The sequence below is a fragment of the Carex rostrata genome, chromosome 5 (genome assembly GCF_964058835.1).
Source record: "Carex rostrata chromosome 5, lpCarRost1.2, whole genome shotgun sequence".
In the NCBI taxonomy this organism is placed as follows: Eukaryota; Viridiplantae; Streptophyta; class Magnoliopsida; order Poales; family Cyperaceae; genus Carex; species Carex rostrata.
The window spans coordinates 12,665,284-12,808,296 of record NC_135922.1 but is presented as its reverse complement, the minus strand read 5'-3'; the positions used below and the strand labels follow the sequence as shown (position 1 = coordinate 12,808,296).

The window sequence follows — 143,013 nt, the reverse complement described above, 5'->3', positions numbered from 1 at the left end:
TGCCTCTTTCATCATTTCTTGCTGTTAGAATAACATCTACTCCATTAGAAGCTAGTTTCTTGCATATCTCCAGTCCTATACCTCTGTTCCCTCCTGTTACCACAGCAATCCTGAAATGAATTATAAAAACAATATTGTAAGGCAGGTGAATACAAATATATTTTTTAGAGAAATATAGATGTAGAAATTAAATAATAAATATCTTGTACTTGTTGTTTAGTTCCATTGTACGCTCGTCGAGGAATGAAGGACAAGGAATTCTTGCTCCCAAAGAAGAAAACTTTCGATATATATGTTATATATTGGTGACTATCTAGTTTGGTATTTATAGATTTAGGTGTCAGTTTGAGAGGTCGGTTTAATTAGTGTGGACGTTTTCTACCGTTGAAAAATTCTAGTCTATACAAAGACTTGACCAATTAACTTACCGTCACTGCTTGCCTATTCAAAGACTTAAGTCCTTGAGTATTGTAGTGTCGTGACGTCCCTGCTTAGCTGTATCAGGTGTTGATGGAGATTATCAAATTCAAAATGTTTGAAATTACGCTTGCAGATGATTCTTTTTATTAGACAAATCTAAATATTATTTTTGTCTCCTCTGACCTGAACATTTTTAAGTTAGCCGAGTCTATTAAAACCTCGGAAGTTAGCCGGAATGCAAATCTAGTCTGCACATGTATAATTTTGGACGAAAATAATATTATAGTGACTTGATTTGAATAATTAATAATAGGGAAAATTGTGAAAATGCCACTTCAAAACATTAAAATTGTGAAAATGCCATTTATACTGTATCAATATTTTTTAAAAAAATTAATCCCTAAAATACCCTTTATCCTTCTACCCTTCTCCTTTTTTCCCCCACATTTCTTCCCCTGGAGACACGATCTCAAAAAGCTAAATCGATCTTACCCCTTCACTAAATCAAATTAGCTGAGTAGCCATTAAACAAAACTGAATATAATATCTGAATGCTTAATGACCTTATTCTACCAACCATAGTTTTCATGTATTATCGAAGTTCAATTAACAGGAAACGATATGCTTTCCAGGAAAATGTAATATAGTTTAAACCATTGACGAAGCCATGTTAGTTTGAAAGTACAAAACAAGGAAGAACCAAGTAGTTGGTTATGTTGGGGGCTGACCATGGTTATCAGACTATTGGCGAGATTTCAGAGAGGGCTCGGCAAGAGAGGGAGGAACTAGAGTGGTATTCGCTAGTGCTTGGCTCAAAAAGTTTTCAGAGAGGGCTTGGCGAGAGAGGGAAAAATCACGCGAGAGAGGGAGACAGGAGGAGGCCATTTCTTTCTTAATTTCACTTAAAGGATATAATTGGAAATACGAAAATACGTATTCTAAAATAGAATTTTTCAGATTATTTTTTATAAAAATAGTGTAACAATTGTATAAGAATGACAAATTTATGATTTAGGCAAATTTAGAGTGGCGTTTCTACAATTTTGAAGTTTGGGATAGCATTTTCACATTTTCAAGATTTTGGAGTGACATTTTCTTTTTTTTGAAGTTTAGTGGGAAAGTCCCACTAAAAGATATATTTATAAAAAAAATCATTTACATATGACCGAACTACTTGCAGTAGTCGCTAGTCCACTCTAAAATTAAATGTTATTTACACAGTAATCTCTCTAGCCTAACTCCCTACCCAATCCCTTTTTTCCCAGTTCTAGAGAATGATGCCCTAACTAAATAGAAACCAGTTGTGTACATCAATAGCCGCTACATTAATCAGAACGTGCTCCGGTTTGTGTTGAGCTGTGAAGGTTTGGCGGTTCCTTTCTTTCCACAGCGCCCATGTTCCCGCCGCCCATGTCACGTCCCATCTCAACCTCTGCTCCTTTTCCATTGTCCGTCTCTGGTTCCACCAGATATCAATAGGATTCGTACCCGCTGCCCGCCTGATGTTTTGTTGGGCCGTCAGGCCTCTCCAGATGCTTGTTGCGTACGGGCATTCCCAGAAAATGTGGTCCCTGGTCTCCAGATCAGAGCTATTGCACAGCTTGCACCCACTCTGCACCTGACACCCTCTGATCGTGAGCACCTCCTAAGTGAGAATTTTATTGTCCATCATTAGCCATATAAAAATTCTCAACTTTGGTGGGATTTTTAGTTTCCACAGCACATTGTAATATATGGATCGTTCTCCTGTGTCGTGCATCATTCTGTATGCTGAGGCACACGAGAATATACCTGAGGTCGTCCATCTCCAGTTTGCTCCTATATCCGGTTGTCCCCAACTGATCGAGGAGTTATAGAAGGGCAGCAGTTCTGAGATTTGTTTAATGAAAGGGGAGAGTGAATCCTGGGGTAGTTGTGATACATCCGAGATGTTGTACAGTAGGCGTAGTGTAGATGCCCAAATACCCTCTCTTTCATGGCTTATCTTCCATATCCATTTCAGTAGTAATGCCTGGTTCTGTTGGTCCAGGTCTATGATCCCCATACCACCATTATCCTTCAATGTGCATACCCGTTCCCAATTCACTAGGCAGTGAATGCCTTTACACGGGTTATTTCCTCTCCACAGGAAACTTCTCCTCATTCTATCTATGTGATTTGTGACCCCCTTCGGTAATCTAGTTGCCTGCATGAAGTGTATCGGTATTGCTGATAGCACAGCCTTGATAAGTGTCAATCTCCCGCCATATGACAAGAAGTTAGATTTCCACCCCTCGATTATGTGCTGGATCGCTTGCAAGATTGGTTGAAAGTCAATCTTGTTTAGGTTTTTTGTTGACAGTGGTAATCCCAGATATTTTATTGGCAATTTTTCTTCCGGCGAGTTGATAATATTTTGTACCGCCTGTATCAGGTGCTAGGGGATGGCTATCGGCACAAAGGCACTCTTTGCCCTGTTTATTTTCAAACCCGTCATTTCCTCATATACTTTAAGTATTCTGGATATTATTTTCAGCGTGCCTGTATGTGCCTCGGTGATGATTACCGTATCATCCGCAAACTGGATTGTTTTTAGGGATAGGCGAGCGTGCTGTAGCATTATATGTTCGGCTCTGCTCAAGAATCTGTTCAGGGAGTCCGCCACCAGGATGAATAGCATCGGGGATAGTGGATCGCCTTGTCTCAGTCCCCTTTTGTGCTGAAAGGGTGTAGTTAAGGAACCGTTCACTCGGACCACCGATGATGCGGACTGTAGAATTTCCAAGACGGCTGTGATCCATTTCGGAGGGAAGCCTCTCTCAATGAGCAAGTTCATCAAGAAACACCAGTCTACTGTGTCAAAGGCTTTCTCGAAATCCACCTTGTATAGTATTGCCGGTAGCTTATGTTTTTTGCAGTAGTTCAGGAATTCTCTTGCCACCAAAAAGGATTCCATCATTGAGCGACCCTTTACAAAAGCGGTTTGGTTTGGTGCTATCAGCATCGGAAGGTGGTTCTGTAGTCTATTTGCCAGAATTTTGGTGATTATCTTGACCACCGTGTTTATGACGCTGATTGGTCTATAGTCCGAGATTGCCGTGGGGGCCTCTTTTTTGGGGATGAGAGTAATGGAAGCCTTGTTGAGCGCCTTGATACTGCGTGTATTGGTGTGGAAATCCTCGATTAACTCCATTAGGTCCCCCCTGATGATTTGCCAGAAGCAGTTGTAGAACTCAATTGGCAGCCCATCCGAGCCGCTGGCCTTGTCTGGCGGCATATCTTTAATAGCTTTCAGCACCTCCGTTTCCGAAATCTGCAGATCCAGAGTATGTATCTCTCTTGTTGGAGGTTAGTTCTTATGTTAATAGTAATACAAATATTTCTAGCATTGCTCAAAGGAAATTCGTGGAATGTATAGCCCTGCCTAGGGGTGTCAATGGTACCTTTTTAGCCGTTTACCCGACCCGTATCGTATTCGATAAGGCGGGTATGGATAAGATTTTTTTTTCGTTAGCTTATTGGGTATGGGTATGGGTAAGAATTTTTTTTCGTTAAATAAATGGGTAAGGGTATGGGTAATGACTATTTCGTACCCGTTACCCTATAGGGTAATTATAAAATTCAAATATATATTTAATTCAATTTCCAACCCACTTAAATGTATATTTAATTCAATTTCTAACCCCCTTAAATGTATATTCGTGTTTTTGGAATTGATTGCACAATTATTTTATTTTTTTTATTAGAAATGCAATTATATATGTATTAAGATTGGTGTTTTCTAATGAACCTGCTTCTGGAAAAGGGCTTTCCGCCAGGTTGGACCTCATCAGTACTCAGTATCCTACAATCTTCATCCTCAGCAATCCGGGTAAATGGAACACAAACCCGATTCTTCAACCACAAAAGGGGACTACGGCAGGGCGACCCGCTTTCTCCCATGCTTTTCATTTTGGTGGTAGACTGTCTAAATATATTCCTGGCAAATATGGCAAACCTTTTACCCCCTCCGGCAAGTCTCGACCCGCAGGTCATCCAATATGCAGATGATACCCTAATCATCTGTGAGGCTCATCCGACTACTTTGAAAGTGGTTAGGCATGTCTTAGACATATACTCGGAACTAACGGGTCTGAGGATAAATAGAAGCAAAAGCAATTTTGTTCCCATTGCAATCCCACAGAATCTCGTACATGTCATCAGAACAATATTTGACTCAACGGGGGTAAATTTACCAATCAGGTATTTAGGTCTGCCACTCACAGTTAAGAAACCGAGAAAGGTAGATTTTCAACCAATGTTGGAGGCGGTACAGCGAAGAATTGAAGGATGGACTTCAAAATTCTTATCTTATGGAGGTAGAATCACTCTAGTAAAGGCAGTTCTGTCAGCAATGCCGCTACATTATATGCAGGCCTTTAAAATACCGGTGGAGGTAATGAAGCACATCGATAGAATGAGAAGAGGCTTTCTCTGGAAGGGCACGGAGACCTGCAAGGGTATTAATTGCTTGGTCAATTGGGACAGGGTTTGTGCCCTAAAAGAAAATGGAGGACTGGGCATAATTAACCTGGCATGTCAGAATGAGGCCTTATTAGCAAAATGGATATGGCAACTCGAAGGAGGACAGCAGGGGCTGTGGACCAATACAATGCGATCACTGGATGGCATAACAGCAGCGGCACATCTAAGACAAAGAAGCGCCGAAGGATCATTTCTGCTCAAAGATCTAATACCAATTTTACCTTTCTGTTCAGTATCGACTGAGACGACAGGGGAAGCAGGAGGAGCTAAGACCTGGAAATGGATGACATCAGGTTCCTTCTCATGTGCATCGGCATACCATATGATGCACAACTCTGGTATAATCTCACCGATATACAGGAGACTGTGGATAATTAAGGTACTGATGAAAGTGAGAATTTTTATATGGCTAATGTTGGATAACAAGATATTAACGCAACAGGTTCTAACAACAAGGGGATGCGCGGTACAGAGGGGCTGTCATTTGTGCTCAGAAGATACGAGGGAAACAAAGAACCATATCATGTGGGGATGCACGTATGCAACCAGATTCTGGGTAGGCATGCAGGCACAACAGAATATACAACCAGCAGGGGCCTCTAATACCCTAGAACTATGGATAAAAACAGGACTGCCAATGACACGCACGCAGAGAGGTAGGTGGGACGTAATATGGGCGTCAGGGGCATGGGCACTTTGGAGAGAGCGGAATCGAAGATGCTTCTCTAACAAAGAAAAGACGGTGGATCATCTCATCAATGACACATCACTAGAGATAGACAAGTGGTTAGGCAATAGCTAGCGATATCAAAGAGGAGTTAGGAATTAGGAATGGCATAGAGTTACTTCGTTAGATGTGAATAGTGTGGGAGAACTCTTCGCCACAAAAACGATCTTTGTAATTATTTTTTCTTATTCAATATATCTGTTGTCGGCTTTGCCGTCAACCATCAAAAAAAAAAAAAATGAATGAGTTTTTGATGTTTAATTTGTAAAATATAATAAAACTAATTATTATACTAGTATTATCCGTTATTCACCCGCTACCGTTTCGTTACCTGATAATATTAACAGGTAAGGGTAGGGTAGGGTAAAATCAATTTTTAATGGGTATGAGTAGGGTATGGATAAGGTCAATTTTAATGAGTATGAGTATGAAAATGTCTCCACCCGACCCGTACCGTACCCATTGACACCCCTAGCCCTGCTCCCTTGAGAGAACGCAGGCGCTTAATCTATGTGACAGGATCTCTAGTATCATCGACTATTTGTATATATACCACGCCCCAAGAACACATTTCTCACGGGGCCCTTTTTAGATAAATGAAAGTACAGCTCAATAATATTTATAGATGGATGACAAATATATGGACCAAGCCCAAATAATATTACGGTCTAGAACTCTTATCTTGTTTGCGAGTATTAGAATTCACATTCTCCTTCACTCTCTTCAGGACGTTACAGTCATGAGAAATTGATAGTCCCAGCAAGCACTCGCTACGAGAGAAGTGTATTACGAGTTTTTATTTGATGGCTGTTGTAGTTGGGCAGTAATTTATGTGACTATTGTGCAAATAATGTAACTAATGTTAAGTCGGAGAGCTCCTAATTAAGTAGCTGAAATTAATGTATGACAAAACAAGAAATTTCGATTTCATATAAGCAGAGAATGAAAATTTGCGTTGCGTTGCATTGCTCTCTTATATTTAAACTAAATGACAACCCTTACAAGACTAGCTATATTCTAGCTATTAAGCATTTCAGCAAAATAATAATAAAAAAAAAAAAACCACAGCATAATTTTTTAGCCACCTCTGGGCTCAGCGAAACCAAAAACAGAAAAGCGTGAAACAACCAAATGATCTAGGTTTGACACATTATTGTGAGAGGCTACTTGTTGTAAGACTTCTCAGACCCTAGTACCAGTGGTACCACCACTGGTATCTTCCTCTCTCTCTATGTTTGGAAAGACTGAAAAGGCAGGTAGGATTTGCAGGGGTTTGAGGTCAAGTTATGTGGGATTCCAAATAGATTGTTGTATCACAAGGTACAGTGGTCTAAAAACCCTCATGTGTACCAGGCTACCAGCCAAGCAGTTGATACTGGTCTCTTACCAGCTCTTCCTTGTATTATTGCATAGAGAAGAAAATCAACTTTCAAAATGGTAATACCAGGTCAAATAAGCTAAAGTTTAATTACAACAGTATATTGGCACATTTCCTTGCACTAGCATGATTCCTGTCCAGATTATTAACTAGACAGATAAGGTAATTAGCTAAAGTTTGACAGTGTAAGAACAACCATGCAGTGGCAGACAAGTGGACCTTGAAATTAGTAATCTTTCAAAATTGAAATATTCAAAAAATCTAAATGAATTAGTTTGCAATGGAAATGGTCAACAGAAATTTGTAAATGCATGAAACTACCAAATAAGCCATTGACAATGTATAAGCAGATCTTCTATGGAAAAAATATGCAAGAGTAATTGAAAGTATTTTTCAATTTGACCTAGTATCACTTGCTGATAAAAAACCAGTAACTAGTATGTATTAACTTAACAAGTCTGATCAAGTATAATGCCATCAATACAAGTTCAATGAAACCCCAGCAGGAAATAGAAAAGAGCATGAACAAGCAAAATTAGATTTTAAGCATTGTCAAGGAAATGCAACCTTTTAACAAGGTGACAATGGAAAGCAATAAAAAAAATTTAGCAAACCAGTATGTATAAGAGCAACTAAAAAGCTCACTTTAAGTACAAATAGTTCAACCTGATCGACTGCTTGAATCATCAGTCTCAGCTATAATCTGGTCCATGAGATCTCTCGCATCATCAACTCGCCTCATATCTAAAAGCACTTCTAATACTGGAGAGTAGGCAGCTAAATCAGGTTTCACCCCTTCTTGCTTCATTCTTCTCAGCATGCACATAGCATCATTAACTTTTCTGTTATTGGCATATGCTTTAATCAAGGAAGTATAAGTTAAATAATCTGGTGCTACATTATTTAACAGCATACTATCCAGGATATTCTTCACATCAGTGGCAGTGCCGTCGGTAGCATAGCTGAGAAGTAAGGTCTGATATGAAATAATATCCGGTTTTATGCCTCTCCTAACCATTAAATCAAACAAATTATGAGCTTCCTTGCTTTGGCTTGTTTACACAAATAATTCATCATTGATGTATAGGTAATCTCATAGGGCAAAAATCCCCGATCAAGAGTTTGTTTGAAAACTCTAATCGTGTCCTTCCAATAATCTAGCTTAGAATGCCCATCTATAACACTGTTATAAGTTACATGATTAGGTGCCACGCCATTAACAAGCATTGCATTTAGCAGCTTTTCAACCTTATCCATTAAACCTTTCTTGCATAGACCATCAATTACTGCATTAAAAGTAACTATATCTGGTAAATAACTCTCAGAAAACATATGATTAAGTAATTCCTCTGCGTTTTCAGTTTCTCCATTCTTGCAAAGTGCATCCATGACAATATTGCATGTCCCAGTGTTTGGTAATATCCTCTTTGAACCAATTAGGAGTGCATCCCATTAGAGGCATTTTAGCAAACACCTTAACTGCAAATCTCAACAACCAACATATTTTGCAGTCAAGGTGTTTGCTAAAATGTGTCATGGGATTGAAGACTGAGTGGCGGCTGGAGCGAGGTAACACACGCCAAAGGAAGGTACTACCAGTACCGTACTAGTGTTAGGGTTTTTGAGCGGAGATCCCAGAGCAAGAGCCAGAGAGGCAGAGATGGTGCTACTTGATTTACTTGTGCGAGCAACTGATTTTGGGTCCCACGGCCTGTTTAAGCCCAAACAAAACCCAACTTAGCTTAGTAGGCCGCTGCGCTTTCAACTCGAATGTTCTCTAAAGCCCTCACTTTTTATATTATATGAATATGGCCCTCCAATATGAATTTTTTTATAAGTCATTATTACAAATAATAATAAAACGGGTTAATTGCGTTTTGTTTTACAAAATTCATCAATACCAAACTTAATTTTTGGATTTCGGTATTCCCCTTGCTACCCATCTCCATCCAACTCCGTGAGGCCTCGTCAAGTCGTCATAAAACATCCTCATAGATCCATGTACCCTTTTTATTTTATTTTTCAACGTTCAACAAAATCTCATCTCCATGATCAAGTACTCGATGAACTACCAAATAAGCACAATTACAAGTCACGTTATAAAATAAAACAAAATAAAATATCTTTTGATTGTTCAAATGCATAACAACTGTTGTTTAGCTTGTATAACCTTTGAAATTTACATCTTTTCAGAGGGGAAGGACGTCAGTTTCTTAAAGAACCAGCTAATACAGTGCCTCAGGCCAGCAGCCGTAGACCTTTCACCTTCATGAAACAACTTATTGTAGTCAATTACACTCAGAACATCTGAACTAGTTTCTGTTTATATGCAAGAAATTATTTCTCAATTCTAAATGAATATATAACAAAAGTTTCAAACATAAATATGAAACTTCTCTTATTTTCAATTTCTCTCATCAAAATTTCAATGTGTCTTATTCCTCATCTAAATTTGAAATTCTTTAAATAGTTTTTCTTCTTCTTAGTTTAATTGAAACAGTCTTATCTAATTAATTATTGTGAAAATTTCCAATGTATCCATTTAAACTTTCAAAATAGCCAAATTTTCCCATAAATACAACATAATATCCAATATACTCATAAAAACTCAACTTTCTTTCTTATATCTCCATTCATTTATTTTATATTCTATTTAATTATTTTAAAATTTATATTGACTAATATACCCTCTCCTTCTCTTTCACGGACCCAGGTGCATTTTACTTGAGGTTTTTCATTACAATTTTGTTTTCTCTCTTCCACCTATCATTTTCTTCCATTGACTTTTAGACTCTCACACTCTTCTCCCTTTAATTTTATCTCCACACTACTACTCGCCTGTCTTTCTTTTTCTCCTTTCCAAGAACAAGGTGCTGTGGTCTGAGTTTAAGCTCCTTTTTCATTCAATTTTTTATATTTCATTATGGGAAAACATACATGAATCATGTGCAAGCCTGTATCTAATGAATCATGCTCTATTACATTGTAAATATTTTACCATTTTTTACCAGTGTGATACTTACCCTGGCTTGATATGTATAAGATTAAGACCTATTAAACCTAATTAAATCATAATTGAGCCTTAATTGTTCCCAAGTCACTGATTCTATTCTGATGCTGCATCAATTTATGCACATAAGGTAATTACACCTCAATAAGTTAGAATTATGTCAGCGTACTCTAATTATACTACCTTAATTTTGAATGTCCTTTGACGTCAATGATGAATAGTGCCACCTATATTATGTGCTGTCCGATGCGAAATGGAGCAATCAGATTATTTTGAGCTTATTTAAGCTGGCATCATCCCACAAAACTCAGCTTTAGCCTCTGAAATTCCTTCTCTGTTTTGCCAGCTGTCATTTCCCCCTTCCTACGCTCGCCACCTATCCTTTCCTTCGCTACGTGTCGATCTGATGCGTTTACTATAGCTACTCTCCTCTTGTCCGCCGCTTCTCTCCTTCCTATATGCCTATTCTGCGCCGCCCCGTCTCCTTCCTCTTTTTCTCTCCTCTTTCCGTGCACCTTCTCCTCCGCCGCTGCCCCCCCCCATGCGCACCCTTTCGTCCCCTTAAACTTAAACCCTCCTCTCACCTCCTTCGCACCCCAGTTGTACAATAATTGTGAATCAAGCCATAGAGAATTAAAAAATTGGCAGTCAAGCTTGTACATGCTTGGTACTAGACCATATATATCTAAAAAATAACTGTACTGCTTTGTTGTGCATTTTAAATTGTAACTGAGTTCGTTTCTTTATTCTTTCAATAAGGAATATGATGCTACTTGCCTGATTTCAAAGTTCAACAGAATCTCAAATTCAATCCTCAATGATCAGGTACTTGTGAAATACCAAATAAGCACAATTACAAGCCATATTTAAAAATAAAATAAAATAAAAGATCTGGTGATTGTTCAAATACATAACAAATGTTGTATAGTTTATATAACCTTTGAAAATTACAATATTTTGTCAGGGACAAAATGACAATTTCTTAAATAACCATCTGCTACAATGCATCAGGCCAGCAACTGTACGTATACCCTTTCTCCCTCATGAAACTGCTTATTGTACTCAATTACACTTATAAATTATTTCAATCTAGATGAAACAATATAGAACAGAAGTTTCAAACATAACAGTAACATCCTAATTAATTAATGTTATTATCTAAAAGGTGGAGATCTGAGTCCGATCATAGAACTGTCCAGTGATCCCTCCTTCAGCCAAAGCAACCATCACCGGGCCTTCAGCACCTTCACTCACAGTTAGAGACCCGGTGTTGAAATTCAAGTCGGTCCTGACATGGCCTGGACACACACAATTAATGTTTACACTGGGACAACTCTTTGCAACAACTCTTGTGTAGGCATTCATTAAAATCTTAGACCCACTGTATGTATGGTATTGAGATGTCCATTTATTTTTCTCCAATGTATTTTCGTCTTTGACCGATTTCAGAAAAGATTCAGCAAGATCTTCAATACTCTTCACAGTTAGGTTATCAATATCCATAAGTTCATTCCTGAGCTTTTCATTGTTCAGATTCTGTAAATTATAGAGAGTATGTGTTTTAGTAATTGTGATGGTGGTAATGATGATCATGATTATGGGAACAACAAAAAAGTAAAAACCAACACCAAAATTTTAGCAAAAGCTGGTGCATTAGAAATATACGTGCATTAATTAACATGTTATTTTGAGTAATTTGAAAAAAAAAATTACCTGTAGTTTTCCCAACGAAGATGAAACATTCACTATTCTTCCAAAATTGGATAATTTTACAAGAGGTAAAAATACTTCCATCATGATCTTGACTCCATAATAGTTAGTTTGAAAGCAATCAACAGCTTTCTCATAGTTTTCTATTTGGTTATTGCGGAAAATTATCTCCCTCTCTTGCTGCGGAAGCTGTACAAATTAAAATGATTAAAAAATTAATATCCATTTACCAGCTAAAGCGACCTAATAAAAAAAAATGAATTCTCATTACGATATATGTTATTAATATACCTTTTCATCAATTGTTTTTGTGAGCACAAATCCTCCAATCGCTGCATTGTTCACCTGTTAACATAATTTGTTAGTAAATGAACATTATTTAATTTGTGCACACTATTCAAGGTACATCAGTGTACAAGCATATTCAATTTACCAGAATATCTAATTTTCCAAATTGATTTTTGACAAAAACAGCTAAAGATTCAATGCTGGAACGATCAGTGACATCCAGCTGATGAAATATTATATTTGTCAGACCATAATCTCTAGTAAGCTCCTTAACTGCTTCCTTGCCTCTTTTATCATCTCTTGCCGTTAGAATAACATATACTCCATTAGAAGCCAGTTTCTTGCATATCTCCAGTCCTATACCTTTGTTCCCTCCTGTTACCACAGCAACCCTGAAATGAATTATAAAATTAATATTATAAGGCAGCTAATACAAATAATTTTTCAGAGAAATAGATGTAGAAATTAAATAATAATTATTTGTACTTGTTGTTTGGTTCCATTTTACGCTTGTGGAGGAATGAAGGACAAAGGAATTCTTGCTTCCAAAGTATAAAACTTTCAGTATATATGCTTTTGGTGCCTATCTAGTTTGGTATTTATATATAGATTTAGGTGCTAGTTTGAGTGATAGGTTTAATTAGGATATTTTCGGACAGTAAAATTCTAGTAGTGGAATCTATCCAAAAAAAAAATCCTAGTAGTGGAGAAAGGGATGTTAGTGTGGAAGTGTTCTACGTACGGTCAGATCGAAATAAATTAAATCTGTCCTTTTCTATGGTGAAAAATTCCAAAATAGCAGATTGCGTCACTGCTTGCCTCTATAAAGACTTGAGCAATTACCTTGCGTCACTGCTTAGCGGTACCGTACCAGGTGTTTGATGGAGATTAATACCAAAGTGTTGCGACGTCACTGCTTAGCGGTGAAAAATTCTAGGTTAATTTGTAGATAAATATTTTATTTAGACAAATCTAAATGTTCCTTTTTGGCCTATCTGATTCAAATTTTTTTTAGTTAGCATTTCACAAAAAAAATCAAAATTCAAAGTCAGACATTTTAAATTTTCTGGAAGTTAGCACGAACATAAATTTAATCTGTGCATCCTAGCGGTGTTTAAAAAAATAAAAATAAATAAAAATATATATAGAGAGAGAGATGGGCTACAGTGAGTTGCAAAGTAAAGTGACTATTTTACTTCACGCTCATATTTTGCGATTTTAAAGTTCAAAACGTCGTTCCAAATCGCTCAACATGATCTCCATATTGAAATGTGCTTGGAGACCAAATTTTACATTTTTTAGAATTTTTTTACTATTTACTAAGCCACTTTAAAAATCACCAATCCGGTAATCCAGAAATTTTTACTGTTTTTACTGTTTATCCGGATTTTCAGATTTTCAAAATGGCTTAATAAATAGTAAAAAAATTCCAAAAAAGGTATAATTTAGTTTCCAAGCACATTTAAATATAGAGATCACATCTAACGGTTCGGATCGACGTTTTGAACTTTGAAAATGAAGATATTGCATGAAGTAGAAACGCATTTTACTTCGCAACTCACCATAGCCCATCTCTCTCTCTCTCTCTCTATATATATATATATATATATATATATAGAGAGAGAGAGAGAGACTAATGTGCATTCGAATGTATATGGGCCGAAATATATACGGTCCAAATTCGAGTTTTCAAAATCAAAACGGTCGATCCAAACTGTTCATCCTGTTCTCCATAATAATATGTGCTTGGAGACCAAATTTTATATTTTTTTTCTGAATTTGTTTACTATTTATTAAGTATTTTACAAAATTGTTGATCCAACGGTGGCTTAACAAAACAGTAAAATCGACAGCTTAACAAAACAGTAAAATCGACAGCCACCATTGGATCAACAATTTTGTAAAATACTTAATAAATAGTAAAAAAATTCAGAAAAAAAATGTAAAATTTGGTCTCCAAGCACATATTAATATGGAGAACAAGATGAACGGTTCAGATCGACCGTTTCGATTTTGAAAACTCGAATTTGGACCTTATGTATTTCGGCCCATATAGATTCGAATGCACATTAGTCACTATATTTATATATAGAGTAAGGCTACGGTGCTATGGGTTGCATAGAGGACTACGGTGCTATGGCTCAATATTTGAGTTTTCAAAATGCTAACGGTCAATCTGAACCGTTCATCTTGTTCTCCATATTAATTTGTTTTTGGAGACCAAGTTTTACATTTTTTTTGAAAATATTTTACTATTTTTTTAAATAGGTAGAAAATCAAATATCTGAATGGTGCAAAAAATTTTAAATCAAGTGATTTTCTACCTATCTAAAGAAATAGTAAAAAATATCCAACAAATGTAAAATTTGGTCTCCAAACACATATTAATATGGAGAACAAGATGAACGGTTCAGATCGATCGTTAGGATTTTAAAAACTCGAATATTGAGCCGTAGCACCGTAGTCCTCTATGCAACCCATAGCACTGTATTCTTACCGTGTGTATTTTGTCCCATATGCTACTGAAAGCACATTAGCCTATATCTCTATTATGTTATTAAGCACGTTGGATGTCCGATCCGCCAACGGCTATGAAACTTCGGATTTGATCTCAGCTCTCCAATTACATATTTTGTCTTCTTTTGATTAAATGCATCTGTTTTATGTATAGAAGTCTAAATTTAGTTAAAATCATACCCATCACATATGCTGCCACACGATATGTTACAATAAAAATTGAATAAATTCTGAAATTTAGCGATATATTTATTCGTTTCCTTATTTTTTTTGTTTCCATATTTCTCATCTTCAATTGAGAAGACTTCACTTTCCATTTTCTTATTTATTTTTTCCTTACTTTTTCGTTTCTATACGGATCACAATGGAAATCATTTTTTTTTATTTCCTTATTTATCTTTCTTTGTTTCTATACATATTGGTGTTGACAATTTAAAATATATTTCCGATATAGAATATATCAATGTGTCACACCCCAAATCCACCGGGTCTGACAGCCTGCCGCGTGTATAAATCAGGCGTCACATATACACGCAAGGCAGTGGATCTTTTATATGCATTACCAATATCCTCACTCGCTGCGTCCGCATATAATAACCTGAAAATAATCGGGAGGGTGGGGGGTGAGAATAAATCCTCAGTGCGAAAATTTGCCACAGTTTAGATTATTGGACTTGCAATCAAACTCTATATTCAACAATGAAACCCAAACAATAACAATGCAACAGTTATATAAGAAAACATAAATAACAGAATGCCACTACTCGACAACAATTTATCAATCTGAAACACAGTTTACGGAATTTCCAAGATGAATTTCAAACACAACATATATATTTTGGCTTAACTCAATTCAATAGGGCTTGTAGCAATTACAGATGTTCTCTCGAGCTGAACCATTATCAAACCCACATCTGTAGGGTTACAGACACCTACAGATGGCCAACCGCTGGACCCTTTATCTGACACCCATCTGCAATCGCTTGGCTTAACAGTTTATTAAGGTCTGGTTTGAATCATATAAAGAAAATCCTCTCTGGAATCATTCCAATAGTCGTAATATTCAATTGACCTTTCAAATGCATTAACACATAGGAGAATGCCACCGAGCCACAGACGTTACACATGTCACCCACGATTTCCAATCACATCTCATAACATAATCACCCTCCCTCGTCCCAACCGGTACTGGGCATATCGAGGGCCGTTCACCTAAGGCCATTTAGGATCCTGGGAATCCAAGTCAGCATACAGCCCGACTTGGCAAATTCATTGGATTCAAGTGCTTAACTTCGTAAATCCATTCACAAACATATTCAATCAAATCGTGGTGACTTTCAATCAAATCAGATCATAATAGATCGACACAACCTACAACCATACCAGCATGCAAATCACTCAAGTCACATCAATTCGAGTTTAATTTGATTGGGCTATGCAAATGCTCTACACAATTCAATGATGCAATCAATGATATTCAACATGACAAACGAATAAACAGTTTAATTCCTGAAAATAAAGTATCAAACAAGTCCAAGAATCCCGCACCTTATTATGACGAGCGTACCGCTTAATTTAAAGATCAGGCGTCTCAAATTGCCTCGCGAAATCTAGCTCGACTGAGCCTACACCTATATTATACGATTACTTCGTTTAGTTCGGTTACATTCTCAAAACTTAAATTCCAAAAGCCGTCTTTCAATTCGTCAATCCTTTTATACCTTTCGGCTCATTTATAATCATTTTAATTCAAGTCCAATTCCAAATTTACATATACACATCATGTCATATTCATTTCAATTCGATTCAAGTATATCCCAACCGCAAAGTCACGGCTATCATTCATATAAATTCACATCTTTTTCATATTGGTCCTCAATTAATCTAATTTCACACATTGGTGTCTACTTTGCAATTCAACCCTTTTATTCCTCTTTATTACTTAACATTTATCCAATCTCACATAGGCCTTATATTTTATAATTCATACCCCTTATTTTTATAAAAATTCCCAAGGCTTGCATTTTGCACAAAACAACCCTCAATTTAATTTATTTACATTTTTGGTCTCTGTCAAGTCAAGGACTGGTACACACACAAAATCAGCACCATTTACCGGAAAAATCAACAACCCGAGCAAAGGTGTAATTAACTATAATTCCCTTTACAAAATCCTAACTACAATTCCCTTTAATTCATACAATCACTATAGTCATATATTTTACCATTCCGACCATTAATAAAATCATTTTGCAATATAACCCCTTATACTTAATTTATTCGAACAATTCGATCGAGTCGGGAAAATCAACAACCCGTACTCGAAACTAACAAATTTCACATCCTACGACATTAATCAATTTATCAATACACACAATTCACGAATTTTAGAAATTAACCGCAAAAAGGAAATGTCGAAAGAAAGTGGCATGTTCCGAGGGTTTCACCTCGCCTCGCGGCCATCTCACTCGAGCACAAGCAAGCACCCTAGCACCCCAAGATAGCACCAATCGAGCACCGAGACAGCACCGAGCCGAACCCTAATTTCTAGGGTTTCATGGGAGGGAAGGAGAAGCGGGAAAGAGTGAGAGGGGCGGGGCTCTGGTGGGTCTGGCGGGTCAGACCGAGAAGGAAAGAGAGGAGAGAGTGGGGCGGCGGGCTGCTGGCCGTGGCAGCGGCGGAAGGGGAGGGGGCGGGGCCCCCTGTTTTCGGTGTAGAAGAGAGGAGAGGGAGGGGGGGGCCGGAGCTGGGGCTCTCACGGCTAGAGAGGAAGAGAGGAGAGCAAGGTGGCGGATTTTGGTGGGTCCGCCAGCGACGGGAGAGGAGAGGGGCGGAGCCCCCTAGGGCTTTGGCGTAGAACAGAGAAGGGGCGGGTGGGGGGGGGCTGTCACGGTTTGGGAAGGAGAGGAAGAGAGAAGAGAGAGGGGGGGGGTTGTATTAATTAGGTTGCTTCAAGATTCGTGCTGGGTGGAATCCAAGAGTTGATGTAATTCCAAAATTTAAATTACAACCTTTAAGATCCGTGCTGAAATAAATCTAAGGGTTCACAAAATTCTGAATTCAAGTATAGTCTCATTTAATTGATTTATGGTCCGTTTCTTTTATAAATTCGAGTCGAATTTTCGTAAAACTTTACAATTAAATTCGTATGTATATTTCGGACCTTTATTTGTCAATTTAAAATCTAAATAATTCATTATCAAACAATATATATATATATATATATATATATATATATATCAAATCAAATCCTAAAATTCATAATTGAATGAAATTCGTAAGTTTTATATTAATCTTATTGGTACAATAATTTTGTATATTTATTCTCCTAATTAGAACTCAATACAACTATTTATTTTATGTTTTAACCCTCTAAATTTTAATGTACATAATTTTATGATTCATTTATATTTCGAAATTTTAGTTTCGTTTTAGTCGGTCAGAAAATTTCTGAACGATCGTTAAGTTAATTAAACTTTTTATTTAAGTCAAATGATCGTTTTATCCATTTAATCATGTTTTAAAATTTCGGAATGTAACACAATGTGTGTGTATGTGTGTGTGTTCTAAATTGGAAACAAAGAAGAATATAAATTGGAACGTGTGTGTAAATATATATTTTTCTTATAATATGTGTGTGTGTGTGTATATATCCTATACATACACACGATAACACTTTTTATTTATGTTTTTTATATCATATTATATGTTGATATTGAATTGTTGTACGATATTTGATATTAGATTCGAATCGAGCTATTATTTGATATCATTGGTACTTAAAAATAAAAAATCATCACATCATCAAATTGTTATCAGAGATCACGATTAAAGTTAATTAAAAATACATAATCATATATATTTTCTATTAACATGTGTTTTAATTTTTAGATAATTATTATTTTCATTGATATATTTGTTTCTTATAATATGTTCCCGTTGCAACGCACGGGTATGATACTAGTATATATATGGGACGAAATACACACGGTCCAAATTTAAAATTTTAAAAATCAAAAAGTCGATCTAAACCGTTCATCTTGTTCTTCATATTAATATGTGCTTGGAGACCAAATTTTACATTTTTTTGAATTTTTTTACTATTTATTAAGCCACTTGGAAAATTGCTAATCCAACGGTGGCTTAACAAAACAGTATAACCGTTGGATTAGCGATTTTCAAAGTGGCTTAATAAATAGTAAAAAAATTCAGAAAAATGTAAAATTTGGTCTCCAACCACATATTAATATGGAGAACAAGATGAACGGTTCAGATCGACTTTTTGAATTTTGAAATTTCAAATTTGGACCGTGTGTATTTCGACCCATATGTTACCGAAAGCACATTAGCCTATCTCTCTCTCTCTCTCTCTATATATATATATATATATATAGAGGTGGGCTACGGTGAGTTGCGAAGTAAAGCGACTATTTTACTTCACGCTCATATTTTTTTATTTTAAAATTTAAAACATCGATCCGAACCGTTCATCTTGTTCTCCATATTGAAATGTGCTTGGAGACCAAATTTTACATTTTTTGGAATTTTTTTACTATTTATTAAGCAATTTTGAAAGTCACTGATCTGATGGTCCAGAAAATTTTACTATTTTTTACTGTTCACAGCAAAACAACAATTTTAAAAAATGCTTAATAAATAGTAAAAAAATTCCAAAAAATGTAAAATTTGGTCTCCAAGCACATTTCAATATGGATTAAATACCTAACGGTTCGGATCAGTCATTTGGACTTTCAAAATAAAAATACGATGTGAAGTAGAAACGCGTTTTACTTCGCAACTCACCGTAGCCCATCTCTCTCTCTCTATATATATATATATATATATATGAGGAGGGATCAAGTTACAACATTTTTTGAGTTATAACAAAGTTACAACAAGCATTTTCTACATTTTGAAAGTCCAAATTGTCGATCCAAACCGTTAGATGTGATCTCTACAATAAGATGTGCTTGAGACCAAATTTTACATTTTTTGGAATTTTTTTACTATTTATTAAGATCGGTACAAAAACTAGTCAAATTCAGACCATTGAATTTTGTACCCATCTTAATAAATAGTAAAAAAATTCCAAAAAATATAAAATTTGGTCTCCAAGCACATTTTATTGTAGAGATCACATCTAACGATTTGGATCGACGATTTGGACTTTCAAAATGTAGAAAATGCTTGTTGTAATTTGTTGTAACTTGATCTCTCCTCTCTCTCTCTCTCTCTCTCTATATATATATATATATAGAGAGAGAGAGAGAGTGACTAATGTGCATTCGAATGTATATGGGCCAAAATACATACGGTCCAAATTCGAGTTTTCAAAATCCAAACGGTCGATCGGAACCATTCATCTTGTTCTCATATTAATATTTGCTTGGAGACCAAATTTTACATTTTTTTTGATTTTTTTTACTATTTGTTAAGTATTTTACAAAATTGTTGATCCAACAGTGGCTGCTGATTTTACTGTTTTGTTAAGCCACCGTTGGATCAACAATTTTGTAAAATACTTAACAAATAGTAAAAAACATTCAGAAAAATATAAAATTTGGTCTCCAAGCACATATTAATATGAGAACAAGATGAATGGTTCGGATAGACCGTTTGGATTTTGAAAACTCGAATTTGGACCGTATGTATTTTGGCCCATATACATTCGAATGCACATTAGTCACTCTCTCTCTATATATATACAGGGGCGGATCTACTGTAGCACAGGGGGGGTAGCCACCTTCCCCTGGATTTCGAGTTTTAGTGGTGATTTCTTGGTACCGATTGACTTTGCCCCTCCCTGAAATTTTTATTGCCCCCCTTTGGATGTTTTGATTTGTAATTCGAGTTAAATTTAGTGTTAAAATCAAAATAAATTTCTTGAATTATGATTAGTAATATCTAGAGGTGCTATCGGGTCGGGTCGGGTCCGGGTACTATTATATTTGGACCCGGACCCTAAAAGTGTTCGGGTCCAAATTTCGATCCATATACTTATTTGTTTCAAATCGGGTCGGGTCCGGATCCGGATACCTATCTACCCATAGATATTTCGGGTCCAGTCTTTTGGTTCCGGGTAGATAGATACCCGTAACTTGTTTGTGGATTATCGGGTCCGGTTTGGATACGGGGCGGTTCCGGATCCAGAGCGGGTATAGGTCATAACTCCAAAGTATTTGAGAAATTATTTACATTTAAATATAATTATAATTTCTTAAACATCTCATATAATAAATCATTACAATATAAATTAAAAACTACTGCAAAATAAAAATTATACTATTAATCATGTTTATAAATAATAAAATATATCATGCTACATAGCAAAATAAAAATAATAACTCTAAATTATTAGTTAGTTGTTGGTTGTTTGGAGTACTCATGGTGTAACAAAAAATATTGAATTCAGTTTTTTGTTAATAACTTTTGAATTCAAGAGGATGGATGAGATATAATTTTTAGAAAGTAAAATATTAGAGATGATGATTTCCTTTTCTATAATTCAAAAAAATCTATGAATTGAATGTAATAGAAGAAAAAAGGTATAAAATAAGCTGATTATGGAAGAATAAATTTGACAATCATGTGTCATGTGTCACATGTGTATAATATAGAACAAAAATTAAAGGGCGTAATTAAAGGGCTAGTTAAGGATATAATTAAAGGGTAGTGTAAAACAGTAGCATAAATTTGGTTAAGTTTTATCAAATTATAGCTCAGCTGAAATATATTATGTAACACAAAAACTTGATGCAGAGTTATTAATATATCGGGTATTTATACGGGTATCGGGTCGGGTCCGGTTATGGGTCGGATAATCAAATGATACCCATATCCTACCCATTACAGTATCGGTTCCGGTTCGGATCCGGGTCGGATATTAAATTATTAATTTTGTACCCATATCCATAATTTAATCGGTTATATTTTTTAAACCATACCCTATCCAAATTAATCGGATCCGGGTCGGATCCGGTTCGGTTTCGGATCGGATCCGGGTAATCGGGTAAAAGTAGCACCTCTAGTAATATCAATTATAAGTTATAGAATCATAAATTAAGTCATGGTATTGGAAAATATAAGTCAAAACATTTTTTTTATCAAATACTCAATTAGTTAATGGATTTAAATCCGATAAGCTATTTAAACCCGATTCAATATTTTTTTGTCCCCCTGACGAAAATCCTGGGTCCGCCCCTGTATATATATACATATACTAGTATCATGTCCGTGCGTTGCAACGGGGATATTATAAGATTGAATAGAATATGAATAGACTTTATTATTGACATTTCATCTAGAATTAAGAAAATATATATAAATAAAAATAAAAAACACAAATGACAAAAAAAAACAGAGAGATAAATAATAAATAACAAATAACAATAAAAAAAAACCACAAATGAAATAAAATGGATCAAATATAAATTGAAAATAAATCTTGAAGTATCACTGCTAGTATGATCATCTTCGATGTAGTCCAATATTTCTGAAAATGAACAAAAAAAATGAAAAATAGATTTTAATTGCTCCAATTAAAAAAATATAATAAAATTAGAAATGCTAAATTAATAGGGTCCCGTACCTTATTCATTTACATGAGATTCAAAATTAACAATCAATACATCATTGGTTGTCATGGGTAGAAGTACCTAGTGAGTTATGTAGTGATTTATTCATTTAGATGAGATTCAAAATTAACAATCAAGACATCATTGGTTGTCATGAGATTCAAAATTAACAATCCAGTGAGTTATGTAGTTATTAAGTAGTAATTACTCGAATTCACAAAAGATGCACATTAAAATAGAAGAGAAACATCATAAAAAAAGATAAAAATAAAATACACATCAATATACAAAAAGGAAAAATGAACTTCACTGGATAATAAGAACGAATAAATCTGTTATCGATATATCATATTTTGTAAAATTATGCACAACATATAGTGTGCCTGATGCCCACGGATAGAGTTAGTCAGTAACCTTACCGGTTCATTTTTCATTTTCTTGTAAAATACACATTAATATACAAAAAAAAGAAGAAGTTTAAAGTCATTATAAATGAAAAAAAGGCGGAGCTTACGATTTGAACATGATTCGAAACCCTAATTCGAAAGGCAAATGGAAGTTGGCAAAAAAACAAACTTTTGTATGAATACAGATGGCGAAATGAGAAAACAAGTTAATTTGACAACAGTCTTTTTATTCTTGATTTTCTCGATTCAAGGTGGTGGGGTGAATTGTATAGAAACAACTTCATTCAAATATATTCTAAACTTTTATTTACTGCTGTTAGGATTAATATAGAAACAAACAAAAAGAAATATGGAAACAAAGAAAAAATTGATTTCCATTCTGTCATCATAACCTGTACATAAAGAAACAAATGAGAAATAAGGAAACATTGAAGTCCTACTAATTTGTGCTACGATTTTCAATTGATCAGAATACATTGAAATCCTCCTAATTTGTGCTTCTACAAAAGAGAAAATAATGACACTAATTTTCTATTTTGGTAATATCTATAGAAACAAAGAAAGAAAAATAAGAAAGTGAAGAAAAATAATGATTTCCAATGTGATCCGGTGCGTAGATTTTAACATGTCATATATTAATTTGTTTAGGGCAAAGGTGAGCGGTATTTTTTTTTGGACCATGTATGTCTTCTCTCCGAAAAGGAAACTAAATTGTGATTAAAGGAAGATACTGGTTATTGCAAATAAAGGAAATAAATAATAAAAGTAATAAGTAGATATGTCATTTATTTTCGTTGACATATTAGTAAACATCATCTTTTCTTTTACTTTCATCTTTTAAATTATTTTGCTTTCCAACATTTTTCCAGATTATTTCAAGTTCTCAAGTTTCAATTTAACAAAGGAATTCAAAATATTCTGTTACTTTTATTTTTCAAACAATTTTAATTTTTTATTTTATTTTATTGTGTACGGAAGTTTTATTTTTACTCAATTTTTCTAGACAAATTCAATTAAATTTTGTTGACTATGATTAATTTAAATGATTGTTTTTATTTTTTTGAAGATTATAGTTATATTGTTAAAATAATAATAAACTGTCTATCAAACATCCTATTAGAATTTGTGTTGTTAAATTAAAGTTTTTAGGAGTAATAAATTTTATTTTAGGTTGTATGGTTTTCACTTTATTTTTATTTTTCTATATTTTTTGTTATATTTACTAATTACAATAAAAACATGTTTCCAGTTTAATTGATGAGATTTGAAAAGCCATTCTACTGATTTGTGCCAATATAAATCTGATCATGATAAGCGCCTTTGTGATTATAAGATCGTATATCTTCCTCTGTTGCATTATGTGTTTATTCGTAAGGACAACATAGCATTTGACAGTGGCACTAATTGTATGAGATTCTCAATCTTTATATTTGGAAGATATTTTCAAATTATTGTTAATTTCTTTGGAATGCAGATTTTAATAAATGTCGGCCAGCCAAACAAAGATAACTTCCTTCTATCACTAAATTTCAGAGTCCATTTAATTTTAATTGTAACGCATCATGTGACTATACGTGTAGCGGGTATGTTTTTAGCTAAATTTAGACTTCTACATATTTTTCAGATGTATTTAATCAAAGAAGACAAATTATCTAATTGGAGGGCCGAGATAAAATTTAAAATTTCATCTTTCAATCGTAGCCGTTGGCGGATCGGACACCCAACGTGCTTAATAATAGAATGGAGATATGTAGTTTGTTTAAGAAAATTATTATTTTTCTAATGGATCATTTTTCGAGGACAAATGATTCATTTCTCTGCTTCTAACCTATGTTGCATAGATACGGGTATGAGTGTCATATCGGATACGATATGGATACGGCGATACGGTAATTTTTAAAAATCTAGGATATGATACGTTTATTAAATATATTATTTTTTATTATTTAATTATGGTATTTATAAAATAATAAAGAAAAAACATGATTAAAAAAATACGAATCAGATTAAAAAGGTAAAATGGAGAAGAGTGAAGATGAGAAATAAAGCATTTGATGCTGAAAATAGGAAGATAGCGCTAAAAGCCTAAAATCCAGTAGAAACGGAAGTATTATAATAAATAAATAATAAGGCCCAACTACGGTCCAGCAGAAAAGCATTCCGGAGCACGTCATTCATTTAGTCCAACATTTTTATTTGATATTAATCTGAAGCATATATATATTTGAATCCCGGATCGTTTCATGTTGGAAATGATAACCTAAATAACGTATCCCGACGTATCCGATCCGTATCCCGTGACCTTCGAAGCTGCAACGGTTACTTGTATCCTATATTTAAGGGGATACGATCATACGAGGATACGCCATGTATATTGATAAACATTTTTCTTAATAAAGAGAAAAATGGATAATTTACAAATTTAAAATTATTTTTAATAGAAAGCTACTTGTATCATATATTTAAGGGATATGCTATGTATGTTGATACGTGTATCAGTGCTATATCGGATTCGTGTCTGAGATGGGTATCAGTGACTGACATTTTTCTTAATAAAGAGGAAAATAGATAATTTACAAATTTAAAATTATTTTTAATAGAAAGCTACTTGTGATCCTATATTTAAGGGATACGCCATGTATGTTGATACGTGTATCGGACACGTATCAGTGCTGTATCGAGTGCGTGTCCAGTACGGCTATTAGTGACTGACATTTTTCTTAATAAAAAAAATGGATAATTTACAAATTTAAAATTATTTTTAATAGAAAGCTCAATAAATGAGTAAAACGTATGAGTGTTATATCGGGTGCGTATCGCGTGTCCGATAGGGTACGGAGTATGACTGTAAATGAGTCGAGTTTGAGTGAGTTACCCTTAATTCAAACTCAGCTCATTTAATAAATGAGCAAGTCAACTCGAGTTGGGATGGTAATAATCAGCTGTAGAGCCAACTCGAACTCAGCTCGTTATCAACTCGAGTTGACTCGCAACTCGTTTATAACTCGTTTAACTAGTCAAGTAGTTAGGTATTGTTATACACTAATATGTTTTTATCTATACACAAACAATTGAAATGACCTAGTAATAGTTTATCTAAATACAAATAATCTAACACAGAGATAATATGTCAACTTAAAGCAAACAACAACTTGGAATCCAACAATTTTTCATACAACTTAGTACATAAGTTGAGTTATAAATAAGAGAGTTATGTAATTTGAGTTATAAATGAGCAACTTGGGCTTAGCTCAAACTCAGCTCATTTATTAAACGAGTCAACCAACTCGAGTTGTAAATGAGTGAATTAAAGCAAGCCATTAATGAGTGAGTTGCGAGTTCGAACAATTTTGTACAGCCCAAGTACGGAGCTTGAACTGGAATATCCGAGTAACATAGTTTCCAACGCATAAACAATGACTTCTTATTAAACGTTTGTGTATGTATCAAAGTAGAGAAAATAAATAATTTGTTCTCAGAAACTGATCAATCAGAAGACTGACGTTTTTCTCAATAAAGAGAAAAATGGATAATTTACAAATTTAAAATTATTTTTAATAGAAAGCTCAATAAATGAGTAAATTTAGTAGGATAAATATGATATTATAAATTTTAGAGGAGAAGATACATAATTTGAAGGTTTTTAGGGATTATACAAGAAATTCTTAGAACATCGTGCACGATAATATAATTTAGTAGCAAGAATTAGAACTATTAATTAAAAATATTATTTAATGCATCATAAAAAATCATGCCGATTTTCAATTCATAACATATAAAATAAAAACATAAACCAATAATACCAAATCACCCAAATATCATTTCATAACACAAATGCTTTTTTTTTTTTAAGGTCAGGAAGCAATGTTCCTGACAATTCATTGATATAAGAAAATTATTTACAAACATAACACAAATGTTGAACTATTTAACGCTCTTTATGAGCCACAATGTTGAATAATTCAATGTTTGTGTTATGAAATGATTTCGTGTTATAGGTTTAATTTTTTAATTTCTTATGTTATCAATAATGAAAGTCGGCAAATCAAGTAAATGTCTTTTTAATATGATGGGTTGTGTAAACTTTTTTTACAAGAACCCGAGTAATTAATTATGGATCCAGCGTGCTATGGACCCGGAACCAACAAGGTTTGGTCCAATGTGCTATGGAAATAAACGGTACGTAATGAAGGCTCCACCATGTAAATTGATTTTTTTTTTTTCTTAAAATTTCTAATTTCTGCAAATACTATTAATTTCTCTTATAAAATGAAATCACGTGACACTTATTTATTCAGTTCATTGTATTTCAATTTTGTGACTCGGCCCGTGTAATTTGGATCATCCATGCCCCAACAAAGACAAATGTCGAGCATAAACCAGCAAAAGTATTACTATTGTGTACAGGGGCAGATCAAGAATTTTGATCAAGCATAGACACAAAAATTAACAAGATTATAATTTTTTCTCTTAATGAATCAGAGCTAAGTAGTATATAGGGATCTAAAAAAGTCATGGCACGACACGGTTCCGTCAAGGCGTGCACATGTGCCGGTTTTGTGTTATGACTCACGTGTCCTGTGTCATGATTACCTTTCCAAAATTTGACACAACAAGGCACATCACGCTAAAGATTTAGTCACAACATAACACGTGCAATCACTTATAATTAGGATTGTTAGATCTTAATCTTATGGTGAATTCTAAATAAATTTACCTAAATTTAAAAAATAGTTAAACATGACCAAACCTGACAGGTCACATTTGGACACATCACGTCATGGGGTGATTAATGTGCTATGACCATTCACGTGTCATGATCCTTCCAAATTTAGTCACAGTACGACACGACCTATGAACCAATCCACGGTACATATTTATATACTTAATAGTTGATCTCTTTTTTCTCCTAACAAAACAACGATTCTTCTGAGTAGTGAATCAGACTGTGCCTTTTTTCTTTCTTTCTTTTACGTGAATCAGTCTGGACTGATTTTCTTTTCCATGCAATTTTCTTCTACTGGACTGTGAATTAAATTCAAAAATAGCACTATATCTATTCAGGGTAGGCACAAGTATAAAATACCACTGCGTCTGAATTTTTTTTTGAATCCAGGGATAGGCCAGTGCCTACCCCTAGATCTATTTGGGTCTGCCAGTGATTGTGCCTCACTTTGTCTATCAGTTAAAAATATATAAATGTTATGTATACCACCTACATGTAAAAATACAATTATTAAGGGACCAAATTTTAACACAGATGTATTGGGCATTTGGATGGACAAATGAAAATTTTCCCATAAGAATTATACTAGGGTACATGTTTCATTTTTATGGTACATCCAATTCACATCTTTGAGAAACACATCATGATAGCCTGATGAGTCTGAGATTCAGTTGTCAGACCAATACAAGAATGAAATGGATATAGGAACAAATTAAAGAGAGATTGGGAGAGATAATGTAGTTAATAGTTTCAATAACCAATTGCAAATATTTACAATCCAGTTTCTATTTATATCAACTAGAAGTCTAATGCAGATAATAGTATTGACATGGATGAAAATAGTTAATAGGCGTAAGCATGAAACTGAAAAGTGTGAATACCAGAACCGCTGCTGTAATTGCATATAAATTATAGATTTGATATTTTCTACATGCAGCTGCTGTGAAGATTTGTATATGTTTAATTTGGAATGTTATAAACATTAGGTAGATTATTAGTGCATTTAATTTCACCTTATATCAACTAGAAGTCTAATGCAGATAATAGTATTGACATGGATGAAAATAGTTAATAGGCGTAAGCATGAAACTGAAAAGTGTGAATACCAGAACCGCTGCTGTAATTGCATATAAATTATAGATTTGATATTTTCTACATGCAGCTGCTGTGAAGATTTGTATATGTTTAATTTGGAATGTTATAAACATTAGGTAGATTATTAGTGCATTTAATTTCACCTTACAAAACATTAGGTAGATCATATGTTCAATATTAGACTCAGTTTGTTCATAATGAACATGCACAATTTTTAGAAACAAGTATGATTCAATCGGAACATCATATCTACATTAAAAAGCATCCAAAATATTTTCTTGGCTATAAATGTGCACAAATATTCTAATTTTATATTATTAGGAATTTATCTCATACAACGCAAAGAGAAGAGCCTATACTGTAATTGTGACCAGCTGCAGGGGCAAAATGGTAATTTGGTCTGCACTGATGCAAGTATTCTTTTGTGCATTTTAAAGAAAATGCAACCTTGTAAATAAGGTGACAGCGGGAAGCAAATTAAAAGAACCAGATAAAATAAAAAATTATGCAAAGGAGTATGTACAAATAATTCTGTTACTAGCTAGATCAACCAACCAGCTCATTTATGTAAGATAGTTCATTTAATAGCTCTACATGATTGGTTGCTTAAATCATCAGTCTCACCTAGTATCTGGTCCATGACATCTCTTGCATCCATGAGACAATTGTAAGTCCCAACATTAGGCTCATGCCCTTTGGAAACAATGTGTGCACTATTTTCCCAGCCTTGTCTTTGTCTATCAGTCCTTTCTTGCAAAGCCAATCTATGAGAGTGGTTTAGGTCACAATATTAGGTTGAAGCCCTTTAGAAGCTATGTGATGCAGGAGTTACTCTGCCTTTTCAATTTCTCTTTGTTTGCACAGTGCAACAGAGAGCATGGTATTCTAATTGTACACTAATTGTTAATCAAGCCATAGAGAATTGAAGAACTAGACATCAAGTTTGGATAGTATATACTGGCCGATACATGCTGGTACTAGACCAATTGAAAATTGTACTGCAATTTTATGCATTTTAAATTGTAACTGAGTTCGTTTTCTTTTATTCTTTCAATCAGGAATATGATGCTACTTGCCCGTTTTCAAAGTTCAACAAAATCTCAGCTCCATTAATCCTCATTGATCAGGTACTTGATGATGAATAAAATAAACACAATTACAAGCCACATTTAATAATAAAATAAAGTAAAGATCTTATGATTGTTCAAATACATAACCACTGTTGTTTAGCTTGTATTGTTAGTTTGTAATAATTTAGAAGTCAATAATACGATAATTTATCATAAAGCTTTGTTCATGAATTGGATGATTAATATCATTTTGTTGCCTTGAGTATTATTGAATTTATGGATCATTTCGAGTTCATGACTGAAATTGTGAAACTCCATAATATAGATGATATATGCTCTTAATCTTAAAAGGTCACTAACCAAGGTAATTAGCAGGAACACTGATTACCGCTATAAGGTTAGTATGTGGATTAAAAGATGGTTAAGTTTTACAAACCATTTGACACGAGATGTCATTTTAATCACATAGATAAATGTTCTAGGAACATGGTATTTGACAGACCCCGAATGAAAACATTAAATAGAATTGTGTTCGTGTCATTTATGTTTTTCATTCAGTGTCAAAGTTCTAAAGTATGAGGTATTTATCGTTCACACTAAGAAATATATATGTGTGATTGCTATCTAACGCTGTCCGTAAAAAGCAGTCATAACGATAGCTTTTCGATATATATAGCTTAGCTGAGGAAGTGATAGTCTACCAAAAGTACTACTTGTCCCTCGTATCTCTATACGAGTTATAGCATCACTGGGCCCCTTGATAGAGTAAGATTATCAGCGCGCGGTATGATTACAAGAGTAATCATATTTGATAATATGCTCAAGATCAAGAAAAGATTAAGTTTACAAGGATGACACACACCTACCTTGAAACTAATCTGATAGCTATGAGACAGAGGAACAGACACAGGTAAATTGTTTACTGGATCGTGATATTGTACAGTACAGCATCATCTGTGTAATTGGATGGTCATGATGTGTTGCCAGATGCCGCTCATGATTATAGAGGTTAAAATGGTTTTAACTCTGTTTACCAACATAACACAGATCCTATTGGGTCACACCATATAGGAGTTAATCGGAGAATCTTATTTTGATTGATTATAAATTGGTTATGATCAATGATAAGATGGTTATAATTAATTATACGTGTTATAATTAAATTATAAATGTTATGTAAAAATAACAAGCAAAAACATTGGTTAATTTATAAACGTGTTTGACACGTTGTATAAAAGTTAACCGGTTAATTTATAAATGTGCAGGACACATTGTATAAATTATCGAAACAACAACCGCAAGAAAAATATATATAATTATTCAGAATAATTATACGAATATTATTTGTGTTCGGGCCGAGGGCATTCGGATCTTTTCAGATTCGACCTTATCCGCATGACACGTCATCGATTCTATCCAGATGACATGTCATCGATACCGAAACAAATAACCGAAAGAAAAATATATATATAATTGTTCAGAATAATTATACGAATATTATTTGTGTTCGGGCCGAGGGCATTCGGGTCTTTTCAGATTCGAGCTTATCCGCATGACACGTCATTGATCCTATCCAGATGACATGTCATCAATCCTATCCACAAGGGCAAAATGGTCATTTCACACCTATGCCACCTTGCATGTGTAGAAGCATGGAGAAGGATGTGGAAGGGTGTGGAAGGGGTATTTTGGTCATTTCACATATAAAAGGATGAGGTGTCAATGGCATATCTTGTAAATAGGCCGAACTTGGAGGGCATTTTGGTCTTGTGCAACCGAATCTGTTACATTTCGAAAATTTAGAAATATGATTAAATTGTTAAATCGATCATTTGGCTTAAATAAAAAGTTTAATTAAATTAACGATCGCTCAGAAATTTTCTGACCGACTAAAACGAAACTAAAATTTCGTAATATTAATAATGTATGAAAATATGTATAATAAAATTTAGAGATTTAGAAATAAAATAAAATATAACACTAGGAATAAAATTATAATTATTCGGTAAATTAGAAACTTAGAAAATCCGTTACAATTCTTTTAAATTGTAGGAAAGAAGAAATTTATTTAATTAGATTCGTGTGAATAAATAAGTAATTGAATTCCAAATAAAAATATAATTATACGAAAATATTCGTACAAATAAAATATAGAATTTATAAAGCTCGTTCATTTAGAACTTTTAGATAATCAATTTAATATGCTTAATTATATAAAAGGAAATCAAATTATTCGAATCTTAAATTGAGAGATAAATACACAAATTATATGTACAAATATAGTTACAAAAAAATTATGAACTTTCGATTTGAATTTATGAAAGAAACAGAATTAAAACCAATTGAAAGAAACAATGTTTAAATTCTGAATTGTTTAGACCATTTGATTCATCTAGCACGGATCTTAAATGCTGCAATTTAAAGTTTGGAATTATATTAACCTCCCATCTGATCCAGCACGAATCTTAAAGCAACCCAAATTAATATATCTCTTTCTCTCCTCTCCCTCTAACGTGACAGCCCCCTCCCCCACCCCACCCGTCCCCATTTCCCTCTCTTCTGCGCAAGGAGAAAACAGAGGGCTCCGCCCCCCTCCGCCCCCTCCGCCCTCCCCTCTCCCGTCGCCGGCGAAACCACCAAACCCGCCCCCTTGCTCTCCTCTCTTCCTCTCTGCCGTGACAGCCCCAAACCCGCCCCCTCTCCTCCCTTTTTCCGCCAAAAACAGGGCCCCACCCCTCCCCTTCCGCTGCTGCCACGGCCAGCAGCCGCTGCCCCCACTCTCTCCTCTCTGTCCTTCTCGGTCTGACCCGCCAGACCCACCAGAGCCCACCCCTCTCACTCTTTCCCGCTTCTCCTTCTCTCCCATGAAACCCTAGCTTTTAGGGTTGCGGTGTGAGTCGTCTCGGTTTGATTGGTGCTGTCTCGGTGCTTGATTGGTGCTATTATGATGCTTGATAGTGCTCGAGTGAGGTGGCCGCAAGGCGAGACAAAACCCTCGGACCCGATCAATTTCTTCCGACATTTTTCTCCTTCGGTTAATTTCTAAAATTCGTAAATTGTGTATTGATGAATTGATTAATGTCGTAGGATGTGAATTGGTTAGTTTCGAGTACGGGTTGTTGATTTTCCCGACTCGAACGAATTGTTCGAATAAATTAAGTATAAGGGGTTATATTGTAAAATGATTTTATTAATGGTCGGAGTTGTAAAATGTATAGCCATTGTGATTTGTATGAATTAAAGGGGCTAAAATATTGAAATGAATATGACATGAGGTGTATGTGTAAATAGAATTGGATTTCGGCTTTGAGAATTAAAATAATGGACTTGGAGTAAACTTGTGAAATTGTGTAAATTAAGACCAAATATGTATTTATGTGAAATTGGATAGATGCTAAGTAATAAAGCGGAATAAAAAGGGGTTGAATTTCAAAGTAGACACCATTGTGTGAAACTATATTAATTGAGGACCAATATGAAAAAGATGTGAATTTATATGAAGGATAGCCATGACTTTGCGGTTGGAATATGCTTGAATCGAATTGAAATGAATTGTTAATTAGCGGCTTAAACCCTTGCTAAATTATGGGCCTTTAATTAAATTGAATTGGAATAAAATAATTGATACGTCAAAAGGGCCGACCATATATATATGTAAATTTGGAATTGGACTTGAATTAAAATGATTATAAATGAGCCGAAAGGTATAAAAGAATTGACGAATTGAAAGACGGCTTTTGGAATTTAAGTTTTGAGAATGTAACCGAACTAAACCAAGTAATCGTATAATATAGGTGTAGGCTCAGTCGAGCCAGATTTCGCGAGGCAATTCGAGACGCCTGATCTTTAAATTAAGCGGTACGCTCGTCATAATAAGGTGCGGGATTCTTGGACTTGTTTGATACTTTATTTTCAGGAATTAAACTGTGTATTCGTTTGTCATGTTGAATATCATTGATTGCATCACTGAATTGTGTAAAGCATTTGCATAGCCCAATCAAATTAAACTCGAATTGATCTGAATTGAGTGATTTGCATGCTGGTATGGTTGTAGGTTGTGTCGATCTATTATGATCTGATTTGATTGAAAGTCACCACGATTGATTTGATTTGATTTGAATGTATGTGAATGGATTTACGAAGTTAAGCACTTGGATCCAATGAATTTGCCAAGTCGGGCTGTATGCTGACTTGGATTCCCAGGATCCTAAATGGCCTTAGGTGAACGGCCCTCGATATTCCCAGTACCGGTTGGGACGAGGGAGGGTGATTATGTTATGAGATGTGTGATTGGAAATCATGGTTGACTTGTGTAACGTCTATGGCTCGGTAGCATTTTCCTACGTGTTAATGCATTTGAACGGTCGATTGAATATGACGAATATTGGAAACGATTCTAAAGTGGATTTTCTTTACATGATTTGAACCAGACCTTAATAAACTGTTAAGCCAAGCGGTTGCAGATGGGTGTCAGATAAAGGGTCTAGCGGTTGGCCATCTGTAGGTGTCTGTAACCCTACAGATGTGGGTTTGATAATGGTTCAGCTCGAAAGAACATCTGTAATTGCTACAAGCCCTAATGAACTGAGTTATGAATCGAGTTAAGCCAAAATATATATGTTGTGTTTGAAATTCATCTTGGAAATTCCGTAAACTGTGTTGCAGGTTGAATTAACTGTTGTCGTGCATTGGCATTCTGTTATTTATGATTATATGTATCTGTTTGCATTGTTATTGTTTGGGTTTCATCTTTGAATATAGAGTTTGATTGCAAGTCCAATAATTCAACTGTGGCAAAATTCGCACTGAGGATTTATTCTCACCCCCACCCTCCCGATTATTTTCAGGTTTCTTTTACGGATGCAGCGAGTGAGGATATTGGTAATGCATATAAAAAGATCCACTGTCTTGCGTGTATATGTGACGTTTGATTTATACACGCGGCAGGCTGTCAGACCCGGTGGATTTGGGGTGTGACAGAATCTAAACACTATAAATAGGGGTGGAGGGGTAGAGAGAGAAACATATATTCACATATATACATATGCACATTCACATGTATCTTTTCGTGCAGAAACGAATCGGTATTTTCTCTCTTTCCCGGTTTCTCTCCCAAATAGTGTTTCGGTTGAGAAAAGAAAGTTATACGTAGTTGACGTATAATCTTGCGGGTTGTTGTGGAGAATATTTACGGGATCGATGAATAGTGTTTTACCGAATTTCGCGGTATGTCAGTTTTGCATATTGATGAAACTGAGCAACCGAAAATTCGTGTTTACGGGTTTTCGTCTTTTCCCCGTGAATAGTGTTTTTGCAGAATTCCGCGGTTTACGGTATTTCTGGCAGAAGAAATAAACCGCTCTCCGGTTAGTCCTGGTGGATAACCGATAGAGGCATTAGACGTCTGATGCTCCGTTTCGAGTCGATTCCTTCCCTGGTGAGGCTCTACTCGCTCGGTCTGCATTCCAACTGTGATTTGGAAACAAGGTATAAATATGTTATATTAATCTATTTAATTTGTAAGTAGATTAAAGTTTTAGAAATCAATCATGGAGTAGATCTGTAAAAGGATTAAATTGGGTTTTGATGCCAAAGGAATACTGAAGGTGGACCGCCTTGGAAAGTTTCCTGACATACCCCGTTTAATCCTGAGCTTAAGTTGGCTGTAGAAATTTTTGTTCTGCGGTCATTCCGCACCTTAAGCCTAAACGGGTTTTGGTTACCGCGAAACCCCAAAAGTGGTATCCGAAAACCCAACAGTGGTATCAGAGCACAAGGCTCTCCCGCTGATTGATTTTCTAAAAGTTATAACTTATGCAAATTAGGTGCATATACCGCATATCAGTTTAATTCTTACATTTGCAGCCTAAGTCCAAAACCGATTAGAAATGAGATTTTCTTGGTTCGGTTTTACCGACTAAGAAAGTTAAATTAGATTTAAGCTTTCTTTATGCTTTCTTATGAAATGTAAATGTTTACATTTCTTGGATCGGTTTTCCGACCGAGAAAGATAAAATAGGATTTTATGCTTTCTTTATGTTTTCGTTTTTCAAAGCTTTTGATTGCGTTAAAGTTCATCGAAGAATGTGATGAAGCAATAAAGTACCTTAGTAAGAGCTGTCATTTCCACACCGTAAAAGAGATGGTTCTGTCTAGGAAAGATTGAGTCTAAGCGGTCCTTGTGACCCCGATCTTTCCTGGGAGCCCCTTTTACACGTCCTAATGGCTGGCCGAAAAGGAACTTTGTCACGTTACCAAATTGCTTTAACGTATTTTGAAATGGCAAAATTTAGTGTAAATCTTTCGCCTTTTCGAAAACCTTCGGATAAATAAAGTTCATCGAAGAATGTGATGAAGCAATAAAGTACCTGAGTAAGAGCTGTCATTTCCACACAAGAAAGAGATGGTTCTGTCTAGGAAAGATTGAGTCTAAACGGTCCTCGTGACCCCAATCTTTCCTGGGAGCCCCTTTCACGTGTCCTAATGGCTGGCCCAAAAGGAACTTTGTCGCGTTACCAAATTGCTTTATGGACCGAAAAGAATATATTATTTTAAAACATATAAATTGTTTATGTGCTTTAAATGGTATAAATAAGAACTGAGCATAGCTGCAAAATAAAGAATTGGTAACTGATAGATTATATACCCGACTTGGTCATGTATATAAGTAAATTAGATTTACAGCTTATAGTAAATTAGATTTACTGCTTTAATATGAAAAATGGGTAAAACTAGATTTACCGTCTTTCCAGGGAACCGTGAAAGAAAATTTTCTTTGAAGAAAAATATGAATGTGAGATCACATTTGACATTGTTTCTTTCTGACTTCCTTTCCACGACTGCTTGCTGAAGCATATGAAAGAGGTCTTTTAGGAAAATGTAAATGAGATCGTATTCACTATTCTTTCTGTCTGACTTCCTTTCCACGACTGCTTACTGAAGCATATGAAAGAGGTCTTTGAGGAAGATAGGAAGTGGATCACAATCGGTATTTTTTCTGACAAGCAACTTTCACGTGTCCGTAACGCTGACCAAGGTCAACATTACGAACTGAAAGAAATATACGTGACTCGGTCACATATATAGGTAAATTAGATTTACTGCTATCATATAAAAACGTATAGATTAGATCTATCATTTTTATAAGAAACCATAAAAACTACCTCTACAAGATAGACGGTAGCTAAAAGTCAATTACAAGAACTGACTGCTTAACCAAGTCAAAGCATATGGAAAAGGTACTGCTAAGAATAGAAAGTAATGGGGATCATATTCGGTATTCTTTCTAGACTTCCTTTCCACGACTGCTTAATGAAGCATATGAAAGAGGTCTCTTTAAATACGAATATAATCACATTAGTCGTTATTTCTGGCGAAATGGTACCGCTAAGGATAGAAAGTAATGGGGATGACATTCGGTATTTTTTCTAGACTTTCTTTCCACGACTGCTTAATGAAGCATATGAAAGAGGTCTCTTTAGATACGAATAAAATCACATTAGTCGTTCTTTCTGGCAAACCTCCTTTTAAATATTGCTGGCACTGTTAAGCATAAACACCAACCCATTAAATATTAAGTAGTATGCCCTTCCCACTCTATCCTCCTCACATCATTGTTCATTGGTTGTATGATTGAAACCTACTCAGTAGGCATCGCCTTTTACCTTTGGTGGTCGAGGGTTATGTGAGACATAACAAAACAAAATAGAGTGAGGTTACTTACCGATGATTTCTAAAAGAGTTTTAGGCTCGGGGCAAAGTCTTCGTTAAATACACGTGATGTTTTAACGAAACTAAGAATCACAAAGAGTTGTGATTAGCATGTTTGCTTACCTAAGATAACTGATAGCCATGATATGCATACACTGCCTTGGTTATTGGTGAAAACATGGATCTTGGTCCTACTGCAAACGGGAATAGAACAAATTTGCAGTGGGAGTTTTATTCATTGAATAAAACATTACATGAACAAAGCTAAAATCTTTACTTTAAACGTTGTAGAAATATGGCTAAAGAAACGTCTTTCTCTTTACGCTCCTTACTCGAAAAAGTAGACATGCGTGAGAAAAAGGAATATATCCTAAATACACCGGTCCCTGCTGAAATAGTAGAGAGCAGCTCTGTCAGTACTCACACGCTTCGTATGACAAGCGATGATGAGAAACTGGAGAAGCTTAACTGTCCGTGGAGCCACGAGTTGGCCACGGAAGTTATCCTGAACTCATTTCCTCCCAGCTATTCGGAGTTCATTGTGAACTCCCATAAGCAAGAGATGGATAAGAGCTTGCAGGAGCTCCAAGGGATGCTGAGGATCACTGATAAAGACATTGAGAATAGCTCTCATGTCCTCATGATCCAAGAAGGTGGGAGGAAGATCAAGAAAGCAAAAGGGAAAAACGGCGATTAAGTACAAAGGCAAAGGGAAGTTGGTTCCAGGAACGAACTCTCCCAAGATAAATGTTTCTGCTAACTCTGACTGCTATTTTAGCAATAGCAAATGTCACTGGAAGAGAAACTGCCCGGAGTATCTTGGAGATATGAATTTTGAGAATGTCTCAAAAGTCTCAGTCTCAAGTATTTATGTTATTGAAATTAATGTTGCGACCTCTGTTAATGATTGGGTACTGGCTACTGGATCATGTGCTCATATTTGCACGAATATGCACGCACTAAGAGGAAGTTACGCAATAAGGAAGTACAACTCCGAGTTGGTAACGGAGCACAAGTTGCGGCCGCTACAGTCGGTAGGATAGAATTGTACTTGCTTAGCGGGTTTATTCTGGAACTAGAAAATGTCTATTTTGTTCCTACCATTTCTAGAAATATCATATCAATCTCGTGTTTAGAGATGAATGGTTTCTCGTTTGTTATAAAAGGACAATAGATGTTCTATTTATAAAAATGAGACATATTATGGATCATCTTACTTGTTAAATGGTCTTTATATGCTAGAAATGGAAAACCCAGTGTTTAACATCAATAACAAAAGACTCAAAACGTTTCATGAAAGTATTGACTTACATGAGACATAAGTCTGAATTCTTTGACGAGTTCAAGGAATTTAAGACTAAAGTAGAAAATCAACAGAACAAAAGTATTAAGGCATTACGGTAGGACTGTAGAGGCGAATACTTGAGTTATGGTTTTCAAAATGTACTTAAAGGAATGTGAGATAGTCTCACAACTCACACCTCTAGGGACACCGCAATGTTACGGTGTTGCCAAGAAAATGAAACAAACCATGCTGGACATGATTCGTTCCATGATGAGTAACGCCACCCTTCCAAAATCATTTTGGGGACACGCACTAGATACTGTTGCACTAACGATAAATATGGTTCCATCCAAGTCAGTTGAAAAGACTCCATACGAGTTATGGTTTGGGAAATCCCAAATATGTCTTATCTTAAAAATGGGGTTGCGAAAAGGATATTACTTCTATTACCAGTCCGAGAACAAATTAGTTGTTGCTCGTCATGGTATACTTTTGGAGAACGAGTTTCTCGCAAAAGGAAGTAGTGGGAGTAATGTAATACTTGAAGAAATTCAAGATACATCACACAATAATACATCTGAACTAGATCAGATATACCCACCACTTGATACTTCGGCTGATGAGCATCTGGAAGAACCAAATCCACAAGTAGCTGTGGAAGAGGTTCTAATCCCGAGCTCAACTGCTTCAACGCAAGTTGAAGAAGAACTAAATCCGCACACTGTTGTGGATGAAGTTCGACAGCCAGAAGAACAAGTGCTACGTAGATCAGCAAGGATAGTCCATGCACCCGAGAGGTACATGGGACTGCACGAGATCTCAGTTTTTGAAACTGAAGATCCTCTGACCTATGCGGAAGCAATGGATAGGCCTGACTTTGATAAATGGCTGGAGGCCATGAGATCCGAAATACAGTCCATGTATGACAACACGGTCTGGAACCTAGTTGTACCACTTGATGGGTGAAGCCCATAGCTAACAAGTGGGTTTTCAAAGGAAAACAGACATGGATGACAATATGACTATTTACAAAGCACGGCTAGTAGCAAAAAGGTTTCAAATAAATTCTGAGAATTGATGAAACTTTTTCACCCGTGGCTATGTTTAAGTCAATTCGGATATTCCTAGCAATTGCTGCATTTCATGATGATGAAATATGGCAAATGGATGTCAAAACCGCCTTCTTAAATGGAAATTTAAGAAGAGGATGTGTACATGACACACCCTACGGGTTTTGAAGATCTAGAGAATGCTGGGAAAGTATGCAAGCTTCTTGAATCCATTTATGGATTGAAGCATGCATCACGAAGTTGGAATCTTCGATTTGGCGAAGAAGTCAAAAAGCTTGACTTCGTCAGATGCGAAGAAGAATCTTATGTGTACAGAAAAACTAGTGGGAGTGCCATCGCCTTTCTTAATCTTATATATAGATGATATACTCTTAATAGGAAACGATATTCCTCTATTGCAATTAGCCAAGTCTTCATTAAAGAAAAGTTTTCTCGATGAAAGACTTGGGCGAGGATGTCTATATACTAGGCATAAAGTTCTACTGAGGTAGATCAAAGAGACTTATAGGATTAAGTCAAAGCACGCACATTGACAAAGTGCTGAATCGGTTCAGCATGCAGGATTCTAAGAGAGAACTCCTGCCAATGAATCATGGTACACAGCTTAGCAAGACTCAGTGTCTTTCGACAACTGATGAGCAAAGCACTATGAGTAGAGTACCATACGCTTCGGCTATTGGCTCTATCATAAACACCATGTTGTGCACTCGCCCAGATATCTCGTATGCTTTGAGTATGACGAATAGATATCAGGCTAATCCAGGCATAAAGCACTGGAATGCTGTAAAGAATGTCCTTAAGTTCTTGAGAAGAACTAAGAATATGTTTCTCGTCTACAACGTTATCACCTAATACGAAAGATCATAAACATCATAAGATGTTTATAATTAATTATAAAAGATATAATTAATATAAAGGTGATGTAAAGATAAGTAGAATTGACACAGTCAGCAACACAGCTGATCCACTCACAAAATCTCTTCCTCAAGCCAAGCACTAGATGCTTAATGCTTCTATGAGTTTGGAACACATAGAAGATTGGCTGTGAGATTTTCTCAGGATCTGCGAGATCTTAGAGAATATAGAGTTTTGTATATAAGTAGGGTCTACGATGATTGACTCCTAGCTTAAGTGGGAGATTGTTAGTTTGTAATAATCTAGAAGTCAATAATACGATAATTTATCATAAAGCTTTGTTCATGAATTGGATGATTAATATCATTTTGTTGCCTTGAGTATTATTGAATTTATGGATCATTTCGAGTTCATGACTGAAATTGTGAAACTCCATAATATAGATGATATATACTCTTAATCTTAAAAGGTCACTAACCAAGGTAATTAGCAGGAACACTGATTACCGCTATAAGGTTAGTATGTGGATTAAAAGATGGTTAAGTTTTACAAACCATTTGACACGAGATGTCATTTTAATCACATAGATACATGTTCTAGGAACATGGTATTTGACAGACCCCGAATGAAAACATTAAATAGAATTGTGTTCGTGTCATTTATGTTTTTCATTCAGTGTTAAAGTTCTAAAGTATGAGGTATTTATCGTTCACACTAAGAAATATATATGTGTGATTGCTATCTAACGCTGTCCGTAAAAAGCAGTCATAACGATAGCTTTTCGATATATATAGCTTAGCTGAGGAAGTGATAGTCTACCAAAAGTACTACTTGTCCCTCGTATCTCTATACGAGTTATAGCATCACTGGGCCCCTTGATAGAGTAAGATTATCAGCGCGCGGTATGATTACAAGAGTAATCATATTTGATAATATGCTCAAGATCAAGAAAAGATTAAGTTTACAAGGATGACACACACCTACCTTGAAACTAATCTGATAGCTATGAGACAGAGGAACAGACACAGGTAAATTGTTTACTGGATCGTGATATTGTACAGTACAGCATCATCTGTGTAATTGGATGGTCATGATGTGTTGCCAGATGCCGCTCATGATTATAGAGGTTAAAATGGTTTTAACTCTGTTTACCAACATAACACAGATCCTATTGGGTCACACCATATAGGAGTTAATCGGAGAATCTTATTTTGATTGATTATAAATTGGTTATGATCAATGATAAGATGGTTATAATTAATTATACGTGTTATAATTAAATTATAAATGTTATGTAAAAATAACAAGCAAAAACATTGGTTAATTTATAAACGTGTTTGACACGTTGTATAAAAGTTAACCGGTTAATTTATAAATGTGCAGGACACATTGTATAAATTATCGAAACAACAACCGCAAGAAAAATATATATAATTATTCAGAATAATTATACGAATATTATTTGTGTTCGGGCCGAGGGCATTCGGATCTTTTCAGATTCGACCTTATCCGCATGACACGTCATCGATTCTATCCAGATGACATGTCATCGATACCGAAATAAATAACCGAAAGAAAAATATATATATAATTGTTCAGAATAATTATACGAATATTATTTGTGTTCGGGCCGAGGGCATTCGGGTCTTTTCAGATTCGAGCTTATCCGCATGACACGTCATTGATCCTATCCAGATGACATGTCATCAATCCTATCCACAAGGGCAAAATGGTCATTTCACACCTATGCCACCTTGCATGTGTAGAAGCATGGAGAAGGATGTGGAAGGGTGTGGAAGGGGTATTTTGGTCATTTCACATATAAAAGGATGAGGTGTCAATGGCATATCTTGTAAATAGGCCGAACTTGGAGGGCATTTTGGTCTTTTGCAACCGAATCTAAACACTATAAATAGGGGTGGAGGGGTAGAGAGAGAAACATATATTCACATATATACATATGCACATTCACATGTATCTTTTCGTGCAGAAACGAATCGGTATTTTCTCTCTTTCCCGGTTTCTCTCCCAAATAGTGTTTCGGTTGAGAAAAGAAAGTTATACGTAGTTGACGTATAATCTTGCGGGTTGTTGTGGAGAATATTTACGGGATCGATGAATAGTGTTTTACCAAATTTCACGGTATGTCAGTTTTGCATATTGATGAAACTGAGCAACCGAAAATTCGTGTTTACGGGTTTTCGTCTTTTCCTCGTGAATAGTGTTTTTGCAGAATTCCGCGGTTTACGGTATTTCTGGCAGAAGAAATAAACCGCTCTCCGGTTAGTCCTAGTGGATAACCGATAGAGGCATCAGACGTCTGATGCTCCGTTTCGAGTCGATTCCTTCCCTGGTGAGGCTCTACTCGCTCGGTCTGCATTCCAACTGTGATTTGGAAACAAGGTATAAATATGTTATATTAATCTATTTAATTTGTAAGTAGATTAAAGTTTTAGAAATCAATCATGGAGTAGATCTGTAAAATGATTAAATTGGGTTTTGATGCCAAAGGAATACTGAAGGTGGACCGCCTTGGAAAGTTTCCTGACATACCCCGTTTAATCCTGAGCTTAAGTTGGCTGTAGAAATTTTTGTTCTACGGTCATTCCGCACCTTAAGCCTAAACGGATTTTGGTTACCGCGAAACCCCAAAAGTGGTATCCGAAAACCCTACATGTATAACCTTTGAAATTTATATTTTGTGAGAGAAAAATGACAATTTCTTAAAAATTCAGCTGCTACAGTGCATCAGCCCAACAGCCGTATGTATACCCTTTCTCACTCATCAAATAGCTTATTGCAGTCAATTACACTCAGAAAATCTGAACTAGTTCCTGCTTAATTGTATACAAGAAATGACTATTCGATTCCTGATGAAACAATATAGAACAGAAGTTTCAAACATAACAGTAACATCCTAATTAATTAATGTTATTAGCTAAAAGGTAGAGATCTGAGTCCGATCATAGAACTGGCCGGTGATCTCTCCTTCAGCCAAAGCAACCATCACCGGGCCTTCAGCACCTTCACTCACAGTTAGAGATCCGGTGTTGAAATTCAAGTCAGTCTTGACATAGCCTGGCCACACACAATTAATGTTTACACTGGGATAACTCTTTGCAACAATTCTTGTGTAGGCATTCATTAAAATCTTAGACACATGGTATGCATGGTATTGAGATGTCCATTTATTTTTCTCCAATGTATTTTCGTCTTTGACCGATTTCAGAAAAGATTCAGCAAGATCTTCAATCCTCTTCACAGTTAGGTTATCAATATCCATAAGTTCATTCCTGAGGCTTTCATTGTTCAGATTCTGTAAATTCAGAGAGTATGTGTTTTAGTAATTGTGATGGTGGTAATTAATGATGACCATGATTATTGGAACAGCATAAAATTAAAAGCCAACACCAAAATTATAGCAAAAGCAGGTGCATTAGAAATATACATGCATTAATTAACATGTTCTTTTGAATAATTTAAAAAAGAATTACCTGTAGTTTATGTCCAGCTGAAACATTCACTATTCTTCCAAAATTGGATAGTTGTACAAGAGGTAAAAATACTTCCATCATGTTCTTGACTCCATAATAGTTCGTTTGAAAGCACTCAACAGCTTTCTCATAGCTTTCTATTACGTTATTTTGGAGAAATGTCTCCCTCTCTTGTTGCGGAAGCTGTACAAAAATGATTGAAAAATTAATATCCATATACCAGTTAAAGCGACCTAATAAAAAATGAATTCTCATTACCATATATCTTATTAATGTACCTTTTCATCAATTGTTTTTGTGAACACAAATCCTCCAATCCCTGCATTGTTCACCTGTTAACATAATTTGTTAGTAAATGCACATTATTTAATTTGTGCACACTATTCAAGGTACATCAGTGTACAAGCATATTCAATTTACCAGAATATCTAATTTTCCAAATTGATTTTTGACAAAACCAGCTAAAGATTCAATGCTAGAACGATCAGTGACATCCAGCTGATGAAAGATTATATTTGTCAGACCATAATCTCTAGTAAGCTCCTTTACTGCTTCCTTGCCTCTTTCATCATCTCTTGCTGTTAGAATAACATATACTCCATTAGAAGCCAGTTTTTTGCATATCTCCAGTCCTATACCTTTGTTCCCTCCTGTTACCACAGCAATCCTGAAATGAATTATCAAAATAATATTATAAGGCAAATACATACAAATATTTTTTCAGAGAGATATAGATGTAGAAATTATATAATATTCTTGTACTTCTTTGCTTCCATTTTATGCCCGTTGATGAATGAAGGATAAAGGAATTCTTGTTCCCAATGTATGAAACTTTGGATATATATGTTATTGGTGCCTATATGGTATTTATAGATTTAGGTGCTGGTTTGAGAGATCGGTTTAATCAGGTGATTTTCTTCACATGAACAGTAAGAGTAAGATGACCCAAGTAGTGGAGAAAGTGACATTAGCGTGGAAGTTTTCTACGGTCGGATTGAAATCAAATCTGTCTTTTTCTACGGGGAAATTTCAAAATAGCAGATTGTGACACTGCTTGACTATATAAAGACTTAAGTAATTACCTTATTAGTATTGAAGTGTTGCGTCACTGCTTAGCGGTACAGTACCAGGTGTTTGATGGAGATTAATACCGAAGTGTTGCGACGTCACTGCTTAGCGGTGAAAAATACTGGGTTAATTTGTAGATAAATATTTTATTTAGACAAATCTAAATATTCTTTTTTGGCTCCTCTGATTCAAAATTTTTTTAGTTAGCATTTCAAAAAAAGAATCAAAATTCAAAGTCTGTCATTTTAAAATTTTCTGGAAGTTAGCAGCATCCCTAGCGGCATTTAATGTTCAAACGACAAATCCAAACAGCAATTTTTTGGAATTTTTTGCGTCACTGTTTTTTAATGGTGTAGAATTTTAATAAAAACAATAATTTTCAAACCATCTTAATAAATAGTAAAAAAAATCCAAAAAAATGAAATTTTTTGTCTCAAAGCACATTTTAATATAGATTGAATATCTAATAATCTAACGATTTGGATTTGTCGTTTTAACATTAAATACTAAGATATGACTGCATAAGCACTTAGATCGAAGTACTACCGGTAGCAATTTAGCTATACTCTATATATATAGAGGAGGGATCATATGACACCCTTTTTCGATGACATCGGATAACATCGTGCATTTTCAAAGTTTTCAAAGTCCAAACAGTCGATCCAAACCGTTCAACATAATAGATATGTTAAAATGTGCTTGCACATCAAATTTTATATTTTTTGGAATTTTTTTACTATTTATTAAGTTTTTAACAAAATCACTATATTCAGACCGTTGAATTTTTGTACCCATCTTAATAAATAGTAAAAAAATTCAAAAAAATGTAAATTTGATCTGCAAGCACATTTTAACATATCCATTAAGTTGAACGGTTTGGATCGACTGTTTGGACTTTGAAAATGCACGGTGTCATCCGATGTCACCAAAAAAGGGTGTCATCGATCCGATCCCTCCTCATATATATATATATAGTTTGTTTAAGAAAAATGTTAATTTTCTAATTGATCGGTTTTCGAGAACAAATGATTCATTTCTCCGCTTCTGATGCATAAACAATAATGACTTCTTATTATACGCTTGTGTATGAGTTAGAATTAAAGAAAATAAATAATTTCTTATCAAAAACTGATTAATTAAAAGACTGACATTTTTCTTAATAAAGAGAAAATAGATACTTTACAAATTTAAAATTAATTTTAATAGAAAAGTCAATAAATTGATAAATTTGTGAATTTTTGAAATTTAGTAGGATCAATATGATATTATAAATTTTAGAAGAGAAAATTCATAATTTGAAGGTTTTTGAGGATTATACATGAAATTCTTAGAATATCGTGCATGAAAAATATAATTTAGTAGTAAGAATTAGAACTATTAATTAAAAAATATATTTAATGCATCATAAAAAATCTTGCCGATTTTCAATTCGTAACATATAAAATAGAAACATAAACCAATAATACGAAATCACCCAAATATCATTTCATAACACAAATGTTAAATTATTTAACGCTCTTTATGAGCCACAATGTTGAATAATTCTATGTTTGTGTTATGAAATGATTTCGTGTTATAGGTTTAATTTTTAAATTTCTTATGTTATCAATAATGAAAGTCGGCAATTAAGTAATGCGTTTATATTAATGTGATGGGTTGTGCAATTTTTTTTTTACAAGAACCAGAGTAATTAATTATGGATCCAGCGTGCTATGGACCCGGAACCAACAAGGTTTGGTCCAATGTGCTATGGGAATAAACGGTAATTAAGGCTCTATCATGTAAATTTAATTTTTTTTTATTTTTTTCTTAAAGTTTCTAATTTCTGCAAATACTATTATTTCTGCAACACTGATCTGCGATGATTTTATCTTGATGATATTGGGATTGGTGTGTATATAGAAGTCATGTGTGCTCCTCTCCAAAATTTGGTGTTTCTAAGTTGTGACAAACAGGAATCAAATCCGCTGCTATTTTCTTTCACTGAACAGTAACTCGGTTATTTCTTCTAAATTCAACCGTTCAATTTTTTTCGGAAACGAATCTCAAAATGACATTTTTTCAGACTTTTCTGTACACGCATCTCGAAATAATTCAATGATTGAATTTGAAAAAACAGAGATAGCAGAAACACTGTTCATGCACAAGAATAACAGCAAATGCGTATCCCAGTTTGCCATATAGATAGATGAAAGATAATCAAGGGCCATATATATATGTGCGTTTACTCATGTTTAATTGTGTGCACTTGTTTGTATCTTATTTCTTAGGTAGCTTGTATATTTGCTAATATTTTTTTCTTTTAGAGCTAAATAGTAAAATTGTAAGCTTCTGATTAAATTAAGTTCGAATTAAGGGGCATTTTCTACTTGTTGCTCATCATCCATTTTTTCCCTTAAATCTTGCGTATATTTCTTCCCACTTCCTGGGTTCATACATGATATCATGAGTAGAACTAGGGTGCTCTTAAGCTCACCAAAGTTTTGGTGAGCTTAACACTAAAACTCATCAAATCGATTTCAAACGACGAATCCAAACCGTTAAAATCCGCCTACCTTACGTGTGATGCATCTACATGTGAAATTTTTAAACATTCGAATTAATTTAGTATAAAGTCAAATGGTCAAAATTAGAAGGTTAATAAATTAATTTTAGTGCATTCATTTTTTGAACGTTTTTGACCGCTTGACTTTATACTAAATTAATTTGAATGTTTAAAAATTTCACATGTAGATGCATCACACATAAGGTAGGTGGGTTTCAACGGTTCGGATTCGTCATTTGAAATCGATTTGATGAGTTTTAGAGTTAAGCTCACCAAAACTTTGGTAAGCTTAAGAGCACCCCAGTTCTACTCTGATATCATTGAAAATTGAGTTTCAATTTTCTACTGTCAGAATGACTTAAATCTGATCCATTGATACAAGGAACGAAATAATTTATATATATACCTGGTATCTGTACATTTTGATATATAATATACATAAAAACGATCTTGTGGAAACCTCAATTTAACATTTCCATATAACCTTATTTATACGAAGAAGGTATAATGGTCTTATTTATTTAATTAATATTATTTATTAAATTTTAACTGTTAAATTTTATTGTTTTATTGTTTTTGGATAAATATGTGAGCTTCAACCATTTAGATGGATAAATATGATGATACAAAATTTTGAGGTGAAAATACGTAATATTGAAAATTTTAAGGAGATACATGAAATTCCCCTCTTTTATATTTACCTAATTGTTTTTTTGAAGAAAATATTGTTATATATAACTACTTACTTATTTGTTTAAATAATACTTGTATATTTAGTGTTTGATAATAATATAGCTTGTATATTTAGTGTTTGATAAATATGATTATTCATATGACTTTCGTACTATTATCATACAGTCTTGATAACAACTATTTGTTTAAAAATAAAAAAAAACTAGAAAAAAAATACCCAAATGTTTAAAAAAAAGCGCTATTGAGTTCTCTTGAAATAACGGAATGCGTATCCTCTGCAATAACTCAAAAGAGAATCTTTAAACGGAGTCAATCCGACTCCTGTCTATAATATAGAGACCCTTTAATATTAGTGCAGATCTTTTCCGCACGAATTTTAAAACAAATCGAACGGTCAAGATCTCAAAAGATTCCCTTTTTGAGTTCATGCACAATAGGGGTGTCAATGGCACCTTTTTAGCCGTTTACCCAACCCGTATCGTATTCGATAAGGCGGGTATAGATAAGATTTTTATTTCGTTAGCATATTGGGTATGGGTATGGATAAAAAAAAAATTGTTAACCAAATGGGTAAAGGTATAGGTAATAACTATTTCGTACCCGTTACCCTATAGAGTAATTATAAAATCTAAATATATATTCAATTCAATTTTCAACCCACCTAAATATATATTTGTGGTTTTGAATTTTCTTCCTTTATAAAAACAATTTAGTTGGAATTAATTGTACATTTACTTTTATTTTTTTTATTAGAAATATAATTACATATGTGTGAAATAAATGAGTTTTTAATGTTTAATTTGTAAAATATAATAAAAATAATTATTATAATAGTATTATCGGTTATTCACCCGCTAGCGTTTCGTTACCCGATAATATAAACGGATAAAGGTAGAGTAGGGTAAAGTAAATTTTTAATGAATATGAATAGTGTATGAGTAAAATCAATTTTAATAGGTATGGATATGAAAATGTCTCCACCCGACCCGTACCGTGGGAGAGGGGGGTTTCCGATGGGCATCGAACCAAATCCTGTTCGATGGGCTATTGTTACCGTCGGATCTACTTTAGGATTTGTGTGTACGGATTTTAAAGCAGACGCGAAATTGCGGGCACGAATCCTAAAGCAAGTCCGACGGTTCCAACAGCCCATCGAAGAGGATTTGGTCCGATGCCCATCAGAAACCCCCCTTACCTCCCGTACCGTACCCATTGACACCCCTAATTAGGGCTGAGTAATGAGCGAGTTAGGGTATGCTCGTCCTCGCTCATTTAATAAATGAGCGAGTTGTTAAATGAGCGAGTTCAAGCGAGCGAATAAATGAGCGAGTTCAAGCGAGCGAATAAATGAGCGAGTCGGAAATGAGCGAGTCGGAAATGAGCGAGTTTTAAATGAGCGAGTTATGAGCGGCTCACGAGTTATGAGTACTAAAATTTAATAAATTGTCATAATTCAATTAAATAGAATAATAACAAAAAAATCAACAGTATTACAAAAATAGAATAATAACAACATAAACTAACAATAGCATCAACAAACAATGATAAACTAAAACTAAAGCAGCACTAATAAAAATTCAACATAAATCCAAAAACATAAACTAACAACAGCACACTGTTTTGAGGCGTCTGTTTAAAAAAATAAATAAATGTATAAACTATGAATATTTGAGATTGAATGTGGTGGCGGGATTAGATGTGGCAAATTTTAAATGAGCAAGTTATGAGCGAGTTGGGACATGCTCATGCTCGCTCATTTAATAAATGAGCGAGTTGTTAATGAGCGAGTTTAAGTGAGCGGATAAATGAGCGAGTTCAAGTGAACATTTAGTGAGCGAGTTATGAGCGGCTCACGAGTTGTAAGCAATTTACTCACCCCTACCCCCCTAATGCACAGGATACGGTTTCGAAATAACGAGAGATGGAATGTTAAAGAAACTATGGAAGATCTGTTGAGGTCTCGTGGCACGAATCTCCAAGCACATCGGAACGCCCCCTGGCGTCCATTTAAATAAGTTTATCCGGTCAAAATGTCAAAAGACTCAAAACCCTCGAAATCAAGGTACTCCAGCGACTCCGCCTGTTGTAAAATCCGCGCCGCCCTGTTGTGCTAGAAAAGAAAGAAAAAGTGAAACAATCAATCGTCGTCTTCGCCTCTGACAATCGGGTTCTTATCACCTCCGCTTCTTAGACGCCACGACTCAACAACCATGAGTTCCCATCTTCTTTTAAAGAGATCAATCTACTCCTTTTTCTTTTCTCCTCTTTCAACTCAAAGCAAGTGCCAGGAGTTGCCTTTTATTGCTGAGTATCTCATCTCCTCCTTCGGCTTCTCTGTCGATCGAGCGCTCAAGGCCTCGGCAGACTGTCATCTTACGACGATCAAGTCCCCAGCACGGCCTGATGCAGTGGTAAAGTTCCTAATTGATACTGGTTTATCCCATACTCAGATCAAATCTGTTGTTTCACACCGACCAGCTCTTCTGGGATACAATGCGGATAAGACCTTGAGACCAAAAGTGCGTGAAATTATGGAAAAAGGGTTTTCTGAGGAAGTACTGGTTCATTTGATCCGATACAACCCGGTTGGACTTCAATTGAAAGACACTCTTGCCCGCCTACTGTTTTGGAGAGATTTTGTCGGAAACAACGACAAGGTTTTGTTGAAAATTATTGCAAGAAATTCTTTCCTAATTGAATTGCGCATTGACAAGCATGTTCTTCCGAGAATAAATTTACTGAAAGAATATGGATTGTCGAATGGAAATGTGGTTTCATTGTTAGGGGGAAGAAGTTGCTTTGGCCGTAACATAATTTTTTTAAGGCAGATACTCGATCTAATTGAGGAGCTGGGGCTTCTGAGAGGATCCGGAATGTTTCTATATGCGTTAAAAGCGATCAGTAATACCAGCATAGGTAAAATTAAAAGCAATGCAGAGTTCTTCAAGAACACTTATGGCTGGTCACAGGAAGAGGTGTGTGCCGCCTTCCGGAAGTACCCTTATATACTCATAATTTCAGAGGAGAAAGTGAAGTTGAGTATGAACTTTCTTATGAGTAAAGTTGGGTTTGAAGCAAGGAGCATAGCTTCGCAACCGCGGTTACTTGGGTGTAGCTTGGAAAAGGTATTGATCCCAAGGTATACTATACTGAGTACATTGGAAAGCAATGGACTGAAGAAAAAGTGCAGTTTTTTCGTAGCTTGTTTGGTTCCTGAAAGGCGCTTCCGCGAGATCTATGTTGTGCCGTATGAGAAGGATGTGCCTGGGCTTTGCAACGCTTATGCTGCTGCTTACGGTGGGAAAGTGCCAGTCTGACTATTGTTCTTCTGGGACAGAAATTATATGTATCAGTTTCCAGTTGTAAATTTGATAACAGCTGATACTGAACTAGCTAGTTTTCTATTATTTTGTAATTTTAGTTTTGTTGAATATTCTTTTTCTAGTCATTAGAAGCTTGTAGCTCTTTACTGGTACCTCTTTGGTTCCATATCATTTCAGTTGGATATTGGGTATTCTCAAGTCAATTCCATTCTTCTAAATTATTTGCTGTATCTTTTTTTTTTTCATTTCATTTGCAAATGTAACTTTTTAATGAAGGGACATTTACTGTTTTCTAACCTTTTTTGTTTGTTTACAACTTGGGCTCCTGATCTGATATGGGTAAATAATTTATTTGGCAGCTGTGCATATATTAGCACCAAACAAGAATTATTTTGGCACACTCGAGTGTATCAGTGGTGTCATCCTCTATGAGGAGACCCTCTATCAGAAGACAAAGGATTAGAAACTTTTCATTGATGTGCTCAATAAGAACGGCGTCTTGCCGGAAATTAAGGGTGACATGGGCACCATTGCAATCGCCGGCACAGACAACGAGACCGCCACTCAGGTTTGTTGTAGGCTGTACAAAACCAATTCTAAGTAAAATTTACACTGAAATTAAAAGCTTTCTTTTGATCATGATTTAAGGCCAAGTGGTGTATCAGAATATCAATTTCATGTTTTCTTTAGAGTGAGGCTATGGTATTATGTATAGCGCATATTAGTCCGTACATTGAATTTACATTTTTGTTTTTATAGTCCAAACAATCATATATGAACCATCCAACATGATCTTTATATGAAAATGAACTTGTAGATCAAATTTTACATTTTTTAGAATTTTTTTACTATTTTTTTAGATAGATAGAAAAACAGTACTTTTGAATGGTCTAGAATTTTTAGATATACCTATTTATAAAAACGGTAAAAAGATTCTAAAAAATGAAAATTTAGTCAGCAAGTACATTTTTATGTAGAGATCACTTTGAACTGCTCAGATCGACTATCGAGACTTTGAAAATTAAAATATTGATCCGTAGTGAAGGTGTGTCGGAGAGCGCCTGTGTCAAGGATTACAAGTATTGATTGATTGGCATTTGGAACTTTGAAAAGTTTTAATGTGTTTTTAAAGTAATGAGTTGTAATTTTCTTTTCTTCGTCAAAGATGTCATTATTTCTATGTTTGATTTTTTTGTTTGTTTTTAATAAGAGAAATGTGAAATGACTTTCTGATTTATTTATTTATTTTGGAAGTAGAAATCATAATTAATAGCTGGCAAACCGAGATTCTTTTGAGACTATTAAAATTTAACAAATAGGTGGAGATCTACAATGGTATTTACTGCTGTTCAAAGTATGGTACCAGCAAACATATTTTATGCAACAAAATCAGAACAACTGATGAGAAAATTTGTAGTTGTATAGTTACTAGTTTGACAACTGCTAAAATGCTGATATTTGAAGTGTTTGGTACATAGTCTTTTTGCATTTTGAAAAAATTGTTGTAGTGTACTGTAGTCTTTGAATAAAAAAAACTTTATTATGTTGTGTAACTGGTATATCCTACAAATTAAGCTCTTCCCATTTATTATTTGTTGACACAGATTCTGTATATGTTATCTTATTTTGGTTTTAATTTGATACTTATTATTGTGCAGATGCAACATATTAATCTGTACACAGCAACAACAACGACGACGACAAAGCTTTAGTCCCAAACTGAGAAAAAATTAAGAAAAAAAATTGGTGCTCTGAGATCCCAATGTATTGACAATGCCCTATTGTTTGAGTATAAAATATTAACAAAAGATACTATACACGTATCTAATTGAAAGATAAAAGTTGCAAATATAGTTATATAGAGAAGTAATCATAATGGTGCAAGAAAGAGATTAGGCCTCAAGAATTGAAATTGCAACAAATTTTAAATTAAAATAGAGAATTAATCCCTGCTGATGAAAAGAAGCAATCACGAATATGTTTTTTATACAGAGCAACATTAATCAATTACATAGGAAACAACAGCTTGGAACTGTGTGAGAGAATGCCACAGCATATCTAGCGGGTCTCGCGGGTATTCACGTCCTCTGCCTTGCCTTCCATGCTTTGGTCATCTAGCGGGTATTTGTACAATTAGAAAAAATCATGCAGGATTTTTACATGTGTCCAGAGGCTCACAGAAGGATGTCTTTAGCATTTTTGGGAGATGAAGTGGATGGCCGATATGCTCTGCATAATTAACCAATCACTTGGTAAATTAAGAACGCTTAGTAAAGAATGTTTATATGCATGATTGTCCGTCAGTCAATTTTTGACTAGAAGATTCATCTTTTCTCCTAAAATTCTTATGAATTTGAGAATTAATTACAAGTTAACAGTCACAATCTTAATTTAATATTTTGTACTGGAAATAGTAATGGAAAAAAGTAATAAAGGTAGCTAGTGACCAGCACTAACTTTTGAGAAAATTGGGATAATGATAGGACCTCTTAGCTCCAAGGGGATTCTACAAACTGCGTATTCAAATATACACAATGGTTACTATATAGAAAAGGCATTTAGAATTATCCGACATATTGCTAATTCTGAGCATCACTTATTTAAGAATGGAATATTACTGCAAAAAACAATAGAAATTTATCAGTATCTGACTACAGACCCATGTATTTAGTGTAAATTTCCTGAAAGCAAACAATAATTTAACTCTGACTGATTCAGTGAACAATTGCTAATGCTTACATTTTAATAGTAAGTTTGACTTACAATTTGCCCTGGTTTGACTTGAAGAGAGAAATAGCTGCTTATGGGAATCAAAATTTGTAGACTGACCATGCAAATGCTTCAAGGCCCACCGTGACAATTCAAATTGGACAGCCAGCAATTCCACTCCCATGTCTCTTTTTCTTAACAGGAATGTTTAGTACTGTTCTCCAGTCTCTAGCGCATACACTGCTCCCTTTTTCTTTCTCTATCTACTCCCTCCTTTCTCACTAGAATGAACTGAACAAATCAAAATTTAGTAGGAGCTTATAATTTGTTCAGCACGCTAGATAAAGGAAAAATACTTAAAAGCAGTTCAATGCCTCAATCATCACCTCTATTAATTAAGGTTTGTGAGATTAAGCAATCAATGTGTTATTTCCTTTTACAAAATGGACCCCGAAAGTTTTATGAATTACTGTTAAGCTTGGTTGTTTAGGCAACATTTACCACATATAAATTAAAATTTCAGCATAAAGTACAAGAAATAACTCAAAGTCAATAATATTAAGTGTGGCTATATAATGCTTACTAATCAACATTTCAGATTGGAAATTGTTACCTATAGTTGTGGCTTCTTAATCCCTGTCTAGATCATCTCAGATTAAGCTGGTCAAAACAGCCATCAACATTTTTTACTCCAGAAAATACTCCTCGGGAGATGCATCTTATGCCAGATTGTGAAGCATTTTCTGAGAGCATTAAGTCAACATGAGATATCAGTATAATGATGACTTCCTCCTAAGAGTATATAAATCATTGTACAAACTGTACAATTATGTTTTATTGGCATAAATAAAGATCCAAATCAGCAGCAAAAGATAAACATATGTGAAGAACTTATTGTCTATTGCATTGCTTGTGCTCATTATTATATTTCTTGTTTTAAGGGACCAAATGCATCAATTTTGTTTCATTGATGTCATCAAATACAATAGAAAGAAAAGAAGAACCATACGGATGGTTGCAGTGTTTCACTTCAGCAATACTGGCTATAGTCTACAGTTGAACAATACTTGTCACAGTTGATATGCATGTATACCTTATAAGCCTACTTTGTTTTACCCTTATAATTGCATATGCTACAAGACTGTTGTTTATAAGTGGAAAAAAAAGTAACATTTAAAAAATAAGTTAAACTGCTATAGTGTAGATGTATACCTCATATGGTAATAATGACACCAGCGACCCATATATTGTTCCTCAATATGCAAAATTTAAGCATGAAGAACAATGATTCAAACAAAAGCAAAAATACCAATTTGCCATCAGCACTGCATATGATTTATACCAGCCTCAACCTCCAGGTAATATGCTTCTTTTCTGACTGTGCTCCCTTTGCTATGGTTGGGATTTCCAAAGCCATGTGATGCAGGAGTTATTCTGCCATCTCAATTTCTCTTTGTTTGCACAGTGCAACCGAGAGCATTGTAAGTTACAACATTCGGTTCAAGGCCTTTGGAAATCATGCACTGCACCATCTGCTCGGCCTTGTCTAGCAGCCCTTTCTTCCACAGCCCATCAATGAGAATGTTATAGCTCACAATATCAGGTTGAAGCCCTTTAGAAACCATGTAATCCATGAGTTCCTCTGCCTTCTCAATTTCTCCTTTCTTGCATAGCATATCCATGACAACACTGTAAGTTACAACATTCAGTTCAAGGCCTTTGGAAATCATGCACTGCAGCATCTGGTTTGCCTTAACCAGTAGCCCTTTCTTGCACAGCCCATCTATGAGGGTGGTATAGATCACAACATCAGGTTGAACCCCTTTAGAAACCATGAAATCGAGGAGTTCTTCTACCATTCCAATTTCCCCTTTCTTGCATAGCACATCCATGAAAGCATTGTAAGTCACAACATTCGGTTCAAGGCCTTTGGTAATCATGCACTGTAGTATCTGTGTTGCCTTGTCTAGTAGTCCTTTCTTGCACAAACCGTCTATGAGAGTGGTATAGGTCACAATATTAGGTTGAAGCCCTTTAGAAACCATGTAATCCAAGAGTTCCTCTGCCTTGTCAATTTGTCCCATCTTACACAACCCATTCATAAGAGTGTTATAGGAGAAGAGATCAGGTGTGCAGCCCAGCTTAGGCATTTTATCGAGCACTATGGCTGCAGCTTCATGGATCCTATTATTCCTACAAAGACCCTTCAGTAATGGATTGAAGACATCAGGATCAGCCCCCAGCCCGTCCTTAAGAAACCGTCCGAGTAAAACAAAAGCTAATCCGACCCGATCCACTCGGGTACAGCAGTTGATCAAGATGCTATAAGTGCATACGTCGGGTGAGATCTGTTTATATTGGGTCAATCTGTTAAAGAGGGAAAATATAGTCGGGTAATGGTTGGTTAAGTTGTTCATGCGGACCAGTGCTGTGAGGAGATGGTTGAAGGGATAGATGGATGGTACAGGGTTGCTGGTGGCCAGAAGGCTGTCAAACAGGTAACGTGCTTCAGCAACAGTAAGGGTGCCCGATCTACAGCGTTCTCTTACAAACGATTCTAATTGGCGGGTCCCCATTACCCGGGATTACTCAGTCAGTAGTACGGAAAATGCTTTTGGACTCTTAATTTGGGCTGATATTGATTAACTTGTAATGACGATATGGAAGGAAAAATGAATAGCAAGCTAACCCGAAGCAACCTCAGCACCTATCAACTAATACATAGCAAATATTGTGCAAGAAATTAGCTATTTTGAAAATACTTTGCTACGCTGAAATTAAAATTTGAAAAACGAACGAACACTTAGTTGAACTAAAATAGGGTCGAGAGCATCCCCAGGGAGAGAGGGGGATGAGAATGTGGGACCATACCTGATGGAGAGGAGTGTTCTCAAGGAGCTCGGTTTGGATCAAGTTGGTAGGTAAATTGTGTTTGCTTCTGTGCAACCTTCTATTCTTCTATTCTTCAATCCGAGGTGAGAGAATAGATCGAGGTTTGTCGCTCTTTGATCTAGGGTTTTAAGTGCTATTCTATCTATCTTGTTTCACTGGAAGGAGAATAACATTCGAGCTCAATCGAAGAAAATGAGTCGACTAAAGTGCATCTTAATAGATTCATATACCTAAGGTAACTCCAATTTTGAGTTTGGAATCGGACCGTCCGATCTTCTATGGCACGAATATTAAAATCCCCTGTATTCCATCTTAAGGTCGGATTGATCCAGATTGTAATCGGATGATTCGGATCCAAACTCAAAATTTGAGTTACTTCACAAAATCCGTACTCTGATCGATCGGATGAATCCAATCCAAACTCTTATCTGACTTCTAGTTCTACGTACATATACTCAGTCATTTTTAACTATAATTAATTACTTCTAACATATAATATAACTATTCAAAAAAGTAGAAAATAATTGATTGTGTGTCTTTAATATTATCCTAATTATTTTTTAAAAGAAATATTGTTATTATAAGTACTTAGTTATTTTTTAAATATTTTTATTTTGCTTAACACTTGCATGAGGAGGGATCAAGTTACAACACTTGAAAGTTACAACAAAGTTACAACATCATTTTTTTTCATTTTCAAAGTCCAAATCGTCGATCCAAACCGTTAGATATTCAATCTATATTAAAATGTGCTTACAGACCAAATTTTACATTTTTTGAAATTTTTTTGCTATTTATTAAGATGGGTACAAAATTGCTGTTTTTTAATGGTGCAGAATTTTAATAAAAACAGCGATTTTGTACCCATCTTAATAAATAGCAAAAAAATTTCAAAAAATGTAAAATTTGGTCTGCAAGCACATTTTAATATAGATTGAATATCTAACGGTTTGGATCGACGATTTGGACTTTGAAAATGAAAAAAAATGATGTTGTAACTTTGTTGTAACTTTCAAGTGTTGTAACTTGATCCCTCCTCCACTTGCATATTTACAAATTTCAAAATTTATTAGCTAATAACATGGAAAATATTTAAAAAATAATAATAATAAGCTAGCCAAATATTTAAAAAATATATTTATTAAAAGCAATCTGTTAAATATTTTTTAAAACACACAGCCACTAAACATATTTTTCACAACTATATATTAAAAACAACTAATGTATTATTAAGACTAGTTACCCCTGTGTACCAGGAAAACATATTTTTCTTAAAAAAGTTTTCCTTCGCCGGTTAACCATGATCAAATAGACTGATTTTTTTTTTTTTACTATATAAGAATCTCTAAATTAAAAGAAATTTTTGAATGCATTAAAATGCTAAGATATATGATCAATATATATTAATTGTAAGCATTGGAATTTGAGAGCATGACCCTCATCTTTCTTTCAAAAAAAAATATATTAATTGTAAGGAACATATATATTTATTTATTTTTTAATCGAACAATCACAAAATAAAGGTAAAAATAGATCTTATTCAAAAAAAAATTCCATTTTGAATACTTCATTCTTCCAACATAAGGTTCCTAAAAAATTCATACAAATTTGAATATATAACAAGTAATGCGCAGCTTTGGAAATGGCTTTTTTTTTTTTTTGGTTCAAGAGGATTTACCAAAAAATTTACGCTTATATAGGATTTTAACACGACATGGGAGGGGATTGGTTGAAAAAAAACATCTAAATAAGATTAAGGCTACGTATCAATTGTTAATACATGTAATGGTGGTTGTTTATATCTACGCTATTGGATGTTTTTATTGAATATCACACACAATGACACAAGTACTTATTAGGCAAGAGTAGTATAGGACTGAAAACAGGGAATATATATTTTTCATTTTATTAATTTATTCCAATCAGGTTCAGCAAGAAGCCAAGAATGAAATAGACAAAATTCCATTCGGTTGGACTATAGAATAATAATTCATTCCCTCCCCCCATGCAATTTAACTATCATTTGGTTTGACTAAAGATGGTTCTAATTTTTAAATCAATTTTGTAACAGAAAAATCGAACTAGTTGGCACAAAGATATTAACAGTTCAACAAGCCTGAACCACCAATGAAAAATATAGATGAAAAAAACTAAACAGAATAACAAGTGAAAGCAAATAATTTATGCTTATTTGGGTCTAATTTATTTATTCAACAATATTTTACATACGCATAGATCCTTCTAAGCTGATTTCTGATTCTGGTAAGTTCATCTATGAATCCTATGTTTACGAGAAATATTACCTATAGGAATGAAACACATAGGACAGTAAGATCTCATGAATAACTCGGACTAATAAGATGTCATGAAAAAAAATATATAGAAATTTCAGTCCAGGAACAAACTATTGTCATTTTTCAACTTGTATCCCCATGTCTCATACCAAAACTGAAATAATGATATTAATCAGCAAAACTTAAACCCGTTTGCAACTTCAACAAACAAACCAAACCCACGACAAAAAGCCCATACATACAGATGCATTTCCTCACAAATCATAAAGGAGGGACAGAAAGTCTACAGGGGCAAAATGGTAATTTTGTTACAACTAAGGTTACCACACTCAAATCAAATTCATTAATTTAAATTTTTTGACATGATCATTAATTTCAGCATTTGAAGTCATTTTTGGAGTTCTTCCAACTAACCATTACTCAAAATTTTTTGAAACTGGGCAATCATGCATGTTCAGCACAAATGTAACAGAATGGCACCAATACAAGTTCAACGAAACCCCAGAAGGAAATAGAAAAGAGAACGAACAAACAAATTTGATTTTATGCATTGTAAATGCAACCTTGTACAATAGTTCAGTTAATAGAGCAACCTAACCGTGTGCTTCAATCATCAGTCTCACCTATTATCTGATCCATGAGAACTCTTGCATCATCAACTCGCCCCATATCTAAAAGCACTTCTAATATTGGAGAGTAGGTAGCTAAATCAGGTTTCACCCCTTCTTGCTTCATTCTTCGCAGCATGCACATAGCATCATTAACTTTTCTTTTCTTGGCATATGCCTTAATCAAGGAAGTATAAGTTAAATAATCTGGTGCTACATTATTTAACAGCATACTATCCAGGATATTCTTCACATCAGTGGCAGTGCTGTCGGTAGCATAGCCGAGAAGTAACGTCTGATATGAAATAATATCCGGTTTTATACCTTTCCTAACCATTAAATCAAACAATTTATGTGCTTCCTTGCTTTGGCCTTGTTTACACAAAGAATTCATCATTGAGGTATAGGTAACCTCATCAGGCAAAAAGTCTCGATCAAGCATTTCTCTGAAAACTCTAATTGTGTCCTTCCAACAGCCTAGCTTAGAATAACCATCTATAACACTGGTATATGTTACAAGATTAGGTTTCACACCTTTAACAAGCATTACATTTAACAGCTTTTCAACCTTATCCATCAACCCTTTCTTGCATAGACCATCAATTATTGTAGTAAAAGTAACTATATCCGGTAAATAACTCTCTAAAATCATATGGTTTAGTAATTCCTCTACCGTTTCAGTTTTTCCTTTCTTGCAAAGTGCATCCATGACAATATTGCATGTCACAGTGTCCGGTAATATCCCCTTGGAAACCATCTCACTAAGCACCTTCTTTGCCTTTTCTAATTGGTCCATCTTGCAAAACCCATCTATAAGAGTGCTATAACTAACAACATTAGGTTGCAGACCTCCAGAAATCATGTGATGTAGTAATTCCTCTGCCAATTCAGGTTGTCCTTCCTTGCATAGTGCATCCATGAACGTATTGTAAGTCACAACATTGGGCATGTAGCCTTTGGCAATCATGTGATGCAGCACGTCCTTTGCCTTGTCAATTTCTCCATTCTTGCATAGTGCATCCATGAGAGCAGTGTAAGTCATGACATCGGGGTCATGCCCTTTGGAAACCATATGCTGCAGCATTTTCACTGCCTTGTCTATCAGCCCTTTCTTACAAAGCCCATCTACAAGAGTGCTATAGGTCACAATATTAGGTTGAAGCCCTTTAGAAGCCATGGGATGCAGGAGTTCCTCTGCCTTCTCAATTTCTCCTTGCTTGCACAGTGCATCCATGAGGACAGTGTAAGTCACAACATTTGGTTCAAGGCCTTTGGAAATCATGCACTGCAACATCTGTTTTGCATTGTCTAACTGCCCTTTCTTGCATAGCCCATCTATGAGAGTGGTATAGGTCACGACATTAGGTTCAAGCCCTTTAGAAACCATGTAATCCAGGAGTTCCTCTGCCTTGTCAATTTGTCCAATCTTACAAAGCCCATTCATAAGAGTGCTATAGGAGAACAGATCAGGTGTGAAGCCCAGCTTAGGCATTTTATCGAGCACTATGGCTGCAGCTTCATGGATCCTATTATCCTTACAAAGTCCCTTCAGTAATGGATTGAATACACCAGCATCAGCACCTGGTCCGACCTTAAGAAACCGTCCGAGTAGAATAAAAGCTAATCCGACTCGATCCACTTGGGTACAGCAGTTCATCAAAATGCTATACGTGCGAACATTGGGTGATATTTGTTTAGATCGGTTCAATCGGTTAAAGAGGGAAAATATAGTAGCGTAATGGTTGGTTAAATTGTTCATGCGAACCAGTGCCGAGAATAGATCGTTGACGGGATAGATGGATGGTGCCGGGTTGCTGGTGGCTAGAAGCTGGTCAAACAGGTGACGTACTTCAGCAACAGTAAGGGTGCCCGATCTACAACGCTCTCTTATAAATGATTCTAATTGGCGGGTCCCCATTGTCCCAAGCTAAGGGCTCAGGTGAAAATGTCAGCTAATTTGTGCTGATTTTGATTAACTTGTGATCAAGATATGAAAGGAAAAACGAATACCAAGCTAGTCCGAAGCAACATTCAGCACCTATCAAAGAATACATAGCAAATATTGTGCAAGAAATTAGCTATTTTCAAAAAAACTTTGATAAGCTGGAATTAAAATGTGAACAAATGAACTCTTAGTTGAAAAACGAACTCTGAATTCCACAGGTAGAGAGAGAGATAGAGAGAGAGAGAGAGGTGAGAATGTGGGACCATACCTTAACGGAGGGGAGTGTTCTCAAGGAGCTTGGTTTGGATCAAGTTGATAGGTAAATTGTGTTTGCTTCTGTGCAACCTTCGAGTCTTCAATCCGAGGTGAGGGAAAATAGATTGATGATTGTCGGCTGTCGCTCTTTAATCTAGGGTTTTTGCTATTTTCTTTCACTGGAAGGAGATGGCTTCGGAGCTCAGGCGTTTTTTTTTTAATTACCACTCCAATAAATCGGAATTAAATAAATACCACCGGATTTAGTAAATTTAAGATTATGCCACGTTCGTGTAATGAATTTGCACACCGATCCGTTTCCGAATGACCCGTCGCCTGACCCGTTCACAAAACGATTCTGCGGACCGACTCGTTCCCAACTGACTCGCTGGACTGATCCGTTTTCGACCTGACCCGCTCCCGACCTGACCCACTCCCGATGACCCGTTCGCAAAACGGTTCAGAGCACGTGATGGATCCGAATAAAAGGGGCTCCGCGTACTGTTTTTTACCACGCCGAGCTGATCCGTCCCTGTCTGCGCACCCGACGGAAAAAAAGGTAATTTTTTTTAAGTAGTTTAATTTAATTAAGGAGTTTAATTTAGTTAGGTACCAAAATAGTATTATATTGTAAATTAGGCCAATTTTTTTTTTAGTTTTGTAGATACCTATGTAAATTAGATCAAAATCGTATGTTGTAGTATATTTGTAAATATTTGTGTATATATTTTATTAAATAATAGTATATTGTAAATTAAATCAAAATAGTAGTTTAGTTTAGTTTAGTTGGGTACCAAAATATTTGTGTATTTAGACCAATTTAGAATTGTGAATTGTAATTAGAATTTAGAAATGTACCAATTTAGAAATGTCTAAAAATTGTAATATATTATTATTATTATTATTATTATTATGGACCTAAGGACTTATTTGTAAAATAAACATATTTTTATTTTCAAAGTTCAAGCAGTCGATCCGAACTGTTCATCTTGTTCTCCATATTAATATGTGCTTGGAGACCAAATTTTACATTTTTCTAAATTTTTTTACTATTTATTGAGATGGATACAAAAAATATCAAATTCAGACCATTGAATTTTGTACCCATCTTAATAAGTAGTAAAAAAAATTCAGAAAAATGTAAAATTTGGTCTCCAAGCACATATTAATATGGAGAACAAGATGAACGGTTCAGATCGACTGTTTGAACTTTAAAAATAAAAATATGTTCATTTTACAAATAGGTCCTTATGTCCATAGAAGCCTTTGCCTATTATTATTACAGTGTTGTATTTAGACCAAAATAGAGTGGAAATGCACCAATTTGGAAAAAAATTTCTGAATTAACGTAGATTGTATGATTTTTTACCAATTCATTCAAAAATGGTGATATATTATTGGATTACCATAGATATTTGTACTGTTTGAAATTAAATAAAGAGACCAAAATTAACAAAATTGATAAATTTGATATTAGTATGACGTCAACCAACGTTACCAATGACATAACATATTTTCAAGATGATTTACAGTTTGATTTATCACTGGCCCATAACATATTTTCAAATATGACGAAAGGGTATTGTACTATTGTAATTTAATTCATTTCGCCTTAGGTACCTCAATTTACCAATATTAAATGATCCCATGCATTCCACGGTCCACATCTGGTCGGATGGACCGAATCCAAATCAAAATTTGAGTTACTTGAGTGAATCCGGACTCCATCTGAACATTCTGAATATCTACTTCCACGAATTTTTAAAATTATGATTTTGGAGGTCTTTTTTCGAAATTTTTAAATATCGAGGGAAACTTGGAATTTCTTTTTTCGTCTGAGATATGAATAAAGTTTTCGGGTAATTTACTGTTGGAGGTCTTTTCAAACTAGTTGAGCACCAACAAACCAGACTGGGAATCATGTTCTATTACATTGTAAAAATTAGGCCACAATTTACCAGACTGTCTGGTGCTTACCTATTAAACCATAATCGAGCCTCAATTCTGCACAAGTCGCCTGATTCTATCCTGATGCAGTGTCAATTTATGCATAAGTGTAATTATGTCTCAATAAATAGATTTTATCACAATGTACTCTAATTGTGAATGCAATAGAGAATTGAAAAACTGACCGTCAAGCTTAGACAGTATATATAATGGCCGATACATGCTGATACTAGACCATATTAAAAACAGTACTGCAATTTTGTGCATTTTAAACTATAACTGAGTTCGTTTCTTCATTCTTTCAATTAGGAATATGATGCTACTTGCCTGATTTCAAAGGTCAACAAAATCTCAGATCCAATCCTCAATGATCAGGTACTTGATGAAATACCAAACATGTAAGAGTGCATCTGCACCGATGATTCTTCACTTGCAAACGGTTTATGATCACTCCTATTATTCATTGCTAGCTTTATTAATGACCACATTTCTCATCATGCCAATGCTATTGCTTGAAAAAAATTCTTTGAAAAAAAAATATTACGAAGGAAATGAGCCTTACTTTCTGTTATGTGATTATGAGAGTAGTTGACAGTAATACCAGTATTAAGTTTTTGTTTCCCTGATGAATGAGAAAGGGACTGTGGTCTTGCTAAACTAGGTATTTTGAGGTATTTTAATCTAAATGTAAGAATGTTTAGCCTGTGGATAGGTTAATTGATGATGCCATATCATGACAGTCTTTTTTAATCAAATGATTCAAGTCTAACAAAAGGTTCATTGGTGAGTTGTTCTGCAGGAATTTATTTATCAAATTTGTGAAGAAATGTCTATATTGTGCTTGATAATTTATCAAATCGTTGAAATACTTGCCACTGAAAGCTCTATTATCTGATACTTGGGTGAACACTATAATGTGGAAGTTTTCATCCAATGGTTTAAATCACGCCAATTTAACTATGATTTATTGCATGTATAATATAGAATCATAAATTATTCAAGATATTACATTTAAAATTTAAATTTATTTATTGTAATGAATCATATTTCTAGGAGGAAAATCGTCTTTTGACTTAATAAATAATACATTTTCCTACCAAAAATATTTTTTTGCTATTTCATGGTAAACATAAAATTATCAAATTTTTTTAAGTGACTATACCTTAAAAATAAAATTGCCTTACCCTAAACTTTGATAAGCCCAACAATCTAAAAGCATCCACAGCGGTGGAATAAAAAAAATAAAAAATAACTACCGCTGACAAGTCATTCAAAGAAATTTATTAGATAGCAATTTCCTTTTTTCATCCACATCAGCAGCGAAGAAAGCAGACAAAACAAATACAGCTAATAAAAATAAAACGTTTTCTTTTAAAGTAAATTTATTAATTTAGAAACTGTGATATATTCTAACAATTATATTAGCAATTAACACCTCAAATTAGCAATCTAAAAGAAATTACTATTGTAAATACATTTAGATATCCCAACACAAATTAAACAGAGCCCAACAAACATAAAACATTTTCACTCGGTTTGTGCGTTGTCGTTGATCCAGTGAAGAAAAACCAAAATACGCTGCTCCAGAGATGCAACAAAAAATGAGAACTCCTTGCGTAGAAGTCTCTGACTCAGAGACTCGAACAAAAAAAAACAAAAATCAAACCTCTATAGAGGGTAAATGAAGTACAGAGAATCTCAAATCTCTCTTGAGAACGAAAACGAGAAGAACTTGCGAAACTTTCAAAGGGTTTATGGATTCTTGAAGCAGCGTTCCTGGTGAGAAACTTTCATAGCTTTATGGTTTCTACTTGCATATATTTTTGCGTGCATCTCAATCTATTTTTAATCTTCAAACAAAATAGAAAATTCAAGTCCAAATCGGTGAGAAATTTTGTAACCTATTCTCTCTCTTTATGTGTGGTAATTTAGATTTTTTTAGTCTTATGAAATTGCATATTAGAGTTTGAAATTACATAATTTAGTATCTGATTATCTAATGAGTTTGAACTCGATTATCTATTTAAACCCGATTCGATAATTTCTTCTGCATCCACTCGTTACGATATATATTTTTCCATGATTGAAAACAATTAGCGTGTTTGATTATTTATTTATTTTTCACAACAAACACAAAAAGGGATCCTATTCAATGAATTAATACCTTGACTATAGTTTAGAAACAAAATATTTTCCTAAAAATGAAATAAATAGAGAGAAGGAAACAAAAGTGCAAGAAAGTTTGAACTTCAAAGGAAAGGATACTTTTGAGCTACTTCACATGTACCAAATCCATCTACCGGTCGTACACATATAAAATACATTCAACACCGTAAAGTAGCCTATGTATCTCCATCTTTGTTTATTTAATTTCAGTATATAATTTGTTTGTTCCACGTTTTATTTACCTATTAGTAACTTTACCTACGGAAGTCCTGCCATAATTTCAGGAGAAATTGGGGGGGGGGGGGGGGGGGGGGGGGGGGGGGGGGGTTCTGTAATTTTAATTAGACTTGTATTATACCAAGTTTATGAAATTTTGATTATTAGAGAATGTATGAGAACTTTTATAACTCTGGTTCATATTGTTCATGTTTTTAGGAAAATAAATAATGACATAACAAAAGCACATTTTATGCAAGGCAAAACTGTAACTTGTTGATTTCGGGAAAAAAAAAAAAACTTGTGCTAGTAAATAAAACATGAAATAATTGATTAATTTAATTAATTGTACTTAATAAGCCAAGGAGCGTTTTTGTGGGACCGACGGCCAGAAAATGAGCACCTTTACAGATTGCACAGGAACAATACAATACCAACAAAAAGTAGCCGTTGGGCCGCCTCCTAAGTCCTAACCCCCAAAATTTAAGTAGAAACATTTTCGCTTATGCCCTTACAAATATAAGTAATATTAAGAAATGACATTGAACCAAATTTCCTACCAATAAACAATCATCATTCACTACTATAATCTATTATTACCCGTAAAATTTATAACATGACCCAATATTTCCTTTTGCAAAGGGTGCATTTAGATTTTTACTATTTACAAGGGTACCAGAGACATTTTCCAAAAAAAATAAAAAATAACCTTTTCAAGCACCGACCACCAATGGATCTCCCATCTTCAAGAAATCCTCTCTCTACTTCTTAATTCCCCATTCTCTATTTATTCCTTGCTTCTCTCTTCTAATTTCTCTCTCTCAATACATACACACACACACACACACACACACACACACACACATACACAAAAATGTCATGTATAGAACCCACCTTAACCACTCCATTGCTCTCCAGGTTCCCAAATCAAATAGACTACTCCGACCAAGACTCGCAACCCATTACCCGACCCGAAACATGGCCCGAACCCAACAAACTCCTAATCTCCATTCCTCCCAGTCCCAACACCCAAACCCGTTACAAATGCCTCGCAACCATCGAAGACAATGCGGGCCCCATCTCCAGTCTCACACTCTGTGGGGAATTCCTCTTCTCGGCCTCAAGCACCAAAGACATAACGGTCTGGCAGCATCCTGACTTGTGCCAATTCGCAAAGTTCGGGCATGGTGAGGGATCCGTTAAGGCACTTGTTGCTGTAGGCAACCGCGTGTTTTCGGCACATCAGGACGGGAAGGTTCGTGTGTGGAAGGTATCGACACGGTCAGAGAATGTGTTTAGGTTGGTAGCAAGTTTGCCGACTACACGGGATTATTTGGGCCGGTGTCTGAAACAAAGCAACTACGTACAAACGCGAAGGAACCATAGGAGGTTGTGGATTGAGCATGGAGATAGCATTTCCTGCCTTGCGGTGCACAGAGATGTCGTGTACTCTGGGTCTTGGGATAGAACTCTTAAGGTTTGTTCCATTCATCCAATTTTCTTGTTAGGCAAAGAATTCATTATTACAAATTGGAGGTGGTTAAACAAATTTGCAAATTTATGGGAAGCATTAACTTAAAAATGTAAGAAATGTCAATTTATTGAATTAATCCCTTCTGCCAAATTTACCTTTTGATTAAAAGGTCAATTTGGCATCTCTATGGAAGCCTAATGTATGGGTCAATTTGGCCAATTAGTGTATTAAAATATATTTTTATCCTATGCCAGGTATGGCGGATGTCAGACCTCAGGTGTTTGGAATCGATCCGGGCCCATGATGATGCGATCAATGCAATAGCAGTACATGATGGCATCGTCTATACCGCATCAGCTGATGGAAAGATTAAGGCATGGGGCAAAATAAATGAAATGAAAAATTCACATTGCCTGATGAATACTTTAGTTGCCCGAAACAACATGTCGTGGAATGCAGTTGCGACATGTGTCGGCACAGGGATTGTCTATGCTGCTGGGTCTGATGGTCACGTGGCCGCATGGCAGAGCCAATTGGAGAAGGAAAAGAAGGTTTGGAGGCTGGTTTGTGATGTGAAAGCTCATGACATGGCTGTGCTTAGTTTGTGTGTGGTGAGTGAGTTGGTGTTTAGCGGGTCGGGTGATCGGAGCATTGGTGTGTGGAAAAGAAAGAATGGAGGTGAACTGGTGAAATTAGGGTTTTTAAGGGGGCATGAGGGGCCTGTGAGGTGCCTCCAAGCTTCTTGGTATAGAACTGGGAGAGGCTATGTGGTGTATAGTGGGGGGCTGGATAGGAGCCTCAGAGTTTGGTGGGTGCCCCAAGAGGAAAATATAGGGGAGAAATAGGGGACTGTTATAATATGTCAATTAACACGGTCTTTGAATTCTTTTTATTTGTTTGTGTAGGATAGATTTGTTTTCTTCTTGGATTTTACAGGGATGAAATTTGTGATTTTTTTTTATTTGATTGACTTGGTTATTTGTAATTATGGGTAATTTAAGGGGTTTTCATGTTTTCATAATGAAGAGATCTTTGTATTTTAACCCTTTACTGGTTCTTGTGTTCTTCTTTTGGGACAAAACTGAAATTACATGGGTTGAGGCGTTGATGGGCCCTAATTGTATTATGGGCCAAGCGACTCTTGAAATTAATATTTAAAGGCCCAATCCTGTCGCTCCTCATTGCAATTGTACAAAATTTTCGTTGGTATTTCACTGGCACTGTAGTCTGTCACGGACCGAATGATTTTTAATTTCGTTGTTTTTTAATAGATGTGCATGCATGCACAAATCAACACACATTTCGATTTGATCAAAAGATTGTTATTATAGACAAATGTACATCAATACAAAATGCACTAGTTGATAGATAATAGAAAAAGAGTGAGTCTATGGTACTATGCATATTACAATTTGGCCCGTAATATGGCTTAATATTTGACTTTTCAAAATCCTAACAGTCGATCCGAACCGTTCATCTTGTTCTCCATATTAATATGTGTTTGGAGACCAAATTTTACATTTTTTGAATTTTTTTACTATTTTTTTAGATTTATTGAAAATCACTGTTTTTGAATAGTCCAGAATTTTCAAATCAAGTGATTTTCTAAACATTTAAAAAAATAGTAAAAAAATTTCAAAAAATGTAAAATTTGGTCTCCAAACACATATTAATATGGAGAACAAGATGAACGGTTCGAATCGACCGTTAGAATTTTGAAAACTCGAATATAGAGCCCTAACACGGACCAACCCGTGATATGCATAGTATCATAGACTCACTCATAGAAAAATGTACATTTTAAGATGCATGAAAAATTATTGTAAAATGATTATTAGGAGATGAGTTCACAACAAGTACCAAATATACAAACGCACAATATAAAACAAAACGCCATGAGAAAAAAAGAAAAAGGAAAACTAATAATCAAGTGTTACAGCCTTATTACGGTGTTCATGTTTTTTGCAGCCCAAATTGGAACAAGCAGCTTTCGATGAGAAATAAAAACAAAACAAAAATAGAAGAGAACTTGGCCTAAAGAAAGTACAAAGAGAGTTCCCAATTGTCACACCAGATTGCTTTAAATAATCCTCAGTTTTATCAACCTTCTACTGCTGTCTTTTCTTCCTCCTCAGACAAGTAATCTTGCCTAAAAATAAAAAATTTAAGAATTAGAAATTGAGAGTGTGCTCATGAAGCAACAACTTACTTTAAGAAAAAAGCTATAACAACAGTGCATTAAACTTACTGTATCTTCCTGCTGAGTTGATAAATGCCGGTACATGCCATGGCAACATTAACACTAAAAAGATTCCAGTTTTTCTGCAAAAGTAGAAAGCATAGACCAAAAAAACAAAAAATACTCCTTTTCAGATGGTGGTACCATTTAGTGATACTACACGAATAATTTAGAAGCTGTCACATGAACAAATTATTTTGCAATTATAGTGCGAATATATCAGTATCGTGCTGCCATACCTTCGTACCACACAAGTAATAATCTAAATTGTGACACATTGAGTGCGGAAATACTTTTGCAAACTTATTTTTCATTCACTATTACCACAGGTCCAAGCATTCAAATTGCATCCAATGATTTCTTTGCAAATAATGATGAGCAATTTAAACATATACCATAAGCACCTAAATCTCACAACTATTGACCCCTATTCAACCAAAGATATTGTAGTATAAATCTGGAGCCAAGTATCTAAAAAACCATTTGACGATTTTTTTTTTTTAAATTGCATTGGATAAGCAGCACTATAATTCCCTAATGAAATTATTCCAAGGAGAAAAGGCTCATTAAATTGGGGGCAAAAAGGTCAATAGTTACCACGATGTACCTTTTTCCATCAGTTGCTCTAATGATTGGATCATACATACTTATATCAAAGAAGTTTAGCAAGTCTAAGAAAATTTTAGTGTTCTTTGCCAATAAATGAAATTTCAGATGTTCTTACCAACTTACAAAATAGAAAGAGGCAAAATTGTGAATGAAAGAAACAAGTAGGTCATAGTACATACCGGGGTAACAACCAAACTATAACGAGACCAGATAACTCCAGTGGCAGTAACAGCTGCACACCGAAATTATACATGTCATGACAAAATATGTACAGGTATAAACGAGGTTGCATTTTCCAAGTCAATCCACTACCAAGGTAAAATAGTTTAATTTTTCTTCATTTTGTGAATCTGTAGCACCTACAAAATACCTTTTTACCTACCAAGATAAATATTATCATTTCCTTTTATCTGCATTTCATTTCTATGTACTGGTAGAAACTGGAAATACTGAACAGTAGCATTTTGACACCCCATATTACATTATATATAAAGCTTACAAATTTTAATGGCTTTTTGCAAACTAGAACAAGCACCCAATATTTCTCATATGTATAGGTAAAACCATACTATTAGTTCAACTCATGATTAAACCAGTATTATGTTATTTGCATATTTTTCCCCTCATAAAAGCAGACCAAAAATTTCAGCTATTGTTAAAAAAGTTCATATAAACAAGTTAATTATTTCTGTACAATTTGAGTAAATATGAAAAATGGTAGGGACCAGAGGCTAGATCAGTTTTGCTTGAATCACAGACAAAAACTGCTTGGTGGTAGTTTCAAAAAATGAAGAAAAAAATAGTGGTAAAGTATAAACTATAAACATACCGATTTGCTGAGGGTAAGAGATCTTTTCTGGAGGCTTGGCAAAGTCAGCAATGTTAGCAATGCTAATTCCCCATTTGAAAGTAGGTGCCCAAAAATGAACTAATATATGAAAAAATTACAATACATTAAAATCTCAAAAAAGAAAAATTAATCAAAATAGTATTACCAATTTCATGTACCAGTGGCTGAGTTGGAGAATAGCAAGATAACTATTAATTATTCGCAGTTAAACATTGGTTAAAGCATCGAAAACTTGTAAAACCATGACAGTCATGCTAAGTACCCTGCTCTGTGTGTGTGTGAAAGAGAGAGATAAAGAGAGAGAGAGAGAGAGAGAGAGAGAGAGAGAGAGAACTAGTTTTTGGGCCGGCAGGGTGATTCCATAGGGCTTGAATCTTGGAAGCTGCCATTTAAATCTGTTCTTCCTTTTTCTCTTACTATACATAACCAAAATCAAATATCAAATTGAAAACTATTAAGTACGAACGAAAACAAAAATCATGATAAAATGAGCATTTTCACTCTAACTTTGACCTAATTACATATAGAAGTTTGCAATTAGATAACAAAATCTGACAAATTGACCAAAGAAACAGCATAGCCTCAGCTGAAATTGAACCAATTTGATTTATCAGCTAAGAAGCCATGAAATCTCCTACAATTTTGGTCGGAAATAGCATTAAAATTAGGAGATTAACCCAGGATCCGATTACTGGACAACTGAGCGAAACCGTTTTTGGTCGGAAGACAGTTCTTACCGTCTAGTTACGCTGATTTTGACCGATTATTTGGATTTGGTGATGAGAATTATGAGCAAGATAGAAATTTGGGGGCAGCGTCAAGTCAAGTAAGTTTTGTTAAGGCTATTAAAAGAAGAAGATGATGAGTTCTGACAGGTGGAGCCCGATGGTTAGGTTTATAAATAATAATTAGTCTGCTGAAGTGCTAAGTAAAATATAATTCATTTTGGGCCGAATATTTGAAGTTTTGATTGGGCCAGATATTACCACTACTAATATTTTTTTCGTTGGGTCTGGGCTGGCTATTTTAGTTGCATATTGCATTCTACTAAAATGTGGTAATTTCAAAATTTCAAGGTTTTACCTAAAAATATGACCCTTCAGATAGGTGGTGCAAACGGATCGGATATTATCTGACAGTATCCGAAAATTTGATATGGATATCCGATATCCGAATATCCGTGCGGATAAGGATATGGTTTTAAATTTCAATTATTCGTATCCGAATAGTAGATATATACTATATAGTTTAATATATATTATGAAAAAAATTATGTTATTTACTATTATAAAAAAACGGATATCCATACCGTATCCGGTTAATATCCGATCCGCATCCGGAAAATAAAAACGAATACGGATATGGTTTTACCACTATTCGATCTGTATCCAATCCGTTTGCACCCCTACCTTCAGAGCTCAGATTGTAGGCAGTTGTTACATGAAATAACGCTAGTATGAATTTTTGTTGCATCAGCATGCATTGCTTTTCTTTTGTTCTCAAGGGAAAAAAAAATTCTGGATGAAAAATGAGATAGATAAAAGACCTTTTCAAAAAGGGGAGTGCTATTCTACACGCAGTATTTGTGAAATCTAGCGCTGAGAGAATATTTTTTTACTAAATTTCAATTTTACCCTTCCATTACTCTCTTCTTCAATTAACATAGAAAAGGAAAAGTAAAAGTTTCCTTCTCGTCCCGACCTTGGTCTGTATTTTTTTTAATCATTAAAGCCCTTGAGCATTTATTTCATTTCCAAATAAAATCCATTCCTGCTATTTCCTCCCAACTAAACAGATACCAGGATTTCCTTGATAGCCTTTTTTCTTGATACCCTAGCTTCTTTTCAATTTTTATGTACGGAACTCCTTTTCAATCTAGATGAATAGATGTAATAGAATGCTACCAAGTGACGAATTAAAACTAAATTAAATTTTTAGTAAAAAAAATCATAGATGAGCACTATTCTTTTTTTTTTTTGAAAAACTGGCAGCAACTGCCAATTGAAATATATTTAGAACTAAATTGAAAACATCTTTACATCAACATTGTTTCTGTTCTGTACCAGTCGGTACCAGAGGAAACTTAAACAACCAATAAAATAAAATAAAATAAAAAACCATCAACCGAAGCTTCATGATTGTGTAAGTAGTTCTTTATCTCAATCATCCATAACTCATTATCTTGCCGTTTTCCTTTAATCTTAAAGGGACAACCTATTAAACGGCTTATGGTTGTTCTTTTTCTTTGTTCCATTAAAACATTGCGTTGGTCTCGATAACAACCACCTCTATCACACCCCAAAACTACATATTTATCTTTTCTTGAGCCACGAATTGATAAACCATAGCCTCTTTCTGAAAAAAAATCACGTGTTCCTGTTGGGTTTCGAGGAACGGTTCAAACCCATTTAATTAGCTTAAGCTGCGGAAAGAGTAAAACAAAAATTTTTACATCTAACTTAAGCTACGGATTAAATGAATCAAGAAGATTCGTTTAATCCTATTTACAGATCTACTCCATAATTGATTTCCTAAAGCATTAAATCTATTTACAAATTAAATAGATTAATATAACAATTTATACCTTGATTCCAAATCTTAGTTGGAATGCAGACCGAGCGAGTAGAGCCTCACCAGGGATGGAATCGACTCGCAGTATCACACGTGTGATACCTCTATTGGTTATCCACCAGGACTAACCGGAGAGCGATTTACTTCTTCTGCCAGAAATACCGTAAACCGCGGAATTCTGTAGAAACACTATTCACCGAAATAGGGACAGATTAAATATATTTAAGACTCCAAGTTATTCAGTTTCACTTAAAAAGCAAAACACGAAATACCGCAGAGTTTGCAAAAATATATTTTTCCGAATCTCGTAATAACCGAAATCAGGGAAGAGAGAAAAACCGATTAACAAAGTAATCAGATTAACATGTGAATTAGAAAATTTTCTCTCTACCCTCACCCCTCTATTTATAGTGTTTTGAGGAGGTTCGCAAAAGACCAAAATACCCCTCAAAACAAATCTATTTACCAAAAGCCCTTGACACCTCATCATTTAATATGTGAAAAGACCAAAATACCCCTTCCACACCCTTCCACACTCTTCTCAATGTTTCTACACCCTTAAGGTGTCATGCAAGGTGGCATAGGTGTGAAATGACCATTTTGCCCTTGGCCCATTAAGGCATGAATAGTAAAAGGCTTTGATTTTGGGCTTTGACTTTGGGCCTTTAATTTTAATTAAGGCTTTGATTATTTTGGGCTTTTAAACCCATAATTCAAATCCATAATTAACAATTAAAATTCCAAATCATATATATATAATTGTCATGTACAATTATATTTCTTTTCGGTTATTGTTCGGTAACTTTTATACAACGTAACGTGTACGTTTATAAATTAACCGTTGTTTCTGCTTGTCATTCTAAATGACATTTATAATTTAATTATATCACGTATAATTAATTATAACCATCTTAATATTAATTATAATCAATTTATAATTAATCAGTAAGATTCTCCGAGTAGCTCCTATATGGTGTGACCCAATAGGATCTGTGTTATGTTGGTAAACAGAGTTAAAACTGTTTTAACTTCTGTTAGTCATGGGTGGCATCTGGCAACACATCATGACCATCCAATTACACAGATGATGCTGTACTGTACAATATCACGATCCAGTAAACAATTTACTTGTGTCAGTTCTTCTGTCTCATAGCTATCAGATCAGTTTTAAGGTAGATATGTGTCATCCTTGTTAACTGTATCTTTTCTTGATCTTGAGTAGATTATCAAATATAATTACTCTTGTAATTATACCGCATGCAGATAATCTAACTCTATCAAGGGGCCCAGTGATGCTATAGCTCGTATAGAGATACGAGGGACAAGTAGTATTCTTGGCAGACTATCACTTCCTCAGCTAAGTTATATATATGGAAATGCTACCGTTATGGCTGCTTTTTACGGACAGCGTTAGATAACACTTACTCATATATATTTCTTAGTGGGAACGATAAATACCTCATACTGTAGAACTTTGACACTGAATGAAAACATTAATGACACGAACACAATTCTATTTAATGTTTCATTCGGGGTCTGTCAAATACCATGTTCCTAGAACATGTATCTATGTGATTAAAATGACATCTCGTGTCAGGTGGTTTGTAAAACTTAACCATCTTTTAATCCACATACTAACCTTATAGCGGTAATTAGTGTTCCTGCTAATTACCTTGGTCAGTGACCTTTTAAGAGTATATATCATCTATATTATGGAGTTTCACAATTTCAGTCATGAACTCGAAATGATCCATAAATGCAATAATACTCAAGGCAACAAAATGATATATAAATAAACATTCAATTCATGAACAAAGCTTTATGATTAATTTATCGTATTATTGACTTCTAGATTATTACAAACTAACAGTTCCCTTGATCAACTCTTCAGAAGTCTCGAAACTCAACCTCATTAACTCAAGCTTTTCATTCTCTATGTCATCATTATTGTTCGACTTGATGAGATTCATCTGTTAATAAATTGCAAAGTAATTCAGAATTATGAATTAATTGTGACTTTCAAGTACCAAATAAAGTAAAAACTAGAACTCAGCAGTTGCAATCTACTAATATTGATGTAAAGAACTATTCAAGTGTATAAAGAACTAAGGAAGACGACAAAAAAGATTTGGTGGTAAAGTACCAAAATTTGTCAATTTGGCAATAGCTTTACCAGTATTGTTAAAAAAAACTAACTATCTATATAATCTGGTCATAATATTGTTATTTAAAACTCAACTGAGACCTTGTTCTCAGATATCTTAAAACAAAATTAATGAAACAATGATTCACAAGTATATCAATTGCCTTGTATAAAGCAAAAAATTTCCAGTATATACCATTAATGGGCTAAACTAAAAATAATGTATACCATTTTGTAAGAATATGCATGTATGAAGATTGTATGGTCCGTGATACTTGGTTAATTTGACATATCAACCACATACAAAAGTATGTGCTCTACCTTAATTTTTATTCACATATATCCCTACTAACTATATAATCCAAATAAATCACTCCAAAATCTCATCTACCGTATGTGAGTTCAATTACATCTAGTACATACAAAGACTCGTCGTTAATTATTAAATTTAAGAAGAATTATATCCCTATTTATATTGGTACCTGCTCAGTTTTTGTACCAACTGTACCAGCAATATTATTATGGAAAAAATAAACAGTGCACATTGACATACAATGGATCCCACCTTAATGGCATTTCATCGAACACCCAATAGCATCCCATTATTGTTAGATAGTTCATACTTTAAATATAAGGAATCAACATGTAATCCAATCATTTTATTTTGCGATTTGAGAAATTTGAGATAAAAATTTCATTTATAAGCAAAATTAAAAAAAAAATTACCTGTTTTCTTGTCTCCGGTTTGTAGTCTCAACGGTTGGTAGAATGATCTTGCTGGCTTTGATCACTAGCTGACTTCAAAAGTTCCTTGCTTATTTGATTTATTGAGATCCTCTGCAGTATCATAATGACGATACGATAGATGAACAATATCGTGAAATTTGATTTCATTTTGAGTTCTTCAGCCATAAATTTTGCAATTTGATTAATTTTCATTCTTGTGGATGAAGAATCGTACATTTGATTGAGTCCAAGTACAAGAGAGAATCTGCTTAAATTTTTTATTTTTGGTAGAGAATCTGCCATCTTATTTTTTTCTTTAATTGCTTATTTGACGAGAGACTATGCATTAATTGGATTAATTGAAGAAAGATAATGCTGGGAGGGTAAAACTGGAATTTAGTTAAAAAATATTCTCTCAGCGCTAGATTTCACAAATGCTGCGTGTAGAATAGCACTCCCCTTTCAAAAATTTACAGTTATAAAGTATAATAAAGAGTAGACCGAGACGGAAACAGTGCTTAATTATAATACGTACGGTACCAGAGCTTTTACTGTCTTGTAGGTCTGCACTATGTGGTGGTCGGTTGATTAATGCGGTTGTAAATTCATCTTTTTTCAATAAATGTCGGCTTCAAGATTGGGTGGGGGTTCCTGAAATTACAATATTCAGCCCTATATTCTTTTACAGCTGATCAGAATTTCAAGCCGAGAATTTTTGCAACTATATATGCGACTATATGAATCACACTGTATGAATGGTTTTTTAAATAAAAAAAATACTTTTTTTTTATAATTTGATTACAAAATGAGAGTTCCGTTTCTGTTGAAAACAAAAGTTGATTTTGTGTGTCCATTTCGGTTGAGAAGCAATTGAAATATTTCTGACAGTAATTGTTATTTGTTAATTTCAGCAATCGATACTTCAAGAATTGTTAATTTCAGTAGGCACAAAACCTAAATTCTGCTCCTGCGGCACACAAACAGCCTCACCAGCGTATGTAGTACGTACTACCGATTTTTTTATTTATATCCAAAATATAAATCAAATTTCAAATAATAACCGATTTGGTTCCGTATTTTCAAAAGTATCTAAACCGGAAAAAAAAAATTCGGAATCAACTTCTAAAACTGGAAAAAAAATTCCGAAATTTTTTTTCCGGTTTAGATACTTTTGAAAATACAAAACCGAATTAGTTATTTTTTAAAATTGTATTTATTTTTTTAATATAAATAAAAAAAATCGGTAGGTACTAGGTAGTGGCACAAGCACACGGCAGGGAAACGAGATCACAATGCTGCCGAGATTTCCTTTTCATTTGTGTTGGATTAAATCCAATATATTAATAGGGGAATTTCATGTATATCCCTCAAACTTTGGAATTACGTATTGTCCCCTATAAAATTCATAATATCATATTTATCCTTGTAAATTTCAAAAATTAACAAATTTTATTATATTTTTCTATAAAAACTCATTTTAAATTTATACTGTATAACCCAATATGTCCTTTATTAAACGATAAATGTCCCGTCTTCTAATTGATCAGTTTTCGATAACAAATGGTTCATTTCTCTACATGAATTTACAAATTAGTATATGCCTAAATGCCACTGTATGTGTGTCATAAATAGATAAATGAACAATTTGTCTTCAGAAACTGATCAATTAGAAAACAATATTTTTCCTACACAGACTACATATTTTTATTTTTAAATGGATAATTTACAAATTTAAAATAAATTTTTAATAAAAAAGTTATCAAGTTGAGTAAATTTGTGAGCTTTTAAAATTTAGAAGAGTCAGTAGGATATTATAAATTTCATAGGAAAAAAAAGTAATTTCAAAAAATTTGAAGTGTATATCTAAAATCCCCCTTAATATATCACAAAATTGAGCTTTCAGTTTGGAGCTTTGTACAAGGAAGCAATCAGCATAAATTAATTTTTACTCGTTTTATAATATTAATAGATTCATTGTCTCATGGAGCGCCAACGCAATTGCTCAAATTGAACTCTTCAAAGTCTCCCAGTTTGACCAGTTATTCCCAAAAAATCAACACTTCAAGAGTTCTTGAACTCTCTCCTCTCTTTCTCGCTCTCTCTCTCTCTCTATGAGCAAAGCAGCTTGATTTTGTAGCGCTCCGTCAAAGCCTGATGCCTTCAAACTAACCGTAAGTCATTTTTCTTAGCTTCAGCATCATTCTTTCTTGCTGTTCTTTGTATCAAAAATCCCAACAGTTTATTGTAACTCTCAAGTTCAATACTACAGCGAACAGAGATCTGATCAAAGCACGAGAATCAGATCTGATCACAGATCCTGCTTTTCCAAAACAAACAAGTCGGAGCCATCCACTCAAGTCATCAAGCTACTGTGGATCTTTAATTCTTCACGATAGCAACAGAGGAATTTGGTACCTTTTTTTCTAGATCAGATTGTTAATTGAAGGATTGGTTTCAAAAATTGTCTCAAAATTCTTAGTATGTATGTATGATCGTAGAAAATTAATTGGTTTCTCTTAATTCTTATTAACATCTACTCTGTACGTACATTTTAATCTCTACTATTGGTTTCTTTTCACCTTGGGTGATTTGCTAGCAACACTGTCAATAAGTACGGTAAGGATCGGGTGAAGATATTTGTGTATTTGTATTCATAGTCATTTGAAATTGGCCTTGTAACCGATTAAAGTCCGTGCACATAATTAAGGTGTTCTCGTGAACTATTAAAAGGGTAAAAAGAAGAAGTTATTGATTCATGGATATTTACATCAATTTATTTGTGAATTCTTATTAGATATATGGTTGATGTATTCAAAAGCACCACCTCAGACAATATTATCTTTTGATTCATTGATTTAGCTGGATCAGGCATGGTAAAAGAATGAGATTGGAAGGACTGAATCATAACATCTGAAGAGAAAAAAAAATAAAAAATAAAAAAAATTCAATTTATGGGGCTGCCCCACCTGCTAGTGCCCTTGGAAAGGTCTCCATAGCCTCGGGTTTTTTTTTTTTTTTTTTTTGACCTAGGCTCCGATCAAGTTGGAGCAGAGAGACTAATAATTAAGGAAACTACATTAGAACAGGTTTTTATCAATTTAAGATCTTTGTATATGAGAATAAACAAGGTGCGAATTACTATTATTCTCAAAATGCAGAGTACTCTGGTACCATGTCTAACACGATAAGAGGCCGTGAAGTTGGTGAAGGGAGTACACCAAAGAAGAGATCGAAAACGAGATCTACAGTTTGGGAGCATTTTAGAAAGGTAAATGATGGAACGAGAGCTGAATGTAATTACTGTAAAAATAGTCTCAGTTACACATGGGGCACGACAACCCATCTCAAGCGTCACCTTATCTCTTGCAATAAAGTCCCCAATGGAGGCATAGCCCGAACTCTAACAATCGCTGAAAACAATGAGAGAGCTGCCATGAACCAACCTCCAACAGTAGCCTTTGGAGAGGAGGATAGAAACTTTGATTTGACCCCAGAAAAGATTTGTGAATTGCAAGTGAAGAATGCAATCTTGGTTGCCTTCTCAATTGCTCCAAACTTTAAAATGGTTTGGAGCAATTTAATGTTAATGGACATGGAGGAAGAGATTTGGGCATACCATCAGCGAGAAAAAGATAAGTTGGTTGCTGAGTTGGGGAATTTAACTTCCCTAGTTTGCTTTAGCTTTGAAATAATGAAGGAGACAAGGTGGATCTCAATAACTGCACATTTTATAAATGATGAGTTTAACTTGGTGAAGAGGCTAATTGGTTTCAAGAAATTACCTGATTATACTTCAGAATTATGTGCAGATATCATAGAAAGTTGCATATCCGACTGGAAACTTGGGAATAAAATATTTTCGTTTACTACGAAATGGGATGATGATTTGATGGGTAGTTTTAAAGAAAAGTTCCGCTCTAAAATGATATTAGATGGGGATCATGATAAGCTTTTTATACCATGCTTTAAAAACGCAATAGTAGAATTCTTGTCTCCGATTGAAACTGACATTTCTGATGATGAGGATGACCCTATTGATATAATTAAAAAAATTGTAACATCTCCTATCGCAAGGCTCAAGTTCAACGAAATTGCAGAAGAGAAGGGGCTTCCTCCCTTAAATGAAGAATGGTCAAAGGGCCCACCAATAAGTCGGTATGCAGGGACTCAGGATTGGAAATTTTGCCATTCTGCAGTCAAAATAGCTAAAGAGGCATTGCTCTACGAAGAAGTATTACGTGAGCGTTCACTTGCAGAAATATGCCAATATGAACCTGATAATATAAGTTGGACAGAATTGGCGATGGGGGTTGACTATTTTGAGATATTTAATCCTATTATTGATCTATTATCCAACAGTAAGTATCCAACATCAAATTTGTATTGCTCAAGTTACGAAACAATCAAAGAGTTTTTGAATCATGAAGTGGCCTTCTTTTCTATAAGCCGTACCTTCAAGATTATGCTTACCCTTTCTGTTGCTTGTGTATTGGATCCTAGATACAAGCTGACATTCTTTGAATATTTACTCGGGAATGAATATTCTCAATTTGATAGTGTGTTAGACTTTTGGCCGGAATCAACTGAAGAAGTTCGTGAGTTCTTCGATATTATGTTTAGTAGATATGCAAAAGAAAAACCCAACCAAACTTCTTCTTCATCCATTGGAACTGCCAGTACACAAGAGTGTCCATGGGGTATTTATGGACATATTTATTCTGATCCAGATCTATTGAGGCATGCTAGTTCCTACCCTTTGTACAGAAAACAATTGAAAACTACGAAAAGAGAAATGGATCAGTATTTGAGGGAAGACACGATCGATGAAGACACAAATTTCGACTTGTTGGGTTGGTGGAAAGAAAATAGTTCACGTTATCCTGTACTATCAAGGATGGTGCGTGATTTACTTGCCATACCAGCTTGCGCCTACAGTGTAAAAGACAGTCTCAGAATAGATCTTAGTGCTCTCCAAGGAGTAAGCCCTGAGCTTGCAGAGGCTGTGATTTGCTCAAAGAACTGGATTCTCTCAGATGGTTAAAGGTACTTCTTTTGTAAAATTAAGTTGAAAAATTTACAATTTTACTCGCATTGTTATTGTATTGTTGTGCTTTTTATCCTGTCTTATGTATGTTTTTTTCTCGTGTAAATAACTCTTTCCAGGGGCCGAATAATTGATCGAGAATTGTTGTTGTTGAATTGGCTATCATATCTGCATTGCTGTCACATAAATCACGAGAAATCAATGCATGGGAGAAACAATGTTATGTCTGTTTTATAGCATTTAAATTTTAGGAAGGTTATTGGAGTTTGTTTTATAGCATTTAAATTAACAGAAATTAAAAATGGTGTGTATTATTTTGGGTTTGTAATTTCTGTTAATTTGTATTGTACCTTTTTTTTTTCTTTTTGAGACAAGAGATATATAAGTTCAAATTTTTAATATTTATATATCCTCAAGAAATTGTTCTCTAATTGAATTTTGAACTTGCGATCCATTGGAACTGCCAATACAGGGATGTCTATCGAATATTTTTTCCAATCCAGGTTTATTGAGATCTCAATTCTTTTATGTGCCTTTCTGTCACTCTTTGATCTTGGTTCCAGTTTTTCATCTACAAGAGTAACAAATAAGAAAAGTTATTTTTTTACAAACCTCCTCTTAGAGAATTTTGTAAACAGTAACACTCGGCTATGCTACCAATAGTAAAAAGGTTTGTTTTTGACATGTTTTGGTAGAATAGAATGTATTGAAGTATCTATAAGTTATAAAATTAGGCAAGCCGAGAATAAAAAAAAAAGTATTTACAAATTCTAACAAATATTTAACAAGATTGTAAAATAATATAAACTATAAGATTAATGAATAATTAAATAAGCAATACTCAATCGTTTTAACAAATATTTACTCTGAATTAACTCACTTTTTACTCCATCTTATTCCTACTATTTTACTCCTTAGGAATATTGGTTTCCCTATAAGTAATTGGGTTTCTCCTTCCGGTACCTCATCTATTTTTCCTAATTTTACCCTTGTAATTCGAGTTTGTCGATGCCTCCTATTGGTACTTAGACAATAACTTGCAATTTTAATTTTATGTATACAAACATAACTTGATTAATTTTTATCACTACCAAAGACTCTTTAGATGGACTAACTTATTTCACACTTACTCCGTCTGTAGGACCCATTGTTATAGGCAAGGACTTAATTTTCAATATTTTATTTTTTTTCCGGCGGATTAATTTAAGTCCCGACATAAGTTTTCAAACGAGATATAAAATATGAGAAAGAAAATTGAGTAACTTGATCCTAATAATAGATTTATATGCTTGTAAACATATCATTTTAGTTGTTTTTAGAACAGAATTTTATAAGTACTAACACCAAAAGGAAAGCAACAAAAAAACAGAAAAGTCTCCCATAGACTAAGTCATCATCCCTTTTTGAATTTTTTTTATTTTTTAAAAGGTGCAGATTTTCAACATCACCAGAATTTTTTTAGCATGTGCAAGTAGTAAGCTAAATTTACAAAATGATTAGTTTTTCAAAAACTTCAACACAAAGCTGCAAATTTAATAAACAAAAGGGCAACATATTAGGTGTTGTCCTATTTGGAGACTACATCTTAATGACAAGAAAAACATAATTTAATCTTGAGAAGAAATGTAACAACAGGCCCTATAAAACAGATCGTTGCAAAAAAAATAAAAAATAAATAAAACAAAGAATCATAAAAGAGAGTTACATTAACAAGAAGAACGCACAAGCAATTGTACAGAATCAAAAGGAAGTTTGCGTAGAAAGAATATGTAATTGAACAGATTCGAAAGGCCAATAAGGCCTAGACAGCGTATCCTCTGCGGAGTATTTTAATCTAGTTCATTCGTTTCGGATTAGACGAATCAGATCAGATTTTGTCCGAATTAAAAAAAAAATTCAAAATTTGCCGAACTTTTAATCTGGTCCGTCCGATCTAAAACGAACGGACCAGATTAAAAGCTCCGCAGAGGATACGCTTCCTAAGGGCCATGTAATGACCGAAAAAAAAAAAAAGCCGATAAGATGTGACATGTCACAGGTGTATTTTTATACAGGCCACAAAGAATATTATGTCAACAGAAGCTGTTTTTTTTTTTTAGGATATTGACTTAGTCCAACTGCTGTACCGTCAAAGTTTTGAGAAAAACGCAGTTAAAATTTTTCACTTAAAAATCAGGTGGACGCCCTCTTTGATAGCATCCAAATAGCATCCAAGAGCAATTTTTTTTATTTTTCAAAAGTGTCGTGAACGGTGTCTTTAATAACGTAGAAGAGCATCCACATCCATGGTACTATTAATTTTTAATCTGATGTGGTATTTTTTAACTCAATTTTAGAAATGTGAGAAAAAAATTTATTTAGAAACTATGCAATATAGTTTATTATTAAGAAATTGTTTATAAACTCCATGCTGATCAAATGATTAACTCAAATTATTTTTTCTTTTTAATTTATTACTGACATGGCTTAATAGAAACTCTAAAATTAATTTTAGAAATTTTACATACCATAATTTCTAAAAAATGGTTAATAATTATTTAAAAACTCATTTGTGTTGCTGGGATATAGATGCTCTAAGACGCTGTTTTGTTGCTGCAGACCTGGTGTTTCGTAGCGTCTATGCTGTCTTTCTAGTTTTCTATTTAATTAATATAAAAAATTATAAAATCTTATTCCCGCAAAATTATTATCCGGAAAGTTGACAAGTTGTATTCCATATTTGCAGAATAATTTATCGAAAATTCAACAAATTTTAGGTAAATTATTATGTGGATTGCGTTTGGAATTTTGAGAAAAACAAATATAGATTGTAAAATTTGTTTTTTTTTGTATATAATAAAAAAATTCAATATAAAATCACTTCATTTAATAAATTTTGAAAATCTAAAAATAGTGACTTTTACCTATCTAAAAAGAGGAGGGTTCAAATGCACCCAAATTTTTGTGCACCTAAATGCATTCTATCTTTCAAATTCTTTTTTTCCGTTTTCAAAATTCAAATAGTCAATCCGAACCATTAGATGCAATCTATATATTAAGATGTGCTTGGAGACCAAATTTTACATTTTTTGGAATTTTTTTACTATTTATTAAGCCACTTTGAAAATCGCTGATTTTACATTTTCTGGACCATTGGATCAGCGATTTTCAAAGTGGCTTAATAAATAGTAAAAAAATTTTAAAAAATATAAAATTTGGTCTCCAAGCACATCTTAATACATAGATCGCATCTAACGATTCGGATTGACTATTCGGACTTTGAAAACAGAGAAAAATGATAGGTGCATTTGGGTGCATTTGAACCCTCCTCATCTAAAAAATAGTACAAAAATTCTAAAAATATAAAATTTGTTTTTCTAAGTATATTTTTATATGGAGATTATGTTTAACAGTTCGAATTGACTGTTTTCCTCCAAACACCCCCTTTAATTTTGCAATTACGAAAAAACCCTCATTTCTTACGAATTATCTGTAGAAGTCGCTGCAGTAAAAGATTCTAAATTATATTAACGATTTTAATTTTGGATGCCTTTTGAGATTACATGATTGTTGTACTATTTTTCTGTTAACAAATTGTATACCAAAAGTGATAACATATTGTTTGTTTTAACATAGAATTAAAAGATGAAAGAGGGTTTAAGTACCTCATACTTTTTATATTTAAAATTTTTAAATATATTATATCTCAAAAAAAAATTAAACAATTATGTATTTTAAAAAAATTAATTTTTAACACGGCCGCATCTAAATGTGAATAATTAATAGGACAGCATCCCCAACTCCAACCCACCCATACACTCTTTTTCTTCTTCTTTTTCTCTTTCTCCTGCCGAAATATTTGACCAATCTTGTAATAACGACTTCAATAATTTATGAATAATAAATGCAGACGTCACTATAACTTCATACTGTACATGTAACATGGTGTAGGTGGCAGTAATTAATTAATTACCGGCCAAAATGTTTCGGCTAACAGAGAGAAGTAAAAGAAGAAGAAGAAAAAAAAAAAGCATCTAGGAGATGCGGTCCTTATAAAAGAGGGAATGCAATCAGAGTATTTTTTTGAATTTTTAAGATTTCGTTTTTTTTTTTAAATATGGTATTTTTATAGCTCATCATACCTCATATTTTATACTTTCGTTTTCAAAGTTCAAATTGTTGATCCGAACAACTCAACATGATAATTATACTAAAATATGTCTCGGGATGGAATTTTATATTTTTTGAATTTTTTTTTACTATTTTTAAGATAAGTACAAAATCATTTTTGAACAGTTGAAAAAGCAATGATTTTTGCTCGATAATTTCAATTGAGATCATCTTGTTTTTCCTATAAATGCTCATTTTGACATTGATAAAGTAGGTTTATGAATGATGATTGTTTTTTTTTTACTATGAATATATATATATATAACCCATGTTTTCTATAAATTAAATTTATATCTGTGTCAAAAATAGGTAAGAATTTCATTTTATAACATTGATAAAGTATTGATGCCCTTTTTTTAATTTAGCCAATAAAGACTAAAATATAAGGGCAGAACTAGAAAATTACAATAAGAGAGCTGGATAAATAGGTATTCTCTGATTTCATTTTTATGTGGAGAGTTAATAGTACAACTTTTTGTAAAAATTTAAAATTTTAAAATGACAAAATAGTTATATTCATATTATATTTTTGCCTTTTAGACTAGTTAACTATTTTGTCCAGTTTTTCACGATTAAGACGTATAAAATACATTAGATTTTAATATTTTTTGTCTATTTCTTCATGTAGCATGTTTGATCCAATTGGATGAAGCAAATTTTTTAATGTCCCAAATTCCGAATATTTGAATTTCATATCAATTCAAAACTAAATGTGAGGCGTGATCAATTATGTTTAGGCAACTCATGAAGTCAAAGTCTCAAAAGCTCACACGAAAGAAAACTTTTGTGGATAGTGAAGTGATGGTGCCACACTAATGATATCAAAATAATTACAAATGTTAAAGATCTTTGTTGAAGTTGAACCAAAACTATTCCATTCACAAAGAAACATTAATGGAAGAGGACCAAATAGTTGTAGATGTCGAAGCCGGTCACCTGTCAGAATCAATGCAACGTAAACTCGACACGTTATGGGGCAAACCAAACGAGACAGAGAAATTCACCATATTTTGCGCACCGTGTAACATTCGCGAAAGCAAGAAGAATCTCTTTGAGCCCTTTGTCATCTCCATCGGCCCATTCCACCATGGTAACACAAGCCTCCGAGCCATGGAGGAGAAAAAATGGCGGTTCTTGAGAAATTTCATTTCCCGCGGGGATCACATAAGTTTGGACCTATGTATATGAGAGATGAAGCCTCTAGAAGATAGAACACGGAGGTGTTACAGTAGAGATGATGCTGCTTGATGGATGTTTGGTGCTTGAGTACTTCTTAAAATGGTATGAAGGAGAGCTAAATTCTATTTATGAGGTTGGTTGGAATTGTGCATTCATACTTTCGGATTTGCTGCTTCTAGAGAACCAAATTCCCTTCTTTGTTGTCGAGAAGTGTGAATTTGGTGTAAACCAAGAACATAGAATGAATTTTGTTGATTACCTTGTTCGTGCTATGGCCCGAGGACCAACAAATGACTCCATATTTCCAAACCCTCCAGCTGAAATTCATCATTTGCTCCATCTCTGTTACCATTGTTCAGTGCCCAACCCAGGAAAACTAGTTATATTGAGTTCCAAATCATTTCATCTTACTAGAATATTGAGCCCCAATGGAATCAAAGAATTACTCAATGAGTTTCTTTTATGAGTGCTCACCAAGGTTCTAAATAGCGATTATAGCGGCATAGCGGGGAGACCAAAAAAAAAAAGCTATTGCAAATAACGTAGCTATAGCGGAAGCTATCACACATAGCGATTTTTCCTTTTCAAACTTTATATTCTATATTTCTACTAATTATCAACATAATCAATATTAGAGAATTGATGTAACAACTAAATGACAACTAATCTAAGTTCATATTTTTTATCAATTACGTAAATAAGAAAGAAAAAAATCTAAAAAGTAACATTATTTAATTATACTTCATGGTATTACATATTATAATAGACAAAGAGCAATTAATTTTATAAGATAAATGAAATTAATATACATATTTAAATATTTTATAATTATAATAATAATCAAAATCAGTTTTCAATTGAAATGAACGATAATAATTTTACAAATGAATGCTATAAAAAGAGTAATCAAAATGAAGAATTAGTATTTGAATATTTCTCGATATATAATGATATAATAAATCACAAATAAAAATAGAAGCATATAGTTTGGTTTAGTATACATAAGTAGAAGACCATGTAGCATTAGAAATAAGAATAGAAGTACAGAAGTCCATATAAATTGCAAAAAAAAAAATCATGTAGCATAGCGGTAGCTATAGCGGATCTCATATAGCGGTAATAGCGGTCAGTTATTATAGCTATAGCAGTCGTAGCTGAGTTAGCGCAATTTTATCTCATAACTTAGCGTTTATGTTCCAAAAAAGCTATAGCGTAGCTATAGCGCTGCTATAGCTAGCTATTTAGAACCGTGGTGCTCACAAAAAGATTTAGCGAATAGCCTGTAGGAATATCGGTGATGGGGATGGAGACCCCAAATTCTATCGGGAATATATAGATCGGTGATGATGATCCCTTGTGCCAGTGAGCTCCAAGATGCGGGCATGAAATTCAGACCAAAAAGCATCCCGCAACATATGCTCGACATATCATTTGATCATGGTGTCTTGGAAATCCCTAAACTAAGAATCACCAACGATACTAAGCCTTTGTTTGTCAACCTTGTAGCATTTGAACAATGCAAATTGGGTGAAATTCCAGCACACATGACGAGCTTTGCATCATTCTTGGATTCGCTAGTCAACACGCAAAAGGATGTGATGATACTCCAGCAGTGCGGGATCCTTGAGAACTGCCTGAGCAGTGATGAGGAGTTAACTAATTTCTTCCACCAGGTCAGTGAAGGCACAGTTGTAACGGAAGATCACTTTTTGGCTGAATTGTTCGAAGAAGTTACCAGATACTGTGAATCCAACTGGAACAGGCAGCGAGTAAAATTGATTCGTGATGATTTTAGCAGTCCATGAACAGCAATTTCTCTTATTGCTGCTCTGGTACTTCTGATTCTTACATGTGTGCAATCTTACTATGCAGTTTATGCCTACTATGTTCCCCCTAGCCGATAATGCCTTAACATTCTTTGTTTCACAGTATTTTCTGAAGCTTCTAAATACAAGTTATCAAGGAAGCATTTTCTTTTGTTCATCCTTGTTTGTCATTTCTTTTAGTCTTCTATCTTGTCCCTTTTTTTCTTTTTTTTTATGGTATGATATGAAGTTTTGTTTAGAAGTTTTTATTATACAATTCACAAAATTATTTTTAGGACCAGAAACAGCTATGTATTGTTAACAAAACTGAAAAATACCACAAACTCTTTCAATTTAATCACTAAATAAGTATCAAAATATCACACTATCTCAAATTGAACCGATTATTATTATTTGCTAACTAAAAAAAAGTAAAAAGTACTACAATAAATCCTAAAAGCAAGTTAATGCAACAGATCTGACGAGAACAGACAGTTACATTTACAATTTGTAAGAATCAAATATGGTGAAGGAAAAAACAAAAAACCGAAACTACAAACAAGATAAGTTGATTAAAAGCTTCAACTTCAAAAGATGTTTTTTGGCTCCAAGAACTGGAAGTGTTGGTGAATTGTTGATAATAATATTGGTATCCACTGCCAACTAGTGAAGTATTGTTGAGTAGAATCATGGTTGCTTATAATTACTGACAATTCGTTCTTTTTTTTTTAAAACCTTCGCAGAAGCTGCGAAGTCGTAATTACTGACAATTCACCCTGTAAATTCAATTAATTTACTGTCCAATTGACCCATTATTTCCAACCATTAAATTCAGTACCGAATAGAAATTACAACAGCATTAGTAAAAAAAAAGCACTTACATTCAAATGAGCTTGGAATGGTCACCAGGTACCATTCAATAATTAACTGCAAAAAAGAATACAATACATCATTCGGTAAAAAATGGCGATAAGCATATCCCTGAACTAATATTCGGAAAAAAATGAAAACTATTAGGAGAGAATCAATCGTAGTATATAAATGGAAAATAGACTTCAAGTTCCTTGGATCTCTTAACCTGAATGGAGGACAAGGAAGAAGCCTCACCACAAATTATATAAGCTACTTCCTCTTACAATTTAAGATGGAAAGGGAGCAGCTCCTCACCCCAATAGCTCAATTGGACTTTCTTTTACAACAATGCTCAAAACACAGCCCAACTGTTGTGTTATCTGAGAGAAAACCTCTCACTTGAAGTTAATCAGGTAATTTCTAAGAAAATTTTAAGCAGCAGCAATATAAATAATTGTGGAGACCGCTACAAACTGAGAAAAGCTTCCACAATGAGGTGTGTTTTCTGAAAAGATCCTGTTGAGCTTAACAAAAGAGGGTGTTTTTCTAAATTGAGTATATAATTGCTTACCGGAGAGCTCTTTTATTTTTTTTATTTTGTTTTGAGAAAATAATTGAACACAAATTGCTTACATAAATGCTTACCGAAGAGCTCTTTTGGAAGTTGAGGTCAGTCTATGCATACGTGCTAGGCAACTTGACTAATATTAAAACTATTTTGAAAAAATGTGAACGTTCTTTTAACACGTTCTGGTTCGCCACTGGAATACTGCTGGTGTTGCCCTTTCAACTGCAGTTTGCAAATCTTAAGAAAAGCAATTGACGCATAGAACATATGTTTGTATATTCTCTTGCATATAGTTTTCAGACTGGTTGATGTTTACAATTCCTCACTAAATGGATTTTAAAAGAGCAGTTTTGGCTTCAGGCAGGGCACTGACTATAAGAGTCAAAATAGCACTGATGCAGCATGAAGCCAAAACTGCTCTGTTAAAAAATTTACTCGTCTGATCTGATTCTGGTTAATAGATTGCCCTATTTCCCTGATTAAAACCAAGAACAAGTGAAAAAAAATCAACATACAACTTGCACATAAACCCCTTTACATACAAATAAAATATGAAATAATCATCATCCATTCATTTTTTACATTTGCACAGAGAGTTACATGTAATTTCTATATGTAACCTTTCCTATTTGACAAGTGAGCAGCAGCAAGGAGAGCTGCACCAGTCCCCGATCCATCCGCCGTTGACTTGAGAAATATATTTTGCGCCACCTCCTCACCTAATATTTCTACAATGGCTTCATCTACATAATCCCTAAACAAGGCATAACCTTCATACAACCCACCCTCAACAGCCACCACCGATCGTTTGGACTGAGCCCTCAGGCGACCACTTGTGGAGGGCCCACTTCCATCTCTTCCTATTTTCTTTAAGATTCCCACAATTCCAGCCGCAACCAATCGGGCAGCTCGTCTTGTGACTATGTCACATACTTTCACCACAAGTCGCCGAGTTTTCAGAGGAATATCGGGAATCTGAAAAAGCATCAAAATAATAGTTTTAGTTGCATGGAACCAAGTACCAACAGGTATTCTATTATTTTTCTTTTTTCTTGTTCTTTTTTCTTCTTTTTTTCTTTCTTTTCAGGACCACAAAGGTCATGTGGATATAATTCGGTAGGTAGAAGTATTTCTAGTTACAAATGCTTTAGAAATTTAGCATTTTAAATTTTTTTCCTATTTTATTTTACAGGTAGAAAACCACTGCCTTTGGATGGTCCAGAATTTACAAATCGTGATTTTCCACCTGTCTAAATAAATAGTAAACAAATTCTAAAAAATGTAAAATTTGGTCTGTGAGTATATTTTTATATGAAGATTATGTTGAACGGTTCAAATTGACTATTTAGATTTTAAAAACGGAGATATGAGTTCATAGCACAAGTCGTTGTGTAATATGAGAAGTCGTTAGGCCCCATTACATCATTATGAGCTGCATACTCAAAAGAATATGATATGAAATAAGCTTAAACCTGTAAAATTTGTTCAAATATCCTCTTGACTTCTCGAAGATCTGCAGAGTCATCCTCATGCATTGTTGCAATGTGAGGTGTACTGAATAGGCATAAGAGTAACGAGAATTAACTTAAATTGCTTAACACGAAGGATTTGCAATTATAATAAGAAAATGTGACAAAGATAATACCTTAGAGCAAATGGTTGAGACAACTTGTCCCCCACATCTCCAAATACTTCTGATTCTACCGCAACTCTAGAAAGTACTCTTCTTGTAATTTCACCCAGATACATTCCCGATATCATTTTTTCAAAGCCCTATTAAACAAAAACAGTGTTGTTGATATTTAACTGCTGATACTAATGGAAATGAACAAACCATGCACAACTATTTTTTTGGACCCCAATAATTACAAAAAAAATCAAATACTTTATAACTCACCACATGACAAACAAATGAATATTTGCCAAAGAAAAAATTCTACAATAATACAAAAATTTCCAGGGTTATATGTATGAACACAACTTGTCGAAACTCAAAAGCCCAAAATAATATGAAAACAAAACAAGTACATTAAATAAAACAATGAATTATTAGGAGGTAGCATGTACCTGATCAGTGGGATTTGGGCTGTCTTCATCAAGATCGATATCATATGATGTTCGAGGTAAATGTGATGTCCAGAAGTTACCCCATTCCATATTGATTACCTAATTGACAAATAATGTAAAACCGGCAGAACATGAGTAAATAGTTCATTTAATTAAGTTCTAATTATACAAGGGTACTAGACTTCTTTCTATAACATCTGTAATTAAAAAAAAAATATCATCCCCCATCTTTCTTCTCAAATAAGGAAAGGAGTATGAAACATTGAAGTATAGCTACTAGGGACTGTCCACTCAACAAACACATCAGTAATAACCAGACAAACAAAATGGAAATTTCAGAGCAAAAAGCAAAGATACCATGCCTCCATAATTGGTCAGAAGCCCTTGGTACTTAATTATCGCATCAGGTCGCTCGACATAGCAAGCGTTTGTGCCAGTACCGATGATAACAGCAGCCACTGTGTCTTGATCATGGTAGTGACCTAGCGCTAGTGTACCCACTGTATCATTCACCTGATTAACAATATCAGTGCCACTCAATTATAATATCCTTTGTATTTTAAAATAACAAGAGTAACAATTAGAATATTTTTGGGGTAAGAAAAAGCAAAAACTAGAATAATAAAAGTAAGTACAAATCTATCCATAATAAAAAAATCTTGAGACGTACCAACACGGCCACTTGCATGCTTAGTCCTTCCTTGGTCAGGGCTTCTTGTAAACATTCCACAATATCCTTTTCACCCTGAAAATATCAACATTGACATGACAAATATCAGAACAAATAAGCAACATTATCAAGTAGATAATAGAGAAGTGAAAATATTACTATTATTGGTAACATAACGTTTTTATTTATCTAAGAGTGAGGCTACGGTACTATGCATGGCGCAGATCGGTCTGTACTATGGCTTCATATCTTTGTTTTGAAAGTTCAATTGATCAATTGAAACCGCTCAACAAAAATTACTATTTTTTTAAATAGGTAGAAAATCACTAATTTGAAATGGTCCAGAATCTTTAGATCAAGTGATTTTTTACCGATCTAAAAAAAATAGTAAAAACAAATCAGAAAAATATGAACTTTGGTCTCCAAGTATATTTTCACATAGATATCAATATTGAGCAGTTTGGATCGATTGTTTGGACTTTAAAAATGACAATGTGGAGCCATTATTATTATGCATAGCACTGTAGCCGCACTCTTTATCTAATTGTCATCTCAGTACATGAGGTAAAATATATTAGAAAACAGTTGTTAAGCACTACTATTGCTTTAAAATTATCTAATAAATACCAATAACAAAATTGTTTCAAAACTTGTGGGAAACAAAACCAAATATGATAATGAAAAGTACAACTAGTAGTTAGCATAATAGACTAATTATAAACAAAACCTAACCAAACACGATACAAACAAAACATGTGATTGGAAGTTGCAACAAGTGGTTGATAAAAAATACATTCATAAGTCAAAACCTACCTATCTTCCATGATATGTCATGTCACATGGCTATAATTAGTATTAAAGTACAATTTTAATAATAACCAAAAACAACTATGACCTGTTAATAAATTGAAAGGATAATAAAATAAACAGGGGCATATTAAAAAATGAAAATGGAAAGAGCAAAGTCTGCTTTGTAAGCTTTCTAGTACAGTGGCGAAATATAAAAATAGCTTCCATTAACTACATAACTAAAGTATTAAAAAAAATTCAAGAGGGGCATTAAAAATAACAAGAGCACACTTAACCAGGGTGCAGCTACAAATTATAAAAAATAGTGGTAGTTCTAAGTCTCCAATTATATATCCACACCCTACTTTTTTGAAGTATGAAATAGCAACAAACAAAATAAACATACAAATTCTTTAGAGCCCAAGTATTTTATAATCCCTTGACGTGTTTAATGCTAATTTTTAATGGAATATCATATTATAAGCATGCAACACATTTCATCACCTGGAATTGACACTGAAAGTAAACCAATTGGCATTAGAAAAGGTCATGAAGACTAAGAATATTCCTCTGAGAAAGGATCCTCACAAAAAATGAAAAAGAAAAAAGCACTTGAAATATAACTAATTACTCCTAAAAAAATAAGCTCAATGGTACCACCAAAAAAGGTATATATTTACCGTACTAAAACTAGATCATGGCATCTCTGACAGCATGATAAGAAAGATACCAAGATATTAGAAAGAGAGGAGCTTACAATATCTTCAATATCGAAGCCTTTTGTCCATTTAATGAGAACACCTGATGAAACGGAGTTTTGTCTGACAGGAAAAGAAAAAGTAAAGCCAAGTGCCCTTGTTTCATTTGAGCCTTCTTGGATACCCTCTTCCCTCTCAACGAATTGTTTCAGTTTAGAAGCAATAAATCCAAACATCTTCTGCATTAGAGAAATATATTAATGTGTTACCATTTACACAGTTCCTTCTGTAAAACTAGGTTAACAGTTCTTTGTTTACACATTTCCAAGACTTGTAAATATTACAAATGTGTTAGCATTTACAGATTTCCAAGAGTTGCCAAAATAGTATGATTACTATTTCATCTTTTTCTTTGGTGGAAAACTGGGTTATCATTTATTTGTTTAAAATTTTGAATTTTACTTGGCTTCATAAATTAGAAGGGTGTTTGTGTATAGCATCAGCTTTATTCATTATGCCCAGGGGTAATGGAAGGTTTTCAAGTTATGTCGAAATCAATTTTTGCAAGAGAAACCAAATATAAAGTTTCATCTACCAACAAAAGTGAAGGTATTAAAAAATACCTCACATGTACTGATCATCAGTTCTTGAGGAATTGGCTGCCTTTCAACCTTTTGTTTCAGAATATTAGAGCCTTTACCACCAAGTTGCACTTGCAAAACCCTAAAATTAGTGCCCCCGAGATCTAATGCATAAAATATGCCTTCTTCACTTCTGTAAAGATGAAAACAAATTGAAAGTATGAGATTATTTATTTCTTAAGATTGTAGCAGGAGGATAATTTATTATGTGCAACAAGCTCATAAACATAGTACTTTTCATGCAAAATTTCATTTATCGGCAACTAAGATATATACAGCGTACACTTCAAGCATTATAAACAGCAAAGACCAGATAAAGAGTGTACACTTTCAAGTATTATACTAAGGGTATTTACATGCTTGCATTAAGCTATATAACACAGCAAGAAAAAAAAATGATTTAAATTGGGGACCATGATACAAAGTAGACAAATGGAAAGGCTATGTCATGGTCCACAAGTAGCCAAAGCATGGGAAGTATAATTAAGAATAATTATAAATTGGAGCCATAATATACAATCCAAAATACACTGGCTCATGTACAGTTTATCAAAACCAAACAAACAACCAAACTTGTACAGCTGGTAGGATAGAATGAGAAGGAAAATTAAAAAATATAGAGCCTAAAATAGGGGAAAATGTTAAAGACTGATACAATGCACATGAATTAAAAATATCTACCTTACAACATAACACAGAAAGACAAATCAAGAAAATAAGTTCTTAATTGAGACTATACAATTTTGTTATGGTGTTTATTATACTAGGTAAATAAGGAATATCATGCAATTTATAATTTAAGAAGTAGAACTTTGAGATAATTTGTACTAAAAGAAAACTAACACAACAACTCACAATTCTTGTCAAAAAAAAAAACATTATAACTCTTGATATATTTTCTATGAATTAGATAGCCAGTGTATCAAATTTGGTGCAATTTGAAAGATGATTAGCCATCCATCAAGCAACTTTGAAATTTTAACAGTTTTGTTTTACCAGCATTTTGATTTGTGACCGAACAGTTCTCCACCAAAATTGATACATAATGTATCTAATGATGAATAACACATTCATCATTTTAAATTTTAATCTACAGTTTTTGGCACTGGTTCATTTCAAATCTATTAGTTACAAAATGTAGATTACAACAGCAAATAGATAAATCATGATATTGCAAATGGTTCCCAGTATGACAGAGATGTGGAGGATTTACTAATGTATAGTCATTTACTTATAAAATGGTGATATGCAGATTGACAATAAAAAAAATATATGAATAAATATTCAAATTTGAGAGATAAAACAAGTATAACTTCACATTAAAAAAACAAATTCCTATTCTAGAAAATCTATTAAGAGCAAATATATTGATTTGAAGTCATAAATTAACTTTTACTGATATTATAGGCAAGTGCTATTTGAAAAAAAGTTCCGGAAAAAGGGACAATTTTTTAAAAAATAGAATAGTTCTTTGTTTTTTTTTCAGTTTCCTTATCCTCTCTTTGGTCAAATTCTTTCTCTACTACCCTTCAGCAACTCAATAAGAACAATAAATAATCTCCAATATGATAGAAACAATACTACACAAAATACCCACTTGGAAGCTTCTCCGAATAAAAAAAAATGCATTATTGCTTACTCAGACACAAACTATATGTGAAGTAAGAATCTTATGAGAAGCATCAATAAAGGAATATTCAAAAACAAGTTTAGTTTTATTTTCTGATTAACCGCCAATACGGCATGGGGAAAGACATTGAGAAAGCATCAGAAGTTAAAAGAGGTAAAACAACTACGAAACTATTAACAAACGAAACTACCAACCAGTTAACGCGTGTAATTAAGCGCAAACATCAACTAAAAAAGAGCTAAAGTTTAAGTCTTTGTTGCGATAAAAGAACTAATCAAATAAAGTACCCATCAGGAAGTGAATCGACATAAGTAAGAAGCATCTTGAGTTTGCTTCCTCCATCAGAGGCCAAACCAGCGTGCATCTCCACCACCATGGCATCTACCACCTGCTTCAACCTTCCCACCGATGTAGCACAACCCTCTTCGAACTCCGCCACCAGCTCCGCCGCACGCTGCCAACGCCGGTGACTCTTAACACGGCGAGATACAAGCACGGCAGCGATCACGCACGCTGCCGCGGCGCAACCCGCCGCCACACCGAACCACACCCCCCTCCCCCCACCGCCTCCGCCCATGGTGAAGCAGGCGTTGTGTTACAGGTTCATGCGAGCTTCACTGGAGATGAACTGGAGATCTCGGTTTCGCGAGAAGGGAAGAGAGAAGGGTTTAATGGATGGATGGAACAGAGAAATAAATAATGGAAAGAAGAAGAGAAGGGGAGGGAAAGAAAAGGAAAAATCAAGAATGGAGGTGGGGGTTTTATTGTGGCGAGGGTGAATTATCCATTTCAGTCCCTAAACAATCTAATCATTACTACAAAGGCCCTATGTTTTGGAGCTTTCTAGAAAGCTCTTCCTTTATTTGTAACATTGTTTTAACCGTTTATAGATTTCAAAAATTATATATTTGGAAAGCTTCAAAAAGATAAAATAGATATTCGTCAATAAAGTAAATTACTGAAGTACTGGATTTCAGTTAAAATTCCAGGGTTTTGTGGGGTAATTTGTAAGTTGCACTATACAGTCAATGAGTAATGAATAATTTTATGTTCCAAGTAGGGTTGGACAGCGAAGTGGGGTGTGTGTGCCGGGGTAAGCTTTCTTTCCGAAAGGACCTCTCTTTTCGATTTTTGACAGATTTGCCCCTGATAAAATTTCGAAATGACGGATCCGGTCCGAATGGGTGCGTAGTTTGACTTGTGTCGGTCGGGGCGTCGACAGCGACTCCCCGGATTTTGCGATTTACCCTTTCCGCACTTTTAAATTTTCACGTACTTCTACGAATACAGTTCGACAGAACTCGTACAACGCTAAGATCAAAAACAAACCAATGATTATTCGCCAGAGCATACGTTATTAATTTTGGTATGTGACCGGAAGTGGAATATTATTTTCATGATTGCTATTTACCACGCGATCTATAGGCTAGGCTAGGGGCTATGTTTAAATAGGTCACCTAGTAAGTCTATATTTACATCTATACCACTGTATTTAATGCATTCTTGGATGGTGATGGTCAGCGCTTTGACTGTGACTTCTACTTGAAATTAGATCAAGTGATGCATCATCTAACGGATAATGTAACGCCACGTCGGCGATCCGCTCAGTGTTCGGTGGTTTCAGCTTTATAATTCTCTTTTCAAATTATTTAAAAATGGTTTTCAAAAACATTTGTGAATATTTGCTGTTAAAATATTTTTAGAATTATTGGAATTGGTGTCGGCAATGTCAACACGTGATTCAAGTATCTATGTACAGTACATTCAAATAATGTAATAAAGAAAAAATATTACATGAACTCACAAAACTATTCATAATTAATTACTGCAATCATATGCATGTATGTCATGTGGCATTAATTAGACCGTTATTAAGAATAATTTGAATTTAATCTGGGTCTGTTGACTTATTAATTATCTTTTTATGATGCCAAAACAACTGTAACTGTCACGGAATGATATAAATAGCACCAATAATTGTATGGAATCTCATGTCTTATCATCTGAAAGGGAACCTAATTACTATACTAATATTTTAATATACTAGTGATTCTTAGAATATTATTATGGTAAAAAATATCAACAAATAATAATTCTCCTTTCATTTCAACACACTCTAATCAATGTATTTTTTTTTTCTTTAGAAATATCCAAATTTTAGGGGAAATTCCTTATTAAGAGATTCAGTTTAGCTTTGTAAAATTTATTGAAACACTTGAGACGAATTTCATCCTTGTAATTCATATCCAACGGTATAAATATTCAGAATTTTTTCAATATAAAATTAAGGCAGCCTGGAATCCCTGGATAGTGTTGACATTTATTTGGTAAAAAAATCCATTAAAATACACATACTAAATCTATTTGAAACTATGCTAAATAATATCAATATTTATGAAGAAAATATCATTTTTAATCCATTTTTCAGGCAGGAAATCTTCATTTATTTTCTAAACCTTTTTTTGTTGACATACAATATTTCTGGAATTTAACGGATCAGTGTTATTATTTTGTCTATTTTTTGCATCATGACAGGTCATAACGCTGTTATCACATGTTGGACACACATACGGATCTTCTGTATTCATTGCTTGTTCAAGAACCGTGAAGCGGGTCGTAGAGGCGACTCATGTTTTTATTTGTGCTGTGCTAGAGAATCATAATTATTACTTCTAGATTTTCCAGTGCAAACTTTGTTACAGCCATTAAAAGATCGACATCGTGTTATTAAAAATTTTGAGTAAACAAAAGCTTACAAATATGTTTATTGATAACTTGTGAGTGATATATATAAACTATTTCATAAAAATAGAAGAAAACGCTATACAATTTGAAATAAAGGAAAAATAAACACGTAGTTTCTTGTAAATATTAACACGACAAATAGTAATAAAACCTAACAAGACAATGCGTCATAGGAACTTTAAAATTGATTTGTAAAATACCAAATCTTCCACACTTAAAATTTAAGTAGCAGGAACAATAAAGTATTTTTTCCTTCCTCGTCTTTAAATGTACGCAAAATTAAAAAAATAAAGCTATTTAAAATGTCTATGAAATAAATGAAGACAAGGCATATATTCATTATGACATCCACTAACAAAAGTTGGTACGTCGTTTTTTCTGCCATATTGGAGATTGTTATAAATTCATTTTAATTGAAGGATCCACTCGATATTTTAACATTTTGTAGTTTTAATCATAGTAACAAATGAATATTCGGGTTCGGTTTAGCGGGGTAAAAAAATTCATGATTCAGGAATAATTCGGCTATAATTCAATAATGATTCAGTATCTCAAGGAAGCCAAAAAAAAAATTCACGTTTTATTCACAGATAATTTGTCGCGTTTTATTCGCGAATAAAACGTATCATACGTTTTTTTGTGTGTGTTTTATTCGGTGTTAGGTTCGGAAACGTAAAAAAAAAACAAATTATACGTAAATTATTTGCAAGTTATGTTACTACAGTTTTAAATATAAAATTGGCCGTTTGTGACCCGTTACACGGATCAATGCAAATGAAATGTAGTTAAGCATGGAGCTTATGGCTTACATTATTGCTTGAAAACAAAGCATGGTGCAGTGGTGGTATAGTGACGTAAAGTGGCAACAGATAATTACTTCTAATAAAAAGATGGAGAGCTAATGCTTCCTAAGTTGATTATTATAAAATACTTTTGGATGGTTGGTCACATAATTGAAGGTCAGGTCTTTAAGTCTAGTTTAGATTAATTCTCAACAAGTAATTCAAAATTTGCCCTCGGAAAATTTCAAATGTTGAATATTTCTCATGCACATAAATTAAATGACATTATGAATCAAGGAATAGCTCAGAATAACAGCTATTTCTGAGTTTAGAATAGTTGTTAACCCAACATTTTATAGGAATAGTGGAATAGCAGCTAATCCTAGCTTTTTCTTTGTTGAGAATAACGTTTTTTTTCATCCAAACGTGTTGTGTTGAGAATTGCTCGTTAGAAGTAGCAGCTATTCCTAGGTTAGCGGCTAGCGCTATTCTTGTGTCATATGTTTTTTTTGGATGACACAGGAATAGCTGCTACTTCTGACGAGTTATTCTCAACACAGTACATTTGGATGAAAAAAAATGTTATTCTCAACAAAGTAATAGCTCGGGTTAGCTGCTATTATGCTATTCCTATGAAATATTGAGTTAACAGCTATTCCGAACCCAGAAATAGCTGTTATTTCGAGCTATTCCTTAATTCATCCAAACACACATAGCTGCTATATCAGATAAGTACTATGTTATACAATTCATAAAATTTTGACGAGGTTGATTTTTCATGCGCATAAATTGACATGATCTGATTTCTTTGATTAATTAATACATCCTCGCCGGAATGATGGAAAGCAAAATAGTTTAAAACTTATATAGTCGGATTGGTACCACCGTCCACCGACTCACGTCATACAATTCATTAGAAATGGTTTACCTAAATAGACAACGAATTCTCTAAAATTAGAATACCAACCCTCATTTTATCACGTATCACTTCTGAGTATGCTCTAGAAGAGGGAAAATTAAAGGTGACCGGACCTAACCAGGAATTCATATCTTCTGCATTAACTCAAATTTTGAGATAAAATGTGGACCGTCCGATTGAGATCTGTACTAATATTAAAGGGCCCCGTGCGTTATAGGCTTGGGCCGGATTGGCCCGAATTCTGATCGTACGATTCAGAAATTAACTCAAACGGTACGTTAATGTAGAGGATATGTGTTCACCTAACCAGACTATTATGTTTATTTGTTCTAGTGCATTAATTATGAGGAGTAGAGAAGAAGAGAGAGGAGTTGAATTTTTATATATAAACTATTCAAATTTTATAACTTCCGAATTAAAATGTAGAAAATATTAACTGTTTAGCATGTGCTCTCCTTTTTCCCTTTCTTTTCCCTCTTCCTTTAGACCCTGTTCGGCAGTAATCCCGAAAGTACTGTTCACATGAAAAAAAAAAATTCACTTAGATTGAATTTTTTTTTTCCTCACGTGAACAGTAAAATTCAGTTCAAAATTTTCAATTCCTATACTAATTCCTATTCCTTACTGGGCTGCCGAACAGGCCCTTACGGAGCACAACTTAGGATCAAATATGGATTTCACTACATGAGACGAAATTCTTCTTCAACATTATTACAATTTATAAAAAAAAATACTAACAATACACACACACAATATATTTTCTTTTTGGATAATTTGTTGAGAATATTTCACACGGAATATTTATGTGACAATTTATGGAACGCTTACATACAATTCCACAAAATATTTGTTGTGTACACTCAAAATTGTTACCACTGAACACACGACATAACCTAAAAAAATGTAATAAACAATCACCGGATCAATAACCATCATGACTGCATAACCAATCTCGTTCGCAACACAAACCATAATCATTTAAGTAATAATAATTCTCTCAATGAGAGTACGTATTAGCTCGAGTACCCATGCTTTTAAAACAAATATAATACATGAGAGACAAAAACATCAAGTTAATTCTGTGTGGTTAGTGGACACTTTTCACGAGAAAAAAAATACATTTATGACAGTACTCTGTCGCGAATAGAAAAAGTAGAACAATGATGGTACTCCGTCGCAAAAAATTACTTTTTTATCCTCACAAAAAGTGTCTTATTCTTGTTGTGGTTCTCTTTGACAATAAGATCTCACTCATAAACTCAACGTATAGTATAAGAGAAAATTATCTTCTTAATTTCTCTTTTTAAACTCAAGCGTCTCACACAAACTTTGCAAAAGCTTATAAACCAATTTCAAGTCCGACCATGTTTGGATTATTTACGTGTCGAAATATTGAATCCTAACAAGACCAATTACATCCAAGAAATAATTATAAAATCTGAAAATCAAATAATTTTACATAGGCCGTTCGATCAAATTAGAAAATTTTAAAGATTCTCGTGAGTGTTTTAAAATATCTTAACCTTTAATAGTAGAAAGATAAATGCTAACCTATTATTCATACTATCATAAACATTTAATTAATTGTTATAGCATTAAAAATGGAGAAAAAAAAATCCTTTTAGAAAAAAAACGACTGCTTAACTTTTGACACATTTTATCTTACTATTTTATTTATTATTTACATGGTACACCATGCGATCTACTTATTTACTATACGTTTGGATGGTGCAAGGATTAGTGCAAGAATAGCAATTTTTAAATTAGTGATTGAGAATAGTGCTAACTCAAGGGATTCAAAAATAGCACTAAGTTTGGCTATTCCGGATTAGGAGAAATATTGTTTGGATTATATGTTAGGAATAGCACTAATTTTTTATTGATATCGCTAATCCCATTTCTTCTATTTTCCGCTAACCCATGGTTTTGACGGAATAGCAGAATAGAACTTTTCCTCCGCTATTCTTATTTCCTATATGCCGTTTGAATGGCAAGGTTCTAGAAATAGCTCCACTATTATGAAAATAGCTCTATTCTCATCGCATCCAAACGCACTATCAATGCTGTAAAATAATTTAACACCTACTCGTCACACGGTAGGTTACACAGTTCCGATTGTCGATTCCAATAAACTCTGAAGTAAATTCTGTCATGTACAAGAGAAACTGCAGCCCGAGTCACATGTAGAGAGGGGCAATTTAGGAAATACTACACATGCACGCACACAGCACCGGGAGGGGGGCACATAGTAAAGAGTGTGCTAATTGCTAAAGAACGAGAGAGAGAATAGCGAGTGGGGACAGCGGAGCACCTCACGGCTACAGTTCTGGACAGGAATACAATCCCTTCTTAGATCTTCTGTTTTAAGATCCCTGTCATTATTATGATGCGAGTTTATGACTAGAGGGTGCCTGACCCGCCATATGTTGAAAAACATTGAAAGGAAGGTGGTTGGGTTTTGGATAGGAAAAAAACACAAAACAAACGAGCGCAAAAAAGCGAACGGCGACGGGAGCTGCGTATCTGCAGCCGTAGTACCATCCACAGCTGTCATCCGCTAATTCCAGCTAAGCACCCTGCGGTTAAGATCCCTGCAGATGGTCCCTTCACGTCGGTATCTTACGACTTTCTACCAAAATCTTCGTCTGTGTACTCTTGTCCATTTATAGTTCGTCATGGTTGAGAATTTCTTTAATTAGTGAAATTTGGTAGGAATTTTGAAGTGGAGATCTGGAAGCGGATGATTTTTCCCTTTCCGCCTAAAAAGCTCCTCCCAACTCACTCCGCGATGGCCGATGCGCAGCAGAGCTAATACAGCTCAGCTTCACTCGTACCTCTCCAGTACCACCTCTAACTACCCCATTTAATTTTAAATCTCATTTTTGCACATTCATCCTCATAACTCCTGATATCTCCGTGCAATAGTACATCAAGGGACCGCGTCTTTGTCTCTTTGACCGCGGTGCAGTTGCTCGCAGTAGTCTCTTGACTGTGAGTGAGAAAATTTAAATGCTAGTCAGAGAAGTTGATCGATCGGTGATCGGTGATAATTGCATGAATGGATATATCCAGTTATAGGAAATGGAGGGGATAGAGAGGATGAGGTAGCACATGGTAAAATATGAACTGTCCTACCACGAGATTTTGTCCCCACTCTCTTTTTACAGCATTAAATTCCTTTCAGTTTTTTTAACACTTGTGTTTAAGTCCTTCTAAAGATCAAATTTGACAAAAACAATCTTTCACAGGTACGGGTGTTCAAATCATTCGGTTTGTTCGGTTTTCAACGGAACCAAAAAATTTCGGTTTAAATGGTTTGGTTTTTCCGGTCAAATGGATCGGTTCGGTTGAATTTTTGAATTATTTCGGTTTAAATGGATCTGTTCGGTTGAGATTTTTCAAAACCGACTAAACCGAACCGACCAAATTACGTTGGTATCTTTCCTTTATTTTAGTTTAAATATTTTAGAACATCTACATATTTTGTATGAAATTGAACAACTTGTATATGGACATGTGTAACTTTCAATAATAATGGCACCGATAAATTTAATTCGGTTTGAACCGATACTTCAGTTTTTTCAGTTCGGTTCTTAATCGGTTTATAAGTTTAATTGGTTCTGTTCAGTTTTATTTTTGAAAATCGATTTTTTTTTTATTTGGTCATTTTACTTTGTTTCAATCGAACCGACTGTTTGAACAACCCTACTCACAGGCTCACTAGCTCAAGTGGTAATTCCTTCAAACAGTGTGACTATTTCTAACAGAGAGGTTCTGTCACAGCACATTTCGACATTTTGTAATTTGTGTCAGTTATGTAATGTGACTTACGTGTCGCATGTCGTATCTATTTGCGTTTAAACGCGATGTACATTCCTCTGATCGAAAATGATATGTCACAGTGTTATTGATCAAATTTCTTGACGGTGCTTCATCAATTTTTCAATATTGTTTCTTCATATCGCAATGTATTCTGAGTAGAACTAGGGTCTTCCTAAGTTCACCAAGCATCTTTGTGAACTCAACTCTAAAATAAAACGGATTAGCTTCAAATGATGAATCTGTACTGTTGAAACCTGTTTACCTTACGAGTGATGCATCTACATGCAAAAAAAAAAAAAAACTTTCAAATTAATTTAGTATAGAGTCAAGCGGTCAAAATTAGAAGGTTTATAAATTAATTTTAATGAATTTATTTTTTAAACGTTTTTTGACAACTTGACTCTATACAAAATTAATTCGAAAATTTAATTTTTTTGCATGTAGACATATCACTCGTAAGATAGACATATTTCAACAGTTCAAATTCGTGATTTAAAGCCAATCCAATAAGTGTTATAGAGTTTAGTTCACAAAGAAACTTAGTGAACTTAAAAACACCCTAGTCTACTCATGTTTTCTTATTATTGTTATCATTTTTATTATTCTTTTATAAACTAACTTAATATCTAAAAAAATAATCAAATGGAGTCAATCATGTCAAGTTTGATCATTCGTGCGACGTGATTGTTATCTATCATTTTTATCATATCACATCAAGTCAAGCAAAACATATTTTTAGCTATATTAACATGATATAATTAAGTCACGACATATTAATTACATCGTGAAACAGATTTGTTTTATCGAGTAATTTATTTTTATCATATCACGTCAAATGAAAAATATTTTTAACTATGTTTTATGACGTGGGCTATATTAATACCTTAAGTAACGTTTTTTCTTTACTATATAACTACCTATTTGTCAAGTGAGTAATGAGTATAGCTAATATAATATTAGTGTCATTTTAGTCTATATAACGCTAACTCCGAACTCTATCAAATCGAGTTCAAATCGTGAATCCAAACCGTTCAAACCAATTTACTTTATGAGTGATGCGTTTACATGCAAACTTTTTATATTTTCGAGTTATTTTAGTATCAAATCAAGCGGCAAAAAAATTGAAAAATGAATGTATTATAATTAACTTAAAAACTCATACATTTGACTGCTTGACTTGATATCAAATAAACTCAAAAACTTATAAATTTTACATGTAAACGCACAACTAATGAAGTAGATCGGGTTGAACGGTTTGGATTCACCATTTGAACTCGATTTGATAGGTATTGGAGTTAGTGTTATATAGACTGAAATGACACTGATGTTATATTAGCCATACTTGTGAGTAATTTGAACTGGTGTAGTATCTAATGCTGTAGACCAAGACTACCGAAAATAAAAGTTCTTTGTAGTGGGTCCGGGAAAATTGGGGATGAGCAGCTGTGTTGTCCCTGGCCAATAAGGACCTTTGTCGGCCTTACAGCTCAGCCCAAATTGGGTTATCCTGCAAATAGCCAATTTACAACGCATTCAATCAATCATTATGTCATTAGGTCTAGGGTTTAGGGTTTTAGAATTATAGGATCTACATTGTTAGGCGTTAGCTTTAATCAATAAACCATTAATTTTGAGATCTATTCAAGGTCAAATTTGATGGAGCTTTAAATATCTATAAATGCTGGTGAAGTATTGATCAGGAAACAAATTTGCTGAAATCCCCTATAATTTTAGGAACCTGAATTTCTCATTTCAACAGTCTATATGTTTCAATATATATTTTGAGATTTGTGCATAAAAACATTATGCTTTGAGATTCGTGTATACAAAATTTAGACAGTTGAAGTTAGTATTTCAGGGTCATTTGATTCCACTTGATCATATCTACCGGTGTCGGTATCGGACGCTTTGAGAAAGAAGCCGCAACAGTACGGACTTGAGTAACTAACGTAGCGAGTAGCGTAAATTTCCACAAGAACACATAACAAAGAAAAGAAAACTTGGTTTGTAATTTTTTGTGCTTCATATAAATTTTTTCGAGCCAAAAAACAACTGTTACATACAACGTCTGATGACAAGGGACTGAATCGTCTGCCCCCAGAGTCACTGCAGAGTGGGTCCCCATTAAACTCTAAACCCAAAACTATTTTAACCCTAAATCTTTTAATAGTAACCAGGCCCACCCCGCAGTGACTCTGGGAACAGGAATTTCCTGCACCCCAGGGGGCAGGAGATCTGATTCCCTGATGACAAATAAGTTTTCTTTACAAGCTTTTCGAAATGAGAAAATAATCAAAAATCAAATTTTCTCATAAATAAATACGCATGTTTAAAGTTCCAAACTTGCTTTGCATTAATGACCAGCATATGAGCAATAGAATATAATATAATTGAGGATTGTATTAGTGGAATGGGGGAGAGGCACAAAATAGGGGTTGGGACAGAGCTAAAAGCCTAAAAAAGGTGGTTAAGCCACCAACCAATGCATGCTTGTTTGCCTAGCTAGAATGCCCCAATTGGTGGGCTCATGATACAAGTGTTTTTAGCCTTTCTCTGATACAATCCAACCTATTATGGTTTTGTGGGACAATATTGTTTTTGATGATTAATTATACCAAATGGATAAATCTTTCTTTATTTTTTTTTGTTTTTTTTGAGTGACATTATACTCCGCACATTACAACTTGAACTGTAGAATATTTACAAATAATTTAGTAGGTTATTCAACATTTTATTTGAATATATATATATATAGCTGCTAGTCTATGATCATGCTGGAGATTAACAAATAATTTAGTAGCTTATTCAACATTTTTTTTCCAGTGATATTAATACAATTATACTTGAATTCAGGGGCAGAACTAGAAAATTTTGATAGAGACGACTGAAAATTAAAATGCATTATTGCAGTGAGTGGACACTAAGCTAGAACTAAATATTTGTCATTTATTAAGGGTGGCTAGACTATATAGAAAGTTAAAAAAGAAGAAGATAAAATTCAATTAAATTTCTATACATATAATTAAAATTTTAAAATCATAGGGGTGGCTTAGCCACCTTTGGCTAAGCCTTATATCCGCCCCTGCGTGAATTTGTCTTTGTCTTTGTCTGGGTGGGAAAAATCCTACTTTAGATGCATTAAACAAAGTGCAAAAAACATTTGCAAAAGTGATAAGGGATAATTAAAACGATTAGTCAATCCTCAAGTAACAACCAAAAACAAAAATTGCTATTAAAACAACAACTTGATAATATATATTGATTTATGAAAATTTTGATCCAACTTGGATATTTTTCATTTGTCATTTAAAAAGAAATCTATACTCCGTAAAAGTGGTTAGGTTTTAAGTCTTCTTCTTGATGCCATGCCATGCTTAAATATTGATTGATTATTGCTTCTTATTTATTCTCACTTCTCTCTCCTTATCTATAAATTTGTTTGTTGTGCCAAAAGTAGCCGATTTTTTTATTTATATCCAAAAAAAATATAAATTTAAAAAACTAACCAAACCGCTTGTTTATTTCGAAAACTACCCAAACCGGAAAAAAAATTTCCGGTTTCAATACCAATTCTCGGAAAATTTTTTTCTGAAAATTGGATCCTAAATCCGGAATAATTTTTTCCGGATTTAGAATTTTTTTTTCCTAAATCTGGAATAATTTTTTCCAGAATTAGGATTTTTTTTTAGGAAATTTTGTTTTTCCGAAAATTTTTTTTTTAGGAATTTTTTTTTTCGAATTATTATTTTTTCATTTTTTAGTTTTTATTTATAATTTATTTATTTTTTGTATTGAAGTATTACAAATATTTAATATATTTTTAAAAAATAGATGGAATACTATATAATTTGATTTATTCGAAAGACTGCTACAAATAATCCGGATCAACATTTTTCATGCCGGATTTTTTATGGCCGTAAGAAAAAATAATATAATATAATATATGTATATATATGTATATATAATATAAGAGGAGGGTTCCAATGCCTTATTTTTTTCATACCTCATCATACCTCATATTTTATATTTTTGTTTTCAAAGTCCAAATTGTCAATCCGAACAGTTCAATAAAATATTTATACTAAAATATGCATGGAGATAAAATTTTATATTTTTTGGAATTTTTTTGCTATTTTTTAAGATAGGTACAAAATCACTGTTTTTGAACCGTTCAAAAAACAGTGATTTTCTACCCATCTTAAAAAATAGCAAAAAAATTCCAAAAAATATAAAATTTCATCCCTAATCATATTTTAGTATGGATATCATGTTGAACGGTTCGGATTGACAATTTAGACTTTGAATATGAAGAAAATGAAGATATAAAATATGAGGTATGATGAGGTATAAAAAAATTTTATACTAAAATTTTTATTTGACCCGAACTGTTCAAAAAACAGTGATTTTCTACCCATCTTAAAAAATAGTAAAAATTTTAAAATGTGCTTGTAGATCAAATTTTACATTTTTTCTAATTATTTTTACTATTTATTAAGATGGATACAAAAATTCAATGGTCTGAATATAGCGATTTTGTCAAATACTTAATAAATAGTAAAAAAATTCAAAAAAATATAAAATTTGATATGCAAGCACATTTTAACATATATATTATATTATATATAGTATATACATATATATATATATATATATATATATACATATACATATACATATATTATATTATATTATATATACATATATTATATTATACATACCTATATATATACATATATATATATTATATTATATTAATTTTTCTTACGGCCATAAAAAATCCGGCATGAAAAATGTTAATTCGGATTATTTGTAGCAGTCTTTCGAATAAATCAAATTATATAGTATTCCATCTATTTTTTAAAAAATATATTAAATAGTTGTAATACTTCAATACAAAAAATAAATAAATTATAAACAAAAACTGAAAAATGAAAAAAAAAGAATCTGAAAAGAAAAATTTCAGAAAAAAAAAATTTCCTAAAAAAAAAAAAAAATCCTAATTCTCGAAAAAATTATTCCAGATTTAGGAAAAAAAAAATCCTAAATCTAGAAAAAATTATTCCGGATTTAGGATCCAATTTCCGGAATTTTTTTTCCGGAAATTTTTTTTTCCGGTTTGGGTAGTTTTTGAAATAAACAAGCGGTTTGGTTAGTTTTTTAAATTTATATTTTTTTTGGATATAAATAAAAAAATCGGCAAAAGTAGTATACTAGTATGTTATTTTTTCAGAACTTTGCAACTATTTTCTATGATGCTGTGGAGATTTTAACACAGCTAATATTGTTGTTTTTCATGAGCAAGAACTAGGGTGTTCTTAAGCTCACCAAAGTGTTTGGTCAGCTTAACTCCAAAACCCATCAAATCGGTTTCAAATGATGAATCTGAATGTTGAAATCCGCCTATCTTACGAATAATGCGTCTACATGTGAAAATTTTAAACATTCGAATTAATTTAGTATAAAGTCAAGCGGTCAAAAAAAGTTCAAAAAATGAATGAACTAAAATTAATTTATTAACCTTCTAATTTTGATCGATTGACTTTATACTAAATTAATTTGAATGTTTAAAATTTTCACATCTAGAAACATCACTCGTAAGGTAGGCGGATTCCAACAGTCCATATTTATCATTTGAAACCGATTTGATAGATTTTAGAGTTAAGCTCACCAAAGTGCACTTTGGTGAGCTTAAGAACACCCTAGTTCTACTCATTTTTCATTATACGTAATTTTGATGTTTTAAGAAAGAAATTTATTTGTATTTAAATTTTCCTCATGCAAAATTTGTAAAAGAAATTATTTTTATTTTTTGTCCAATACGTATTTGTTCAACGCATAGCCCGGAAATAGCTTTAATTTTTTTTTAAAAATGGATAAAAAGTGTCCATAAAATTGAGTTTCTTTAGCGGGATCAACCTTTTCAATTAAAATCAAGCAATTGATTCTGATAGAATTCATATTGAATTACGTACACAAGCTGTTACATAAAAAATTGATGTTCTAAATCAGTATTGAAGTATAATTCAACTTGATTATATTTCATAATAATTTGTGTCAACATCTCTTTTCAGTTTGTTTGAGATGTTGACCAACTCACACCGTCGATTTATTATCATTGTTAAAATAAAAAAAAATTTACACATGTTTTTCATGTAGTTTTAATATTCAATATCAAGTATAATTTAAGAATTGTCTATTCATCGAGGAGGTCCCAACTGATTTGGAAAGATTTTATTTTGAAAAAAACAAATCTGTTGCTTTAAAATTGTAGTTTCGCACACCAGAATCCAACTTTTCAAATGTACTTTTTGCAAATTTCAAAGTGCGTTTGTTGTTGCCTTAGTGAATATAATATTACAATAGGTTGTGATTTAATATTTTTTTTGCCCCCACTGTCATGAATATAATTCTATACGTATTCCACCGTTATAATTCTATGTTTTCGAAGTTCAAAAGTTCAAATTATCGTTTCAAACTGCTCAATATGATATTCATATTAAAATATATTAAGATATCGAATTTAATATTTTTTGAATATTTTTTTTACTATTTTATTAGATGGATACAAAATTACTGTTTTTGAATGGTCAAAAACAGTGATTTTCTATATATTAAAAAAATAGTAATTTTTTTTTAAATGTAAAGTTTGGTCAGCTAGTATATTTTAATATAAATATCATGTTGAGTTATGTTCGAATTAATAGTTTATATTTTGTAATCAGAAAAATATATATATATATATATATATATATAGAGTACGGCTAACGCGCTTCCTCTAGCATATGGGCCGAAATGCTTCCGGTGAAAAGTTGAAATTTCAAAATCCAAAAAATCGATCTGAACCGTTCATCTTCTTCTCCATATTAATATCTGCTTGGAGACCAAATTTTACATTTTTCTGAAATTTTTTACTATTTATTAAGCCATTTTGAAAATCGCTGATCCAACGGTAGCTTCTGATTTTTACTGTTTGGTAAGCCATCGTTGGATCAGCAATTTTCAAAGTGGTTTAATAAATAGTAAAAAATTTCAGAAAAATGTAAAATTTGGTCTCCAAGCAGATATTAATATGGAGAAGAAGATGAACGGTTCAGATCGACTTTTTGGATTTTGAAATTTCAATTTTCCACCGGAAGCATTTCAGCCCATATGCTAGAGGAAGCGCGTTAGCCGTACTCTATATATATATATATATATATATATATATATATATATATATATATATGAGTTAGGCTGGGTGCTATGGATAGCATAGTGGTCTCTATGCTACGGCTCAATATTCGAGTTTCCAAAATCCAAACGGTCGATCCGAACCGTTCATCTTATTCTCCATATTAATATCTGCTTGGAGATCAAATTTTATAATTTTCTGAATTTTTTTACTATTTATTAAGCCACTTTGAAAATCGCTAATCCAACGGTTTTACTGTTTTGTGCAGCCACCGTTGGATCAACAATTTTGTAAAATACTTAATAAATAGTAAAAAAATTCAGAAAAATATAAAATTTGGTCTCCAAGCAGATATTAATATGGAGAATAAAATGAACGGTTCGGATCGACCGTTTGGATTTTGAAAACTTGAATATTGAGCCGTAGCATAGAGGCCTCTATGCTATCCATAGCACCCCAGCCTAACTCTCTCTCTCTCTATATATATATATAAGACACAATGATGCCTCTATGTGGTTAACCCCCCTCGAAACTGTTACACACTTGTATGAATTTTGTGACCATGATATGCTCTGATTAGCTGTCGGTGCTTTCTGGATACCACCGTTGCAATGGTCTGTTAGGAATTTGACTTTCTGACCGTATCCTTTCCTTTAATGTCGTGACGACGTAATCTGGGGTGGAGTCAGATGTTCAATATATGAGATATATGAGGATTAAATTTGAATGAAAATTAATTATATAAAATTTTCATAATGTAAATAAAAATTAATTTTATAATAACCATAACAATTTACTCTAAATTATTTAAAAAATCATATATAATTATAAAAAAGATTTAAAATAAATGAAGTCAATTGATTCCCTGGACGTGACCAATCTTTCTGATTCGAAATTTTATCATCATTATTTTTTTTATTTCTAGCAGAAACAAATATAATATTAGTATATTACAATAGCTAGCTTAAACAAAATGATGCACGCTAAGAAATTAAGAACAAAAAAAAATTCGGTATGTTGAAGTCTTGTATTGCGTTTTTGGGCCATAAATATTTAGTTTAGTAAATTTAATTCAACCATCACTAATTTTGGGCCGGACATAATTTGGATCCGCACTCTGGACCCGGCCCACATTATACCAATTTGCAACCGTTTATTCTACAATGGATGAGTGCCGACCTCTGAGATATCTCATATTTTGCGTGACCGACGTGTCCGATTTCTATTCGGGGTAGCGCAGGGGGCCAGTATTACTTGAGCTTTTATATTCGTGCGGAATACATTTGAACGGTTGTGATTCTCCATAAAGTAACGCAAAATATGAGGTATCTCAGAGGATACGAATTCACAATGGATGGGATAAGAGAACCAACCAAAGAAAAGAAAAATAATTCCTCTTATCTCTGTTTTATTTGTTTCTTAAAACCTCTCTCTCACTCTCCATCTCTGAAATGGAGATGAGGCTTCTCTCTCTCCACACTTCCCCTACCATTCTAACCTCAAAATTCACCACCGGTAATGCTTCCAACAGTCGCTTCTTCTCTTCAGTGCCAGTTACAATCCTCTCAAGTAGAACTCTCCAACTGGAGAGAAGGCACAGAATGTTGGTACCGGTACCGAGAGCAGGTGGGCCACCCAGCACAAACAGTCTCCTCTTCGCTTTCTTACTTCCTTTTTCTCTAATCGTGGGTACAGTTTGGGCAGCCATAAAAATTGGCGACAAACTAGATCAGAAATTTTTGGATGAGGTACTCAGATTGTGTTATGTTGATTGCATGCAATTTTGAAGCCAAAATGGGTTTATATCATCTTGCCCAAATTTCAAATCATAGAGAACTATCAAATGCCTTGAAATTTTGATGGGTGTAGACTCAATTTTGCATAATTCAAGTGTAATTTAGCTGGCACATAAATTACCCCTAAACTAGAATACACAACATATATCATTAGGATACTAGATACAAAAAGTTTACATTTATACTATAGGAGCAAAGCTAGGGTGTGATCTGCTCACTAGGAGAGTTTGGTGAGCACAACTCCAAAAATATATCGGATCGACGTTAAATGCTGAATTAAAACTGTTGAAATCTATTAACTTCATGAGTGATGCATATACATGCAAAATTTTCAAAGTTTCGAGTTTATTTGCTACAAGGTCAAGCGGTCAAAGAAATAATAAAAATTGAATATATAAAACAACTTATAAATTAACTTATAAAATGTTAATTTCTTTGACTGCTTGACCGTGTATCAAATAAATTCGAAACTTTCAAAATTTTGCATGTACATGCATCACTTATGAAGTACATGGTTTTTAATGATTTAGATTTGAGATTTGAAGTCGATTCGATGAACTTTTGGAGTTGTGCTCACCAAACTCTCTTGATGAGCACATCACACCCTAGCTTTATTCATACTATAGCAATATCAAAAATTATACACTATGCTTTATTCCTCAAATGATATTTACTATACCTTTTTGTATTTGGGGGGGAAGGCAAATTCTACACTTTAATTGATTAATATTCTTGTTATGTTGCAACTACTATGTACAATGCCAAACAATCAAACAAGAGAAAAAAAACAAACCCTGATTGTTGAAAGCTGAAGGTGTTAATAATTGATTAATATTCTTCCTTTTCAGATAGAGAGGAACATAGCCATAATGGAGGAGGATGAGATGGAATATGATGAAATATCTGAAGAAATTGAGGATGAAAATGCCGAGGCGGTGGAGAGCGAAGAGCTTGTTTCTGCAACGGCGGCTCAAAGCCAGCCGAAACAGGAACTATGAGTGCAATTGAACTATAGCATCTCTTTAGAACTTTAGATTTGTATTTTGTAGTATACTGGAACTAATGCAATACTAGCAGGAAATATTATTCTCCTCCACGAGTCATAAAAAGAAAATGGAATATTACTAGAGAAATTGTTTATTTTTTTTTGTATTTTCTTTTGCTCCATATCCTTGCTCTTTTTCCCCCCTTCTCTTTCCATTCTAGCTGTACTCTCTTCTCCTTGTAACTTATTTTATTTATTAATGAAAAAGGAAAACAATGCACTAAAGCATACAAAAACTCTTATATAAAATAGTACACTACACAATTTTGCCAGATCAAATACAAATTACTATCTTAATTTTTTTATTTTAGTTTACAAAAAAAAATAATCGTAGATCCAACTTAACAACAGAATTGAACAACTACAACTCTCAGTTGCCAAAAGCTACAATGAAGAGTCAACTATAACATGCTAATCAGGGTTAGTTGCCCATTTCAGATCGGATTCTAGCCCGAAAAACTTCAAACCCGAAATCACTAATCCAGCCGTGACCTTATTCAAATGTTCATTCAATATCTCCTCATAAGCAATACAATTAGCTTCGGTCAATACACCTCGTTCCTGCAAAACAGCAAACACCTTTCGCGCCTCCGCTGAGCTGGCATACTTGCAAAACCCATGTATAATTGCACAGTAGGTTATCTCTTCCAATGGATAGTTAAGTTCAATCATCTCATCTAGTACTGAAACCACCTTATCCGGATTCCTTGTTTTACAAACATTTACTATTGTCAAAGCATATTTAAACTCCATGGGCCCACTTGTCAGAGTTCCCAAGCAATCTCTGACGAGCGCAATAGCAGGGTCAATCTCGCCAATTTTACAAAGCCCTTTGACAAGAGAGCAATAAGCATTTACAGTAGGTGTATATGACCTCTCAATCATAGCATTATAACATGAGCATGCCTCTCTGACATCCCCTTCTTCTACCAAGCAAGGTATTATAAGGCTGTAACTACCGGAATCAGGTAAATACTTTTCTGACCTCTTCATTTCCTCAAATAACAAAATTGCCCTCTTCTGTTCTTTCACCTTGTAAAGGCTTTCTATAAGCATGTTATAGATTTCAACACTACAATATCCCTTCCCTAGCATTTCGTTGAATATCTTAAGTGCATGCAATTCGCTCCCCCCTTTATCCAAAAATAACTTCAAGAAATCAGTCAAATGATCAATTACCGGTAAACCCAAATCGGAAATTCGATCAACCAACCTAAAGAACAAATCCATCTGACCTAAATCAGCATAAAGCACAAGTAACGGAGACACAGTTTCTAACCCCGGCTTGAGCCCGTCTCGAACTACAATTTCAAACAATTTACAAGCCTTATCAACTCTACCTATATTACACAGACCCGAAATAAGAGTGTCATAAATTTTTAAATCTGCCCGGTAACCCATATCCATCATCTCTTGCAAAATACCACAAGCCTGCCCAACCCTTGCTTGGCCCACAAAACCTTCAATTAAAGACCCATACACTGACCGATCGATCAACATCTTTTTTCTTTTCATCTCAGCAAAAAACTCACACCCTTTCTCGACCTTACCATCCTTACAAAGACCTGACACCATGGTTGCGTAACCCATTGCATCAATCTCTAGACCATCCCTCTTCATCTCATCCCAAATTCTTAAACAGCCATCCATGTTTCCTCTATCAGCCATCAACTTAACCATGGCCGTGTAAGCGAACAAATCAGGTTTACAAACGCGCGATCGCATCTGTTCCAACATATCCACAACCTCTTCAACCCGCCCCACCCGGGACAGCCCTTTGACAATAATTGTAAAGGTTATTGCCTCCTCTTTCAACCCATCTTCCCTAAACTCATTATTATAAACTGAGAGTGCCTGATCAACATGCCCCTTTCGTATCAAGGCTTCGAAAAGTCGATTATACAAAAAGACCCTCGGTTTTATCCCAAATTCTGCTCTCATCTTCCGGAATATCTCCAAGGCACGTAACGGGTGACCCGTTTGAGAATGCAACTTCACGAGCACATCGAGTTGCTTCTCAGTAGGGGGTTTACCATGCATGCGCATCAAATCGGGCACTTGATCTGCTAACCCGGGTCGACGGGTAAGAGAAAGGAGGTGTGCGAAAGCATTAAACGAAGCGTAATCATGGCGAAAGCGCTTTTGTTTCCCAGCCCAGAGGAAGAAAGGCGTGGAGAGAGAAGGGGAAAGGGGAGGGCGGGAGCGGAGTACTTCAACAACAAGAGGAGGGGGCACGTGGCGGAGCTTGGAGAGGTCAGCAAGGATCTCAGGGCCCCAACGCTTGTGGAGGCGGAGAGAGGAGAGGATGAAGCGCGCGAGGGGGGAGAGGCGACGGTCGGAGAGGGAAGGGGAGGCGGGAGGATGGAGAGGAGGTGGTGGAGAGGGGGAGTGTGGGTCCCAGTCGGAGAAGGAAAAAGGTTTAGGTGGGGTTTGGTTTGGGGATGGGGAAGAAGAGGGTTTAAAGGGTTTAAGGGGATTGATGCGAGATAAGAGGTGGGAATTGACGATGGGGCGGTGAGGAGAGAAGCGCGCGGCGCGGGGACCGTGGTAGAAGTAGTGCTTACGAAGCACGGATGGTTTAGGTTGAGATGGTGGTGGTGGTGGATTTGTGGTGCTGCTGGTTTCGTGAGGATGCATGTCAAAGTCGCATTGGTCGGAGAAAATGAGCTTCAGAGTAGTTTCAGACAAGAAGTGACAAGTGAGAAAATGACGAAATTCAATAAAATATTAGCCTTAAATTCGGCCCGGCCCGGCCTGGACCAATCCAGACTTTACGAACCTGTGTTCCGCAATATGAGACCGACGCCTTCATTCACCGAGGCCCCAGGGAGCGGAGTAACGGAGGAGATATGCTTGGGTCCAATGTCCATTGGATCCAAAGTGGTTTTTATGAGTTCGGTAATCGTTAGATCTATTTTAGAATTTGTGTATACGAATTTTAAAGTAGACATGAAATTACGGATGCGAATCTTAAAACAGATCCGACGGTTAGCGAACCCATTGGAACCACTTTGGGTCCAATGGACATCGGACCCAAGGTGCTTCCTGCATCCAACGTGCTGACCAAATTCGATCTGATTTTTGATCCGAAATCAGATCTTGGCCGCTCAACCACGTCAAATTTCGTGCATACAATAACTGCTAAACCGGATGCATCAATCTTGACACACGGATTGGATGGCCCAGACCGAACAAAAGTTTGGCCCATCAGATCCCCTCCGTTACCTTCTTTCAATGGTTAAATACCAGTTCCTTGATTTTGTCAAACTGCTTTACCTATCTCTGTGTAAATGAACTTGCAAAAGCCGTCCTACTCTTCACTGTATGCCACACCTCTTAGGTTTATAGTTCATAGAAACAATATCTTCAACAAGCTTCTACAAAGTGCGATGTCCGTTACAATAGCCCTTACAAAAATGAAAACCGGTTGTATACGGATTGACCAAATCAATTAGCAATTATATACTCCAAAATGTGTGCTGAAATAGCAAAATGTACAAACGAAGTATACAGAACTCACTTTAAACAGAAATAACAGCAACACAGATATTAAACCTACTCGATCACTCAGCTGCAACAATAACCGCTAAAAAGAAAACCACAAGTACAAATAATAACCTACCCAATTTGTGCCGACTCCCATCTCTCACAGTACTGTCCGTGAAAAATAGACAAGCTTTGAAAAAAAAAAAATGATAAAGCGAAGACAATTGTCCCAATTTAAAACAGACGTAAACTATATAGTTCATCACATAAGCAAGGTCTCCATTGCCTCGAAAAAGATTGGTGCATACTCTGGGTTTGGTGTCTTGATGGCGCATTTGACACCTGGCACACCGAGTCCAGCTGTGATCTCGATCAGGAAAGGAATCCCACGTGGGATTTTGGTAGAAAGGTACAACACTTCTTTGTTTGCATTTCTTCTCTTCGCCACGAAAAAGACATTTGAAGTTGCCAAGTGCTCGACAGTTGCATCTATACTGTGGATTACAGAGTTCGTGAGGTCCTTTATAACCTCGTTGTCATCAGGAAGGGATTTCCATGTCTGAAAAAAAAAAATACACATTAAGCAAAAGATCTTTCCATCTTTGCCATTTTCCATGGAGTCCGTATATCTCAATTTTCAATTTATCTAAAACCAGGCCAATTTTTTTTTGGTGCCTATTAAGAATGCAGGGGGCCAGTATTATTGTGCTTTGAGATTCGTGCAGAAAAGATTGGAACAGTCCAGATTTTCCACATATCAAGTCTAAAATTTGAGATACTTCAGGGATGCAAATTCTTTTCCATGTTCTTGTCTGCATAAAAATCTGGCATTTTAGGAGGACGTACCTCTAGAAAAATGGATCGTTCCATTTTTCCATCTTCGGAGAAGAACACGTGAAGTGGGATCTTGTCATTGAAGTACCAGACTGGCTGTTGGTTGTTCTTCACAGCAACCTGCAAGAGGCTGCTTGGTGGGCCCGGCATGATGTTCTGGAATAAATTCATGGGCACAAGTGTCCTTGCTGATGTGCCTGGTTGTATTGCAGGAACCTACACAATCCACAATTTTGAACTTTTTAGACCAATAAGCAAATTCTGCATTCTGCTTACAGTTTTTTATCTGTCATTTTCCTTGGAGATTTTTTTTTATAGAAATTATTATTAAATAATAAACGGAAACAGAAAGATGCTGAGGTTTTTGGATAGCATAGATGGATTCAAAAATAATTTCTTTTTTTTCAAACAAAAATTCCAGTCACTCTTTTAAGCAAAATCAAACCCCACTTGGATTCAAAGAAAAAAGTTGGCTCCAAAAAATTGGATCTGAATTTTTTTTTCAGATTCATCTATGCCATCGAAAAATTCAAGCACTCTTTCTGTTTTCCTTTGTTATTTAATAATAATTTCTATAACATAAAAAATTCTCTTTCCCTTGGCTTTCAGAACTTGATGGCTACAGCTCAATTCTTTGTACAAATTTGTTCTCTAATAAAATGCATACAAAGACAGTAACAAAGGGAATAAAACAGAAGAAGATACAAAGAGGTTTTGAACGACAATATTAACATGATCACAAAGGATGACCAAATGTTGCTTTGGCCCGGGAGCTTCTCTTGATCCTTGATAAGTTTGTTTGCTTGAGTTATAATAAGATTCATAACTACTACTTTGTTTCCTACTATCTGAGGTTCTTTTGAGCAACTTTTGATAAGATGCCTGATACTGTACCATGCTGCAATAACCGGTTGGTATAGTAGTGTCAATTAGCCGATACTGAAGGTTAATCTATAAAGAAGCAAACATCACCTGAAGAGGTGCACCAGCCGCTAGACCGAATGAGTTTTTGTTGAATTGTATCATGAAACCATCCAGTGCAACTTGTGAACTATTCTCAAACAATAAGCTGTAGAATATCTGGCCTTCTTGTCTCACAAGCTGTGCACTTATCTGAAGACCCTGGCCGGTTGAAGATGGCACTAATACTGGCAACGGAGGCCTAAAAAGAGAAAAAGGAAACAATACAGTATTCACACTTCAGCTTGATTATGCACATAGTAACATTGCTAGTTTCAAGAACCAACAAATGTCCATCTACCTTATTTTAAATTTACCATATTTCATGGAATTTTTCATGTTATAACAAACACCCACTAATTTTTGAGATTTGAAAGTTTTCAAAAGGCAAGAATAAACAAAAAGCCCACCAAGCAAATTTAAATGTCAGGATCTATGTTTGGACAGGATTGTCAAAAGTGCTTTAAATTACTAAATAACAAAGGTCAGGGGCAACCTTAAATCACTTTTGTTTCTTAAGTTACCCTAAGAAGGTTGCAATATGACAAACATTGGTGCTATGCCAAATCAGAAGAATAGATTGAGTGTGATATTGATGAATAAGACATAAACCAAGTAATCAAATCTAGTAAAAAAAATAAAAAATCACAAGTCCCTGACTTACGCTGCTGGGGTAGCTGTCTCATCAGCTGGTACAATTGCACTGTTGTCCATGCCCATCAAGTCACCAAGTAAGTCTGGCAGTGGTGCAGCAGCAGCAGGCCCTGTAGGAGGGGCCCGTGATGCAGTCTGACTGGTCGAAGCAACAGCAGAAGCAGAAGCTGTAGGGGAGCCACCGGAGACCACATGAGAAGGCGTCTCTGAGTATGCTGTCTCACTGTTCCCATCAAGGTACTCCTCTTCATCAGTTTTGGCAGTTACAACCTTGGCACGCGTGACAAACACCTCTGGAGGCTTGTGGTAGACTGACGAGAGGGTGGCAATATTTGCTAGCAGTTCGTCCAGCAGGGACGGCTCAAGTAGGTTCGAGTCGTCGCTTATGACAGGTTTCTCTGCCAGAACAATGTCCTTGGCAGCCTAACAAGATGATAAAATTATAGATTTAATCAAATAGGAATTATAATCAAAGAACAATTTCACAACCAGATGAACATTGGATCTATGAAGGTATCATTTAACTATGTGAAATTTATTCTAAAAAAGAAAGCCAATTAAGCTCAATTATTCCACATATTGTGTAGTTCAATACAAGAAATCTGTAAAATAATTATAAGTGGACCACGGCTGGAAGACAGTAGTGAAATATTTTGTACCAAAACACTCATGTAGTTGTAGAGCATCCTACCTAGTGGTTTGCTAACGGGTTACCCGTGACCCGTTCCGGGTAATCCGTTAGGGGTAACGGGTAGGGCGGGTAGACGGGTAGGACGGGTACGGGTACAACCCGCAACGGGTAGACGGGTAGTTTTCCCAAAACCTCTACCCTACCCGTTTATTACCCGTACCCGTTGCGGGTTGACGGGTACGGGTATCCCGGGTACGGGCGGGTTTTTTTTTCTGTTTTTTTTTTCTTTTCTGTTTTTTCTGAATTTTTATGCTTTGAGATTCGTGCCAAGTTAAAGGACATATCCTAGAGTCCGTTTAGATATAGGGGTCCGTTTTGAGATTCATGCCAAATTAAAATTGACGACTCAGATCTCATTGACTCATTCTACTCAGTCAGGTATTGCACTGGATCTGAATTCTATAGGGGTCAAATTTGAGATTCATGCCAAATTAAAATTGACGACTCAGATCTCATTCTACTCAGTCAGGTATTGCACTGGATCTGAATTCTAAAAGTAGGCCGCCAAAAAAATTTTGAAATTCAAATTTTGTAACGGGTCAGGTACGGGTACAGGTATGCGGGTAGACGGGTACGGGTTGGCGGGTAGACGGGTACGGGTACAACGGGTTTTTTTCAAAATTATGTTGTCCGGTCCGTTTATTACCCGTCTACCCGTTTGTACCCGGGTAACGGGTACCACGGGTAACGGGTACGGGTACCACGGGTAACGGGTACGGGCAAAACGGGTTTAGCAAACCTCTAATCCTACCTCAGGATCAGTAGAAAGAAGGCGCCAGTAAATGTAAGCACGATCCCGCAAATCAGGGTTGTCTGTCTCCACAGTGGCATTGTTCAGAACAGCCTACAAAAACAAATAAATTATGGTTTATTAAATATGGAGTCATGAATGCTCATACTTTGGTTACATTCCCATTCAGATCTATCTTGGACCTCAGAACACAGAGCAGATACTGTTCAACCACAAGCCCTTAAATTTAACGAAAGGATAGGACATATGCATGTCCAGCAATTCAAATAAAAACTATTTTTTATCATTTTACATTGTTCATAAATCTCATGCGTTTAACAAATGTGCATCAAAACAATCAAGAAAACCTGTTACTAGTTTTTATATATGCCATGACTCATTCCTTAAAGCTGACTCATCATCTAATACTGCTACAAGGAGTACATAGTATAGCAGATCAGTAATCGTTTCTCTTTTGAAAATAAAACAAGAAGGAAACCTTCATTCACAAACTATCATGACATGGAATTGCCCGTTTCTATCAACCAAGTACCAATAAGGATAACTTGAGTAATAATTGAATTGGAAAAAAAAGGTAAGAAAGACCAAAAAGAAATGTGAAATAAACAAGTACCTGAATCATCTGCTGTGGCACGTCAGTTGGCTTCTTAAGGAATAACTTCACAGTTGCAGTGAGCAGTTGTAGCTGAACCATTGCAGGCTCTTCTGGGAAGGTTTCCAGAAAGCTTTCAAGGAGCTCGTCAGCATTATCAATTCTCTCCGCATATTCCCCGATTATCCAAATCATTGAAGCCTATGTTACATATAACACATCAGTTAGCTAATTAAATTGCCAGGCCAATAAACATGCAAAATTGATATAAGATTGCCTTTTTTTAAAAAAATTTGCCCCACTCCTACCCCAACTTGTTTGGGACTAAAGGCTTGGTTGTTGTTGAATTTGGCGCTACTCAGACAGCAACCAAAGGACTAGGGATTTTTTACAGCCTTACTTGTCCAACTCTGGGTCAACCAAAACATCAACCAGCTTTACTTAACAGGAGCTTAATTCCCATAGATATTTTGAAAGATACTTTCAGGATAGCACTTGGATTTTTCCAATAAAACAAAATAAACAATACCATTAGGATTACACTGGTTATTAGTTTGACCTGAAATATCATGTTAAGGGTTTACCTTGGCCTCTGGTTCATCCAATGTGTCCAAGCTCTCACATAGTGTTGCAATGATGGACTCGTAGCTACAAGAAATAACAAAAAATCATCACATAAGATAAAAATGCTAAGCTCCTGGCTGTGCTTACATAAGCTCATAACAATACTAAAGAAACATAATAAAGTGTCAGAGAAACTTTTATTTTCTCCAGAATTTTTATTGGTAGCAATACCTACCAGACTATAATGGCAAGTAACACGGAATGGAAATCAATGTAATGGAGCTTACGTATTGGGATAACGCCTGAAGATATCCTTGATCACAATTATGGCCTCTTGAACGACGTAATTAACTTTTATTTTAATTAGCTCAAGCAAGACACTGATACATCGCTCAGCAGCTCTATCCAGCTTGATGGCACAACGGCCAATTGCACGTACAGCTTTTCTGACAAAATCGACATCTACTTCTGTTGCATACTCTTTAAACTCCAACAAAACCTACACAATTCAATAGTTATTATACATTTATAATGGTATAATTAGCCTGTCCTAGAGAAAATGCTGATGCTATACCTGATCGATGTTGCGGTCCGAAGCAAGCTTTATCATGATCTCTAATTTCTCCATCTTAACATAAATAGGATCATTGTACTTGCAGAAGAACACCTAAACAATAAATCTATTCTTTAGTATCAATATGTAAACTTAAAAGTTGAATAAAAAAAACGGGTGTAGAATTAGGAAAGCCAACTCACCTTAATTTCATGGGAAAGGATAGTTGGCCTCTTTTGCACTATGAGGTTGATGTTGCGCAATGCGACATACTGGATTTCAGGCTCAGCTGAAAGAAGTGTTACAAGAGGTGGCGCCATTTTCTTGCAAAGGTTTCTAATCACATCTGTACTTGTAATCATTTCCATTTGCAAAAGAATCATCTACAGACAAAATTTTGAACTTCACAGCTTACAACAAGGTACAGAAAACTTTTAAGTTGGTTTACAACAAGCACTTGTTATTTTAGTTTTTAATGAAGGTTTAGGGTTTTGGCAGCCTGTTAGGTTAAGGTACATCAGTCATTTTTTGTGGTTGCAGAGGATTCCTATTGATTTTCTTTTTTGCTGGACATTGTGTTAAACTTCGTTTCTATGTTCTAGTAATATAGAAACTGGTAGCTTGCTACTTATATCACAAATAGTACAAAAGAAATACTCATATATAAACACTCTCTAAAATAATAACAACCCATCTTACAATCCAGAAAGTTTGAATATAGGCATACAGTTTGATTCAGAGATTTTAGGAACCAAAAAAAAAATATTGGTGAAACAAGCAAGGATATACAGAAGGAAAGTCATACTTTGACAGCAGAAAGCACGACTGCACAGTTTGCATGTTGGAGACGGGGTGTGACTCTCTCCACAATATTCTCCGCTTCACGGGCATCGGGTGCTTTATACCTCGCCAAAGCATCCAAGATGAACACCTGACCCCATCTGACAGACAGAATTTAGACATCAAGTCCAGTTCAGAGTAGATTATTGCAGATATTGAATAGGAAGACAAAAATGCTATCTAGGTAGCAATGATGTTAAACCCATTAAAAGCCGGGAGGTGGGTGGGAAAAAGGTTTTATATTTGGGATGAAAATTAGAAAATATGTTGGCACTCTCCAGCAAAATGTCAAAAACATCATATGTACCATGCAAAAATAGTAACATATGCAGGCGTTACAGATCATAGGATGCATTGCATCTATCTCACGAGGCCCGAGTGAGATCCTCTTCAAACTCCCTTTCTTTTACAAACCAAAACATGCTCAAACTTTTTTTTTGAGTAAAGGTTGGAGGTCAAGCCACCTAACTATTTAACATCAACAAGGGATTCCCCCATCCGGGTTTCGAACCTGTGACCTCCCACACATGGAGAGCATTGCCTTTGCCACTAGACCAAAGGCTGGTTCTCAAACATGCTCAAACTAATTCTCCTCCATTGTAATACTTACAAAATACAAAAGATATAAAGGTTAAGATGAAAATTTTACAGGACACATATTTACCATATTATACAGAACCATATAAGAAACTACTTCTTTTCTTTACATGACACATATGTTGATGTCTTGTAGGACCATATATGAAATTTCTTAAATAAGCTTTCTAACTCAAAACCTAAAATACAATACCTCATCGTCACTACTAGTATCTTAACTATCTTTAAGATACTTAAAGACAAAAGCCAGTTGATCAATTTTCATTGGTAAAAAAATATTATGTATAAAAATGACTATTAAGCTTTGTTTCTCAAAGTCATTCAAAAAGTTTTAGCTGTTTGATTAAAATTTGTGCATACACTTATTACACAATTTATTTGACCTTAAATTTTAACTGGAATGTAGTTTCAAAAACAGAAATGACACAGTTTGCAAAAGAAAAAAAAAATAAAGAAAACTATTAGATCCTTAGTATCTTACTCGGTGCATTCATTCAAGGCAGTAAGAAGCTTAGACAGAGTGTGACTAGTTATCTCAAATATCGGCCTAGCACTATTCTCTTGGATTTCTGCAAGGGCAGCTACAGCATTTGCCACCACCATTGGATTATTGTCAGAGATCAAGTCCTTTAGGTTCTCCAAGAAACCCCTATCTTCCACTAGTTCCGCATTTATGTCATAGAGCTTGGCAACACAGATGGCTGCGGTCTTTCTGACATAGGGATCGTCATCCTGTATAAATAATATAAATATTTCATGTTCACAAATAAATAATAATATATAACACACATAATGAACATACTGGGTTGTAATTGACATGAACTCAATTGTACTGTATCTTGTCTTGTGCTGGTTCGATGTTTTTTGTGGTTGTTTCTGCAATTATTACTATTTTGTGGTTTCTTCTGTGATTTGGAGATTCTATGCAATTATAATCTAAACAAGAACAGTACAATCATAGTATATACAATTCCGGATCCAAGATCACCATGTACATGAACAATTTTAGTAGCCAAAGTTGAGTTTTTAGTTGAATACAGATATCTTGTAACATGCATATGTTCAGTGACCTCCTACACATGCTAATGTTCTACAAAGGAAACTATAAAAAATGCATACAAAATCAAACCTTGAGACATCTCTGAAGGGGATCACATAGGTATTCAGTGATTTTATCAACCCGAATACAACCCATAGTCCTGACAGCCAATGCTCGAATCAAGGGATTAGGATCTTGTGAATCCTATGAGGTAGCAAGTAAAATAAAATAATTACAATGTTAGCACCCATTTCAATGCCAAGTAGTCACAAATTATAAACACTCAAATGTCTTTTTCGCTGTGTATGCTAAATTTGTTTTGATGTTCTTTGCTCATTTTTTAAAAACTATTTTCCAAGTATTCTACTTAGTTCAGTCAGAAATTATCCAGTAGAGGTTCAAACTTGCTAGTACGCCACCATTTTGTAGGTAGATCCTTTGCAACTAAATTAACAAATAAGCTTAGCATGCTTAGCATAGAGCTTAAACACATAAAAAAACTGACAATACTATAAAAGCTAATTCAAAATTATTGAACAGTAGAAGTAATACCAACCTTGACAAATGTATTTACGGCAAGTATAGCTAGGTCAGGTTGGCTCTTGGCATAATTAATCAGATACAGATAAACAAGCTTCTTCAACTCAAGATTCTCAGTTTGCATGCAATTTACGACATCTGTGAATAGTGAAGAGACATCTTTTCCTACCGTCATAGCTGCTATGACCTTTTTCACTGCATCTTTTCTCTTATCCTATAATTACATAAACACCACAGTGAGCTTGAAGAGAATAATTCAAAATTTGTACTGAGATTCACATAGTAATTTGCTCAACAGGGACAGTAGTTCTACCAATTCCTAGAAGTATTCTTATTTCTGCTTGTATAATTTCTAAAATTTAGATTCTGTTTCTAGTCAAACGGAAACTAATGATACCTTCTCACTCTTCTCATTTTTTTTACAAAGAATAAAAGTTTAAATGATACAACTTTCTCAAGGAATCTTACTACTTGGTCAGTTTACTAAATGTGTACTTGTCAGAACGCTCAATTAACTCTCAAATAAGCACACACAGAGAGAGAGGGAGAGATATTTCAAAAGAGGGAACTGAAAGAGTTTCAGAGCTTTTACATGAAATAATTTGGACTAGTTAACAGGAAATTACAATTCAGACTTCTGCTCCTTGGAGATGATACTGAAGAAATCATTTATTTCTTCTAATATGCTGTTTAATAATGTCCTAGATAATTTCGAGAAAGCAGTCACAATCACTAGATTCAAAATCACAAAATTTTTAAGATAGCAGCGCAAGAGATCTGAACAGTTCGTCTGGATCTGGCGCCAATTAATCGAACTAAGATCGTTTCGGATCCAATGATTATTACCAGTATATCAACAGAGAAAATTACATGATCTAACTACAGCAAGCGAGAGATCTAGAGAGAGTCGAACCTTGTACTGAGAGTTGAGCTCCTCCTTGAGCTCAGGGATCTCTCCCTTCTTCGTAGTTGAGAAGTACTTCGAATCATGGCCGCTCATTCTTCTCTTCCAATCAGAGAGAGCGAGAGGAAGGGAGAGAGATGGGGTATTCTCCTGAGGAAGATCGATGAAGAACAAAGAGAGAGCGGAGATAGAGAGGAAGAAAGGGAAGAGAGCTGGCGGGGTCAATGGACACTAGTCTTATGGTTTGGTTCGGTTCGATCGGTTTCGGACCAAAAGGTGTGAAACTCGAGCGACTCGCTCGGGTCCAGTTCCGAGTTGTGGTCGTGCTCCTCTGAATCCATATCCTCTGAGGTAGCATAATATTTCTGTTTAGATCATGGCCGTCCGATCGGAATACGGGCCAATCCGACCGAAAGTGGAAAGCAAGGGATCCTTTAATAGTCGTGCGGATTCTGATTTGACCATCCAGATCCAAACAGAAATATTTTGTTACCTTAGATGATACCAATTCTGCTCCTCTCCGGTTCCCAAGTAAGACTAATGAAGCCGGGAGATCGTGTAAAATTAATGGTATCTTATTTGAACTGTTAGATTCGTATTGAGATTTGTGTAAAATTAAAATTACAAATTATCTCGTAAATTTAAACGGATACATCAAATCGAATTTGCATCCTCTTCGTTTCCTTAGACCAGAGAGCAACCAAAATTATGACATTTTGCCTTTTTCAAGTTTTTTTATTCTTTTTCTCCTTTTTTTTTTTTTTTTGAGAAAATCAAGCAGTCCCTTTTTTCATTTATATGTGGATATCACTTAAATTTTCTTTTTTATTTTAACAATTAGGATTTTTAAAAATAGTTTAAATGTAAAAATGTAATGAACATTATAAGCATATGATCAATATCAACTATCAAGTGAATTAATTTTAATGGTTCTTATTTTATTATCAAACATTATTTAAATTGTATGAAATCTAATTGTTCGGTTACCTATACATCCAATAAACTATCTATAATTTTCATTTTCATTTATTATTATTATTTTAAATTATTGTCAAAATTGTTAAAACAAGCACTTGTTATGTGAGCTACTTCAAATAGATTATATTAAATTTCATGCAGATATATATTGTTGAATAGGACGTACAGACATTAACATATAATGATAAATAACTTTGTTTCTTGGCCTCATGGGTCAAACATGTTACATGCACATTCATTAAAAATTGTGCACACATGAGCATAAATATCGCTAATTAATTGTAAGTTGAAAAGTTTATTTTACTTGAGGTCATACATATTAGATCAAACTTGGAGAAAAAATATGACTTAAATGCCATGTTTCATATGATTAATGGTGTAAAGTTAATCAATTTGTTGCAAATCATACAATCATAAAAACTGATACATATTTTTCAAATATTATCAATTATACACACACCGAAAAATAATCACTATATCTATGTTTAAAGATTTTGTAAAGGTCGTTAGAGATATTTATTAGGTGTGTCATATAGTTTTAAAGTAAATCTGAACAATTCAAATTTTGTAGATACTAAGAGTATCTACATCTCAGTAATTCAAATGAGTTTCTAAATAACTGTTAACTACTTTGTAGAAATTAAAGTTTTTAACTCTCACATATCTGAAACTCATTTTAGAGTTTCTATTAAGCCATGTCAGCAACTAATTAAAAAGGAGAAACTTTCCTGTATAGTTTTTAAATAAGAAACTCTCCCACATCTCTGAAACTGGATTAAAAACTGCTATATCAGATTAAAAACTCTAATAGTTTCAGGGATGTAGATGCTCTAATACAACAATAACAAAAATAACAACAATAATAATGATAAATAGGTGAGGCTATAGTAATATGTATATTATATATTGACCCATACTATAGATTAAAATGCCAATTTTAAAAATCCAAACAATCAATCCGAAATTTGCATTACTATATATGGATCAAACTATTGTTTGGGATTTAATTTAGTTGGTTAATTTGTTTAAAAAATCGGTTAATTTGTAGGTTAATTGACCAAAATATGCATTATGGCATGGTTCATTTAGGGTCGAAATTATTTACGAATTACGATATGCACTACTTTAAATAGCTCTAGAGTCTGTATCATTTGAAAATAGTGAAATTATAGATATGTTTTATATTTATTTGAAAACCATATTAAAGCTAAAATAATGACTTAATTATAAAATGAGAAAGTAAATACACACTATTTTTTGATAAAAATATTACCAGCTTACATAAGAAAATTTCATTTCTTTTTCAATGGTAGACACCATAAATTATTTGAATTACCTGACACAATTTCATGATGCCAAATATGCTACAGTATTAACTTACTGAGGTTTCAAAAAATTTCAGATAATTTTAACTTTATTTTTTTTTAGGACTTGATACATGGCAGTAAGCTCTTTCAGCAAAAAGCAAAAACTAATCTAATTCACAAATTTAAACCAGTTCTTTTACCTCATCAGGGCACATTTCTCACAAAATAATATTCTGTTGCTACTCTTTATATCAAAATTTATTGACCTATTTTCTCTGAAAAAGTTAATTTCTTTTCCAATTAGCCACCGCCTTTTCAACAATAGACTCAGCCTCTTTCACCTCTTGTACAGTAAATTTGTGCTCGATAATGCCAAGCGGGCCTGGTCGTAAGACATCAATGACAGTCTCTACATCTTGCTCGAGTTGCCTGAAGAAAATATATAAAAAATGAATTTTGCACAAGTGATCCTATCAAGTATATTTAACATTCTGATACACAATTTCTAAGATTTAGTCAAGTGCTATGGTACAGTCAAAAAAGTGTTCGCTTTGCTTAAGAAAACTAATCAATTTTGTACTGTGCTTAATACCAGCAACTAGTAATGCATAACAGCATGACTGGTACTGGTACTGTGATAGAATTAGGTCTCCAGGTGTGCTTGATTCTGACCTTGGAGGACAATTTCATGTGTGCCCTGGAAAATTTCCTAAAAGAGAATTTCTAAAAAGAACGAAGGAGTTTTAAAAATAATTCGGTCAAAAACATTAATTTTATCTTTTTACTTGCATCCTCTACCAAACATGTCATGTATCTCCACTTTCAGAAAGAGGAAAGAAGAGGGAACTGAGTGCAATGAGAACGGCAATTAATGCAAATTTTAGTATAGTAACCTTTAGAACGAAGAATACATGCCCAAATTGGGTATGAAATTGAATGTTTAGGGATTTTGCAGCTACATGTGACAAGTTTTCATTCTGTACTGGTAAGAAACTGACATCAAGATAAAAGTTCAGGGTAATTTAGTCAAATTCCTTACTAATTCTATTTAATTGATGGCATTATTAATCTCATCTAGTATGGTACCAGTAACATCTGTTCTAATAGATGCCACCCAGCAACAGTTAGCACAATTAAGGTACCTTACAACTCTCGGCAATTGCCTCAGCAAATAAGAAGCCATCAGAGTATTTATTCTCGCTTCTCTTCTGTTCTCCTTTTATCTTTAAATAAAACCTGAAATTAACCTGAAATCTCCAAGGAAAGCCAGAAACCCTATGTTAAATAAACTCCAGCCTAGTTCGTTCAACAGAAATAAATATATATTATATGCACGGAATCAGATCCGTAATACAACAGCTGAATCGGAAGAGACTCACTTTGATTCTTCAAAAGAAATGGCAAAGGTGGATGTGATCGGAAGAGAGATTTGGGAATAGCGTGATGTACGGCTTGAAACAGTACATTGGGATCAAGGTCTTTGATCGATGCTAAAGAAGTAAAGAAAGAGAAGAAGGGAGCGTTCGATAAGCATCAAGAGTCGTGTCTATAATTTCAAGATCGTGTGAATCGTGTTTGCGCGAATCTTATTATTAATCGGACGGTCCCTGTTCCCGTAAAGACAGAGAGGCAGAGCGCTAGGCTATTTTTTTTGAATGATCGAGGTGTACAGTTGCGTAGAGGGACCACCAGAGATGACTGGATGTCTGGATCGATCGATTGGGATTATCCTTATCCACAATAATCCACGTGGCAGAGCCAGATTAGTCTATTTATCTTAAACCGAATCTAATTCATCCAGGAGAAGTGATCCACATCACAAGTTCTCTCAATCAATCTGAATTTTTTTCTCATTATTACCTCCATATTATAATTCAAAACACACACAAACTCCCCTTCTCACCTCAAACTAAATGGCAGCCATGGCAACCAGCACCATTACAGGTCTGGGTTCTTCCCTTTCTCTTTCTCGCCCTTCTTCAAAGGCTTTCTTGACTTCCAGGCGGTCATCTCGCCGCAATGTCGTCACTTGCAAGTAATTTTTTTTTTTTTTAAAATCCATCAACTATTTATTTTTCTTTTGTAAAACTTTTATGGATATATCATATATTATTGTACATAACTAACATTAGTTCATATATATGTTGTGACAGCTTTCCAAGCAATTGGCTCAGGAGAGACTTGAATGTGATCGGGTTCGGTCTGATCGGTTGGCTTGCACCGTCTAGCATTCCGGCGATCAACGGCAACAGCCTAAGCGGACTATTCTTCTCTAGCATCGGAGAGGAGCTAGCGCACTTCCCCACGGGACCCGCTCTCACTTCCCCCTTCTGGTATGTGTTACATAATTAAACTCTTTGAATATTGCCTTTTATTTTATTTCTTAAAGTTATATAATTATATTGTATCAGAAAAAAATATATTCTGGTAATTTAAATTTTGATGGGTCTTTTTAATTTGTAGGTTGTGGTTGGTGACATGGCATTTGGGGCTATTCATTTCCCTTACTTTTGGTCAAATTGGCTTCAAAGGAAGGACTGAGGGTTACTTTGATAAATAATTGAAATTAGATGTCATTAGTTTCTCTCTCCATGTGTAATTGTGTTTTAAAATCATTGTATAGAGTTCTCTCTACCTCCAGTTCTAATGTATTTAAGAATTATGCTGCATGCTTGTTTATTAAGATTTGCCTGAAGCCAAAAATAATAAAATGAAGATTCTCACTCGTAACCATTTCAATATGATAAACAACAATCAATTAATACATAGCCTTAAAATTTACTATGTTACTGGACCTTGACCTAAATTATTGAATTCTATTTATAAAAAAAAAGGTAATTACTTTCATTTTATTTTCAAGTTTATAAATAGTTTTTTTTTTTTAACATTAGTTTCCAATGACAAATTTTAATGATTTTGTTATTATTTAATAATAATGAGTTAGGTAAAATTTTATTATTTGTTATGATTTACTTGTGCAAGATCAATATGCCCAAAAAGTAGCACACTAAAGTTTATCTAGCTCTAGCTCTAATTTGTTAATTTCTAGAAACTCATGGGCTTGTGTGAACAAACTCCAAATATCATAAAAATTTAAATGGATACATTACTTGTGAAGAAATAAAAAGATCTATAGTATGAATTTGAATTTTGAAATATAAATTAAAAGAAAAATTGTAGCAACTACGGTGAATAGGAACTCAAACATTTAGTATTAGGATTATAGTACCCGAATTAATTAACAGAGTCTAAACCACAGCACCAGCATTCATTTGCACATACAGAGAAAAGCACAAAGAAAACAAGAACATTTTGTTATAGTTCTTATTCCAGTCTTAATTCAGCAATATTCAGAAAAAATCAATAAATTCTTGTTTAGAGAATGACTCCAATGCAAATGGCGGTTTGTATAGAGTTGGAATGATTATCTCACCATTTATTTTAAGCGGCATCATCAGGCTATCTACTTGAACTACCTTAGTCATGGAACAACTATCTCCTTGTAGTTATGGTACAAGTTCATGTTATTAACTTTGATTTTCTCTAATATTTTATTCTAGTAAATCTGTTTAATTAGTTGAATTGTTGTTATATATTTTTTACTTTTGATATAGCTAAACAAAGATGTATATATATAGATCATGATATGCTGTATTTTCATGACATATATATATTTTGGATATATGATTGATGACTCATGTTAAATATAAGATGATCATACAAATTTGATTCTCCATTCATATAGTAGTTTACTCATGAAAATTGTGTCTTTAAAACAATAATAGTTGTATTTACGCATTGAATTGTCTTCGATAGTAGTTATTTCATAGAATTTTGTTGTTCTTTGCACTAGTGGAAAAACATGAATCAGGATCGGCCTATCTGGATCGGTTATATGAAACAACCGATACTAATACCTATCTGGATCGGTTTTCTGAACAAAACCGATCCTAAAAACTAGTTAGATCGGGTTTTTTAGTCAACCGATCCTAATTTGTGAACTATCCGGATCGGTTTTTTATAAAACCGATCCTGATACTATCAGGATCGGTTGTTCTAGAAAACCGATCCTAATAGTTAAACTATTAGGATCGGTTGTTCTAAAAAACCGATCCTGATAGTATCAGGATCAGTTGTTCTAAAAAACCGATCATAATAGTTAAACTATTAGGATCGGTTGTTTAGAACAACTGATCCTGATACAATTTTTTTTTTCAAAATTGGTTCTGCAAAAAAAAAAAAAAAAAAAAAAATCAGGGTCGGTTTTTTATAAAGAACCGATCCTGATACTATTAGGATCGGTTTTTTATAAAAAACCGACCCTGATTTTTTTTTTTTTTTTTTTTTTTTTTTTTTTTTTTTTTTTACAGAACCAATTTTGAAAAAAAAAAATTGTATCAGGATCGGTTTTATTGCTAAAAACCGATCCTGATAGTATCTGGATCGGTTTTTAGCAATAAAACCGATCCTGATAGTTTTTTTCTTTTATTTGGAAAATCTTTTCATATGGTTATGTTTAAATAAATATAAAAAATTACATATTAGAAATATAAGTTAATTATTTAATAGAAATTTTATTTAATTTTTAAATTCTACTTAAATAATATTAAGATCCAACGTAAACTATTTACGGCCGTGCGATGTTGCTATATTGTTTTGCTTTGATGAACTAGTAAATGAATCCCGAATTGTATCAAATTTTATAATGGTGAAATTAATATGACATTCTTTCATTTTAACGGTTTCGATCGACCAAATGCTAATGTTCGTATTCGTTCCTTCACAACCCCACACAACAAGGATTCAAGTCCTATGTATATTATTATATGGCACAAGTCATTGATGCATCATGCATGATTGTATAAAAAAATTCAATAGTCAAAATGACTTCAAAATGAAATATCAATGTCAAATAATTAATTATATTATCACATAAATTTTAATAATATAAATTACATTAATTTTCATCAAAATTACATTAATGAAATGTCAATGTCAAATAGTACCTATCTCCTGTTTAATATTATTTAAGTAGAATTTGAAAATTAAATAAAATTTATATTAAATAATTAACTTATATTTCTAATATGTAATTTTTTATATTTATTTAAACATAACCATATGAAAAGATTTTCCAAATAAAAGAAAAAAACTATCTGGATCGGTTTTATTGCTAAAAACCGATCCAAATACTATCAGGATCGGTTTTTAGCAATAAAACCGATCCTGATAGTATCTGGATCGGTTTTTAGCAATAAAACCGATCCAGATAGTTTTTTTCTTTTATTTGGAAACTCTTTTCATATGGTTATGTTTAAATAAATATAAAAAATTACATATTAGAAATATAAGTTAATTATTTAATAGAAATTTTATTTAATTTTCAAATTCTACTTAAATAATATTAAGATCCAACGTAAACTATTTACGGCCGTGCGATGTTGCTATATTGTTTTGCTTTGATGAACTAGTAAATGAATCCCGAATTGTATCAAATTTTATAATGGTGAAATTAATATGACATTCTTTCATTTTAACGGTTCCGATTGACCAAATGCTAATGTTCGTATTCGTTCCTTCACAACCCCACACAACAAGGGTTCAAGTCCTATGTATATTATTATATGGCACAAGTCATTGATGCATCATGCATGATTGTATAAAAAAATTCAATAGTCAAAATGACTTCAAAATGAAATATCAATGTCAAATAATTAATTATATTATCACATAAATTTTAATAATATAAATTACATTAATTTTCATTAAAATTACATTAATGAAATGTCAATGTCAAATAGTACCTATCTCCTGTTTAATATTATTTAAGTAGAATTTGAAAATTAAATAAAATTTCTATTAAATAATTAACTTATATTTCTAATATGTAATTTTTTATATTTATTTAAACATAACCATATGAAAAGAGTTTCCAAATAAAAGAAAAAAACTATCTGGATCGGTTTTATTGCTAAAAACCGATCCAGATACTATCAGGATCGGTTTTTAGCAATAAAACCGATCCTGATACAATTTTTTTTTTCAAAATTGATTCTGTAAAAAAAAAAAAAAAAAAAAAAAATCAGGGTCGGTTTTTTATAAAAAACCGATCCTGATACTATTAGGATCGGTTTTTTATAAAAAACCGACCCTGATTTTTTTTTTTTTTTTTTTTTTTTTTTTTTTTTTTTTTTTTTTTACAGAATCAATTTTGAAAAAAAAAATTTGTATCAAGATCGGTTTTTTATAATAAAAAACCGATCCTGATACTATTTTTATACAAAAAAATTAGTATCAGGATCGGTTTTTTTATTATAAAACCGATCCTGATACTATTAGGATCGGTTCTTTATAAACAACAGATCCTAATGATAATTCCTATATAACCAGCTTAGCTAGGGTTCTTCTTATTTTCATTTCGCGCCTCTCATTTTCAATTTAGCATCTCTGTCTCCGTATCTTCCTCTCAAATCCTCAGTACTCTGTCTCTCTCTCTCTGTCTCCGTCTCTCCCTCTCCTCCGTGTCTCTCTCTCTCTTTCTCTCCGTCTCTTCCTCTCAAATCCGAGCCTCTCGCACCTCCGACTCAATTGTGCCAGTTTTTAATTTGTTTTATTGTTTCAAAAATTAATTAATGGTGTTTATATATTGTTTTACAGTTTTGAGGACATCTCTCTCAAGTTACTTAATCATCCGGCCGATCAACTATCATGGTATTAGCTTTATCTAATTTTCTCATTATTATACTTTTAAAACACATTTTTTTGTATTTTTTATTGGAAAATGTTTTTCCATCTAATTGTTACCTTTGTTTTTGTTTTTAGGGTCTTTTTTAAGCTCAAGTGATGTGATTGCAAAAGAGGTAATTATTGATTTTTTTATTGTTGTGCTTTACATTAATTGCATAAATGTGTATATTGTATAAATGTGTGTTAATTGAAGAAATAGCCCAATTAGTCAATTGTATGTTTGTTAATTAATTTTTTTTTGGATTTAAATTTCTTGTTATAACATGTAATGCTTCACAAAACTTTTTATGAAGTACATGAATTTTTTGTAATAGTTTAAGATGTGTATGATAATTAATTTAGAATGTGTATATGATATTTAATTGATTATTGCTTCTTACTGTGCAACAAAAAAAAATTTAGGATGCTGGCCAGCAAAATATATATGGAAGCTGGTCAAATAAATAAAAATATTTTTTTTAGCTTCAATAAAACATCAGGATCGGTTATTTTAAACAACCGATCCAGATTACTACTATTAGGATCGGTTGTTTAAAATAACCGATCCTAATTCTAAAAAAAAAAAAAAAAAATTTTAGGATCGGTTTTTAAATAAAAACCGATCCTAAAAGTTTTTTTTTTTATCAGATCATAATTAAAAAAAAAAAAAAAAACAAAAAAAACTTTTAGGATCGGTTTTTAAATAAAAACCGATCCTAAAAGTTTTTTTTTTTTTTTTTTGGAATTATGATCTGAAATACAATCAAGATCGGTTTTAATATAAAACCGATCTTGATAGTACGTATCAGGATCGGTTGTTATGTAATTTAAAAAAAAAAATTCGAAAATACTATCAAGATCGGTTCTTATATAAAAACCGATCTTGATAGTACGTATCGGGATCGGTTCTTAGTCAAAAACCGATCTAGATAACAACTATTAAGATCGGTTTTATTAAAAAACCGATCCTAATAGTTTCTATTTGGATCGGTTCTTGAAAAATATAAAACCGATCCTGATAGTATCAGTATCGCCTTCATCAGGATCGGTTGGATTCCGATACTGATATGTGTATATAACCGATCCTGATTCCTGTTTTTCCACTAGTGTTGGTCACACATATTGAATTTGAAAACAAAAAAAATGTTGTTACCACAAAAATCAAGTATTCATGACTGTGGAGTCCAATGTTTTGCATTTCTAATAAAAAAGACGTTAGAAGTTTTCTTTCCAAATTTGCGTACGTATTATTGCCTATTTTAGTTTGAGGAGGGTTCAAATGCACCCAAATTTTTGTGCACCCAAATGCACCCTATCTTTTTAATCATTTTTCTTCGTTTTCAAAGTCCGAATAGTCAATCCGAACCGTTAGATACGATCTATATATTATGATGTGCTTGGAGACCAAATTTTACATTTTTTGGAATTTTTTTACTATTTATTAAGCTACTTTGAAAATCGCTGATTTTGCATTTTCTGGACTATTGAATCAGAGATTTTTAAAGTGGCTTAATAAATAGTAAAAAAGTTCTAAAAAATATAAAATTTAGTCTCCAAGCACATCTTAATATATAGATCGCATCTAACGGTTCGGATTGACTATTCGGACTTTGAAAACAGAGAAAAAGAATAGGATGCATTTGGGTGCACAAAAATTTGGGTGCATTTGAACCCTCCTCTTTTAGTTTATATAATTTACTAAAATGTGCTTGGACTGTACATATTATTGGAATGTAACTGCTATGACTTTTTTTTTGGACTTCGCTTCGAAAATAAAAATAAGTATTGGAGAAATAATTTATTTTGTTTAAATTAAGAGAAATACTATAAAAAATAATACAAAATAATATAAAATCCACAGATTTTGATAGATGATCACAAAATGAAGTTGTTAATTTCATATATTGAATTAGATATACTTAATTAAGCTTTGACAAACATCTTTTAATAAAGAGTAAAATAATTTTTTGTCATATGATTCAATTTGATAAAAAATACTTTTTCTTTTGAAAACTTGGTAGGTGCTACCAAGATTATATTAATAAACTTGATTACAACAACTATTCCTATTACAACACAACTACATCAATAATTTTTTGTTTACATCACTAAGTATACCCTTTCAGCTATTTTGATTCACAACACTACAGCCCATCTTTCTGACCTGCCCACAGTAACGAGCCCAAAGAGTGCATCCTCCTTTGCCCGAGTTGCCACCAGCCAAACCGGTTGTTTAACATTAAAGAAAAAAAAAATACTTGATAACTTAACTTGCCTTAGATGCCTTGAAACACAACCATCGGTACTAATATATGTGATTTGAGAACTTCACTAAATATCTAATTTCTGAAAAACAGTTACTATTGTGAGTAACTATTTTAACTAGCTTGTTTTTTATAACTTGGATATATATATATATATTTTCAGAATTTGTTCCCGAAAAAAATGTATTAAGAGTGAATTTAGTTTTTAAATTGAGACAAATAAAAAAAATGCAACATGACAAAAATATATATAGAAATTTCAACAAATGTGTCACATAATGAAATAATTAATTAATCCCGCGCGTACATATAAATTAGATATATAGAATGTACATATTAGTGAATATTTATTAGTAAAAGCACAAAGAAAACAAAAACTTCAGAAATATATATTTAATTAAGGGGGAATTTCATATATCCCCTCAAAAACTTCAATATTACGTATTTCCCCCTCAAAAAACTATAATAACATATTTACCCTTCAAAAGATGAGAAACTCACATATTTATCCAAAATCACTAAACCAGTCAAATTTAATACTTAAAATTAAATAAACAATAGTAATTAATGAAATAGGATCATTTTACCCCTCTCTTCTTTCTATCTTCTCTCTACCCATCGGCTCCAATTTCTAGCGCCAAAACAGATGCTCCAATTTCTAGCGCCAAAACAGATGTGCCAAAACAGATGCGCCAAAATGAATTTTAATCAAAAAAACTAGATGACGATGACTGAATATGCATGGCTTGTAAACTCAGTGAAGTTGAGTCCGAGTCAACTCTGCCTATACAAATAGAATCTGAAAATGCTTAGGAAATAAATGCCTATACAAATAGTTGAGTCCGAGTCAACTCAGTGGCTTGTAAACTGAATATGCTTAGGAAATAAATATGAAAATGGCTATTTTTTTTTCAAGCTATACTAGTAAACAATATACATATAAAATACAACACAACACATTTCTTTTCAACATATATAAGTCAAAACAACCAATTTCTTATAAACTATATTTTAGTAGATTTCATATAACATTTTATATAACCAACCATAAGCTATTTCAAAGTAGCAAAAAGTAAAATAACCTAAAAATATCTACTACTACGTACGTTCCAAAAGCATCATTGCAATACCAGCAAGTTTTAAACATACAAAATGCAAGTATTGGTAATTATAATTACAATCAAAATTAGTAGACATCACAACTATTAAACAATCAAACATCATCGACTCATGACATCACACGGCTTTGACTTCTTACTCCGACGTGCTTGTGAATTCTTTCCTTATCCCCTAATTAAAAAAAAATATTGTCAATATTTACAAAACTATAATAGCATCCATAAATACTGAGATTTAATTTCTAAAAATTAACCAAATGAGAATATAGACACGTTTGATAACCTTTTACTAGTTGATGGTTGAGATGTATTTTGAGAGTCACCAAATTCAGATACTTGAGATGTAGTCACGAGAGGTGCCGGGTTCTTACAGGTCTTTTGATGATGACCGTACATACCACAACGCCGACATTGTGTTTTCTCTTCGGTTCGTCAAATGGAACAAATCTGCACTTTTTAGGCCGTCCAGGCGGACGTTTGATGGTAGGTGGATATAGACACGTTTGATCAGCAATCTAGTATTTTTTTTTTGGTGCAAGCCTTTCTAAATTATGGTCAACATAATTTAATGAAAGATTGTTGGTTGGCATACTTGTCGACAAAAAGTGAGGTAAAAACCAGATTGCTCTTTAAAGGATAATGCTTCATCACCTCGTCAATTAGGTCATTCAAATTGTATGAACAGCTCTCCATATATATGCTTTTCTGAGAGCTAAAACAATATCTTTTCCTACAATAGTTCTTGATTGATCGAAAGAAACCTCCATATTTCAATTTTAGTTTATACTTCGATGAAAATTGCCTAAAAATAACCAAAAACAATAAACATCAAAGTATATGGATTTAATAAACTTGAACCAACAACTAAATTTCAAAGAAGACAATAAACCTATATATATAGGTATCTACGTTGATAAAAACCAGAAACTTGATAATTTGCAAGTGTATGAAATTAATTGGTATAAAAGACGAAGTTATTCACTTTTTAACTTGATAATTTGCAAGTGTATGGAATTAATTGGTATAAAAGACGGAGTTATTCACTTTGAAGTTTGAAAGAATAACTACACCATCTCAAACTACAAATTTAGTGTGTATTAACTCGTATATAGCTGCAAACAAATTCAGTAATTATAGACCCATATACCAAACTTCAAAGTGATTTGCCTAGATGATTTGGAGCCCAAGTTGACCAAACTGAAACTGATTTTTTACAAATTTAATTCCAATCAAGCACACGACTAAAATTAGTTGAAAAAACTAAAAACAAATTGCAGAGTTTGAGGCTTAATCAAAGCAAAACTAAGTTTTTTTTTCTATCTTATACTTTTTTTAACACAAACCTTCATAAAACTGGAAGTACATTCTGTACATTCTCTATATACCAACCCGCTGAAGCACATACTGATGCGGTATTCCCATGTGCTCCAAAAGTACTCCTTTGCAAGTGTATGGATTTAATTTTCCAATGTAATGCTAATCCCTTCTTATTACAATTTCTATTGGACATTTTCACAAACACCTTATGTGCGACTCAAATTCCAGATTTTTTTCTCAGTTTTTATTTTTAGTTACGAAGAAGTACTAGCCAATTATACTCCCATAGAATTGCTTGCAGTTTGAATTCGACCCCAAATTTCATGCATGTCAGGTTTCAACGAATACAAGGGATACAAGGAAAATAGATGAAATTACTTGCTAAGTTTCAACGGCTACAAGGGAAATTGATGAAATTACTCAAATATCAAAAAAATGCTGATATCAGAGAGGGACAGGGCGCTTATCAGAGAAATGAAAACCTAAATTAGTACTTACTCGATAGTAGGCGAATTAGGCATGTTCTCCCATCTAGGTCTCGAGGGATCGCTCGCAACCAAGTCTACATAATTAGTATTGTACGGAGCAAATAAAGATTGGCCGTTCAAGTCTGATGCTATATCATAGAGGCTCGGAACAAGCGAAGATTGGGGCGACGATGCCATATGCGAGAGGGGCGAAGCTCCAGATTTTCTTTGGAGAAGAAGTTTCTGTGAGAGGAGAAGAGAAATTTATAGCGAGAGAGAGGGGAAAGGATTTGGCGGCATAAATTTTGGGAGCATCTGTTTTGGCGCTAGAAATTGGAGCAGATGGG

The 143,013-nt window shown here is 34.0% G+C and overlaps 15 protein-coding genes across 27 annotated transcripts in view; 5 read left to right on the top strand and 10 right to left on the bottom strand.

Annotated features, from left to right (window-relative positions):
* LOC144554133 (short-chain dehydrogenase/reductase 2b-like) overlaps positions 1-291 on the bottom strand; it is a 1,631-nt gene extending 1,340 nt beyond the window's left edge. The window contains exons 1-2 of the mRNA XM_078302381.1: positions 210-291; positions 1-110 (exon numbers count right to left, since the gene is read on the bottom strand). The exon at positions 1-110 is cut by the window's left edge and continues 137 nt beyond it. Coding sequence (XP_078158507.1) covers positions 1-110; positions 210-226 — 127 coding nt within the window. The 5' untranslated portion in view covers positions 227-291. The remainder of the gene's footprint in view (positions 111-209) is intronic.
* Positions 292-10,933: 10,642 nt separating this feature from the next.
* Positions 10,934-12,683, bottom strand: LOC144554132 (short-chain dehydrogenase/reductase 1-like). The gene is made up of 5 exons (XM_078302380.1): positions 12,523-12,683; positions 12,182-12,428; positions 12,040-12,093; positions 11,752-11,937; positions 10,934-11,574 (listed from the first exon to the last, which is right to left on the bottom strand). Exons 1-5 carry the CDS (start codon positions 12,537-12,539, stop codon positions 11,197-11,199), a joined length of 882 nt encoding a protein of 293 aa, XP_078158506.1. The 5' UTR covers positions 12,540-12,683; the 3' UTR covers positions 10,934-11,196.
* Positions 12,684-43,117: 30,434 nt separating this feature from the next.
* LOC144554130 (short-chain dehydrogenase/reductase 2b-like) lies at positions 43,118-44,749 on the bottom strand. 2 transcript variants are annotated; one of them, XR_013511545.1, is made up of 5 exons: positions 44,260-44,595; positions 44,118-44,171; positions 43,840-44,022; positions 43,206-43,661; positions 43,118-43,167 (listed from the first exon to the last, which is right to left on the bottom strand). XR_013511545.1 is itself a non-coding variant. In XM_078302377.1 (5 exons), the coding sequence occupies exons 1-5, from the start codon at positions 44,613-44,615 to the stop codon at positions 43,284-43,286; spliced, it is 876 nt and encodes a 291-aa protein (XP_078158503.1). In that variant the 5' UTR covers positions 44,616-44,749; the 3' UTR covers positions 43,118-43,283. The 2 variants fall into 2 exon arrangements, 1 of the variants encoding a protein (XP_078158503.1); XM_078302377.1 differs by adding an exon at positions 44,602-44,749 and having other exon boundaries at positions 43,118-43,661; positions 44,260-44,506.
* An 8,486-nt stretch (positions 44,750-53,235) lies between these two features.
* Positions 53,236-57,206, bottom strand: LOC144554772 (uncharacterized). Of its 7 annotated transcripts, none has more exons than XM_078303112.1 (6): positions 57,049-57,206; positions 55,390-56,891; positions 54,791-54,920; positions 54,232-54,468; positions 53,926-53,981; positions 53,236-53,697 (listed from the first exon to the last, which is right to left on the bottom strand). In XM_078303112.1, exon 2 carries the CDS (start codon positions 56,751-56,753, stop codon positions 55,620-55,622), a length of 1,134 nt encoding a protein of 377 aa, XP_078159238.1. In that variant the 5' UTR covers positions 56,754-56,891; positions 57,049-57,206; the 3' UTR covers positions 53,236-53,697; positions 53,926-53,981; positions 54,232-54,468; positions 54,791-54,920; positions 55,390-55,619. The 7 variants fall into 7 exon arrangements, with proteins under 7 accessions (XP_078159238.1, XP_078159241.1, XP_078159239.1 ...); XM_078303115.1 differs by having other exon boundaries at positions 54,232-54,458; XM_078303113.1 differs by having other exon boundaries at positions 54,298-54,920.
* A 2,433-nt stretch (positions 57,207-59,639) lies between these two features.
* LOC144554771 (uncharacterized) lies at positions 59,640-62,340 on the bottom strand. The gene is made up of 2 exons (XM_078303110.1): positions 62,185-62,340; positions 59,640-62,009 (listed from the first exon to the last, which is right to left on the bottom strand). The coding sequence occupies exon 2, from the start codon at positions 61,887-61,889 to the stop codon at positions 59,970-59,972; it is 1,920 nt and encodes a 639-aa protein (XP_078159236.1). The 5' UTR covers positions 61,890-62,009; positions 62,185-62,340; the 3' UTR covers positions 59,640-59,969.
* A 5,016-nt stretch (positions 62,341-67,356) lies between these two features.
* On the top strand, positions 67,357-68,898 carry LOC144554567 (protein JINGUBANG-like). Its single transcript, XM_078302881.1, has 2 exons — positions 67,357-67,977; positions 68,229-68,898. The coding sequence occupies exons 1-2, from the start codon at positions 67,375-67,377 to the stop codon at positions 68,817-68,819; spliced, it is 1,194 nt and encodes a 397-aa protein (XP_078159007.1). The 5' UTR covers positions 67,357-67,374; the 3' UTR covers positions 68,820-68,898.
* An 882-nt stretch (positions 68,899-69,780) lies between these two features.
* On the bottom strand, positions 69,781-72,551 carry LOC144554135 (mitochondrial pyruvate carrier 4-like). 3 transcript variants are annotated; one of them, XM_078302383.1, is made up of 6 exons: positions 72,410-72,551; positions 72,007-72,088; positions 71,652-71,750; positions 71,002-71,054; positions 70,223-70,296; positions 69,781-70,123 (listed from the first exon to the last, which is right to left on the bottom strand). In XM_078302383.1, exons 2-6 carry the CDS (start codon positions 72,059-72,061, stop codon positions 70,075-70,077), a joined length of 330 nt encoding a protein of 109 aa, XP_078158509.1. In that variant the 5' UTR covers positions 72,062-72,088; positions 72,410-72,551; the 3' UTR covers positions 69,781-70,074. The 3 variants fall into 3 exon arrangements, with proteins under 3 accessions (XP_078158509.1, XP_078158511.1, XP_078158510.1); XM_078302385.1 differs by having other exon boundaries at positions 72,007-72,084; positions 72,410-72,546; XM_078302384.1 differs by having other exon boundaries at positions 72,007-72,084; positions 72,401-72,542.
* Positions 72,552-79,158: 6,607 nt separating this feature from the next.
* On the top strand, positions 79,159-82,570 carry LOC144554518 (zinc finger BED domain-containing protein RICESLEEPER 2-like). Of its 2 annotated transcripts, none has more exons than XM_078302834.1 (4): positions 79,159-79,283; positions 79,382-79,523; positions 80,271-82,155; positions 82,276-82,570. In XM_078302834.1, exon 3 carries the CDS (start codon positions 80,285-80,287, stop codon positions 82,151-82,153), a length of 1,869 nt encoding a protein of 622 aa, XP_078158960.1. In that variant the 5' UTR covers positions 79,159-79,283; positions 79,382-79,523; positions 80,271-80,284; the 3' UTR covers positions 82,154-82,155; positions 82,276-82,570. The 2 variants fall into 2 exon arrangements, with proteins under 2 accessions (XP_078158960.1, XP_078158962.1); XM_078302836.1 differs by having other exon boundaries at positions 79,160-79,283; positions 79,369-79,523.
* Positions 82,571-88,827: 6,257 nt separating this feature from the next.
* On the top strand, positions 88,828-89,289 carry LOC144553860 (putative UPF0481 protein At3g02645). Its single transcript, XM_078302053.1, has one exon. It carries the CDS (start codon positions 88,828-88,830, stop codon positions 89,287-89,289), a length of 462 nt encoding a protein of 153 aa, XP_078158179.1.
* Positions 89,290-91,208: 1,919 nt separating this feature from the next.
* Positions 91,209-97,952, bottom strand: LOC144554126 (hexokinase-3-like). 2 transcript variants are annotated; one of them, XM_078302374.1, is made up of 9 exons: positions 97,492-97,952; positions 95,557-95,707; positions 94,993-95,172; positions 93,447-93,521; positions 93,134-93,289; positions 92,777-92,875; positions 92,355-92,482; positions 92,182-92,263; positions 91,209-91,684 (listed from the first exon to the last, which is right to left on the bottom strand). In XM_078302374.1, exons 1-9 carry the CDS (start codon positions 97,779-97,781, stop codon positions 91,319-91,321), a joined length of 1,527 nt encoding a protein of 508 aa, XP_078158500.1. In that variant the 5' UTR covers positions 97,782-97,952; the 3' UTR covers positions 91,209-91,318. The 2 variants fall into 2 exon arrangements, with proteins under 2 accessions (XP_078158500.1, XP_078158501.1); XM_078302375.1 differs by having other exon boundaries at positions 94,993-95,169; positions 97,492-97,937.
* Positions 97,953-114,043: 16,091 nt separating this feature from the next.
* HCF153 (high chlorophyll fluorescence 153) lies at positions 114,044-115,629 on the top strand. Its single transcript, XM_078302370.1, has 2 exons — positions 114,044-114,391; positions 115,288-115,629. The coding sequence occupies exons 1-2, from the start codon at positions 114,095-114,097 to the stop codon at positions 115,435-115,437; spliced, it is 447 nt and encodes a 148-aa protein (XP_078158496.1). The 5' UTR covers positions 114,044-114,094; the 3' UTR covers positions 115,438-115,629.
* Positions 115,630-115,748: 119 nt separating this feature from the next.
* On the bottom strand, positions 115,749-118,216 carry EMB3131 (Pentatricopeptide repeat (PPR-like) superfamily protein). The gene has a single exon (XM_078302369.1). The coding sequence runs from the start codon at positions 118,119-118,121 to the stop codon at positions 115,896-115,898; it is 2,226 nt and encodes a 741-aa protein (XP_078158495.1). The 5' UTR covers positions 118,122-118,216; the 3' UTR covers positions 115,749-115,895.
* Positions 118,217-118,922: 706 nt separating this feature from the next.
* Positions 118,923-128,776, bottom strand: LOC144554121 (beta-adaptin-like protein C). Its single transcript, XM_078302367.1, has 15 exons — positions 128,499-128,776; positions 127,602-127,799; positions 127,136-127,249; positions 126,488-126,738; positions 125,375-125,510; positions 124,773-124,952; positions 124,591-124,683; positions 124,304-124,515; positions 124,037-124,100; positions 123,474-123,653; positions 122,861-122,953; positions 121,429-121,841; positions 120,777-120,966; positions 119,817-120,020; positions 118,923-119,529 (listed from the first exon to the last, which is right to left on the bottom strand). The coding sequence occupies exons 1-15, from the start codon at positions 128,583-128,585 to the stop codon at positions 119,233-119,235; spliced, it is 2,712 nt and encodes a 903-aa protein (XP_078158493.1). The 5' UTR covers positions 128,586-128,776; the 3' UTR covers positions 118,923-119,232.
* Positions 128,777-130,795: 2,019 nt separating this feature from the next.
* Positions 130,796-132,289, bottom strand: LOC144554125 (zinc metalloproteinase aureolysin). 2 transcript variants are annotated; one of them, XM_078302373.1, is made up of 4 exons: positions 132,154-132,289; positions 131,917-132,021; positions 131,018-131,203; positions 130,796-130,938 (listed from the first exon to the last, which is right to left on the bottom strand). In XM_078302373.1, the coding sequence occupies exons 2-3, from the start codon at positions 131,955-131,957 to the stop codon at positions 131,059-131,061; spliced, it is 186 nt and encodes a 61-aa protein (XP_078158499.1). In that variant the 5' UTR covers positions 131,958-132,021; positions 132,154-132,289; the 3' UTR covers positions 130,796-130,938; positions 131,018-131,058. The 2 variants fall into 2 exon arrangements, with proteins under 2 accessions (XP_078158499.1, XP_078158498.1); XM_078302372.1 differs by lacking the exon at positions 130,796-130,938 and having other exon boundaries at positions 130,955-131,203; positions 132,154-132,287.
* Positions 132,290-132,539: 250 nt separating this feature from the next.
* On the top strand, positions 132,540-133,443 carry PSAO (photosystem I subunit O). The gene is made up of 3 exons (XM_078302371.1): positions 132,540-132,809; positions 132,928-133,107; positions 133,238-133,443. The coding sequence occupies exons 1-3, from the start codon at positions 132,688-132,690 to the stop codon at positions 133,332-133,334; spliced, it is 399 nt and encodes a 132-aa protein (XP_078158497.1). The 5' UTR covers positions 132,540-132,687; the 3' UTR covers positions 133,335-133,443.
* The last annotated feature ends 9,570 nt before the right edge of the window (positions 133,444-143,013 follow it).

Excerpts from the sequence above, each read along its gene's own strand:
- LOC144554132 (XM_078302380.1), bottom strand. Across the intron at positions 12,094-12,181 it reads TTGGAAAATTAGATATTCTG|GTGAACAATGCAGCGATTGG; the intron begins GTAAATTGAATA and ends TTATGTTAACAG. Across the intron at positions 11,938-12,039 it reads CAAAAACAATTGATGAAAAG|CTTCCGCAGCAAGAGAGGGA; the intron begins GTATATTAATAA and ends TAATTTGTACAG.
- LOC144554130 (XM_078302377.1), bottom strand. Across the intron at positions 44,023-44,117 it reads CAAAAACAATTGATGAAAAG|CTTCCGCAACAAGAGAGGGA; the intron begins GTACATTAATAA and ends ATTTTTGTACAG. Across the intron at positions 43,662-43,839 it reads CAGCTGGACATAAACTACAG|AATCTGAACAATGAAAGCCT; the intron begins GTAATTCTTTTT and ends CTGAATTTACAG.
- LOC144554772 (XM_078303114.1), bottom strand. The coding sequence starts at position 56,753 with ATGGGGACCCGCCAATTAGAATCGTTTGTAAGAGAACGCTGTAGATCG.
- LOC144554771 (XM_078303110.1), bottom strand. The coding sequence starts at position 61,889 with ATGGGGACCCGCCAATTAGAATCATTTATAAGAGAGCGTTGTAGATCG.
- LOC144554567 (XM_078302881.1), top strand. The coding sequence starts at position 67,375 with ATGTCATGTATAGAACCCACCTTAACCACTCCATTGCTCTCCAGGTTC. Across the intron at positions 67,978-68,228 it reads CTTGGGATAGAACTCTTAAG|GTATGGCGGATGTCAGACCT; the intron begins GTTTGTTCCATT and ends ATCCTATGCCAG.
- LOC144554135 (XM_078302383.1), bottom strand. The coding sequence starts at position 72,061 with ATGGCAGCTTCCAAGATTCAAGCCCTATGGAATCACCCTGCCGGCCCA. Across the intron at positions 71,751-72,006 it reads CCCTGCCGGCCCAAAAACTA|TTCATTTTTGGGCACCTACT; the intron begins GTTCTCTCTCTC and ends TTCATATATTAG. Across the intron at positions 70,124-70,222 it reads CAACTCAGCAGGAAGATACA|GCAAGATTACTTGTCTGAGG; the intron begins GTAAGTTTAATG and ends TTTTATTTTTAG.
- LOC144554518 (XM_078302834.1), top strand. The coding sequence starts at position 80,285 with ATGTCTAACACGATAAGAGGCCGTGAAGTTGGTGAAGGGAGTACACCA.
- LOC144553860 (XM_078302053.1), top strand. The coding sequence starts at position 88,828 with ATGATGATCCCTTGTGCCAGTGAGCTCCAAGATGCGGGCATGAAATTC.
- LOC144554126 (XM_078302374.1), bottom strand. The coding sequence starts at position 97,781 with ATGGGCGGAGGCGGTGGGGGGAGGGGGGTGTGGTTCGGTGTGGCGGCG. Across the intron at positions 93,522-94,992 it reads GCTTCGATATTGAAGATATT|GGTGAAAAGGATATTGTGGA; the intron begins GTAAGCTCCTCT and ends TGATATTTTCAG. Across the intron at positions 92,483-92,776 it reads GCCCAAATCCCACTGATCAG|GGCTTTGAAAAAATGATATC; the intron begins GTACATGCTACC and ends TTTGTTTAATAG.
- HCF153 (XM_078302370.1), top strand. The coding sequence starts at position 114,095 with ATGGAGATGAGGCTTCTCTCTCTCCACACTTCCCCTACCATTCTAACC. Across the intron at positions 114,392-115,287 it reads ATCAGAAATTTTTGGATGAG|ATAGAGAGGAACATAGCCAT; the intron begins GTACTCAGATTG and ends CTTCCTTTTCAG.
- EMB3131 (XM_078302369.1), bottom strand. The coding sequence starts at position 118,121 with ATGCATCCTCACGAAACCAGCAGCACCACAAATCCACCACCACCACCA.
- LOC144554121 (XM_078302367.1), bottom strand. The coding sequence starts at position 128,585 with ATGAGCGGCCATGATTCGAAGTACTTCTCAACTACGAAGAAGGGAGAG. Across the intron at positions 123,654-124,036 it reads TGGATGAACCAGAGGCCAAG|GCTTCAATGATTTGGATAAT; the intron begins GTAAACCCTTAA and ends TATGTAACATAG. Across the intron at positions 121,842-122,860 it reads TTCTTTCTACTGATCCTGAG|GCTGCCAAGGACATTGTTCT; the intron begins GTAGGATTAGAG and ends TCATCTTGTTAG.
- LOC144554125 (XM_078302373.1), bottom strand. The coding sequence starts at position 131,957 with ATGGCTTCTTATTTGCTGAGGCAATTGCCGAGAGTTGTAAG. Across the intron at positions 131,204-131,916 it reads CAATTGCCGAGAGTTGTAAG|GCAACTCGAGCAAGATGTAG; the intron begins GTACCTTAATTG and ends TATTTTCTTCAG.
- PSAO (XM_078302371.1), top strand. The coding sequence starts at position 132,688 with ATGGCAGCCATGGCAACCAGCACCATTACAGGTCTGGGTTCTTCCCTT. Across the intron at positions 132,810-132,927 it reads CGCAATGTCGTCACTTGCAA|CTTTCCAAGCAATTGGCTCA; the intron begins GTAATTTTTTTT and ends ATGTTGTGACAG. Across the intron at positions 133,108-133,237 it reads GCTCTCACTTCCCCCTTCTG|GTTGTGGTTGGTGACATGGC; the intron begins GTATGTGTTACA and ends TTTAATTTGTAG.